Source organism: Microtus oregoni, unplaced genomic scaffold (genome assembly GCF_018167655.1).
Source record: "Microtus oregoni isolate MIOR12 unplaced genomic scaffold, Mior012 000003F_ref0000135, whole genome shotgun sequence".
NCBI lineage: Eukaryota > Metazoa > Chordata > Mammalia > Rodentia > Cricetidae > Microtus > Microtus oregoni.
This window is the reverse complement of record NW_024543062.1, coordinates 63,095,947-63,238,287: the sequence shown is the minus strand read 5'-3', so window position 1 is coordinate 63,238,287 and position 142,341 is coordinate 63,095,947. Positions and strand designations below refer to the sequence as shown.

Genomic DNA, 142,341 nt, shown 5'->3' with positions numbered 1-142,341 from the left:
AGCCTCCGTGTTGCGATTCGGGAGCTGGTTGGTGGCCCAAAAGAAAAAGCCTGGTACATGACCCTTCTTCATGCACCCTTCTTCCTGTCCCAAATAGCACTCCAGTCCCAGAGTGCTTGATAGCAGCCAAATGCTTACCTAATTAAAATCACGGCCTCCAAAGAAGAGCTGAGACAGCGTCACACTTCCTGCAGTGTTTTGCACTTGGAAATCAGACATCTCTATTTAGTAAAATGTGTTGGAGATATTTTGGGGCTCAAGGGGTGGGAGGGGCTGGGGTAAAAGCACTTGTGCTTTAAGCATGAGGAAGGACAGGAGTTGGAAGCCCTAGTACCAATGTAAAAAACTAGGTATAGCTGTGCATGCCTGTAACCCCCATGTGGTGGAACTGGGATGTTTGAGAGTTCACTGGCCAGCCAGCCTAGACAAAACAGCAAGCTTCCAGTTCCTTCCTCAACAGACCCTACCTAAAGACAGCAAAGTACAGAGTGAGAGAGGAAGACACTTGATGTCCTGCTTTGGCCTTAGCATGCACACCCATGGGTGCGTGCATTTACCCATTCATGTTCATGCACAAACACAAAAAGGAGGCGGGGCCAGGCGTGTGGCACTTGGGAGGGAGAGGCAGGTCTCTGTGTGTTTTAGGTCGACTTGATCTATATAATGAGTTCCAGGACAGCCAGAGCTACATAGTGAGACTCTTGTCTCAAAAAACAAAACAAAGCAAAAAAAAAAAAATACCACAAAAAAAAAAACAGATATAGAATTCAGCTTTTGTAAGGGGAAGGCCATTTCTTAGAAAGCAAACATCTATGAATGAAAAAAAAAACTGCTTGGATCCTGGCGGTGGTGGTGCACGCCTTTAATCCCAGCTCTAGGGAGGCAGAGGCAGGCGGATCTCTATGAGTTTGAGGACACCTGGTCTACAGAGATAGTTCCAGGACAGGCTCCAAAGCTACAAAGAGAAACCCCATCTGTAAAAACGAAGAAAAAAGAAAAGCAGGAAGAGAAAAAAGAAAAAGGAACTACTAGCTCTGTGCCTCACATCTACAGTCTCAACATTCAGGAAGCTGAGGCAGGAGGATCATGAGTTCCAGGCCTACCCGAGTTATGCTACAGAGTGAGGTCCGGTCTCAAAAAAACCAAAAGGGGAAAAAAATAACAAAGTCAGCTTCCAGGTATGTCCCTGCTTGTTGTAGACACTTGCACATTTATTATGACTTGCTAGTACGCTGGCACAGAGAAATTACAGTTCCAACACCCAGCACAGCACTTGTTATGGGAGGTGTTCGGCACCTGAGAGAACACGTTAGCATAAATAGCACATGGGTTTGGAGGAGGGAGAGAAGCAGCAGCAGTAGCCTCTCCAAGCTCAGTGTACAATGTCAAAGGAGCAGTGTGTGAGGCTGGGAAACAGGGAATGGCTTTCTAGGCCAAAGGGTACTATCATCTAGAGGTATTAGACTCGTGCGAACATCCCCTACACGGGAGCCTAAGTGAAAGGCCAGGCTGGATTACAAAGGCAGCGATGTAGATGTTGGATTTATCTAGTGGCAGCCTTTGAAGAACCCAGAGCAAAGATGTGACATGAACGGCTCTGGACTTGAAAAGTCCCCAAAACTAGGCAGAAGGACCGTGAAGAAGCTGCTGGCTCTGGTCTGGGTAACTGCAGCATCCTACAGTTATGGATAGGAAACACACAATAAGCAGGCCTCAAGAGGTGAGCGGAGACAGGAAACTGATGATAGCAAAGATGCAGCGGGGGAATCCAGCCATCGAGGGCGACTGCGGCTTAAGTTGCATGGGGAAAGGGGTTACAAGTGGGGCTTTGGAGTCCTCGGGACATGAGCAGGGATAGAAGGCATAGCAGAAGGCATGTCAGTTAAGACAGTGTTAGTCAGAGAGCACAGAGGGAGGGCCTGGGAATTATACCCTGGGGACCACAAATTTATTAGGGCTGCTTAAGACCACCTGATCACACACCCATCAGACATATTCTGGTTATTATTTGACTGCCTGCATGTCTTCCTTCAGGAATAAAATGCACCGATCAACATAAATTAGTATTGATATTCCCTTGAAGCAAGCCTTATAGGAATTAACATTCTGGCATCTTTTGTTTGTTTTGAGACAGAGTCTTACTATGTAGCCCTGGCTGGCTTGGACTCACAGAGGTCTACCTGCCTCTGCCTCCTGAGTTCTGGGATTAGAAGTATGTATCACATTCTGGTATTTTTATTGTAACCTGCTCCTCTTCACTCACCCCAAACTTCATGAATCCAAAGACGACAGTCATGAAGCTGAGGACCGGTCACGGATGACAGCAGACCACCAGGGCTCTACCATCCCTGGCAGCTCACCTTCTTCCCTCTAGCGGGGCCAGTTAGGCCGCTTGGCTCCAGTGTGAGTCTTATCACTAGCCTCAATCTTGGCTTCAAGTTACAGTCTTGCATACCAGCTCCATTGCTTGGAGCAAGGGTTGCACCTGACTCATGCCCACAAAAAAGGGGGGTTGGGTTAAGATGCTATCCAAAGCCTCTTCCTGCCATCTCGAATCCTAGGCAGCATCACTGAGTCCCTCTGAGAGTGCCAGGGAAACAGGCCAGGATCCACAATTGGGACAGATGGAGGCAAACTCTCATAAGCTGCTCCCCATACGACCCAAGACTGGGTCTTTTCTAAAAGATACTGTTAATTTGCAATAGTCATCTGACCCATCTGTCCACAGAGAGCACACCCTTCAGCAAAGCTGAGCCGGCCTATCTGTGCGCACACAGGTCTGGCGCTGGCAGAGCTCTGAGTCACAGACAGGCACACTGCCTCAGCAGCTCTGGGCTTTGGAATCCCCCAGTCCTACCTTTTCATATTCGTCCTCCCCGGGGTTGTGTTTCTGCAGCCAGTCGGCCAGAGGACGGTCCTTGAAGGAGCCGGTCACCCCATGTTCCACCTGGATCTTGCGCAGCGTCTCAGCATTGGGTATCATCTCCACCATCCCTGAGGGAGAAGCAATCAGACTCAGGCTCCAGAACAGAGTGAGGAAGTCTCTCTTAGCTGTGTAGATGCTTCCCACGAGCTAAGCCCCAGAGCCTTTGGACAAAGTCTGCCAGCAGGGAGAATACATGATGGACGATGGAAAGAAGACCACACCCACACCACATATTCTAGGCTGGTGCTAGGCATCCCAGGTCATCATGTGAAAGATAGACAGGGCTTTAAATCAATTCTCAGGTAGCCGCCACCCAGCTCTACCAATCGGTGCTTTACTAATTCCTTTTCCCCTTCTGTTACCCAATTAGCTTCCTACTTCCTGTTCTTCCAGCTGGAGGACTGCAAAGCCAGACAGGGTCTCGCTCTAGGCCTCGAACTTCTGATCCTCCTACCCCATCTGAGAGCTCGGATTATAGGTATGCTGTTACCGCTCTCTACTTTGGACATGCCATTTCATGCAATAAATACTTTTAAATATAACTAACAAGGACAGAATAACCACATACTTGTCACATCCAAAACACTAAGAGTGGCCCTGGAAGCTAGAGCCTCTTTTCAAATTTCCTTACAGCCATCTCAAAACCACAATGGGTTTGTTTGATCAAGATCCAAAGTCCACAGAGGTTGCTATGCCTCCAAGTCTGTTTTGTTTCGCAACAGTCTCTCCCTCGCTTTCTTTTTTCGAGTCACCCCACAACTTCTCATGGAATAATCCTGCCCTTCTATTCTCCATTGTTCACGTTGGGGAACGAGCAGAAAGGCGGGGAGTGAAGGGACGCCCTGCCCGACTCCCGGCTGACCTCTCCCTCGGCCAGTGGAGAAGCAGCGGAAAATGACCATGCGCATATCCAGCCCCTCCTGCACCCAGATCTTGCTCATGATGCGGATCATCTGCAGGGTGAGCATGTCCTGGCGAAGGTCATCCCCGCACTGGAGAGGGAAGAGGAGCAATTAAAACCCATTCCACTCCCTCCTGACACAGTGGCATTCCAAACTACAGGGAAACTGCCAGCTTTGCAGCACTCACCTGTTGATCTGGCCCACGGGGTCAGGGGTCAAGGAACCAGGACCAATCTCTGCAGTCTGCCCCTTGCCTGGCTCCCCACCCCTCCCGTTGCTGCGCATCCCTCTGAACTGAACTATGGTTCCTTTTCTGCAAGAAGCCCTCCTGACCACTAGGCCCGGTTGTTTGAGACAAGTTCTGCCTGTGCAGCCCGGGCTGGTTTTGACCAGCCATCTTTCAGCCTCAGCCCGTGAGTGCTGGATTACAGATACGCACCACCATGCCTGAGTCACTAGGCCTTTTAAAATCTTGAACTTTTATACCAGATCAGAAACTAACTATAGACTGTCTTTGTTTGTTTGAAACAGGGTTTCTCTGTGTAGCTTTGGAACCTGCCCTGGAACGCACTGTAGACCAGGCTGGCCTTGAACTCACAGAGATCTGCTGCGTCTGCCTTCTGTGTGCTGGGATTAAAAGCCTGGTGGTTTTGCTTTTTTGTTTGTTTGGTTTTGGTTTTTGGTTTGGTTTGGTTTGGTTTTTCAAGACAGGATTTGCTTTCTTTTGTTTTTTGAAACAGTGTCTCAATATCTAGCCCAGCCTGACCTGGAAGTCACTACATAGTATAGGCTTGCCTCGTGGCAATCCCTCTGCCTCAGCCTCTTTTTTTTTTTTTGTTTGTTTGTTTGTTTTGTAGCTTTGGAGCCTATCCTGGCACTAGCTCTTGTAGACCAGGCTGGCCTCGAACTCACAGAGATCCGCCTGCCTCTGCCTCCCGAGTGCTGGGATTAAAGGCGTGTGCCACCACCGCCCGGCTGCCTCAGCCTCTTAAGTGCTGAGATTTCAGGCATTCACCACCCATCACAACCTACCGAGGAAAGCATTCTCACCTTGAAAATGACACGGATGTTCTCACCCAGGGGATCCACATTTTGGAAGGCAAGCTTGAGGGGGACCGCGTTAGAATTGAAGTAGGAACAGTCCTGTACAGAATAGAGGGCAGTGGCTAATGTCAGTGGACCGCGCCAGGAAGGAAAATGCCCTCTTCACGTTGGATCAAGATGCTGTCTACCTTCTTGTTGGTCCACCCAGGACATGCTCATCACATCTTCCAGATTTCCCAGGAACCCAAAGTCCACATCCCTTTCCTTGCTTCTCTCTTCCAGGCTTAGGTTGCTATTACCATGGCTCTACATCTGATTACCTACCCTCTTCCCTTCGCTCCGCACACAACTTCCCAGCTGGTGACGTCTGATAAATCCCACGTCCTACACTTTCATAATAGTACCACGTGCCTAAGAGTTGTGAGGACACAACGAAACAACTGACCAAAAGCCCCGTGCTGGACAGTGAGTCGAGGCCGGAGGCTAAGAGTTGCCACCCTCGCCGCCTTAGCTAGCTGCATCCAGAGCACCATTAGGGAAACCCAGCCTCTGACCCAATTCCGCCCAGCACACAATTACGGTTGTCAAACCAAGTCCACACACAGTCAAGCTGGGAAGAGGCCACCTGTTTGCCCTCCTCCCTCCTCTCCTAAGGCAGGGTAAGGAGGCCTTCACCTCCCGCAAGTGTTCCCCCTTCTTTGAAGTTCCACACCTAGCAGAGACTCACCCTGGGCACAATGCCCTTCACCAGTAGACTGGGGCTTAGCGGCAGGCGGCACGAACCGTTGAGGGCAAAGAACTGCTTCACCTCCTCCAAGCCCGTGCGAAGGATGCCCTTCAGAGGGAGTGGGGAAAAGCAGGGGTGAAGGGAGAGGCCCAGAGGCTGCACTGAGAGCCGGGCATCTACCTCCCAAGGAAGGAGCCTAGTCAGGTGCCTAAATAACAGGAACAACTTCTGAGAAAGCCTTGGGGAGGACAGTCACCCACTTAGGTCTCAGACTTGCTCAGTGAACAAGAAGCACCCTGAGTTTCTAAGAGGAAAGGCAGCCAGGAGAAGGGAGAGGGGGGTTTAGATGAGAGGGCAAGGGGGTAAAGGTCCTTCAAGGCTTGGATAAGAGAAGAGAAGACCCAGATACAGATAAAGATCTCCCAAGGTTTAAGACACCAGAAGCACAGCTGGTGTGGCCTAGCACCTAAAACAAAGGTGGCCCTTTCTGTCACCTGTCTCAGCCCTGAGTCATGGTTCCCCACAGTGAAAAGTGACCAGACCTTAGCCCTCAGCAGCTGAGTGTGCTTGTGCACACTCAGGTAAGCCTAGCCTTTAAGGCAAGCAGCTAAGTCAAAATTCTAATATTTTGCAAGCCAAACAAAACACATTCGTGAGCTGTAGCCAGCTTGGGGACTGTTTGTGGCTTGCAGGTTACAGCCACCTCCTTCTAGTCACTTTCCATCCTGCTGCTCAGGATGTCTGAGAGGTAAACTCCTAGTGACACAAGCCTCAGCTAGAAACAGGGTCAGGGAGAGCAGGCCTTGCCTATTTACCTGGCGCGCAGATGGGGTGGCCTCTCGGACCTGCTGGGCCAGTTTGGCCAGGGTATTGACAAGCCAGCACTGGCGGTTAAACTCCTCCCTCAGTCCCTTGCCACAGCAGCACAGCAAGGCTGCCAGCAGGTACTGGTAGCGGATGCTGAACTGAGAGTCCTTGAGGCTATCCTTCAGTAACCTGTGAGGCAGGGCAAGTGGGGAGTCAGGCCACTCAGGAGCCACAGCATTGAGCAAGGGAGAAAAGGGTCATCTCCTGCTTCAACTCAGAAAGCCCACGCCCCCACACACACCTCAGAGGGAAATCTGCTTTGAATGACTTCCCTGTCTTGGAGCGGAAGCCCCTCTATAGCTCATCTTGACTTTATGCTTCTTCTGCCATGGGTGGGTAGAGGAGGGGGATCAAGATGGTCTCCCCTGAGTTACACGGAGGTGAATGGAGACCCCGTTGAGGAAAGATACTAGACCAAGGCCACAGGGTAGATGAGCAACATGCTGGAGTCCGGTCTCTTAACTCCTCCCTCCTACTTGCCACAGAGGGACTATTACTGCACTACAGCCCCTATCTACCTCCCTTTCTGCACGCTGAGTTTACCAGAAGAAGTAGTGGGTCACTCTCAGGTCAGAGATGGCTCGCTTCAGGAGAAAGCGCACCAAGGGGCTGTCCAGGTAGCACTCATACTTCAGGGCCTGTTCGGAAGACAGCAAACACGAGGCTTTAGTAAGCACCTGAAATCTGCACTGACTACCGTCCCCGGATGGTGGCTTCTGAGGGCAGATGGAGAAAGACTAGGGAGCGGGGGCATGAGGACAGCGAGTCCTCGCACCTGTACCAGCTGGGGCAGGTAGTCCAGCAGCTCCGCATCTGAGAGGGAGCCGATCCACTGCACCGCCATCCGCCTCACCTCCTGGTCGGGAAAGCTGCGGAAGAGTTCAGAGACTTGACAATCCCCACTGCGGGCTGTGACTCAGAGATGTGAGTCAAACTTTATGCCTGGGGTCAGAGGCATGGAGAAGGAAAAGCCCGATCCCTCTCCTGCCAAGATCTGCTTCTCTTCTGGAAGGCAGTCCTTAGAGATGGTCTTCTCATCCCCCTGCCCCATGGACAGTCTCCCTTAGGCAGGGGAGAGCAGGAAAATGGCCTTTCTTATTCCCTGAGCACTTTACCCAAAGCTCTTCCTAAACCCCCACTCTTAGAAGCCCCTGCCGTCAAGGAGCCCTTGAGTGGGTGAGGCCTGTTTTCCTGGTAACATCCCTACGATACAGAGCCTGCCAGGCAAGCAATACAGAACTGTGGGGGTTTATATAAGCCAACAGACAGCCTGGGAAATGAGTTTTGCAGGGATTAGCAAAGATGTAGCCTTGGAAAGTCTCAAAGGCAGGTACATTTTGATTTCTGAGATGGCAAAAAAATAAGCCAGGAATCCTGGGTACAGTCTAGAAAAGGCAGCTCAGACGGGCAGCCCCATGACCTCAAGAACTCTTTCGGAGAAAGAGAAGAAAGGAGTGTTAAAATGGGAAGTCAGCCATCAAGGTTTGGGCTACACAGGGAAAGCATTTGCTGAAACAATGGATGAATATGTGAAGTTCAGGCTTATGTGTAAATTTTGCTTCGAACAAAAAAAAAAAAAGGAATCCTGAGCTGTGTTAATAATGTGTGTGCCATGGAGCATGGGGGCCTATGCCTTTAATCCCAGCTCTCAGGAGGCAGCAGAGACAGGCATCTCTGAATCTTTGTGAGTTCAAGACCAGCATGGTCTACAAAGCCAATTCCAGGCCAGTTAGGGCTACATCATGAGACCCTGTCCCAAACACCAAAATTTTTGGTTTAACAAAAAGATCATGATCAAATATTTACAATTTAATGATGTGTGACAGCTGCCCAGAAGAGCACCCAGACACCTAATAAAGCATTGCGGGGAATGCCAGGGGTGGCATCTAGGCGACTTGCATATGGGGTATTCCCAGGAGCACTGGGGGAAAAACAAGACAAAGAAAAGAGAAAACCAGAAAAGCCCAGAATGCTCATGTCTGTGTCCCCATTTTCCCCAGCTGGCCTGTCAGTGATGGCGGTGCTGGGACAAGTAGGAGCTACAACTCACGTGGCATGCAGGAGCCCCAGGGCATCCTGGTGGTTCATGTGTGGCCACTGCTTCAGGAGAGCATAGATGTCGGGCAGGCAAGCCCACTCCCAGCTGGGTGCACTGGCGAGCACCAGGGGCAGTGAGCTTACCTCAGAGTGGCAGTAATAGCGCTTTTCCCACAGGTGCTTTCTGTCAGCATCCGTGAGCCTGTGAGGAGACAGGTGGAGTGAGCCAGAGGGCTGAGAACTTACATCCCAAGGGAGTGGCTGCACACACTACCATTCAGAGGCTTCCCAGCGTCCCTGTACATGATCATCAATCACCTGAGGGGGGTTGGTGACTTTCTGGCGCCTAGGACCCGCCCCAATGCCAACTGAGTCAGGATGTCTCCAGAAACTAATCATCGGGTGTATCAGAATGATCACAGGTGATTGCAATGTGAAGCTAAGCTTGGAAAGCCGGGTCCCATCTCAGGGACACATGTCAGACTGAGGCTAAGAACGTGGACCAGTAACACCAGACCACGGGATGCCCTTGGGGGCCCTACTCCCGTGTAGAGCCACTAGAGGGCAGTGTGAAACACTTGTCAGGGTTTGGGCCCCTGAGGCCTCTTGGGACTTCTCTTAGCTTTATAGGGTCTGTAGCTAATTAGGACTTGCCTGAGATCAGGTGTCTAATGGGGGAGACAGGAGCTGAGGGGCTAATGAAATGAGGGGTCAGGAGTGGGGTGGGGGCAGGGAGGTCTGCATCTCTCGTTCCTCAACCCAGCATATGCACAAGGCCATTCAGAGCCCAGAGAGGTGACTGGGATGAGAGAGGGCTCTGACTCTCCTCCTTCTCACCCCTCCCTCTCCAGTCCTGGGTGAACACAGCAGCCCCAAGGATGAGATCAGCCTGGACTCCAGAGAGTTGCCAGCTTGCCAAGACACCTGATCCTTTTTGGAATGTGACAAGGCCAGAAAAATGCAAAGGCTGTTGGTGTGGATGGGCGGGAGGCTGTGGGGGCAGGGAGGTGAGGACAGAGACCAGCTGCCCCACCAAAAGTAGAGGATGGCATATCTGGGGAAGCGGCACAGCTCTGATCCTCCTGGTAGGTGGGTCTGGGGCAGGTCACTAGCGTGGGGCTGGGTAGCCTGGGATTTCATTTCCTGACCTGCCCTATCCACTTTCCCTAGTGTCAGCTAGGGAAAGGTCTGGGAGTTGCCACCCTTCTGCCTAGGTGGTAGCAATAACTATCTCACTGACCTCCTCCCCTCCTCAAGCACAAGGGCAGGAACTAGATGCCAGAAGGTAAAAAGTCAGGCAGACGTTGACAGTGAGAAGGAAGCCTGTGTCAATATGGGCCTCCTCACCAGTATAGGGACTCCTTCTGCGTGATGTCTTTAAGCTTGCGTTGGTCCTCCTCCCGGAGGCTGCCAAACTCATAGCGGGGGCTGAATTTGTCTCCAGGGGGGCTGGTGAACTTGATATCAAAGGCCGAGGTGGGGAAGTCAATCTTGGGATAGGATCAGAGAAGCAGAAGAAGAAAGGAGAGAGACAGTGTCAGTCAGTGGAGGCGGTCAGTCCCATCCCTGGGTCCCCAGCTATCCTCTCACACCCGGCCGAGGACTCCTGCCCCAATCCTTTATCTTTGTAAAATAACCCCAGATGCCCATGGGGATCCCCCAAAGTCCCAGCTGTAACTTTTAGTAAAAATTAAAAGGAAACCATCAGAAGCCTAGCGTGATGGGTTATGCTGGGAATCCTAGCGCTCAGAAAGGCCGAGGCAGGAGTACTCCTGAAAATTTAAGAACAGCCTGATCTACACGGTGAGTTCCAGGCCAGTCAGGAATCATAGAGAGGACCCTTTTCATCCAAGCCTTCCCTTCAAAAAGAGAAACATAGGGAAAATGGACAAAGGGAGGGAAAGGCTGGTTTGAGATGCTTAAGGAAGACAGGCCCCACCTCGAAACCCTGAACAGATATTACTAGGACAAGTCACTCAGAGTGCCCAAGCTGAAGCAGGCGACCCCCTAGTGTGATCCTCTGGGGACCTCATAGTGTGGTCCTGGAGGCATTGTAGCATGCGGGGATCTGGGACCACACCTTGGGTGAAGGCTCGAACTCTATGGTCTGTGGTCATTTACGCTGTACCACCAAAAATGGGCATCAGAGCTAAAAGATACAGTTCTCCAAGGAGTTCCGCTTACTCATTTAGCAAGTGTACACACACTGTACCCTGACTTGCACTGGGTGTTTTTCTAGCCCCTGTGCACAGAGTCAAGACAAAAACACCTGCCTCTGGAAGCACACATTCTGAATATTTCTATTACATTTTCTGTCAGTTTTGCTATTCCCTACCCCATACCACAGCATCTCACAGGCTTGAGAAAGGGGAATCAGAACTAGGGTTAAGGCAGCTTCTCTCCCTTCCTCCCAGGAGAACAGGTCCCCTTGGCCTCAAGAGAAGCACCTGGTTGGATCAGGCTTAGAAGGATGAGCCCAAAACAGGGTGAGCCCTGGGTGGAGAAGGTCTCAGACATCACCTTCAGAGGATGCTGTGAAATGAGGGATGGGAACTTTCCACTCATGCCCTCACATTCAGTGGGGTGCTTGGTCACATCTCATCCCATGCCCGAAGTTCCTACCCAGAGTTCACTGGGGGCCTTGGAGCTGACTCTGGTGCTCTGGGATAGGCGGATGGGAGAGAGAGGCTGGGTCTCACCTGCAGGATGACACTGTCTGGCTGGTGGAAATTAGGTGCACTCCAACGGGCACTGGAGTTTTCCTGTGTTGCTGGCCACAAGCCCAGAAGCTTCCGGCCACAGGTCAAGACTCTGAGGTAGAAGGAGAGTGAGATGAGCCAACAACCACTGTGTAATTGGTAGGGTTCTCTCCTGCTCTCTTGTCCCCAGACCTTTCCTAGTGGAAGTCTCTTCCCCACTCCTGTCTCTCTGATTCTCCCCCACAGAACACAGCTTTTACTACTAATCTCTATGAAAGCTCCCATTGCAGAAAGCCTCTCCAAGCTCACCACTCCCTGACCAGGATGACCTGTGGGCTGGGATATCTCCCTGAGGTAGAGAGGCCTGGATAGAGGACCTCTAAAGTCCTAATGACAGGACCGGATGACTTGTAACGGAAACGTTGCTCTCCCAAGCCCCCTCGCCCACCTGCCGGGTTCCATCCTTAGTCCTGGTCCCCAGGCCTGTACATTGGTTTCTCTGCTAGGACTGAGGCTCTCTGGACTTCACAGTGAGCACCACATGGCCAACCCTTCCCAAGGAGCATTGAGAAAAAGCAGCCCCTTTTATCTTCATCCCCCTTGTTCCCTTCCAAGGCCAAAAGCTGGTCCCCTGGGGCTCACATACTGCCTGAAGTTGAAGAGAGGGGTAGTGACCCAGCCCAGGGCTTCGGGCACCCGCCTCTGCTTATTGGCTTCCGAGGAACTCCCAGGAGGGGGGATGGGCAAGGCATAGAGTGTGGCACACAGCAGGGTCTCCCGAGGCAGCCTGTTCACCTGCACTGGAAAACAGATCCTAGGAAACAAGGGAACCAGAATCAGGGCCTTCCGGGGCTGGGGGGCGTGAGAAGTCTAAGCAGAGACTCTGCCTTCGTCTCAGCAGTCACACATGTCCCTAGCCTCTCACAGAACCGGACAGGTCCCAAAGCAAGTAGGACCTCTTCCGGGTGGCCCTACGATGCGATGCACTCCCGGAAACCCAGAAAGACGCCTCTGGGACTCCTGACTCAAACATATCCCCCAATTTTCAGGTAGGGCCCTGGAGGAACTCGCTTAGCCAAAGTCATCTCCGGGTCTGGGTGACCATCCATCCTGTCCTGTGCCAGACTCTTTCTCGCACACTGACATTTCTACAGAGGGTCAGTAAAACTTCCTTTCAGTCCTTGAGCCCCTCTTCCTCCCCAGTGACACCACACAGAGTCACCAGGGAGAAGTACCAAGATCTCTGCCCTCAGTGCACTGTTTGCCCTCCCCCACAGCCCTCTCATCGTCTGTGACCCCTCTCCTAGCCCCAGGGGCATACCCCAGAACAGGCTCAAAGTCCAAGAAGAAAGAGAAGGGGATTTTCAGAATTCCCTGAAAGAGACGGGCAGCTGGGAAAGCCAAGAGGACTCCACAAGCAGCAAGCACTCCTCAAGGCCAGATGTTCTCCACCCGTTGCCTGGACTACACCCAGCCACACCCTCTGAATTCAGGCTAAGGAGATTTGGGTGTGGGGAGGTGGAGAGAGCTGGGGGCTGGAGAAAAAGAAAGCCAGAACCCACCCGGTTACCTTTCCCGGAAGCTGTCCCTGGGCCAAAGTCCACACTGCCACACCTTCCTGGCTGGCCCAAGGCCCAACTGCTCCTACACCCAAAGGGCACAGAGGCTGGCAGCTACCTCCGAGGTCAGAGGTTTCAGATCAGGCCACCCTCTTCACTGCCCCTCACTCCTGGGGGAAGTCTCCACTCCGAGGAGGCACTCAACAGCCACCACAACTGGCACAGTCCTGCTCTACCCCAGCTGCTCTACCCTGGGGGCCCATCAGCTATAATTAGGGCCCCTTCATCAGCCAACGAACATGCCAGGCTTTTGGCTGAAGGTGACAGAGCAGGGCTGCTGGGCCTATTTTGAGAGTGAGCTGATGCCCTGTCCTGCTACAGTGGGAGGGAGAAGCAGCTGACCCCATAGCTGGTTCACACAACAGGGAAGAGCAGAACATGGCTAACACAAGGTAGGGCCACAATCCCTTAGAAGGCTGAGGTAGAGGACTGCTGAAATTTCAAGGCCAACCTATGAGTTTGCATGAGACCCTATCTTGGGAAGAAGGAGGTACATTTTGACTGAAACCATAATACAGAGAAGCAAGCAAGGCCCTCCCATTTCTCAGGTCTTTTAGTGTGCTTGGGATTCCAAAATGGCCTCCCTAACCCTTTGTCTGGGGTTGGTCGAGGGAACCACTACTTCGGCTGGAGAGCTGACTCTTCTATTTGCCTGAGAAATTCTCCTTCCTGTGTGCCCTTCTCCAACATTATAACATTGGGGTTGCCTCCTCCAGGGAACGCACTGGGCTCCGGTTTGGCCACATAACCTTTGGGTAACTGAACTGACAGTTCATCATGCTCACTAGGGGAAGCGGTCCTTTCTGCTGTGTGGCATTAGTTATTATACTTGAACTGGGTGCTGTGACACAGATAGTACAAATTTCACACAAATGTCTCTCGTGTGTTAGTCACCATCAGCCACCTGGAACAGAGAAACGGGAACTGAGAAGGCCAGAGCTGAGGCACTAAGAGGAAGACAGGGAAGGAGTGAACATTTATCAAGCACTAGGTACTGGGCCAAGTAAGTTCTTATTTTCTCTCTCCTGCCTCTCTCTCTCTCTCTCATCTTATTATTTAGCTTAGGATGGTCATGAACTCACAGCAATCCTCCTGCTGCAGGTATACAACCACCATGCTCAGCTGTCCAGGTGTTTTCCTATTTGTTTCACTTTTGTGGTACTGATGAATCTAGGTAAACACTCTACCACCGACCAAGTTGTCTTCTTCGTGTCCTAACAGCTCAAGGTCTTGTCAAGAGTCCTCTGTCCGCGGCCATTCTAGGCTATCTACAGTGTCATCTGCTGAATGAAGATGGCTGGCCCAAAGCTAGGCCCTGACCACAGTATGGTGCCTTCTCCCACATGCCTTGGCCTTCATTAAGAAGGGCTAAGAGGTCTGTCTCATTTCAGACATTAGGGAGGGTAGGGCTGAGGCCAATGCCCTACACTGGCTCTAGGCCTTAGGGACCTGGCCATGTGGATCAAGATAGAGATCTCACACTTAGCGTGGAAGATGACCAGTGTGGAAAACTGGGTCACATCCGTACCTCTGACTCCATCAGGGACTGGTAGATGGCGGTAGTTAGTGAGGTGGAGAATCTCAGTGGGATATTGAAACTCAAAGGCTCTTTACTTTGGCAGTGTTGCACTGAAGCCAGGGTCCCACTGAGACAGATCTCACTATACATAGGCTGGCCTCAAATTCACAGCAGCTCGGCCTCAGCTTCCTGAATGCTCATCTTACAGATCTGAGCACCATGGTCTGCTTCTCAGGGACTACTTAATGCAGCTACCTAGTCTCCAGGGAGTTTCTCCTACCCTGTCTGTCAGTGGTTACTGATCTAAAAATGACCTAAGTGTGATGAACAGGTCTGCCTGCCCTCTAGTCCGTCTCTTAAATATCCAGACCCTTCATCTACCTATTTAAACATCCTTGACCTCCCCAGGGACACTCTTCTGTCTCTGTAATCTGCAACACTTTTAAGCTGCATTTGCTGCTTTGCAAATGGGGACACAGATACGGTGGGCCTGGGGAAGTGAAGCTGGGGTGGTGGTTGGGGGAGCAGCAAACATCACAGGCAAGGTACTGGGAGACAAATACCTGTGATGCCACCTTCAAGGTCCCCTCACCCCTTATTTCTTTCCTATTTTGTACAACTAAAGCTTTCTTTCATGAAATCAAATCATTGTTAACAAATGGTAATGGATACCATCTTATATCAGTGGTTATCATACTTATAACCTGCCTATCTCCCTCCAGTACCACACCTGCCTCCAGGTTAGAAAGGTGTTCTCATTTCTCAATTTGAGAAGCTGAGGCAGACAGGCTAGAAAGAACACAGGATTAGAGAGAGTTGGAAACAGAGCCTTACTCCTCGGTTCTATACCCATTCTTCCTCCCTCTAGGCAATTGCCCTGTTCTGCCCAATTCTTTTTGAGTGTGAATAGAGATGGGATCTCCTGGTTGGCCTAGAACTTAGCTATGTGGCCCAGGTTGGCCTCAAGGTTACGGCAATGCTCTTGCCTCTTGCCAAGTGCTAAGATTCTGGGTGTGGTTTTGTTTGTCAGTGTTATGCTGTCTAGGGCCGAAACCCAGGGCCTGACATATGCTAGTCAAACACTCTAGTTTGAGCTATACCTTAGCCTTTCTGCCTATTCCAGAGAATATTGGAGGAAGGGAGAGAATAGAAATCCTACAGACCAGTTAAATTTTTTAAGAGAGGCAAGAGCAAAACAATAGTGTTTTTAAAATCAGCAGCAATATTTATATGATCCTTTGCAGATTATAAGGAGTCTTTAAGAGCCTTTATGGGTGCTTCCCATTGGATGTTCCTAACAACTTGAGAGGTAGAAATTACATGCTTGTCCCATTTAAGAGTCAGGGAACTGGAGACTCAAGAAACATCATGACCTGTCTGGATAAGGGCAGTTATGGAACCAGATTTAACCCAGGCTGTGCTCTGTTCTAGGTCTGACTCCTGCCCCAGAATCTTCCTGAAGTGAGCAGGTTGGTCTGGAGCTTAGGGAGAGCTTACTGCTGGTCCCAGATGATGAGATGGAACAGGTACTTGGAGAAGTGAGCCCGTCGGGTCTGCAGGGGGCTGCACAGTTCCTTGCCTCCATGGCTGAGGGAACAGGAGAGGTAGAACTCTTCATAGCTACAAAAGAACAGGAGCAGGTCGGTACACCTTGCCCTTAAAACCAATCTCATGCACCCAAATATTAGCCAAGCTCCGTTTCCTCTGGTAGATTTCTATTGGTCTCTGGAGAATGCAACATGGGGTCAGGGTCGGGACAACCAAGCCGGGCTTAAGGAAGTGTGCTTAGGAGCAGCAACTTTATCTGGATCCCTAGACCCCCCAGAGTCTTAGACCCATGCTGAGCACAGGAGTTTTTCTTCATTTCATGGGACCGGCCATCTAGCTGCCTCCTTAGTCAGTTCCAGTCCATCACGGGAAGCACACGGGCACCCATGGGTATATGTGGGTGTGTGTGAGTGTGTACATATATATGTATATATATAATATATATATATTTATATACACACATATATATACACATATATACACACACATACGTATACATATATACATACATACATGCAGGCAAAGGGTGGGGGAGGAAAACGGCATATGCTACCATGAATGCCGACACATGGGGGTCCCTGTGGCTCATGACAGGTGCCTGACAGAAGAGGTCAGAGAAGGCCCCTGTTTCCCAGGCTGCTTCCTTTGTTCTATGCCAATCGCCCAGAGGAATACATTAAGTGAGAAACAAAGAAAGAAGGGGAAGGGAGGGGAGGGGGTGGGGTTGGTAAGGGTGGGTTGGGGCCAAATGCCTATTCCCCCAGGCCTCGGGACTCTGGGGATCCAGCAGAAGAGCTGAGGACTACCAAAAGAACGTCCTCCTCCACCCACCCCTGCAAGGGAACCCCAGACAAAGGGTCACCCCCTCCCTACCACCCTCATTGTGCATCTGCAGGCGAGTGCAGCCATTGGCTTGGGCCACACTCTATCTGGGAACCGGCCATCTGTCGCCTGTCTCCCTCAGCTGGCTTGGGATCTGAAGAGGGAAGAGATGTTGAGGCGGCCAGCACTGGGGGACTGGCAGGTGCTTATCTATCTCCAAGGGAACTTTCTCTCTCTCTGGGATGGATACAGGCTGGGCTCCTCTCAGGCCCTAGGCTCACCCTCTTAGCCCTGTTGCACCAGAATGCCACACCTCCTAGGATGGAGGACAGTAAGGTCATGGGCAGAAGGGGAGCCGCTCATCTGTCTCCCTGGAGCTCTGACTCACCTGGTGGCCCAGATGATGGGAATGCGATGAGTAGCATAGACAGTGAAGGCCAGGGCCCCAGGGAAATGACAGGCCTCTTGAACCAAATCATGCTTCCGACTCCCGGGCACGGCGGTCTGGAAGTCTGCATTGAATGTATTGCAGTACAGCTCCACCAAGTCCAAGATGGCTGCTGTCAAGGCTTCTACCACCTTCTCTGTGAAGGGGAGGGGCCAGAGAGGAAACTCAATTAGGACTCGCCAAGGGCCATTTTGTTGCCATGATACCAGGAGTATAGGACAGCTTGGGACAGTGATCCCCAAATGCCAGCCAATTTCTAATAGCTGTGACAAAGCTTACCCATCTGCGGAGAAAAAGGAAAGATGCAGGAGCATGCCTGAGCATGTACCTCATCAAGAGATTCCCAGCTTTAAATGTGGTCCTATCTTAGATAGATACTTAATGTGGTGCTAAAATGTTATTTTTAAAAAGCCGCTTTCTGGCACTAGAGAGATGGTGCAATGGTTAAGAGAACTGACTGTCCTTCTAGAGGACTTGGGTTTGATTCCCAGCACCCACACTGGCAGCACTCCAGTTCCAGGGGGTCCAACACCCTCTTCTGTCTTCTGTGAGTATTAGGCATACGCAGGCAAAATACCCGTATATATAAAATAAAAATACATCTTTTTTAAAAAAGTCTTTTCTTGAAAAAAACAAAAAAAAACAATGTTTAACCCCTACTTAGTACCATGTATGTGCAGATGTACACACACACAGACACACACACAGATACACACACAGACACAAACACACAGACACACAGAGACACACAGACATAGACACATACACAGACACACACGCACACACAGACACACACGCACACATAGAAACACACACATACGCACACACAGGCTCACACACATATGCACACACAGACACACATGTACACACAGACACACACGCACACACACAAACACACACATACGCACACACAGGCACACAGACACACACACACAAAGCTAGAAATGCTATGTTAGCTCCTAGAAGACTTTAGGGGACAATCTATTCATCTGTGAATACCAAAGATGGATTCACTTTTAAGAAAGCTAGTGATGGGGCTGGAGACATGGCTCAGTGGTAAGAGCACTAATAAGACAAAGGACCCAGGCTCAATTCCCAGCAACCACACGACAGCTCACAACTGTCGGTAACTCCAATTCCAGGACCAGACATCCTCACACAGGCAGACATGCAAGCAAAACACCAATGTACATTAAATATAAAATTAAAAATTAAAAGGAAAAATAAAGTAAGATTTGCCAAAAAGTAAGGAAGGAAAAAGCAAGGAAGGAATAAAGAATGAGAGAAAGCCAGCAACACTGGTTTTCAGGACGAGGATCTGCTTAAAGAGTGTAGCAAGGAAAGAAGCCTGCAGAAAAATCCTTCCTCCCAAGTCCCATTCTAAATTGGAAGTGTAAAGGGTTATGGCTGCCAGGAGAAGAATCACAACCCAGCAAGGCGAGCTTTTCCATCCTTTTCCATCTGGATGGAAGGATAAATTCATCCTTGCTGATGCCCCTATCCACCTCATCACCCTCTCCCAGTAACACCATAAGGACTGATTAGCAAAAATAATGGGAAAAAAATCTGTGGAAAGAAAGAAATATGGGCTCCAGCTGTGTCCACACCTCACAGGGACACACACACACACACACACACACACACACACACACACCACACCAAGGGGCCAAGCAGGAAGAATGTGAGCTGAACCACTAGCTGGCAGTTCCAGCCTCTGTGGGACAAAGAGGGAGAGCACTGCCCTTACCTCGGTTTTCCCTCACAGCCAGCACGCTGGGATCCTGTTGGGGAAAGCGAGAGGGGGAGAGTCAGGCAGAGCCCATGCCCGCCCATTTTTATCACAGTTGGAAGGGCTCTTCACAGCTGTGCTCATCTGGGCCAGGCAGGGTTGAAATGTGAGGAGCAGAGAGTCCCGGGGGAGCGGGAGGGAGGGACGGTCCACAGGGTGGACAGAGGGAGCAGATAAAAAATAATAATAATCATGCTTACCTCAAGGAAAGAGCCCCAAGGCTGGGCTACAGGGTCTGTAGTGCCAGCAAGCCTTTACAGCACAGCAGCCCCCTATGGAACCACTGAACTCCTGGCTCTTGGGATTTCTGCCCCCTGACTTGGTTTTGCACCCTCATAAGCAAACTGTCAGGCAAATCCTCGGTGACTAAATAAAGCCTTTCTTGGCTCATGTGGTTATTCCCATGTGACTGAAGCTAGACCACCCCCTATGCTTAAGGAGGGGGGACGTGCGTCGCATCCATTTCCCAGGGGCTCTTGTGTCTGAACTGCTAACACATAAATGGTAGTGAAGAACCTCATTTGTTTGTTTGTTTTGAGACAGGGCCTCACTATGTAACCCAAACTGTCCTGGAACTCACTGTGTAGACCAGACTGGCCTCAAACTCACAGAGCTCCACCTGTCTATACTTCTCAAATGCTAAGATCAAAGGCGAAGGCCACCATGACCTGCTAGAAGAGCATTTTAGTAAATGAATACCAAGTTCTTTTTTTTTGTTGTTGTTGTTTAAACAGAAAAAGGGGAAACGATGTGGGAGTGTCATATATCAATCTGTTGTTTTCATTGGTTAATTAATAAAGAAACTGCTTGGCCTGATAGGTTAGAACATAGGTGGGTGGAGTAAACAGAACAGAATGCTGGGAAGAAAGGAAGTTAGGCAGACACCATACCTCTCCTCTCCAGGGCAGACACGATGAAGCTCTAGCCCAAGATGGACATACGCTAGAATCTTCCTGGAGGGTCACCACCTCGTTGTGCTACACACATTAATGGAGGTGGGTTGATAAGGATGTGAGAGTTGGCCAGTAGGAGGCTAGAGCTAATGGGCCAAGCAGTGTTTATATGGATACAGTTTGTGTATTGTTATTTTGGGGCATAAGCTAGCCAGGCAGCCGGGAGCTGGTGGCAGGAACGCTGCCCACAGCTCCTTCTACAGAATGGCACCCAACGTGGTAATCAGAAACTCAGTTACCTGTGGACATCCCCGTCCCTGGCTCACGCAACCCCCTGGGTCCCTTTACCTTCTGGATCTTTGGCTGCATGCGTGAGGGGCAGGGAGGCAGCTGGTTGAGAGCGCTGGTGATCTCAGGAGTCTCCACGGCGGCCAGGGCATTGCAGATGGCCTTGACAGACTGGACTACCCTGTCCGCCTTCAGTGGGAAATCCCCCTGCGGGAGGCCGAACAATAAGAGCCATGATTCAGTTCTATGCCTCCCCACAACCCAGTCTTAAAGGGTGTGCAGGGGCTAATGACTCCAAGGAGGAATTCCATGAACCATACTTTATTTTCAGGTATTCAGTCTCTTGCTTTGAATGGGCCACATCCACACTCCCTAACCTGTCAGCCATGCCACTAAAACTTTTCTTTCCAGTCTGCAGTGATGGTCTATTTCTGCTATACAAACACACACAGGTCTCCACCAGAGCCCTACAGGGTTAAATCAATTGGCAGGGAATAGCAAGGAGGTGGGCGAAACATTCTGAGGCCCCACTTACTCTCTCAGACTTCTTAACTCGCCACAGGATGGCTGATGTCATAGACACACCATAGACACACCACACTCTTCCCTCCCCTCCACACTGGGTATTTTCTCAGCTGAAATCTCTGCCTCTGTCTGGCTTTGACTGCTTATGTCAACTTAAATTAGGGACCAGGACACCAATTCCTTCGCAAAGCTTTCCGCTCCCAACATCCACAGTCATCCTCTATCGAGTAGCGCGTTGGATGAACCTTCCTTCCATTTCCCTAACCACGCCAGCTCCCTGAGGCCAAAACAAGTCTTACATTCTGCACAGTGGCTCTACCCACCGCCTGAACTAACACAGAACACTGCAAAGTGGTCTAAGATCTCAATGCCTGTGTTATTGTAGAGGCTGCTACAAAGTGGATCGTAACAGTGGGTGGAGGGTGAACTAGACATACTGCCCCAGAGAGAAGAATCCAAGACAAAACCGAACTGAGGACGCGGGGTTGTTATTTTGTTTTGTTTTTTGAGACCGGGTCTCACTATATAGCTCTGGCTGGCCTGGAACTCAGAGAGATCTGCTTGCTTCTGCCTGCCAAGTGCTGGAATTAAAGCCCTGTGCTGCCATGCCTAGTAGGGGATTTGATTTTTGAAGATGACTTCCAAAACTTTGCTTTAGCTTCATGATATTTGTGTAAGCGGCTCCGAGGCCTGCAGTCTGTGCAGGTCCAGGAGGGAAAGGATCAAGCCTTGGGACTTGCTGCTTCCCTGAGGGTGTGAAGTCTGGGCTGCAGGCTCAACAGAGCCTCTTCAGACGGTATCCCTAGGCATTCTTCACAGAAAAACAACAAAAATCCTGGGACCACACCCTTAGTTCAGGGGTGCTCTACTCCAGAGACAGCCATCAGAGTCCACCTCTTGACTTTCACAGAGGGGCAAAACTTTTGACACACTTGCCAGCTGCCCCTCAGCCAGGAAGTGTTTCACTTGCCCAGAACTAAGGGGTGAAAGAAGGTATCACTGACAGACTGTCATTGGGTTGCAGGAAACTAGGGAAGAAGGGAAATTCCAGTAGCTCCTCTCTCCAGCCCCAGGGTGTGGACTCACATCAGCCAGCAGGAAGGCGTCCACCTCGTTGTGGTACGTGTCAAACAGAAGACTCAAGGCCTGCCTGGGGGAGTGGGGTGAGAAAAATCACAGGCAAGATCACAAAAGAGTAGCTGCCCCTGGAGGCCCATACTTTCCCTCCCATCTCCTGACTCTGATGTGGTGAAGGAGTTCCCACTCTTCCTGTGTCCCAAGAGGACGGAAAAGGGGTCTTTTCCACTTTGCTACCTCTCACCTAGAGAGGGACATGAAAAGCGTTAGCATGGTGGTTCCCAACCTGCGGGGTCACATATCAGAAATTTACATGACAATTCCTAACAGCAGCAGAAGTACAGTTATGAAATGGCAGGAGTGTAATGTATTTACAATGTGCTGGGGTCAGCACACCATGAGGAACTGTATTAAAGGGCCGCAGCATCAGGAAGGCCGAGAACCACCACTCAGAGAGAGGAGAGAAAGAGTGGGCTAAGGACATTCCTAACAAGTTTCTTGGGCCAACGTCCCGAACGTTTACAGGAACCTATGATGCCAGCAGGAAGCCAGGCAAGCGCGTCTGTACCATTCCCTCGCGGTTCCTGCTGAAACTATACCTGGTGGTCCCCACGCTCACCTGCTGATGGTCTGCTTGACTGGCCTCTCTTGGAGATGGATGAGGTAGTTCAAGGTGGAAGGGCTCTGATCGTCGTTCACCTGAGGAGCGAGCAGTGTCCTCATCAGGCAGGAGCAAGGCCCTTTCCCCAACCTAGCCTACCTGCCCCGCTCCCACCTGATGTCCTATATCCTGTGTCCACTCTACCACCCCAGGTATGCACAGTCGTCGGCCATTCCCAGTAAGCACATACCGTCCGGGCCAGGTCACTCCGCATGGCCTTCTGCTCCATCAGCTGCAGTCGGATGTTGATGTCAAACTTGCGGCAATATTGGATATATTCATGGCTGCCCAAGGCATGCTTACTGGTGGGGTAGGGAGACAAGATGATTAGTGCCTGGGGGACTCAGTGGGAGGAGAGACACATACTTTAGCCTGGGGAGAGACAACTAGGAAGGAAGGGCGGGAGAACGAAAGATAGGAAGGGGAAAGGGGCTATGTCATAGGGCTTCGCCTTTACTCCTGCAAATGCCATGGTAAAGCAGAGGAAAGGCATGGGGTTTATCTGAATAAAAGCCGTCCACCACACTTAACCGTGAGCTACCCAAATAATGACCCACGGTTCATTCTCAGGACAGGAACCACTACAGAGTTGGGTTATAGAGGGGGCTTGTTAGGGGGCAGCTCTTTAAACCCTATTTTCTTGACTTTGACAACCGAGGGGAAATGGGCTGGGACACAGACTCTGACGTCCAGTCTCCTTTGTGTGTTACCTATCAAGGTGCTGAGGACAAATGAGGCAATCCCACCAGAATTCTAGAACGGTTATCCTGAAGCGGGTTCCACTTCTCCCCTCCCTCCACGCCCTGCCAGATTATGAGTCCCCTGTAAGTCTTCACAGTTGCTAAAAGATACGTGCACTTCTAGCTGCTCAGCACCCACACAGTAGAGCCGTGGTTCAGAAGAGGCAGCTTGCCGAGTTCCTCCCCTACCCAACCTCTTCCTCTCCCCAAAATCACACCTTAATCAGAAAGGAAACCCACAAGAAAGGGCTGAACAAGCCCCACTCGAGGCCACTGCTCCAGGCTGGGCCAAGCAACAGCATCTGGGGAACAGAAGGCGGAAACGGCCTTCCTTCCTCCGCAGAGATGGGAATCTGGGCTAGAATGGAGAGGAACGGAGGGGAGCAAAATGGAAGAGGGGTGCAAAAACCTCTGGAAGTACAGGGCCACAGGCCAAACAAAACCAGCCTAGACTTTGAGGTTTTCCACATCCTGGGGGGATCAGACCTGCAAAATGTGTTCTGATTGGCTAAGATTAAAGTAAAACTGAACCGTGGCCATGGGGAGGCTGGACCGCCAGGCAGGCCCGCAGGAGGGTCTGTGAGGAAGGAAGACTGAGTGCAGTGGTGGAGAGAGGGGGAGGGCCGCCGCAGGAAACCGAACCTCCCCTAGGACTGTCTCAAGGTTCTTATCACAGAGCTGCCTGCATCCTGGAGCAACACTCCCCTCCTATCGGCCCTTCCAGGGAGGCGAGGGAAACAATCCTCAGGGCTTCCTTGGGAACTAGCCATTTTCTGGTCCTTTCCACCCAGGAACCAGCACTAGGCTTTTATGCAGGGTGGATGAGTAGAACCAAGGTGTCATGTCCCCAGTGACTTCCTTCAACTTGTCGGTGAAAGGGCTTCAGCTGTGCACACACGTTGGAGGAGGGGTGGAGGACACGACCATGACCTGGTCTCAGGTCACTGGGAGCATTTCACTTGACATCTCCCAGTACCGCTGCACTTGGGGCTCCAGTATTAGAAGTCTGTGTTTTCAGAGCCTCAAGGATCCTCTTCTGGGGCTGGTCCCTGGCCGCTGGTATCCACTGACTGTTCATCAGGTCCTCACACTAACCCTCATCCTGTGTGTGTGTGTGTGTGTGTGTGTGTGTGTGTGTGTGTGTGTGCAGGTGTGTGTGTATGCTGCACAAATGGAACCCAGGTGTTTATGTGTGTGTGTGTGTGTGTGTGTGTGTGTGTGTGTGTAGGTCTGTGTTTGTGGGGGGGGGCAGGTGTGCGTGTATGCTGCACAGATGGAACCCAGGTGTTTGTGTGTGTGTGTGTGTAGGTCTGTGTTTGTGGGGGGGGGCAGGTGTGTGTGTGTATGCTGCACAGATGGAACCCAGGTGTTTGTGTGTGTGTGTGTGTAGGTCTGTGTTTGTGGGGGGGGCAGGTGTGTGTGTGTGCTGCACAGATGGGACCCAGGTGTGTGTGTGTGTGTGTGTGTGTGTGTGTGTGTGTAGGTCTGTGTTTGTGGGGGGCAGTGTGCGTGTATTCTGCACAGATGGAACCCAAGGCTTCACCTCTACCACCAGTGAACTACACCCCCAACCTAAAACTTGGCCACTCTTTACAGAAGACAGTGAGAAGCAGGCTTCACAACTGGTCAGCGGAAAACCAGAATTTAGTATAAACAGTGTTTCCTGGGGTCTGATTTACCCACACTATAGCCCTGTTCCCTCTGAACAATGAAAAGCTGCTCATGGCTAGAGTTTCCAGGATACCCTGTATCTAGGACCCCTCCCTGCCTGTGTTGGAAGGCAAAGACACAATGAACACAACGTGGAACATGGCTGAGGGTTCCTTGGAATTATATCAGGGTGGGCCTGCTTCTTACACCGTTGAGGGTACCCTGGAACTATATCAGGGTAGGCCTGCTTCTTTTCCCTCAGCTTCTAGATGAGGATGCAGAGGCCAGAGAGTACCTACTATCCCCAGTGCTGAAGAAATCACATTTAAGAAATGAATATTTTTTAAAAAATGAATCTTTAGTCCTATCAATCTTGTTCTCTAACCATAGAAAACTATGCTTCCATCTAGAGTTGCTGGAGGGAAAATACGCAGCTCCACAGAGTCCCACAGTTCACAGAAACTGCTAACGCAAGGGATACAGGCCTGGTCTTTCTCTCTCCCCAAGTTCTGCTTCCCCCTCTAAGGGGGCCACAGATGGTGCAGTCACCACACAAGAGCTTGGATGGAGGAAAGTAGATCTCCTGATGCTTGCTGCCACATGCTACCCCTGGGAGTGGGAGCCCTGACTACCCCACCCCAGTTTTCCACAGTCCAGGGTAGTGCAGAGGGCTTCTCTCAGCTGGTCCCACATCACACTTTCCAGAGAAGCTGCCTTCTGTAGTGGGCACTGGCTGGAGGGAGCTGGAAGCCAGCCTAGGAAGAGGTTAACCAGCTGTGCAGGCCAGTGGAAACAAAGGCATGCTGGCAAGGGAAAGCCAGCAAGGGCCACTGTAATTTCTCCCTTTGGTTCTCTAAGGGCATTTCTGCCCAGCAGTTGCGTGTCCTCTAGAGCAGAGGAAGCAACCTGCCACTGCCCGTCCACAAACAACACACATCTCTCAGCAACCAGAAGCCTGCACACAGATACGACCTCATCTTTGCTTAATCCCAGCTCCAAACTCTTTCCACAGCAGATTTGGCTCGGGATCCACCCAACCCAGCTGGAAGATGGAGCTCCTAGGGAAAATGCGACGTGGCTGAGATTGTGCCCAGAAAGCAGGAGTCCTGGCTGCAGGGTTAGGGAAGAGCAGCAGCAAATGCTGAACCTAGTGCAGGTCGCTAAGGACCTCCCTCATTCTCCTAGCCAGAAGGCAGGTGTCACCTCTGTCGCATGTCCCTTAATCCACTCACTCACTTTTGCAGGAACTCCTCCAGCCCGCAGGGCTTGAGCACAAAGTCCCCCACGTCCACTTCCCTCAGTTCATCATGGGTGTAGCAGAGGGTCTGGTAGATGAGCAAGTCCACAGTGGAGGAACCTGTAAGCAGCAAGGCAGAAGAGCGAGGGCAGTGACATTGGGCAGGTCGGGCAGAGCCTCCCAACTTTGATCCTTTATCACCGGCTATGCCATCTGTAGTATCTCCACCAATAGCCAGATAAGACAGGCAAACAAACAGCCTGGGGGTGGGGAAAGTTACTGCCCGCCCCCCAGGAGAAGCATCCCCTCTGCCTCTCATTTACACTATAGAGTGAGGTGAGAATCAAAGCTAAAGGACTCCCCAGGTCAAAACCCAGTTGCTGTGGGACAAAGGTCTGTACCCTGTCGATTGTATTTTAATAAAATGCTGATTGGCCAGTAGCCAGGCAGGGAGTATTGGCGGGGCAACCAGGCAGGAAGTAGAGGCAGAGAAAAGAGAACAGGAGAATTCTGGGAACAGGAAAGACAGTCTGCAGTCGTCACCCAGACACAGAGGATGCAAGATGTGACTGCCTCACCAAAAATGGTACCAAGCCACATGGCTAACACAGGCAAGAATAATGGGTTAATGTAAGATGTAAGAATTAATTAATAAGAAGCCTGAGTCTCTAGGCCAACCAGTTTATGATTAATATAGATCTCTGTGTGTTTATTTGGGACCTGGTGGGACAGAAATCTCTTTCAACAAATGGTGCCCAACGTGTGGACAACTGCATCCACAGAAAACCTGAGAGAGCTTGAGAAGTAATTCTAGACACAAAATAACAGCGTTAAACATGGCTTCTTGATAGCAGCAATTTCTTGGGTTTGCTCTCTTTGCTAAAGGCAAGTACATCTCATTTAAGAGAGGCTTCCTGACTCAACTTTAGCTGCGAAACTTTGCAGCTCTTTTAAGAGGCCCTGCCACCAAACACTTAAATGGTGTTTATGAATAGCTGACAGCATGCTTCTTGGTGGTGTCAGGAACCTTGAAACTCCATAGAGTTGTGTTAATAAACATGGCTCTGGCCAGTACCTCTGCCATGAGACTAGACTCTCAGAAAAAGGCTAAGGAATGGGCTGGATCCAACCGTCAAAGCCACGGCTTTAATCCTAGTCATATAGTTTAGCAAATTAAAGACTCATGTAGTCAGAAAAAGATATACACAGTATAGATGGGGTAAGGAGAACAGAAGAATCCTGGGAACAGGAAAGAGGCAGTCTGCAGTAGTCACCAAGACACAGAGCAAGCAAGATGTGACTGTAGAGCCGAAAAAGGTACCAAGCCATGTGGCTAACACGGACAAGAATTATGAGTTAATAAGAAGCCTGAGATACTAGGCCAATCAGTTTATAATTAATGTAGATCTCTGTGTAATGATCTCTGAATCAACACCCAGCTCTCCCGCCTCACCTCCAGCGACACTCACATATCCCCAGCTAACTTACAGTTGCAGGTAAAAGTGAGCGGCTCCCGAAGACTCTCGCACAACACAGTCACCTTCAGGTTGACCTCATCCCCAAGATGCTCTGGACTCGGGGTGACAGTGCTCCAGACATATCCAGTTAGGGAATAGTCCTGGATATCAGAGCCTGTCCGAAGGCTGTATAGGAAGAAAAAGAGGACTCATGCTGTGTCTTCAAAGAATCCTGATGAGGGGCCCTGCGACCCTGAGGCCCAAGGGCTTTCCTGTCTCCTGAGCTTGCGCCCTCCTCCGTGGACCAGGCTGGGGCAAGGGGAGGCAGCCCTGAGAAGCTGTACTCTTACCATCTCGCTACAGTTGTGAAACAATCCCCACAGTCTTAGAAACTCCCAAAGGAGTTTCCCATATCAAGTTTAACAGAATTTAATCAATAAGTAGTTAGCAATCCATTTCCTCTCTCTTCAGTACAAGAGAAATCTTTTCTTCTCTGAGAGGTATGTTTACTCCTAAGGACAGCTGAGGGTCAGAACCTGAAGTTAGGCTGATCAAGGTTTGTGAATTTTACTAAAAATGTGCAAAATTCTAATTTTTTTTTTGTTTTGAGACAGAGTTTTACTACATGGCCTTAGCTGTCCAGGAACTTGTCAGGTAGTCCAGGCTAGGTCATAGAGATCTACCTGCCTCTGCTTCCCAAGTGCTGGATTGAGGGTGTGCACCACTATACCTAGCAAACTTTTGAGGTTTCATGAAAACCTGCAGAGACCTGCTGGAAAAGAGTTCCCACTCTGTGGAATTTTATTCATTATAGCTCTTCCTCCTTTCTAAAGGAACAGGCAGCCTCCTCCAGAGACTCAGAATCCTCTAATCACTCACTCACACACCATATGTACCCCTTCCCTCCCCTCATCTCATCCACGAACACACATCCACACTATACACACCTCCCTCTCCCCCCATCCCATCCTTCAACTCTTACATATCCAGCATGTGGCAAAACGCAGCAACTTCCTCATCTCTCTCCTCTGAGACCTCAAACAGTTCGTGGCCATTGGCGGTGGTGTGGGGCCGGGAGCCCACCTTTAAGGGAAGAGCAACTCACTCAGTGCTTTTTCTCTCAAGGCACCCCTTCTTTGCACGGCCTCCCAGATGTAAAGACAGTCCATGTATAAGGACTTTTGACTTAACATTGAAAGGAACTTGGAATACATTATCTGCCAACCTAGGACACCAAAGACTGAAAAAGGAGCTGAAGCCTGGGATGAGCATGGATGCTGGGCAGTGGACAAGAGTGGCCATATCTGCTCTGCGACGGGGACATGTCTGACCAGTCCAGTGCAGCCGACCAGGCAGTGTGTAACACAGTGCTGATGGTCACCAGTGGGCAAGGTCTTCCGGGGAAGGCTCCAGAGACATATGGGTGAGCTGAGGTAGGCCAGGCAGGTGATCAGCCAAATGGTCCCCAGTGAGGCCTGGACTTACACAAAAGCCTCAACATCCAAGGCCCTGGACACCAGACTCAAAGACTGAGCCCTTCAGGAGTGGGTATGATTCAGATGCATGTGCCTTCTCAGGAAGAAGACACATGTATCAAAGCACAATCTTCGGTGGAGAGGACCTGGCTGGACTCCTGTAGGCTTTGCTGGTTCTAAGCAGATAGGGATCCAGGCTGCCTGTTCGGACTGGCCCCATTTCCTCTCCCAGAACATACAAGTGGTGCTGAGATCCTTAAGCCAGGTCTCATACCATTTCCCATCCCAGGGGTGCTCTCAAACGCCCAGGAAACCCTCCAATGAGCTCCAGGGAGGAACAGCTAAGGAGAAAGCTGGTACTGACAGGCCTCACAGGCCTGCCCGGGGCAGCCACCCAGGAATGACACTTTGGCTCCATGGAGTTCCAGGCTGCATCCGGGAAAGACAGCAGGCTCTAACAGCTGCATTGGGGAGGAAAGGGGGTGTCTCTAAGGCTGTGGTTTGTGTGCGCCACCTCACCTCTCTTCACCCCCTCAGCTGTTCTCATGCTCTCCCTGTCCCTCAAGGCAGAAGGTAGCAACCCAGCTCCTCACTGAATACTCTGACTGCTTCCTCAAGTGTCCCTCCCTCTGGTCAGTCATGCTCCCCTGGGGGTGCGTAGAGTGGGGGCGGCAGCACATAAAGGGGAAGGCAGCAGTGGGGGCAGTTGGCATGTGAGGCCCTGGCTTTGCCAAGCGTATGCCTGTGTCCCAGTCCAAACAATAGTATCACTGTCAGCAATCAACCTATGCGAGAGAGTCAGAGAGAGAGAGAAGAGGAAGAGAGGGAGAGGGAGAAAACAGAATGGCCACTGAAGGCCATTCCATGCCCTTTCTGTACCACTCCCTGGCACTGTAAGAAAACAAAAGGCACTTACGTTTGCCCGGCTGGCAGGCCCTGGTGGCATCACTCGATGCTGGCCTGGGGAGTCTGCCAGGCAGAGGCTGGTAGCGGGGGTATCAGACTGGCATTTGGAGCCAGCCATTTGCAGAGATGGCTCAGTGGGCCTGGGATAAGAACGATCCTTCCGGCGAAGGCGGGGTGGGGGTATAGGCACAGAGCTCAAGGGGTTCCCCCTCCCAGCAGGTTGAGCCCCCGCCCCAATCTGAAGTGGGGAGGACCACTGCCGCGTTGCCTCCCCCACTCCAGAGCCGGCAAGAGCTTTTTGCTTCGCCCTTGCTTCTTCAAGGAGACTCCGAACCAGATCAGGCTCCATTTCGGTGCTCCGATGATGCATGATGGGGGAGGGAAGACAGGGGTGACCACCTACCCCAGGCTGCCTGCCTCTGTGAGCAGGCCGGGCTCTGTGTGAGGAACTGAGCTAAGGACATGACTCTCCCTGTCCCTATAAATAGCAGGAGCAGCCCCACCTCCAAGATGAGCCTTTAAAAAGCCTGAACTCCGGTGCTGCAGCTCACCCCGACTAGGCTCTGAGGGGTTTGCTCTGCAAATGCAGAGGAAGGAAGAAGCGTGCAGCTATGCAGAGTTGGAAGTGATCTCTAAGGCTGGACACGAGGTGGGAAAGCCCCAGCGCACTAAGACAATGAATGGTAAGGAAGGAGGAGGGCGGAATGAGGGGGCATAAGTAGCTTCAGAAGTCCGTAGCTATGAAGTAGCCTCCTGATTCATGGAGCAACGTGTCCAGAAGTCAGGGGTAAAAGCAAGGTGGCCTTCAGGTCCCACCTTTGGCGATACTCCTGACACTCCATGGACGGAAACCATATCAAGGCTGCTGTGGAAGCCAGCTGGGCTGAAGAGTAGACTTTGCACTTTATAATGTATACACATAAGCCAAAGCCTTACTATCATACTGCTGGGCCTTTTTCTAGGTATTTTCAGGGGGGAACGATGACCAAAAGTAAACACCCCCACAGTGCGACTGTACTTAACACCACTGAACTACACGCCTTTAAATGGTGGAAGGTGAGTGTTGTATCACAATCAAAAGCAGCGAGGAAGGGAAGGTGAGAGGGTGAAAGACTTTGGAACAAGCCCAGGGTCTAATACCAGCTCTGCCATTTCTTACATTGAACAGGGTTGATGTGGATCTGGATAGGGTATTCTGTGAGCATAGAACCAACAGCTAACACTACAGATGACCATCAGGGCCGCAGCTATGCAGTGGATGGCCGGGCAGGGCCTCAGGAGTAAGAAGCAGCTCAAGTCCCACTGCCACTATTCAGCCACAGAGTCAATGTTAAGTCAGGTGCCTCCTAAGTCAGTCCTTACATCATGAAGGAAGTACCTATTAACAGCCACGATACCAAAACACCTGCCCCCAGAAGGGCTGTTTCAACCAAGACACTGAAACTTAGCCTAGGAAAGGAGCCGGACCCTTCCTGATGTTCTTGGCCCAACCTCCAATAAGAAAGCCTAGCTTGGCTTCCTCAGAACCCCTACAAGCACCCAAGGATTTTAAAGGCAGAAGTAGAAGAGAGGACTAAAAATGGGCCTGTGAGTGCTTGGCAGATCTGAATTTGGAATGGCAAAGAGAACGTAGCCCACGTTCTGAACAAACACACAAGAAGGTAGGTCCTCACCGGAGCAGCAGAAATCCGGCGGTTCTTGCCAGGTGTCGCATTTTTTCGGTTGGCATATCGGGAAGTATAGGTTCGGGGCGGCACCTGAGGGGGCATTGTCTTGCTCCGAGCCACGGGTTTTCCAGAGGTGTCTTTGTTGAAGTCCAGGGGCCCCCGGCCCTCCTTCCAGCCCCTGGTAGCATCAGACAATATCTCTGAGTCATACGTTGACTTCAAGTTGAGCCTTGTGATTGCATCATTGATGCCATCATAGTCCACAGAGCCCAGCCTGTGTCGCTGTCCCCCACCATCAGGTAGCTCTTCCTCTTCTGCGTCCTGGGGTCCTAACAGTTTGTCAGGTGGCTGTTCCACCAAAGCAAAACTGTTGATGTCAGTGGACTGAGCAATCTTGGAGGGTGAGGGGGACCCCTTTCTGGGAGGCAAGGGAGGGGCATCCCAGAGAGAGACTCGAGGAGGCAGAGGAGGTGGGGATAGTTTCTTGCTTGAGCCACCTGTGTCGCCTGATTCTGAAGACAAAGAGAGACTCCCATCTGAGCCATCAAAAATATAGAGATAGTCTCCAGGTAGGGAGCCCTTGGGCCAGGGATCTGGGCCAGGCTGGGGATCTTGGGAGGTAGAGTTGGGAGGTTCTTCTTGTGGGGCAATGGAGTTGTAATTCAGGGTAGGGTCAGAGCCAGAAAGACCACGCAAGAGCTTGAGGTCTGTCCGCCTGCCTGCTGGCTTGCTGTAGAAGTCCAAAGCGGGCTCATCCCAGCTGATAAGAGAGGGCTCTGTGTTCTGCTTAGCCCTGCTCTCCTCCTTGTGATGGCGGAGCCGAGAAAGAGCATCGTACTCCATCTGCAGGGCTTCAGCCATAGCCAGTTCTTTGCGGCTGATGCCCACGGACTCCAGGGACTTCCAGTGTTCCCCATTGCCCTGAGTAGAAGACATGATGAGGGTGCGGGCACAAGAGACAACGAAGCCTTCTACTTCCTGCCAGTGTCAGGCCTGTATGGCTGGTACATGTTGTCTTGGGACCTGTGGGCAAGGGGTAAAAATGTAACTTAGTTACAAAGCAAGACTTATCAGTAATCTGATACTGTGACAATAGGTGACATAATCTAGGCCAGTACCCATTTCCTCAGTGCCGGCAACAGAAGCAAAGAACAGAAAGACAGAGAAAAGAAAGAGACACCAGGACAACTTTATTATCCCTATCCAGCCATCATTCTAAACATGTCTCCATCTCTGGTCCTAATTCCTATCCTTACTTCCACCACACATGCTTTGAGGAAAGAGTGAGGTACTGGGTTGATTTAACAAGTATTTGTTTGTTGTCAGAGAAGGGTGTGAATGCCATGGACACACAGGGAGATCAGAGGACAACTTTCAGGAATCATTCAAAAGATGAGAAGAATCATTTCATCAGCCAAGAGTAAAAGTAGAAAGCAGGGTCTCCTGAGGGAAAGAGGACAGCTGTCTAGGGGTGGAACTCAATGGCAGAGTGTCTGTCCAGCAGTCCTAGATTCCATTCCCAGCACTGCCTAAATGTTTTTCAAAAATGGATGGTAGCTGGGGGCAGTGAGAAGGTTTAGGAATAAAAGCACTTCCAGAACAATCCTGCTGAGCTGGGTTTGATCACCAGAACTCACTACGGAAAGAGAGAACCAAGTACTGAAAGTTGTCTTCTGACTTCCACACACCCGCTGGGGCCTGGCACACACACTCACACATATTCCAATTACATGTGCACACAATAATAATAAAGTTAAGTACCTTTTAATTAGAAGGGGAGGGCTTCTAGTGACAAGGCATAGGGGCAGAACATTTACCAAGTAGGTGTGAGGCCCTAGGTTTGATCCCCAGTACCACACAGAAAAAAATCAAACCAGGCATGGTGGCACATGCTATAATCCAAGCATTCAGGAAGGAAAGGCAGAAACCAGGAGTTTGTAGCCAGTCTGGGTGACATGGGAGATGTTTCAAAACAAAGGTTAACAAAAAAGGGGCTGGACAGATGACTCAGTGGTTGAGAGCACTGGCTGCTCTTGGGAAGGACCCAGGTTCAGTTCTCAGCACTCATATGGTGGTTCACAACCATTGGTAACTCCAGTTCCAGGTAATCCGACGTCCTCTTCTGTCCTCCAAGGACAGAAGACACATATGTGGTGACATATATACACCAGGCAAAACAGTCATACACATACAATAAAAAGACATAAATCTCAAAGTTAAAATTAGCAAAGAAAAGAGGCCAGCTCTCATTCACTCACACACAGCTAGTAGGAATGTAAAATGGCAGGGTCACCTTGCAAACTAGGCAGGCTCTGACAGAGGGAAACACATGTCTACCTACGACTCACCTATTTATATACACAGAGGCACAGCCTTGTACGCAGTGGTTAAATACAGAGCTGAGGCTGTAGCTATCAGTAGGATGGTTGCCTTGCACGCACAGGTTCTGAGTTTGGTACCCAACACTACAATCAATTAACTGTTCAGCACTGCAAGTAAATAATAGTAAGCCTCACGTAGTAAACATACAAGTTTTGCTTATAATATCTCCAAACTAGAAATGACCCAAATGTCTATCAGCAGATGAATGATTCTCTTGAAAATGTGCAACATCTGGGTAGGGACTGAGGTTCAGATAGTAAAGGGCTTATCTAGCATATACAAAGCCCTGGCTTTGACCCCAGAAACACAGAAAACCAGGTGTGGTGACACACGCCTGTGATCCCAACACTCAGGAGGTAGAAGAAAGATCGGAAACTCAGGGTCCATCTAAGCTACATCGAGACTGTCAGGCAATGGTGACGGATGACTTTAATCCCAGCACTCCAGAGGCAGAGGCAGGCGGATCTTTGAAGGGCAACCTGGTCTACAGAGCGAGGTCCAGGACAGCCAGGGCTACACAGAAAAACCCTGCCTCGAAAGACACAAAACAAAACAGTTCAAGGCCAGCCTGAGCTGCATAAGACCCTGTCTCAAAGCAAAAAGTGATCCATCTACATATGTATGGTTGAATGCTACTTAGCAATGAAAATGAATGAATTAGTGATAAGTGTAAAATCATGGATGAGCCTCGGATTAACTCTGTGGAATAAAATCTGCCAGACAAAGTGTATGTGTATGCATCATCGCATTCATGGGACATTTCTGAAGATGCAAACTGAGCGACTGTGAGGAAAAACAGATGGATGCTGATCTGGGGAAGGAAGGGGAAGGGGAAGGCTTACCATGAGCCATACGGGAGCTTTGGGGAGCAATGAATATGCTCATTATCTTTTTTTTACTTTTCTCCCCACCACTCCCTTTCTGCAGAGATCACAGCTATGGCCCGTGCATGCTGGGCAAGCACTCTACCCCTGAGCTACGGCTCCAGCCCGTTCATTATCTTGCCAGTAGTGGTGATTTTGCCAGTGCGTTCATATGCCAAACGTATGTTGTACACTTTAACTAGATGCTGCTTACGACATGTCAATTAACCCCCAGCAAAATAGACGTGTACAACACAGCTCTACTTAGCAGACTTTATAATTACTCAGAGTTCAACAACAGGTGAAACTCAGTGCCTGGGTATGGATCCGCCAAAATATTGATCCTCAGCCCTTAGGAAGCCAGATAGGAAGTTCAGGTCAGATGCCTTTAGTGCAGAGAGCCTGCCACTGACTTCGAGGTTGGTACCTTCTGTATGAAGCCATACATGAAAAGAGTTGGGAGGCACTGATGTAATACACGTAATGACAAGGTTCGTCTGTCCTGTGGTCCTCAAGCTGTAGCTGAGAAGCACAGTGCGACTGTTCACAGCTACCAAAGCCCACGCACTCGTGATTGGTTCTGATTTCATTGGTCCGCAGTGGGACAATGGTTATTTAATAAAAAACAAATAAAACAACATACCAGGAGATCCTCTGTGTGCCTGTGGTTGGGAGTGTGAGAGCAGTCAGTTCTTCAGCAACATTGGGAAGTTCACGGTCTCACAAAAATACCAGCTATCATTCATTCTGTAGGACAGCTTCGTGCAGGGGGTAACAAACCCATGCAGCATGCAGCATGTCATTTATTCCTCTTGATCCCAGAGTTGAAAACAACAGTAGAAAGGTGTTTTTGTTCCTCTCTTTTTTTTTGACCCCACCCCCATCTGTCTCTAACTCAGGCAGGCTAAAGACATAGCTGAAAATAACTTTGAACTCTTGATTTTCCTGCCTCTACCTCCCTAGCACCGGAATTACAGGTGTGTGCCACCACGCCTAGGTTAGTCTAGTCACAAGTGTGTATGTGTGTATGTGAGAGAGAGAGAGCGAGAGAGAGAGAGAGCAGGGATGGAAAGTAGGTCTTCATGCATGCTATGAATATGCTCTACCACTAAACCACATCCCGAGTCCTTGAGTGGCAAGTCCCACTCAACTCGAAATAGGAGACAGGTTCACCTTCATTCAGCTCAGGTGCCCTTCTAGGACCCTCTCGAATTTGGCAGACACAGGTCAGGACCCTGGCCAGAGTCGTGGTTGGCTGTGAGAGGTTGTGATTTCTATTGCACTTGGCAGGTCCCCAAAGACGGACTAGCCCAAAGCGCCTGTCTGCCCTTCACCTGCTGACCTCCCCACCCTTCCACAACTCTTTAAAAGTTACTTTTGACCCACAGGGCAGGGTTGGGGGTGGGGATACTGACGTGACTTCAGGAACAGGGCAAGATAGACAGGCTTCCTTGTCCAGAGATGGGATAACAGTACCCTAGTGTTTTTACAGATACAAGACACTAGAAAAAAGCTCAATGTATATTACACTGTATTACAGAACTATACCGCAGTCCAGGTTAAGATTCTTAATCCAGAAGGTGATTGTATTTTCAGCCCTGAGCTGGGACAAGCAGAGTGTTGAAATTTGCCTTAGCCGGGCACCACTGTGAAGTTAGAAAACTAAGGCCATGGACAACAGCTCCCCAGCTTCCGCCTCTTCCCCCACTATCCCATCCACACTTGCATTCAGCCCCCCTCTACCCCATCTGGTCTCCTACTGGGCACAACTGACTTCTCATGCCCCACCCACTTGGTCTTCTGCAGGATAACGTCCTTGGGTCTCAAAGGTCCCCTCTCCCCTAGTTTCAACCTCTTCCCCACTGGGTTTCACAAGGGTGCATAAGCAGTGCCTCTTCCAACTTTAAAAAAAAAAACAAAACAAAACAAAACTACGGCCCAGACTCCCTTGGCTTTAGCTTCTCTCGGCTCTTTCTTCCATTCTCAGCCAAGCTTCAAGGAAGAGTGGACAACACCTAATGCTCCCTTCCCTGTCCTCTCACTGTCATGTGGGTCTGCTCCCACTAAAGCCACTCCTGAAATACCGTGGCTGCCCAACTCAGAGGGATTCCCATGTGTCCAGATATCACTTGTCCTGGTCCACTCGGCTCTCTAGAACATCCCCTTCTTCCCCTGTCCTCTGCCTGGGACACTATTTCTATTTATTTATTTACTTATCTATTATTGTGTGTGTACGTGTGTGCACGCACATGAGCACGCATGCACATGCGCACATGCCGCAGTGCGTGTGTGAGGGCCTGAGGGCAACTTTCAGGAGCTGGTTCTCCCCTCACCTTTGTGTAGGTTCTAGGCCTCAAACCTAGGCCACCAGGTTTGCACAGCAGGGACTTTAACAGCTGAGCCAGCTCATGGGACTCACAACTCACAATTTCCATGTTCTCCACCTCCATCTTTGTCTTCCTCTCCCTTTACATAGCCTTCAACCATTGGCGTTGACTCAAACCTCCAGGCTCAGCCTGCTGCTCACTTCTCTTTCCTCTGTGCACAGTCTCATCTACTCCCATCTCCTGTCTATCCCGCCTCACGCTGTGGATCCCTCCTTCATTTTAGGTGATCACCTGCACCTCAAAACCCAAACGATCAAACCCAAACCACCATCTCCTCTCTTCCCTATGCCCTGCTCCCATTCCTAGCCCCCACTGAACGGCACTACCCACTCCTCCCAGGCTAGAAGTCCTCCAGCCGTCCTGAAAGCCCTCCTCTCCATCTAAAGTCCATCACCACGGCCTTTAGGACTCTCCTCTTCAGGTTCCAGAGCTAATCCTCCCCTCTATCTTAATCGTCTCTGTCCCAGTTTAGGCTGGTTCTCCCTTCTCCTGGCTAGTACAACAGACTCCTAACAGCCTGGTCCTGCCTTCTAAGATCAACCCCCCTTGGAGGTTTCCTCCAGAAGCCTGGGGGAAAGACTCACACCTTAGAAAGTGTGATCTGGTGTCTCCCTCCTTGCTGAGAACCCCTCAATACTTTCTATTGGCCTCAGTTGCAAGGCCTCTATTGTCCATCTCACTGTCTCTAACCATGCATCCCTGTATATTTACCATCTCTTGACTTGCTGTGGGCACCTGTTTCTGGGCATGGCTTTCCCAGTCCAGCTCCCTTGAGTGATTCTAATTCACCCTCTGTGACTTTGCTCTGAGATTCCATTCTGCAAAAGTTCTCTTTAGGCTGGGCGGTGGTGGCGCATGCCTTTAATCCCAGCCCTCGAGAGGCAGAGACAGGTGGAGCTCTGTGAGTTCAAGGCCAGCTTGGTCTACAGAATGAGTTCCAGGACAGCCAGGGCTACACACAGAGAAACTCTTTCTCAAAAAACAAACAAAAACAAAAACAAACAAACAAACAAACAAATTGTGCCAGCCGGGCGGTGGTGGCGCTCGCCTTTAATCCCAGCACTCGGGAGGCAGAGGCAGGCGGATCTCTGTGAGTTCGAGGCCAGCCTGGTCTAGAAGAGCTAGTTCCAGGACAGGAACCAAAAAAAGCTACGGAGAAACCCTGTCTCAAAAAAAAAAAAAATCAAAAAAAAATTGTGCCGGGCACTAGTACATATCTGTGATCCTAGGACTCAAGAAGTGGAGGCAGGAAGATCAGGCATTCAAAACCAGCCTCAGTTACATTTGAAGCCAGCCTGAACTACATGAGACCCTGCTTCAAAACAAACTAAATAATCAAGAAAAGATTTTTAAAAATCACACGTTACTCTACCATACTTCCACAGAGAATGGCTGTGAACTAGAGTGTAAGGACGGAACTTTCTAGCAGCAAGGATTCTGTAGACGTAGAGATGGGTAATCAGAACACAGATGCTGTCCACTCCCAGGGTCTTTCCAATACAGATGGTGCAAGACTGGGGGGGAGGCAACGGTAAGGCAGGGAGGTGCACAGATGGACAACAAAGCTATACAAAGCACCTTCTACTTCTGAGATTCTTAGAGTCAGATGTGACTCCTGGTTCCCTAGAGTGAGATTTTCTAAAATTTCCAAGGTCATAGGAAAAGCCAAGAAGTAGCCCAAGCTGGTCCCACTCCTCAGGCCCTTCCCATTCTGAATTCAGACAGAAGATGTGTTGCCTGTCTCTAACCTCCCCTGGCTGTAGGGAAGGGTGCCACGAGGCTGTCAACATGGAAGAAACGAGGCAGGACAGACAGCATTTCTGCCTCCTCCAAGGTGAAGTGAGGCTCAGAGAGCACGGGAAAGGTCACAGAAAGCAGCAAGCAGTCAGGAGACCGTGTGAACTAAGAACACAGTATTACATTTTCCAGGCGTGAGGACGAACTATTCAAGAAACAAGGGTCTCATATTCCCTGTTCTTTCCTTCCCCAGCGGAATTTCTTCTCTACTAACTTTGTTGGACAGAAGCATTGGAAATTGCTCTGGTCCATTGGTTCTAAAGAGTACTAGGAATTCTTTAAAAAAGCAAACAGGAGGCTGGAGAGGGGGCTCAGTGGTTAAAGAGCACTGGCTGCTCTTCCAGAGAACCTGGGTTCAATTCCCAGCACCCACATGGCAGCTCACAACTGTCTGTAAGCCCTGGTCCAGGAGATAGGAGGCCCTCACACTCAGAACTGCAGGCAAAACATCAGTGTACATAAAATAAAAATAAATAGACTGGGGTGTGTAGCCGAATGGTAGAGAACTTGCACAGCCCCTAAGAGGCCTTGTGTTTGGTCCCCAGCACTGGAACGGAAGAGGGAAAGAGCAAATTGCCATTAGGTCTCAAGAAAGAGGGGGACTATTGACAGCCAGTTTCCTCTCCCCACCTGCACCAACCAATTTGTGTTCTTTTTTTCAGCTTAAGCATCTATCACTACCTCAGCTCGGATCTCCTAAGTACCAGGGCAATTTATGTAAACAGAATGCTCTTAGCACACCCACATAATGTCACACTCACAGGACAACATAGCCTCTTCCGTAGTCCAATAGTCCACGTCTGAATGCTTGTAATTGCCATCTGGAAAGTGTTCCCGAACACATAAACCCCTGGCCCCTCCCCTGAAGGTCCTGATTCAGTAGGGTGAGTCCCTGGGCTTCCTGTATTTCACTAGTCTCTCAAGTGACCTGAGGTATATAGCTGGGTTCACACCACAGTTGAGGGGTTCTCTAGGAGGTAAGAACTGGGTAAAAAGACATCTTTCCCCAAGCATAAGGCAGTCATTTGGAGGGTGAAGAAAGAGAACAAGCTCATGGTCAGGGAGATTGGTGCCAGGGTCCAAGCAGAACCAGGCAACACACTCATACAGGGGGCAGGCAGGGAGGCAATGCAGACAGGGCAGAACCGTACAACAGTTCCAAGGCAGAGAGCAGGGAGAAAACAGGCCCTCCCAACTGCAAGCCTGCGACAGAGAGGGATCCAGCTCTCCCCCACAGGAAGCTCAGAAAGGTCCAATCTCTGCTTCTGTATTTAAGCCCTGTGCTGGCTTAGTGTTCAATGCATGTTTTAGTCATCTGAGAAAAGGGACACTCAATGGAGAAACTTGATAAAATCAGGCTGTAGGCAAGCCTGTAGGGCATTTTCTTAATTAGTGATTAATATAAGAGAGTCCAGGGCATTGTGGAGGGTGCTATCCCAGGGCTGGCAGCCCTGGGTTCCATAGGAAAGCAAGCTGAGCAAACCCTGGAGAGCAAGTCAGTAAGCAACTCTCCTCCACGGCCTCTGCATCAGCTCCTGCCTCCAGGTTCCTGCCTGGTTTTAGTTCCTGTCCTGACTTATCTCAGTGATGAACTGTTACCTGGAAGTATAAGCAGAATGAACTCTTTCCTCCCAGATTTGCTTTTGGTGGTAATGTTCTATCATAGCAATAGTGACCCAAACAAAGATAAGTGTGCACTTCATTACACATGGCAAGGTCATCCTCTTAGCTGGCCTGTATTCTCCTTGCTAGTGTCCTTTTAAACAAATTAAAGCAACCTCATTTGGTTTCTTGTTTCTATGGTTCCTGCTTTCTGCTCCCTCTCTTCCTTCACCAAGGTCCCCAGACCAGCTAGTATCCTTCAGTCCAGCTCAGATTCTCTCTGAACTTGCAAGATTCTTCCCATTCCTCTGCCTTCAGAGAAGGGTTGTGGGACAGGGGGAAGGAGGAGGGAAGTTCCCAGGAGGACTACCTCTTACCAAACATGGCCTCCCGCAGAGGGAACTCTTGGGCCCCATTCCAAGCAACTCCTACACTGCGCAATCCCTGATCCCCCAAACCATCACCACAGTTCCACACACAGACACTGAGGAGGAGCCCTGGTCTCACTGACAGCGCTCCAGGGTCTACGCTCTGGAGGTAGCCAGAGAAAGATGGGTACTGAAGACATGGGGCACAGGAGATCTCTATGTTTCGCCTCACTATCCGCCATCTTCCTCCTCGGCTTAGCTTCAACACACTGTCTGCTTCCTGCAAACTGAGGCCTCCCACCAAAAACCTAGACAGCCACCCATGTCACTCCCAGCCTAAGTTCAGTTTTCCCAGTTCATACGCAAGGGAATCCCGTTCTCTGGGATTCTTTAATGGGTGGGAAAACTTCCCAGAAAAAGCCAGCACACGAAACAGAGACCACCAACAGGTTACAGCTGCTCCTCTCCAGTCAGGGCAGAGGGCAGAAGAGACACCCTGCTTGGGCTGGAGGTTTCCCCAGAGGGAAGAACAAGAGACAGGGTACTAGCCATCTTACCATGCTAATGGTAGCTTCTAAGCCCCCCATGCCGGCTACGCTAACCCATTAGAGACTGCCCAGAGCAAGGAGACAGTGTTGAAGGGTAGGTCAAATCAGGTCCATCTCCCAGGTAAGAGGAGGGGAATGTATTTGGGGGCACTTGCAGAGACATGGGACTAGCCAGAGGACAGAGAACAATGCCTGGAGGACCTTCTTGAAAGGGGGACATCTTTGCTGGGTCTAACACTAGGGAAAACGTCTCATGCATGGAGTTGTAACAATTCTTTGACTGTTTTCTGGTAACAACTTCCTTAGGCAGTCTCCCTTCTTGGTAGAGGCAGAAGGATCTTTGTGAATTCAATGCCTGCTGGTCTACAAAGTGAGTTCCAGGACAGCCAGGGCTGTGAGGCCCTCAGGCCCAGTCCTGTGCTCTTATTCAGCAAGCCCAGGGCTCTAGGACCAGAAGCCCTGCAGGGGGAGCCCCAGAATGACCAGGCCTTATACAGTAGAGAAAGCCAGTAGGCATGCCCCTGTGGTAGTCCTATCTGCCTATAAGTCTGAGTGTGGGAACCAGGGGGCAGTGACAGGCTGTGTGGGTGGTGGGCTGTCAGCAGCTGTCTGTCAGTTGCTTGGCCCTGAAAAGAACTTAAGCAGAAAAGGGCTGCAGGCCAAAACATCATTCCCGATGATCAGAAGAGGAGCTGACTAGCCCGGATACCATGCCAGAAGCTAGCTCCTTTCACTCGGCTGGGTAGCTCTATCCCGTGTCTCCGGGCCCTGCTCACTGTCTTCCCTCTCCAAGCATACCATTCCCAAACTGGCGGTGCAGACAGGTGGTCACACATCTTCAGTCCCTGCTCACGTTCCTCCCATCATGACGATCCCTGACAGTCATTCCCAGGCAACCAAAGCTGTAGGGATCACATAAACAGGGCATGTTCCCCAAACCGCCTTTATCCCAGCCCCCCATACCTTTCCCATCCCACATACATCTTTGTGTCTCCTCCTACTCCACACACCCCACATTCTCCCCTCTTCACGTTCCTATCCTCACTGCCTCACAATCCCTACATCCCCACGCCTCTCAATCACTGGAGCTCCCCACACCCCCACTTCCTGGACCTACACACCCTCCACCAACCCCACCCGCCAATCAGTTTCCTGGAGAGAGAGAGATGGCCTAGACTCTGAGGTCATAGTCCTAGTGCCACTGGCAAGACATCGTCAGAGAAAAGTAGGTTATCCCTGAAGAAAAAGACAAATAGCCTCCCTAGATTTAGAGGCAGCCCTGGCCCTTCCCAAGAAGTGTCTAAGTTTCTCTGCACCCCAGGAAAGCGCAGGCCCCAGAGAGCCTGTCCGCAGAGGTCTCCAGGGCCTCTTTCAAGTGCCAGGAATGTCTAGTTATTTCCTGATTCAGGAAGGCACGAGGAAACCATAGCATCAACACAGACAAGGAGAAGAACACAGACAGGAGAAAAGAAAGGGAACCAGCTTGCATCTTTCACTCAGGAAAAAAAGTCTCCATTAAAATAGAATGCCACAGGGCATTAGATACTAATTTGCACGGGGCTGTTAGCGGCCAAGGTGTCAGTCCCTCCAGGACAATCTGCATTTAAAAAGCAGAGTGAGGAGAGTACCAGGCCCTTGGTGGGAGGGATGATCCTCCTTCAGAGACAGGTGGTTAACTTTTGGTCTCCCTCCACTCCCCACTCCGGAGCTCACAATCCCTTGCTTCTCTCTAGAATGATCTCCCAGTACTCATCCTGCAGCCTGTCTCTTGAAGTCACTGATCCCTCCAACTCTAGTCTTCATTATTCTTAGTCCAGCCTGATCCCGGTGGCCACCACACCTTCCCCAGTGGCCGCAGCTTCCCAGCTGAAGGCCTCCCCTCTCCTTGGTGCCAGCACAGTGGCTAGCCTACTCTTGCTCTAAGTCGTCAAGGCCCCAAGTTAGCGTGTTGACCAAGAACACAACTGTATCCATTCTGATAAAGAAAAAAAGCCTCCATTTGGGGTGTAGAGCCCTAAGAGATTATGTATATCTTCAGTATCCCAGAACTCTGAGCCACAGGAAGGGAATGCTAACAGGAGGTACTAGGATTGGGGAGCAGGCAAGATTGTGACAGTACCAGACCTCAAGACGGTCCTGCCAGGCTTCCCCAGGACATGGCTAACCTTGGACATGTGGCGGTGATAGGTCTGTTTGTAGCAAACCTTTCATCTGTAGTTACAGAGGAGTAGGGCCTGCCGAAGCCCTGTTTCCCATCCACACCTACATCAGGCCCCAGAGCCTACCTACTACTGTCCCCCTACATGCGCGTGCGTGTGTGCAAACACACACACACATGCATATACACACACATACACACACATGCATATACACACATACACACATGCACACAAGCATATACACACTCATATACATGCACACACACACGCTTTCTCCTTCTCTTTCCCTTCCCACCTACCATTCAAAATTCTTTAACACTCCCCCGATCCCAATCTTCTTGTTCTCCGCCTCTTTACACTCTGTATGTATGTGCGCCTTGACGACTACTGAACAGGACCCACACCTCTGCCTGGCGTTCAAGAGACCGCTCCAAGCCTCTGCAGTAAGGTCATAAAGAGTTTCAAAGAACGTGATGGGCAGCGTGGGAGGGAGGTGTCAGGCAGTTTGGTTCTATTTCACGTGTACACGGCTTAACACCTTCCTGTTGGCTACTGTCCCCCAATTTGCATAAGAAAGTTCCAAGGGAGAAAGAGCCTAAATGTACTCTCAGTAAAGGGGTCACTGAGCAGAAAGGGGTCCACCTGGCTCGGTATGCTCTGGCACATTCACCAGCTCCTTCTTCATGGACCCTCATCAGGGTCTCCCAAGAGAAGCAGCAGGCACAGGGCTTTCTCAGCGGGGACCGGCTGACATGGCTTGCAGTTTGGATGAGTGTACCCAGGGTATGACCGAAGGCCACACCGGAGCAAGGAAATCCACAGGAGTCAGGGAAATACCTCCCAACACATAAATGCCAGTGTGCTTTGTCAGCAGTCGAGGGAGGAGCACAGAGGCACTGGAAGGAAGGAGGAAACTGGCCTTTTATCCCTCTGATATTCGGTGCTGGGTATTGTCTTAATTGATCCGTACAACAGTCCTTAAACGTGGATATATTATACTCATTTTACGGGTGAGGAAATTATAAAACAGCAAAGGGATTAAACACTCTGCCCAAGGTCACACGACAGGGAAATGATAGGATCAAGAGTTAAGTGAAACTCGTGTGAACCCAAAATTCACCATCCTCCCTGCTTCTCCAACCAGCTGGGGAAACACAGGCTCACATGGAAACACAGGCTCATTACATCGGCCCAATTGTTCACGCTAATGTTGGCAGTCATTCTGGAACATGCCCCCACGCACTCTCTTCCATCACCAGTAGACCTTCATCTGGCCAGGCCATTCAGAAAAGGACTGGCCCAGGGATGCTGACACACCTGCAAATCTCAGCACCGGAGGGGGAGGGGCAGGAGGAGCAGGAGTATGAGGCCAGCCTGTACCTCTCTCTCAAAACCCAAAACAAGGGCTGGAGAGATGGCTCCTAGGTTAAGAGCACTGGCTGCTCTCCAGAGGACCAGGGTTCAATTCCCAGCACATGATGGTTCGCGATCATCTATAATACAGCTCTAGCTCCAGGAGATCTGCCACCACAGGCATGTCACACATGTACCTCCATGCATCCATACACACAAACAAACAAGCGAATGAATAAATAAAACATGGGCCAGCACAGCTGACTTGGGCATGTTTCCTAACATTACTAACTAATCTTGCTAGATCTCGTCTTTTTCTGTAAAAAGAAAGTTTCAGTACTAACCACCTCACCCATTTCCTCTGAGGCTGCGGATGCTGAGAGAGGATGCTGAGACAATGCTGAGAAGAGGGAGCAGATACTGAGATGATGCCAAGAACACCACGGATGGGGATGGAGAGACTTCGGTGTCATCATTTATCATGTGCTTACACTTTTCTGTGGATCTGAACTTTCGCCCAAGGGCATTCTTTTTTTCCCTTCTTTAAGTACAACTGAGAAAAATCCCTGGATCAGTGTGATGACACAGGCCTTTAATCCCAGCACTAGGGAGGCAGAGGCCAGGCTAGTTTACACAGGGAGTGTGAGGTTAGCCTGGGCTATAGAGTGAACCCTGTCTCAAATAAATAAAAACAAGCAAAAAAGTAGTCTGTGGGGGCAGCAGTGCTGGGTGTCTGGAATGCGTTGGGAAGGCCCAGGAAAGGGAGAAAAGCCATGTTTAGAAGGTCTGGTGAGGAGAGGCAGTGCCGCAGGTACAGTGAGGGGCTGTGTTTCCAAAGAGGCTCCTGATCTTTGACTTCTCTCTGAAAGGAGATACTAGGAGCCTTCCTCTAGGGAGTTTTCAGGAAGAAGGAATAGCAGCTAGAGTTCCTAGTCTGCTTAACCAGGGTGAGGAAATTCTATTCCCTCTGTTCTGAGGGGAATTTCCCATCAAGGCAGCCAGTGACAGGGTTGGCTAGCTGAAAGAGCAGAAGAGCAGGTTCTGTCCTGAGCCCTGGAGCCAGCATCAAGTTCCAGCGCAGCCAGCAAAGCTGTGACCTTGAAGTCACCTCTCAAGGAGGTTATCTTCGAGGTCCTTCTCAGTTCTAACACTTTCTATGATCAGAAAAAATAAGCATCATCCGTCACTTACAAAACCAGACACCAGGGGCTGGGGAGACAGCTTAATGGGGGGGGGGGGGGAGTGGGGTGAGCGCTTGCTGGGCTGGCCTGGGAGCTGAGCTGAGACCTCTGGTGAAAACTGCCGCACTAGAGCTGGGCAATGGGAAGCAGAAAGAGGAGGAGCCCCAGGAGGAGCCAGCTAGCTCGTGGCTTACTCATGGGCAAAGAGATCCAGGCTTCAACAAGGTAAAAGGCGGGACTGATATCTGAAGGTTGTCCTCTGACCTCCACATGCACGCTATGGTATGTGTACAACCACACAGACGCATACAGACAGAACGGACACACACACACGGGGACATGACACACACAGAGAAATACCAAGCAAATCCAATTCAAATACACTAAAACAAGAAAGCGGTCCTAATTTTCCCAGAGCCTCCTAAGCCCAGATGAACTACCAGAGATGCCCAGAAGAAGACTAAATAACTCGATCTGGTTATCCTGACAGGAGAAGCGAGTGAGGTGGGAGCCTAAGGAATTCTCACGGTCATGCTTCTGCTTCCTAACAACAGGGAACCGAAGATTCAGCAGAGCTGGGGCTGGGTGTGGGGAGCATCTTCCTGGGCCCCTGTCCTTAAGAAGCTTTTCAATCTAAGGTAGCTCCAGTCTGGTGCCATCTTTTGGGCAATCCAGGGAATCTATAACAAATATATTCTGCCTCTCTGCTACCGGCCTGTTCTGTCTCTGGTGGTGACACTGAGACATGAGCATGGGATATGCAAAGTAGCTTTCCTGTTTCAAGTCCCACCTCTGTCATGTCCTGGCTGGCTGACACCAGTGTTAACTATTATGGCTTTTTTGTTTTTGTTTTTTTTTGCCAGGTCAGCACTGGCCTGTCTGCAGACAGTAATCAGCCCTTGGGAAGTCTTTCTCCCAATTCCCTACAAATACTAAGCAGCCTTTCCCTCCCAGTTTCCATCTGTCAGCTCTATTTAAAGAGGAACACACAAGGAGTAGTATTTATATTATCGCGCCATGCTTCCCTTTCTCAAAAGAGAAAGGTTCTGGAATGTTCCCTACTCCATATTCCCCTCAGTTTACTCCATCAACACCCCTGGCTGTTCTTCCTTGTGTAGAACAAATGCTACAGCCACCATGAGGGTGGGGGAGCTGTCCTTTGCAGTTTGCAGACTGCTCTTGCACATGTCACTTCATTTGGGGAAGCACCCCATTTATAACAATCCTGTGAGCCACAGATACTTTCCCTCCCGTTTTACAAATATGGAAATAAAATCAACTTCACGACTTGTCCATGTTCACGTCTAGAAAGTAAGTCTCACCAGGCCTCACTCAAAGTCGGGCCTCGTGACACTTTCTCTACCATCCCTCATGGTGTGGACCAAGTGTACATTCTGGAGGTATGAGGAACTTGAATCTGTGATCGGTCACAACATACAAATAAACAGACACGCCTCCCTTTTTCTCTCCAATAGCCCCAGCAGTCACACAGCACCTGTAAAATGCAGGGGCAAGGCACCACAAGGGACCTAAAGGCCCACAGGGTGTGGAGTTTTTGTAGGAACACAGTGAGGTCTCGGGGGCAAAAAAAGCAGACATTCTAGACCACCAGGCAAATCCAAAGGAGCACCCCAGAAAAATACCCAGGGCCCCCAAAACTAAATGACCATCCCTTACCCAGTGTTCCTGTGGAAAGGAAAATGGATAAGCTGCCTTCTGGCCAGGTCTGGGATCTCCATCAGATTCAGACATACACACCCATACACTCAGTAAGCCCTGAACTGCAGAAGCCAAAACCTGGGCTCACCCAGAAGCCAAAGGAGAGAAGCAGCCCCAGCCTGGGTCCAGGGCTCTCTCTCAAAGCCACTGTCTGCTCAGATGCTGGCTGTCAGGCATAGCTATAAAATGTGCCTCAACTTAATTTTTTCATGAACGCAGCCCCACATGGAACTGCCAGGCTCCGGAGGAGCAGCAGTTCCTCATGCTCACAGTGTTCCAGGAGCTAGAGCTGGAGACGGGGGAATATTTGTGGGCCCCGGGCTGCCATTCCTGGACCATGTCTTTCCTGAATATCTTTCCAAGGCCTCAGGGAAGCAAACAGAGTAAGTTTTCATTCAGGACTGTTTCGGGGCTGGAATTCAGTGCAAATTGCTTACATCTGCTTGGTCATTCCCAGACAAGCAGGTAGTTTAGAGAAAGAAGGGGCCATATTAGCCGACTTCTGGTAGCCCAGGTAGCCTGCTAAAGAATCTCCGGCCTGCTAGAGCTCAGCAGTTCAGACTGCTGAACTCTCTGACCAAGTTGAATAAAAATACCAGGGCAGTCAGAGACAATAGGACTTCCACCCTAAGCATGACTGGTGAGCTGGGACAGGGAAACCACAAAGATCCCAAAAGGGAGGTGAGATGTAGAGCCAGGTTACCCAGAAGGAGCAAGAGCAATGGCAGACTCCACGCACACTTTAACCTCAGCCAACAAGGGTGTATGCACTAACCTCATACATTTGGTAACGTCTTTCCACATCCCAAAAGCCTGCCAAGCCCCTGGACTCCCCACCCCACCCCAGCTTGGCAGCCTTGCCGGGGATTCCAGCTTCTATCACACCAGAAACACCAAAGCTGCTGCTGTATGGAACTGAAAAAAACGAGGGACAAGTACAGCCCAGAAGAGGAGCTCCTTCCCAGAGGGGCCAGAGATTCGGGCCTGAGGGTCCCAGGCTCTCCAGCAAGCTCTCAGTCTTTGGCTGCTGCAGTATCCTTATAAGGCCAATCCTACCCTCCTCCTGGCCGAAAAATGTATACAGTCCCGAGGGTGGACGCTGACTTCTCACCCGCTGCACAGGAAGCACCACTCCCATCACCCCCACTCCAGGACAGGTTTTGCTCTTAAACAAACTAATAAACAATTCGACTCCAAAGCGGTCCCATGGCTCAGCTCGCCCTGCAGCTGCACCCGGGAAGTGTGTTCGGGAGGAGGCAGCGGGTGATCGCCCGCGAGGCCGCGAATCGCTAGCGCGCCGTGGGGTGGGGGGCGAGCAACCTGCCGGGCGCCTGGGACCCGACTGGGCTCTCGGCGCTGCCATTGTTGCCCCTGGCGCTAGTGCTTTGGGGCGGGAGCCCTGCCCTCGTCGCCCCGGCTAGCTGGGCGCTCTGCAGCCCCCGGGCGGTGCTCACCTCCGAGTACTCGTCCTACCTGCGCTGGCCGCGGGTTCCGCCGCGACACCCTGACTGTCGTGGTTGGGCGACTTGGGCTCCCACGCCCCGGCTCGCTCTGTGGCTCCAGGAGGCTCCGTTCCCCGCGTGAGGTGCAGTACCGCCCGCTCCCCTCGCCCGCCCCGCGCCGACTCTGGGATCCCCGCTGCAGGGGACGCACGGGCAATCGACGGGTGTGGGGGGTCGGTCCGGGGCCCGGTGCTGTCTGCGGGGAGCGTGCACGAGCTCGCAGTCAGTCAGGCGGCCCCGGGTGAGACAATAGCGCGAGCGGCGGGCGAGCGGGGAGAAGCCATCTCCCGGACAGCCGGCGCACTGCACGGCGAGCGAGGATCGCCCGCTCCTGCCAGCACCGCGGCCCAGGCCGCCGGCAGCAGCCGCAGCGCCGAATCGCCGAGACGCCGGAGCCGAGAGGGCGGGGCGGCGGGAACCTGGCCCCCACCCTCCCTCTCTTCCTCCCGCCTCCCGCCTCCGCACCGTGCTCGGCGTCCTGAGCGGACCCCGGGGCCAGCAGTCCCACTCCCCGATAGCAGATGGTCGTTGCTTTCCAGGCTGGAACCCTTTGCTCTGAGGTCAGGTGAAAGCAAGCCAGATCATCCTATTGGAAGGGACACGGGGTGGGCGTTCAGTTGCCGGTTTGAGGAATTTCTCTCATAATTATGCATGCTAGGGATGCCCGAAAGAACTACCACCTTGATGGAGGAGGTGCAGGTGCAGATGTTGGCACTTTTCTCTCCCGTTTACCCAAGGGCGGTCTTCAAACCTGAGCGGGGAGGAGAATCAGAGGAGCCTCCAAACCAATTAAGATAGGAAGAAAACTTTGAAACTGTTATTTTCTCTGAGCACCTCCCTTAAAGCACCTGTGTCAAGCATTTTCCAGAAGACTCCACCCAGTACTGGCCAACTCTACGTTTGCGTCTGGTTTGCTAAATAACTCAGATCTCCAAGTACCCTTTCCTCAACCACGGATCTTGTTCTCTGCTCTCTTCCTTTCTTGCCTTTTTCTCCCCTTTCCAGTCACATTGTGAAGCTCATGGTTCTCAACCCTCCTTCTCGGAACCCCTTCAAGCACTGGGGGAATCTCAGCTCTGATGCCCACTGCCCTCCAGCCAAAACTCGCATGGAAACAGCTGCTAAGCATACTTAAGATGCTACCATTCCTGTCTGTTAAAGTCAGAAATGTCTTTATAAAACTTATGGGACCTTTAATTGTCCCCCCTATTTATATGAAACTCTGCAATAAACCCAAGCAGTTTTCCAAGAGACAAGGGCTAATGGCCTTCCTAGACTGGTAGAAGTAGAAACTGGAAAGGGCTCAAAAAGAGGAGAAACATCAAGTAGAAAGGGAGTTTGAGGGGTTGGAGAGATGGCTCAGAAGCTAAGAGAACTGACGGCTCTTCCAGAGGACCAGGGTACAATTCCCAGCACCCACATAGCAGCTCATAACTGTCTGTAACTCCAGTTCCAGTGGGTCTGACTCCCTCAAACACCAATGCATATAAAGAGAAAAAAAAGGAAAGGGAGTTTGAACAACTAGAGGAAGTCTTATGCAGTCCTGTGGAAGAGAAAGCAATACAAAAAGAGAGTTCACAAGCCCGGCCTGGTGCTGCAAACCCTCTGTTCCAGCACTTGGGAGGCAGAAGCAGGCAGATCAGGTAGCTCCCCAGTGGTGTGTAACTCTAGGGGGATCTGTTGCTTTCTTCTGGCCTCTGCAGGGATCCACACGCATGTGCACATACCCACACAAACATAAACTAAATCTTAACCAAAACAAAAAAAAAATGAGTTCACAGTTCTAAACTATTTGGGGGAAAGTATTGTTTTGTTTTCATTGAAGATGAACTCTGGGCCAATGAAAAGGAACCTTGTGGGCATTACCAGGCAAGGTAGAGGAGCCTGTGGGAGTTCAATCAGGTTCCAGTGGTTTGAAGAGTAAAAGACAGGTTCTAGAAGCTTATCACCCAGAGGAGAACTATAATGCAGGAGACAGAGGAGCGTGAAGGATTACCAAAGGTGTTATTACTTGGCACAGGTTTCCACATGTAGCTCAGGCTGGCATTTGAACTTGCTATGTAGGCCAAGCTGACTTCAAAGTCCTGATTGTCTGTTTCCTGAGTGCTGAGCCACCACATTTGGCTTGGTTTTCTTCTAAGACGAGGAAGAAGCGTGTTCATAGGTTGAGAGGGAAGAGCAAGGTAAGAAAGGAAGAAAAATGAAAACTGTCCCAACTGAAGAAAGGACACGGGACAGAGCAAATGGTAAAGTTGTCTGAGATGTCTTCGAGTGGGGAGACTCAGGGGCAGATGACATCTATAGACTGCTACATCTAGAGGCTATGCCCTGAGGAAAAAGACCGTGCTCCTTGATAGTCTCTAAGCAATCTGTGAGAGAAAGGGAGTCAAACCAGATATGAAAGCTGGGCATGGTGATGCACCCTTCTAATCCCAGCACTCGGGAGGCGGAGGCAGGTGGACTTCTGAGTTCGAGGTCAGCCTGGTCTACAGAGAGAGTTCTAGGACAACAAGGGCTATACAGAGAAACCCTGTCTCAAAAACAAAACAAAGAAACAAAAGATAGAATTGAAGACTTAAGGAAAACGGTTAAAGTTAAAATAACCATAGGAATGATGGGGTATATAGCTCAGTTTACAAAAGGCCTCCTTAAACCCCAGCACCAAGAGAGGAGTAGGGATGGGGGCAGCAACTGCTCACAGGTAGCGTAGAAGCCACAGCTAGTACTGGGTATTTTAGTACTGTGCTGATGCTATCTGAATGTTTCCTTCTGTAGCACTTAGACACCCAGGTACAACATTGAGCCAGAGTTGCAGGTGTATGGGAGAGGTTCAGCAGAAGGGTAAAGAAGAGGGCTCTTGCCTGATGGTGGTGGTGCAGGCCTTTAACCACAGCAGGCAGAGACAGAGACAGAGGCAGAGGCAGGTGGGTCTCCAAAGCCAGCATGGTCTACACAGCAAGTTCCAGGACAACCAGGGCTACACAGAGAAACCCTATCTCAAAAAAAAAAGTGAAGAAGAAAAGAAGAAGAGGAAGAGGAGGAGGAAGAAGACAGCTCTTAGCAATATGAGATTGCCTAAAAGAAGGAAGTGAAGCTAAGAAAAGGCTTTAAAACTTTTTAAAAATTCTTTTATCTTTTTTTATTCGTTAACTGATGCTCTCCTCCCCATACTAGCTCTGTAGACCAGGCTGGCCTCGAACTCACAGAGATCCACCTGCCTGTCTCCTGAGTACTGGAATTAAAGGCATGTGCCACACTATTGCCCGGCTTAACTGAAGTTTTTGAGACAGAATCTTTCACTATATAACCTTGGCTGGTCTGGAACTTGTTACCAGATTCTTCTTGGATAGAGAGCCTGCCTACCTCTGCCCCAGAAGGGGATTGAAGGTATGTGCCACCACAAACAGCCCTTACTGTAGTTTTGAAACTTCTGTGTTCATGGAGAAGCCAACAGTGCCGGGCACATATGGCTTCCTATGATTTCAAATTTAAATTCCCGTAGAAAGTCTATGAGACCTTTTGTAGCTGGACCCTGCTTTTCACTCTAGCCTCAGAGGAAAGTCCTTGTCTCACTCATCGCTGAAGCCCAAATTGATACCTGCCACAGTGTGTTCAGTAGATGTATGTTCTACTTGGTGGGCAGAACTTCCGGCCGAAGGGATGGCCATCTCCTCACCCCCAAAATGAAAGGAGGTGCTCTATGGCAAGGCAGAAGGACTTTACAGGCGTGGTTAAGGCCTTGGAGATTAAGAAGTGAGATTATCGCTCCTTAAGGCCCAGTCTAATCACTCCCGCCCCTGACACGGGACAGTCTTCCCCCAGCAGAAGCCAGAGGGCCTGTGATGACGGAAGAACACTTGGAAAACGAATGTTGCTGGAGACGCTCTAGAGATGAGGTAGGGCAAGAAACAGAGGAAACACAGCTCTGCTGTCACCTGGACTTCAGTGACAGTGGGTGGACTTCTAACCTGCTGAGCTGTCAGGTCAGGGGACAGGGGGTTGTTTTTGAGAGGAGGTCTGATACGGCCCGACTAGCTTCAGACTTGCTCTAAGGGTGGTCTCGAACTCCAGATCCTCCTGCTCAGCACCTCCCAAGTGCTGAGATTATGGTCATTGCACAGACACTTGGCTCATATTGGTCTGTTTGGCAGCACTGGGGACTGAACACAGACACAATGCCATGCATGAGAGGCAACACTCTACCTCTGAGCTACTGCCCTAGGCCTAGCTCTCTGTGCTTTAAAATCCACTTTACTGGGTTGGGTGTGATTTGTTATGGTAGCAATAGTAAATATTATATTTAATAATATTTATTTTAATAATTTAATTAATTGTTGGGGGTTTATTTGTTTGTTTGGTTGGTTTTTGGGTTTTTGAGACAGGGTTTTTCAGCTTTGGAGCCTGTCTTAGAACTTGCTCTGTTGACCAGGCTGGTCTTGAACTCACAAAGATCTGCCTGTCTCTGCCTCCCTGAGTGTCAGTGCTGGGATCAAAGGGCATGTGCCACCACCGTCTGGCTATTCATTAAATTTTTTAATTTAAAAGAATGTTTATTGTCCTGGTTCCAGGGGAAGCTTCTCTACAGGACCTCCTTACACACTCTTAATTTTTTTTCCCCCTTTTTATTTGAGACAAAGTCCCTCAATGGTCCAGACTGAGACTAGCTGCCCAGTGAACTCTGAACCCTTGTCTCCTCCCATCTTGCCGTCTCTGGGATTACAAGAGAACTACAATGTCGGATACTTTCAGTGTAGATATTGGAGATCTGAACTCAGGTCTTCATGCTTTCAAGGTAAGCCCTCTACCAACTGAGCTCTGTCCTGAGTTCTCTTGTCTTCTACTGTCCTCTGCTTCTCTCTGTCTCTTTTAGAGGGAGGGTAACTTGTTTGTTTTTATTGAAAGACAGGATCTCACTATAGTCTGATTTGTTCTCAAACTCACAACAATCCTCCAGCCACTGCCTCTTTGTCTGTTTGTTTATCAAGACGGGGTTTCTCTGTGTAGCTTTGGGGCCTGTCCTGGAACTCATTCTATCTAGATCCAACTGCCTCTGTCTCCCCGAGTGCCCCAGCTGGGTTTGGCACCGCTTGCGTGTAATCTCAGTCCAGAAGGAAGGAAAGAAGGATGACGAGCTCAAGGCCAGACCCGGATATAGGAGACCTCATCTCAAAAATAACAAAGGTTAGAGAGATGGCTCAGCCCTTAGAGCACTCTCTGCCTTCAGAGGACTGGGATTCAATTCCCGGACCCACATCAGGCTGCACACAACTGTCTGTAACTTCAGTTCCAGAATTTCAAAACCTCCTCTGGCCTCCACAGGCATGGTCTCCACTTGGTGCAAAGTCAAACAGGTACACATACACGTAAATTTAAAAATAAAAGAAAGAAAACTGAAAATGAACGGGACGCTCCATGCACAGAATCTGTGAGTTTCGCCTGCCCTCTAGTGGAAACGTTAGATACAGCAGTCAATGTAAGGCGCGGCTTCAGGAAGCACCAGGGAAGGAAGGTTCCTGCTCGGTAAGGTCTGAGATGGCACCTGTAATGGTGTTTTCACACAACAGATGCGAAGCAGAGTCATTTCCTGCTACCACAGACGGGCCCCCCAGTCTAAATGAGCCAAACCTCTGATAAGATAAAATCGTTCTCCTTAGCCTGCTCCTGCCTGGCCAACTAACTCTCTCTCTCTCTCTCTCTCTCTCTCTCTCTCTCTCTCCCTCCCTCCCTCCCTCCCTCCCTTCCTTTACTTTGGCCGGTAGGTACAGCGGGTGCTCTTCAAGTTCCTTCCGTACTTGCCCTGTTCCTCCCTACCAACCTGCTCAGTTTTGGAAATAGGAGATAACCAATAAGCAGCTTACTGACTGGCCATTGCCATTTAGTCAGTTAAACTAGAAACTTCTGGCTTTATCCTCCAGCAGTAAGGAGGGCCTTTGGGTAGGGAAAATAAATCTCCTTATTCCTGTTCCTCTTAGACAGCCTGGACAGACACCATCTCCCTTCCTCTAAAATGTGGCCTACAAGGCGTAGTGTTCCACAGTTTTCATCCTGGTCCTCTGGGGCCAGAAACAGGCAGATTTCTGTGAGTCTGAGGCTGGTCTGGTCTACACAGCGAGTTCTAGGTCACCCAGGGCTTCCAAAATTCAGAGGTGTGGTTCATCCCCACACCTCATGCATAGAGACAGAGCAAAGCAAGGAATGTTTTTCTTGCTTGTTATATATCTAACTTGTTCAAGAAGTATATACAGACAATTAACGAACCAACATCTCTTTGGTTCTTTACAGTTTCTTTCACATGATTTCACAGGACATCAACTCCACTCTGATAGTGTGGTTTTCTTATATAATGGCCAAGGGTGGACTTTTCAATGGGATGTACTCCCTCATAATTGGTTTCTAGCCATAAATAAAGGACATTGAGCCTATAATTCGTGATCCTAGAGAAGCTAAATAAGAAGGTGAACCCAGAGAAAAACATATAGACATCCTCCTGGATATTAACCTTCATCAGACGAAGAAAGGAGACAGAGACAGAGTCCCACATTGGAGCACCGGACTACAACCCCAAGGTCTAAATCAGGAGCAGAAGGAGAGAGAGCACGAGCAAGGAACTCAGGACCGCGAGAGGTGTACCCACACACTGAGACAATGGGGATGTTCTATCGGGAACTCACCAAGGCTGACTGGCCTGGGTCTGAAAAAGCCTGGGATAAAACCAGACTCGCTGAACATAGCGGACAATGAGGACTACTGAGAACTCAAGAACAATGGCACTGGGTTTTGATCCTACTGCACATACTGGCTTTGTGGGAGCCTAGGCAGTTTGGATGCTCACCTTACTAGACCTGGATGGAGGTGGGTAGTCCTTGGACTTCCCACAGGACAGGGAACCCTGATTGCTCTTCGGGCTGATGAGGGAGGGGGACTTGATTGGGGGAGGGGGAGGGAAATGGGAGGCGGTGGCGGGGAGGAGGCAGAAATCTTTAATAAATAAATAATAATAATAATAAAAGACATATTCCATTGCTCCTCAGCTCCCGTGTTTACTGTGCATTTCTTTAAAGACTTACTTACATGTATGGGCTATGCGTGTTTGGAGGCACCAAGTGCATACAGGAGCCCCGAGAAGAGCCCCTGGAATTGGAGTTACAGGCCATTTTTAGCTGCCATGTAGGGTCCTATGCAGTAACTAAACTGAAAGTGATGTGCTCGTAACCACTGAGCCATCCCTCTTGGGTTTAGTTCTTTATGCTAAACATGTTTGCTTCTAGGTAGGCTCACCGTTCCTAGACTGCTGCTGGCTCCATGCCTGTTTATTTCCTAATCCATAGGTAGTTCGGTGCCTGAACACAACAGTTTACCAGTAAATCCTTCTGTGCATTAATTAATTAATTAATTAAATTATTATTATTATTTTTACTTTATGTATTTATTTTGATTTTTCGAGACAGGGTTTCTCTGTGTTGCTTTGGAGCCTTTCCTGGAACTCACTAAAGGCGATTTTTTTTTTTTTATTATGTAGTGTTCCGCCTGCATGTATGCCCGCACGCCAGAAGAGGGCATCAGATCTCATTGAGGATGGTTGTGAGCAACCATGTTGTTGCTGGAAATTGAACTCAGAGCAGCCAGTGTTCTTAAGTACTGAGCCATCTCTCGAGCCCTAATTTTGTTTTTATCGTAATCACATGTTTTTGTGTGTCTTTGTATGTGTGTAGGCATGCACACCAGAGTGTGGGAGTCTATTCTCCCTCATGTTATTAGGTTCAGCGACAAACACCTTTAACCCACTGCATGGTCTAACCAGCCATCCTCGTGCATTTTGAGCTTGTTCCTTCAGACTTAATTTGTGATGATAAATATAGCAGAAGAATGAAATTTCGCATTTAGAGGGTATGCTGGCTTGGTATATGTCAACTTGGCGCAACCTAGAATCATCAGGGAAAAGAATATTTCGACTGAGAAAATGCTTTCGCTAAACTGGGTAAGCCTGTGGCACATTTTCTTGATTGATGATTGATGTGGGAGGGGGGAGCTCACTGTGGGCAGTGCCACCCCTGGGCTAGTGGTCCTGGGCTAGTGGTCCTGGGCGCTATAAGAAAGCAGGCTGAGGCTGGTCAGTGGTGGCATATGTTTTTAATCTGAGCACTTGGAGGCAGAGGCAGATGGATCTCTGAGGCTAACCTGGTCTACAGAGTCAGTTTCAGGATGGCCAGGACTACACAAAAGAAACCCTGTCTTGGAAAAGAAATCAAGGAAGAAAGGAAAAAAGCTAGCGAGAAAGCAGACTAAGCAAGTCAGTAAGAAATAGTCTTCCGGGCTGGAGAGATGGCTCAGGGGTTAAGAGCATTGCCTGCTCTTCCAAAGGTCCAGAAAAATGGACAAACAAGGTGAACACGGACACGTCAGCATTTGAGTATGCTCTTTTTATTACACGTTTTCTCTTCTGTCACTCTTAATTTTGTTCCTCTGGACCACATTCCATTTCTTCCGTTAATGAAAAATAATACTGTCATTCTCCCGACGATGGAGCTGGGCAATTACACACTCCTTGCACGAGGGCCGGATGTGCTGACCAGAGAGGGTCTACTGATTCAGGAAAGCAGAAGTAAACAGAGATGGAAGGTGGGTCTGAATCTCGAGCGTATAAGAAGGGAGTTTAAACTTTTTACATTTTGTTTGAGTTTTTCTTTTTCTCTCCCTTCAGCCTCCCAAAACAAATCCTTCCAAAGCAAGATTTGTACACCCAAGGAAACCAAACTGTAGTACTGTGAGTAAAAGTCAATCGATCAACAGGAGATGGTGGTGCACACCTTAAACCCAGATTCCAGAGACAGAGGCAGAAGGATCTCCAAGTTGGAGGCGAGCCTGGTCTACGCAGTGAACAACATGTTCTTCCGCACTCCACAGGCACCCACATGGCATACATAACAAAGACATAACATATGTACGTAATTAAAGATAAAAAAAAACCTTACAACTGCAGTGAGTTTCCAGATCCGACACATGGGTTGTGGAGCACAGACTATGACTGTCAAACACCGATGGGGGATTTATTTCATCTTTGTTTCTGAGTACCTGAAGCTCCTAAACACAGACAACGGCAAACTAGCTCAGTCTCGGTAGGAGAAAATTTCCTTTCCTAGAACTGTGTGGTTCTTAAAGAACCATGACCAGTCAACTGTGGGATCGTAAATAGGCCTGGGTCTGTATACACTCGAGGGGGTTAGCAGGTTACCTGTCAGATCCCTTCTGCTACAGTTAGGGTTTTATTGCTGTGTTAAAAGCCGAGTCAACACACAACTTAGGAAGGAAAGATTTGTTTCAGTTTACAGTCCTATGTCACATCACATTCCATGGGGGTGGGGGGGTCAAGACAGGAAAGCATGCGGGGCAGGAGCTGATGCAGAGGCCATGGAAGACTATTTCTTTCTTTTTTTTTTTAAATATTTATTTACTTATTATGTATACAATATTCTGTCTGTGTGTATGCCTTCAGGCCAGAAGAGGGCACCAGACCCCATTACAGATGGTTGTGAGCCACCATGTGGTTGCTGGGAATTGAATTGTTTTAGAGAGTTTAGTAGATACTGGCAATTTATCAAATCAAACATCAAAGAAAACACATATGTTAGGTAAAAGGAACAAAAAAAAGTAATTAGCAATTTGAAGCTTTAAAAACATACTTAATAGTTAACTAAAACCTAAATCTAGCTCATCAGGCAAAAAGGTAGTGGGTTACCATTATATCAAGTAAATAGAAGAGAAAGTTTTCCCACAGGGCGCCCGGATAGCTCAGTCGGTAGAGCATCAGACTTTTAATCTGAGGGTCCAGGGTTCAAGTCCCTGTTCGGGCGGCTGGATATTTTGCATGAAAAGTCATACTTATAGTTGCCGAGCATCTCAAATGTATTAATCGATCTCTTAAGAAAAAGGTTACTTTACTCAAAATACAATTAGGTGCAATTTTCGTAGAGTTGAGAGATTTAAGCATATGTTACATACTCTTAGTACCGGCAAGATTTTGTTCTTCCACGCGTATGGAGGGTAGGGTTCCGAGTCGGTGGACTCACCAATCCTCACCAGAAAAGAATGATAATAAAAGGCATACGTTACTTAGCTTGGGCTACGCTTAAATTTGTATAAATTTCAGCTACCACTTCTCTTTCAACTGTATTTAACAATGTCCATAGAATAATGAACATTCTTTTAAGAAACGCGTTGTCTTTCCTAGACTTCTTTTTACAACTGAATTTAGCCAAAATGAAAAAAAAAGTCCTAAGCGCCCGAACAGGGACTTGAACCCTGGACCCTCAGATTAAAAGTCTGATGCTCTACCGACTGAGCTATCCGGGCTCCTGCAGAGCTGGCTTCCTACAGCGCTTTACATAAGAGTAGGAAACCTTGGGCAAGTGCGCCCTCCCTAAATCCCGTATTCTCGCGAGAGTAAAAGCAGTCGTGATTCCTGTTGTGTTGCTACGTCCTTAAAAATTGTGAGATTCACGTGTTCCCTCGTTAGGTCTGTAAACTACGTTTGAAACTCTGTAGTAACAGACTCGGGCCTATTTTCCCGTTTCACACTAGTGGCGACATCCGTGCTAAAACCCTTGCAGCAGGGTTGGAAAGGAGTTTCAAGAGCGACTTCGAACATGGTGTTCTTTAGCGAATGCGCTGAGCTGTGCACAGAGTATAAAATGGGGAAATGTGGAGTATAAAGGAGGGGTGCTGAGTTTACCCCACGAGTCGCCTGACCGTGTTCAGGTAATTTTACATGGCACACCACGGAAGTCACCAGCTGTGACACCTACGGCAGAAGCCCTTTTCAGCCAAAGAAGAGAATGCTCGCCACCGCCACGGAGAGAGGCTCTTTAGTTTCCTTAGTACGAATACTGCTCGTTGCTAAGTAACTGGCTTGAGAATGGGACTATAAAAAGCTTTTGTTGGCGGATTTTGCTTCCCTTAATTCCTTTCGTAATTGTCTTCAGAGTAATTGCTTTGGTCTAGCAACGCCACTTGAAGAGATTTACTTTCATATTGATGGGGTCTGGAGGCATAGGACTATATGGTAAGGCGTACATGCTCCCTTTCCAGGGAACACTAGATCACAGCTGCCTGAAGGTCCAACTCCTGGGGATCCGAGAGCACAACTACACACACACCTAAAAAGGAAAAACAATAGAATAGAGGTGTACAAAAGGTTTGACACGGCATTAGAAATGATATAAACAGCTAGGACCCCTCTTGAGGCTAGCGTGGGTTTAGTGGTTAAGTGTGCTTACCACTCTTCCAGTAGACAAGAGTTTATTTCCCTGCCCCCACATCCGGTGACTCACAGTTGCCTGTCACTCTAGCTTCAGGCAGATCTCATGCCTCAGGTCTCCCTAAGCACCTGCACTCAGGCACATATGTCCTGACATATACATAATTTTAAAAAAATCCAAAAAATCTTAATTATCTCTGGGCTGGACAGATGGCCCAGTAGTTAAGGGTACTGGTTGCTCTTCCAAGGACTAGGGTTCAATTCCCACCACCCACATGGCAGCTCACATCTATCTGTAGTAATTCCAGGATCCAACGATGCAAAGATGTGTTGAATTCTCTCATGCTACATTTGTTTACTCTTTGAAGCTCTCAAATCTTAGAGAGTTTTAGAAGAAAATATACCAGCACATGTTTCTTATCTAAAGACAGAGAACGGTCCCTTAAATAACATATAAATGACTGAAAACAAGAGAATAAAATTTAATATATGTCTATCAAAAAAAAAAACCTTTGAACTGGTCGATAGTGTGACACTCCTGGAATCCCATCACCTGGGAGGTAGAGGCAGGAGGGTCAGGAGGTAAAGATCTGTCTCTGCTACATAGTGAGTTTGCGGCCAGTTTAGGTGACTTGAGTTCATGTCACAAGAAGCAAAATGAAACAAAATAAAACAAAATCAAAGCCAGATCAACCAAACAAAAAACTTCTATTCGTTAAAAGACAAAATTTAAATAGCGGAAACAAGTTATGGAGGTGTAATCAGAATACACATAACCAAGGATTAGAATCCCCAGTATACAAGGGGGATTAATACGAAAAAGCCAAAACAATGGGCAAAGGCTATTACTAGGAAATTCATATCTGACAAACCTTAGATCAATAAATATGGAAGAACTCATGCCACTTGCTAGCTCAACTGTCAGAATCTGTCCTGGGACTTCACCTTGTCTTGACTTCAACCAGCTCTCTTGCAGGCTCCTGCTAGTGCAAAGGCTGCAGAGTGGCTGCACCTGCTGCCTGGGGGCTGCATGACATGGGCCCAGGGACTGCACCTGCGAAGAGGCTGCCATCCAGTGCAGCTGCCCTACACAGTGCAGGATAGCCTCATGACCGAGTGTAGACATACAATGTCTACAAACTTGGGTTTTCTTTTTTCACCCTGATCCATTCTCAACACCTCTTTTCCACCTGTAACCGATTAGTTGTGTTGATTTTATTTATTTTAAATTTATTTATTTATTATATATATGCTTTCTAGGATACAGTGCTGGGAATTGAACTCAGGACCTCTGGAAGAGCAACCAGTGCTCTTAACCTCTGAGCCATCTCTCCAGCCCGTTGTGTTGATTTTAAAAAAGAAAAAAACACAACCTTCAGCCTTGCTAAATCACTGTGAGTGACCGTCTCCCATGTGTCGGGGTTTGTTTAATCGGCAGATGGTAAAGGTAGGCAAAGACACGGAGCAACAGATCCCTTGTGTCCTTGTGTAACTGACTATAATGACTCTGTAGAGCATCCCAGTGTTAGCTACTGAACTACACAGTATTGCCAATATTGTCTAATAATTTCCCATAGAGTGTATAGGGAGACAAGCTTTAAAGGTCACGACAGCATTGTTTGTAACAAGCAATAGGAAATTCTTTTTTTTTTAAATATTTATTTATTTATTATGTATACAACATTCCTTCCATGCCTGCCTGCATACCAGAAGAGGGCACCAGATCTCATTATAGATGGTTGTTAGCCACCATGTGGTTGCTGGGAATTGAACTCAGGACCTTTGGAAGAGCAGTCAATGCTCTTAACCTCTGAGCCATCTCTCCAGCCCCCTAGGAAATTCTTTAGTTATTTATTGTGGTGCTGGGAATTCTACCGAGGATGCAATACACGCTACCCGAGCGCTCTACCACCAAAATATTTGTAAAGAGAGAAAAAACATATTTTTTTTCTTTATTTGACAGAGTTTCTCGGTGTATCAGCCCTGGCTGTCCTGGAAGTCACTCTGCAGACCAAGCTGGCCTCTGCCTCTCGAGTGCTGGGATTAAAGGTGTGTGCCACCACCAACCGGCTGAGGAAAAAAAAATTAAATGGGATGCAGCTGGACATGGGAGCCCTTGCCTCCAGTCTGAGCTAGTAGGGAGCTGAGGTAGGAATGCACAAATTCATGACCGGCATGGACAACACCGGGAAACAATCTAAAACTATTCGCTAAGTTAATGCTAGGTGCTGCATTGTGTCCCCGGCACATGATACATTTCTGTTGAAGTCCTCCCCTTCAGCACCTTACCATCTGACTGTACTTGGAGACAGTGCCTTTAACAGAGTGATTACCATGAAATAAGGATATAGAGGTAGACCCCGATCTATTATGGCTAAAGGAGGAAATAAAAGCAGGCAAGCGCCCGCGAGACAGCTCAACAGGTAAAGGTGCTTACTGCAGAAGCACTATTAGTTGAGTTTGATCCCCAGATCCCGTGGGAACCAACTGATATGGGTTGTCCTTTGACCTCCACAAGTTTGCTATAATTAAAAAAATAAAATAACCTGGGCACAGTAGCACACACCTTTAATCCCAGCACTTAGGAGGCAGAGGCAGGTGGATCTGTGCATTTAAGTCCAGCCTGGTCTACAAATCGAATTCCAGGACAGCCAGGCCTGTTATATAGAGAAACCCTGCCTCAAGAAAAAAAATAAAAAAGTACAGACAACACACAGGCTAAAGGATGACCCCATGTGCACTCAGCCAAAGGCAGCCAACTACAAGCCAAGAAGAGAAAACTCAAGAAACAAGTCTACTATTTCGTCATCTTTGACTTAAGGATCCAGAACTGAGAGGAAATTAATTTCCACTGTGTAAGCCCCCAGTAGTATTTTGTTATGGTAACCCTGGAAAACTAACACAGGGGCTAGCTACACAACAATTCATTCTACCTGTGTACAATTCAGCTTATGGCTGAACAATAACATCACTGTACACCAATGAAAAGGAATTTAATCATAATTAAATGATTTGCCATTGTTGGACTCTAGCATCCAAACACCGAGAAGGAGTCACCCCCATTGACTATCTCACACACCACAGCCGATGCAAAAGCATGAGGATCTTATTAATTCTGTCATGACAGGGTCCCCCAGCATTCGGGAAGCCGAGGGACCTCGAACAGCTGGTACAGTCTACTTTTAAAGGGGCCACAGAAGCAAGGGAGGTTATTCTTTGACTATTCTGATTGGCTTATTCAAAAGGGCTATTACCAATAATTGACTGGAGAGCTGTTGCCAGATCAGATGAGGTAAGAGGTCATTTTGACCCCGTTTCCCAGGGGACCGAACCAAAACATATGTATATGGGTAATTGTTCAGGAACTGAGTTCGTGTGAGTGTACCTGTTAGGTCCTTGGTTCCCAGGGGAGGAGGGGAAGCACTATGGCACAGAGGCTGAGAGGATTTAGAATTGTCAAAAATGGCTTCAGGATTGTCTTAAAGTCTTACACCATCATTGAACTTGACAATGAGGAATAAGAACATAAGTTGCGGGGCTGGAGAGATGGCTCAGAAATGAAGAGCGCTCGCTACGATTGCAGAAGACCCGCGTTCACTCGCTGCTATTGCAGAAGACCTGAGTTCAATTGCCAGCACCCACATCAGGCAGCTCACACTATAACTCCAGACACAAGGGATCTGACACCTTCTATAGCCTCTGTGAGCACCCAAACACAGGTGGAACACACATGCACACAAAAAATAACAAAAAGAAGAATATAAATTACAGTAAAACACTTTTAAGAGTTTGATACAACTATAAAAAAAAAATTCAGCCGGGCGATGGTGGTGCATGCCTTTAATCCCAGCACTGGGGAGGCAGAGGCAGGTGGATCTCTGTGAGTTCGAGACCAGCCTGGTCTACAGAGCTAGTTCCAGGACAGGCTCCAAAGCCACAGAGAAACCCTGTCTCGAAAAAGCAAAAAAAAAAAAAAAAAAATAATAAATAAATAAATAAATAAATAAAATTCAGCTGGGCAGTGGTGGCGCATGTCTTTAATTCCAGCACTCGGGAGGGCAGAGGCAGGTGGATCTCAGTGAGTTCAAGCCCACTCACTACAAAGTTAGCTCCAGTACAGCCAGGACTAGGACTCTACACCCTGTCACAAAATTAATTAATTAATTAAAAAAAAAGAAAGAGTCCGGCGATAGTCGCGCACACCTTTAATCCCAGCACTCTGGAGGCAAAGGCAGGTCGATCTCTGTGAGTTTGAAGCCAACCTGGTCTACAAGAGCTAGTTCCAGGACAGGCTCCAGAGAAACTCTGCCTCAAAAAACAAAAAAACAAAAAAAGAAAGAAAGAAATAAAAAAAGAAAAACAAACAAAAAAACCCCAAAACCCAACCAAACGAAAGAAAACCAAAAAAAGAAAAAGAACCCAAAAGTGTAATAGGGCCAGGCATAGTGGTGTAGGCCTTTAATTCTAGCACTTCAGAGCAAGGGCAGATGATTTTTGTGAGTTTGAGGCCAGCCTGATCTAATTGTGCAACTGGTCAACTAGGGCTACACAGAGGATTTGAATTTGTACCCCGAAATCCACATCATGGAAAGAGGAAATCAACTTTGACCTCCACACAATAAATAAAAGTTTTAAAAATCCTAAACAGAAGCAGGCGTATCTCTGTGAGTTTGAGACCAGCCTGGACTACAGAGTGAGTTCCAAGACAGGCTCCAAAGCTACAGAGAAACCCTGTCTCAAAAAACAAAGCAAAGGAAAGGAAAACAAAAATCCTAAAGAAATGCATGGAGCAGATAAATACCAGAGTCAGGAAAATGATACTCTTTGAGTTTGAAGCTGGGAGATGTCAGGGAGGAAATTTCTTTGTGTAGTTAAGTAGTATTCTGTAGGAAGAAGAAAACATTATATTCCTCTTCACATCCTTGTCTATGGATGAGGGAGTTAGCGCTCTAGCTTTGTTCCAGAAAGTTATAATTCAGGAATTGTCTTTTAATTCTTTTAACATTAAAAAGGGCCATAGACAAGCCAATTCATCCATTTTATTTTATAGCCTGAGACACTAAAGATATATAACTGGGTAATGCTCTGGTTTCAAGAAACAGACCAGAAATCAGACTTCCTGTTTGTTTATGTGAACAGACTTCTTTGAGAAGGAAGTGGCAGATAACAAGATGAGTTATGAACTTTTAACCAGCTTGTTTTTTGCTAAGTTTATTTGATTGGTAGATATGGGCCCTCAACGTGTACAGCATATCAGTGTCAATGTGATGGGTAAGGCTCCATTTGTTTATTTATTTATTAAGGCAGGGCCCTCCACGTGCTGGTAAAGGCTCTATTTTCTAAGCCTTGTTCTGTTTGACATATTTATTAAGGCATTGTTTTAACAAGTTAATTATGGCTTGGCACAGTGGCACATACCTTTAATCCACTCATAAGGCAGAGGCAGGTGGACCTCTGTGAGTTTGAGTTCCAGGACAGTCAGAGCTACAAAGTAGGAGCCTGTCTTCAGAAACCTGTGGATTGAGCCCTCTGGCGGGGGAAGGTTGGACCCAAAGACAAATTCACAAGGGTCACATCTCAGATATCCTGCATATCAGATATTTACTTTACAAGTCATAACAGTAGCATAAATTACAGCCCAGCCTGAACCACAGGATGTGGTCCTGTCTCCAAAACAGAAGAGAGCCAAACCAAATCAACCAAACAAAAAGTATTTGCACAAAGGGAGAAGGGGAAATACTTGACTGGGTTTTACCTAAAAGTGCCCTTCCCTCTCTTTTGAGGAAATCCATTGTTGACTTCAAGCTCGTCAGCGACTGCACAAAGAGAATCACCTCAGCGTCTTCAGAAAGCTCTGACTCTCCCACTGGGAAAGGCTCTAAGTAGGAGCGGGACACAGCAGTGCAGGCTTTTATTCCCAGCGCTCTTGAGGCAGAAGCCAGTAGATCTTGGAGTTCAAGGTCAGCCTGGTCTACCTAGTGATTTAGGACAGCCAGAGCTACTTGTGAGATCCTGCCTCAAGGAAAACAAAAAGAATGCGGTAGTGTTTATATTGGAAATAATAAATTCTTACTGTCTCCCAAAATGCCCAATTAATAAATTCGTAGTAGGGACCGTGTAATGTGTAAATCAAGGGAGGGTACGGTCTTGTTTTCTTTGCATGAGTATGCATCTATATCTGGGCGCCACATCTTAACACAAACAAGTTCTTGTTCAGGGTAACTCGGTGGCTCATTGACACGTCAAAAAGAAATAATCAAAGGATCAGTAGGCTTAGCTTGTAGAGAATTGAGAGGACTGGGAATGGGATGTGGAAGCTGTCTCCAAGAACCCGGTAGTAGCGTGGCCCGCCTTTAACCCAGCACTCTGGATTGCGGCAGAGGCTGGAGGATCTTTGTGAATTCGATGCCAACCTTGTCTACACAGAATGCCAGAACAGCCAGGGATACATAGAGATCCTGTCTCAAAACAAAATAAAACAAAAGAAACAAAAACAAAAAACGGGGTAGCATTTACATTGGAAGTAATGAATTCGTACTGTCCTCCAAAAACACCCAGCTATTAAGAAGAAAGTACAAGACAAAATATTTCAGCTCAGAAAATCCTCTCACTCAGAATTATACCGAAATAAATGAGGTTATCTGGGGTAGGTGATGCTGTTTGGCACCGGCAGTTTGCTTGAGGGAGTTTCTCAACCCCAGGGGGTGGTGGGGAAGCGTGACCCGATTCTGTGATCCGAGTTAAGATCCGGCCGGGAAGATCCGTCTCACTATTCTTTGTCCTTTTCTTTTAGCATTTATCACTTATTTTGTAGTCATTCGTGAATAAACCAATTGTATGTTCCCCATTGAGAAACAACTGGGATGCAGTTTCCCTCGGCGGCCACCCCTGGGGAGTAAGAATGATTAAATTATATTAAGGGTTTTTTGAGGATCTAAAGGCCACCTCTGAGTATGCTCTTAGCTTTCTTCTGTTTTAATCGCCGGGGACATCGCTGTACACATCGCAAGATCCCGACAGGTCTCCCTATTCTTTCAAAACCTCTTTATGCAGGGCATGGTGTTGCACGCCTTAAATCCCAGCACTCGGGAGACAGACGAAGTGAACCTCTGTGAGTTCGAGGCTAGCTTGGTTTACATAGTGAGCTCCAGAACAGCCAGGGATACACACAGACTTCCTGTCTCAAAAGTAAAATAAATACATAACTATCTCTAGCGGTCATCGTCCACGACTGGAGACTCTCTTCCTGGATTAGCATGTACTCAATGGTAGGTTCTTCAGCCTTTCTAGCCCTCTAGTCCTCCACGGGCTACTCTATGGTTTCGACTGCCTCCCCGGAAGCTCTCGCAAACGCGACTTTGAGAGGCCGGAAGTCGCGCCGCCGTTGCTCGCAGTTTCAAAAATGCTGCGGAGGCCTTAGGAGCTACTCCTGCCGCCCCTCCCCCAGCTCGGAGGGGAAGCGACTCGTGGCGCGACCGTAAGGTGTGGCGGAGGGGTCTGGCCGGCGGGGTGTGCGGGGGAGCGGACGGGAGGCCTGGAGGACACGTAGTTGGCGAGCACGCTGGAGGAACCGGGGCGGAGGGCGGCGTGGGCCGCGGGGCCGCGGGAGAGGCTGTGGGGGAAGGGTGGCGCTACGGCCCCGCGGAGGAGAAAAGTGGAGTGCAGTGAAACGGGTTTTTGCAGTTACGGACTGACAGTGAAGTGATGGCGCTGATGTTTTTAACTGCACCTCAGATTTGAAGAGTGTTGAGAACTTAAAGGGGTCGGAGGAAGGGAGACCGGGAGAGTGACATTGACGTGATTTAAAAGTTGAATAATTTTAAGGGCCGCAGACTGTCGGCTCTAGTGTTTGAAAGGTGTTTGTTTGCGGTCCACATACGGACCGCGGGTATTTATTATTATTCTCCACGAATATTAATTTTATTTATTTATTTTATTTATTTTATTTTTTTTGAGACAGGCTCTCAATGTGTAACCAGCCCTGACTAGCCTGGAACTTGCTGTGTAGACCAGGCTTGCCTCGAACTCAAGAAGAGCCACCCGGCCCTGCCTCCCAACCTGCTCCTCCACCTCTCCTGTCCCGCGAATATTGTTATGCCCAAATCCGCGGGGTCCCCACAAAAGCCAACAAAAGAAACCGAGTCCCATATGTAAAAGCAAAGGGCCTATATTTTAATCAAGTTTGCAAACTAGGTCTCTCCGCATGACCAACGTGTTGGAATATCCGCTCTCCGAGCTCAATTAGAATTTGGTTTTTATAGTAGTAAAGGTGGGGATGAGGGGTCTCTGAGATTCAGGACCCCTGCTTGGCTGACATTAGTCTAGGGGCATCCTGGTGAGGTGCCCTGGCGGGTGATCCTATCTACAGCCTTGGAATGTCAGGCTTTTCCTTTGAATGGTCTGCCCTTGGGTGGGGATCCGGTTATCTCAGCTTATGGTTCTTTTCTGCCACCGGGTGTGGCTTCAGGGGAACCCACTGAGACCCTGGTCTCCTGTTTAAATTCTTCGATGACCAGAGTCCCAGGCGATAATGGTTGGAAGTAAAGAACTTCCTTTAGGTGACCAATTATCATGGCTGGCCCTCACAATCTGAACTTTAATTAGCATGCCCCCCCCCCCCCAGTGATTTTTGTACCTCCCCACCTGTTGAGACCACTATTAAGCAACACCTGAACAAAACAACACCTATCTTAATCCTGTTCAAGAAAGGCCTGTGTGGGTTAGGAAGCCCCACTAGGCATGGCATGTGTCTGTCAAAAGATACTTAACCTTTAATAATAGCAGGTGTAAGTGTGAGGACCTGACTTTGCATACTCCATTTTCAAGAAGGGGTTTCATCTTAAGCCAAATAATGAATGGGGGGGGGCAGATCTCAGCTCCAGAAATGTGTAGCGATAGCAAAATTTCAACAGATAACCTAAAATAGACAATTAAGGAGCTAAGGAGCAGGGCTATAAAATTTAATGAGGTCCAGATGTTCCTGGGAGGCCTCCTGTCCTTGAAGATTCTTTGTCAGTTATTAATGGCTCTTTGTTAGGTTTTTGTGCCCCCAAACTGACCAATGACTTCAGAAACTATCTTACCCTATGCCCTCCTTACCCAATCCCAAGACATCAGGACAAGAACTCCCCTGATTACAGAGTTTCCCCTTTAAAAGTTTTACCCTCCCAGTGCTCCCTGCCTGCACTTTCTGCACCCACCATGCTGGGGTGCTGGAAAGGGGTTGGTCCAAACTTGAGTTTGAATATTAAAAACCTTCATGTAATTTGCATCAGAAATTTGGCTCCTTGAATTCTTTTGGGGATCAGAAACTTGAGCATAACATAAGTTGCTGAATATCAATTCAGGTTTAGTTTTCCCCTTCATTCCTGCTAGAAAAAAAACTATTTTGCTTTAAAGGATTGTTTACAATACTCTCACTGTATTGGTCAAGACCAATGACAAACTCCTGTTTGAAAAAAAATGTGGCTGGGCGGTGGTGGCACACGCCTTTAATCCCAGCACTCGGGAGGCAGAGGCAGGCGGATCTCTGTGAGTTCGAGACCAGCCTAGTCTACAAGAGCTAGTTCCAGGACAGGCTCCAAAACCACAGAGAAACCCTGTCTCGAAAAACCAAAAAAAAAAAAATAAAAAAAATGTGAATGTGTAAAGTTGACAGGCCAGCACCCATAACCCCTCAAGCTTCCTAATGTTCTCATCACTGGGTCCTACAGATTTCCTGACTTGCTCTACACATTAGTTTTAAACCACAGAAGGATCATTTTGCAAGTATGCACCTCAAATTTTTTAAATAACATCTGTTTTCTATAAGGTAGACTAATTTCTTTTAAAGTGTTTTGTGTTATCATCCTTTAAAAAGGTAACGTAAGCTGTTTCTTTAGCTAAATCCTCCTTGCTTTTAGGTTATTTCCTGGCTTGACAAATAGTTGTAGTGCATTTTTTTGCTGCACCCTCAAGTGTTTAGCAAAGGTGGAATGAAGTACTCTTAATATCTGATTTATTTATGTATTTTTTGAGGCAGGGTCTCACTGGGTAGACCAGGCTAGCCTCTGCCTTCCAAGTGCTGGGATTAAAGGAGTGTGCCACTGTATTTGGCCATCTTTTCTTTTTAAAATGAGTATTCATTCTCGTTTGATCCATTCAGTTGAACAAGGGGCAGGAGAGATGGCTGGCTCAGTGGTTAAGAGCCTTTGGTGCTCTCGAAGAGGACCCAGGCATCTAACAATTGTCTGCAACTACAGCTCCAGGGAGATATGATGCTCTGGCCTTTGTGGACATCTGCACTCATGTACATGCCCCCCCTTCACCCCCCAAGGATATGTTATTAAAAGAGAGCTGAAAGTAATGGGGGTTGGAGAGATGGCTCAGAGGTTTGTTTTTTTTTTTTTTTTTTTTTTTTTTTTTTTTTTTTGGCTCAGAGGTTAAGAGCACTGACTGGCTGGTTTTTCAGAGGTCCTGAGTTCAATTCCCAGCAACCACATGGGGGCTCACAGCCATCTATAATGAGATCTGGTGCCCTCTTCTGGCTTGGAGGCAGAATGTTGTATACATAATAAATAAACCTTTAAAAAAAAGGAGCTGAACAAATACGTGTTACATCAATAACTTTTATTGTTTAAAAAAATTGGTAATTACCAGTCTTTAATGTATTTTTATTTTTTTTAGAAGTTTTAAATTTTAGTGTTAAAATTACGGTTGTCTTTGCTGGCTGTGTGTTGCTTACTTTTAATTCTGGCAGAGGTAGACAGATCTCTTAACAGATCTCTTAAAACAAGGCTAGCTTGATCAGCAAAGTGACTTCCAGCCAAGCCAAGACTACATAGTGAGATTGTCTTTAAAAAAAAAAAAATTACCATTGTTTTCAAAGGCAGGCATTTCAGGATGAGATATAGGAGTTCCTTAGACTAAATGTAGGTTAGAAACCACTTAACATTGAGAAAACCAGGCTTTCTACTCTGGTTTCAAGCTAGTAGGGGCATATTTTTTTTCATGGGGTTGTCGGGAGTCAGCATTGGTGAGGACTAAACTAAGGGCCTGTGAGTGTTACGTACACGTTCTCACAACTTCTTAATTCTGGTATCATCACTCTCCCCATCTTGGAGTCAGCAAAATCTTCTCCAAGGTAGCAACTTTTGACCTAATTGAGTTTGATTCCTTTAGAAACTCCCCTAAGTGATACCTAAAATGTATTTTTAAAACCTTTTTGTTTTTGAGAGGTTTTACTGTGTACCTCAGGCTGGCCTTGAACTCCCAATGCTGAGATTACCAATGTGCCCTACCAAGATTACACCAGGCTCATTTTCCTGTGCAGTTTCTTGTCCAGGCATGTTGGAGCACCGGTCTTGGTGATTTTCCAGATGTGTCTCTAGCTCTTATCTTAAGCACTGTGCTTAAGAGTTACTGGTACCACCTGACAGCCAGTGGGGGAAGCAGTCATTGGAAATTTGACTTTGAGCTAGAACAACTCACTCATTAGCATCAGCATTGAAAGTAGAACACGTCCAAACCTGTCTCTGTTTCAGGATTCACCTGAGTGAAGCTTGGATGATTTTGTCTCCAGCGTTTGTGCTGGATTTGAACTAGAGATTGAGAATCTCAGTGTGAGTATTTTGCATTTGTGCAGAGATATATGTGTATTTGTCAGATTTTTTTTTTGTTTTGTTTTTAAACCATTGTTGGCAGTTTTATCTTCTTTTTCATTCTGTTTGGAGAAAGGATTTCTATATATATAAGCCCTGGCTTTCCTTAGATTTGCTGTATAGACCAGGCTGATCTTGAACTCACAAAGATAACCTCCTGAGTGCTGGTATTAAAGGTGTGTGCCACCATGCCCAAATTGTTTCTTCTACTTTACATTTATATATAATTTTTTTCCTTTTAGTTTGCTGACTGCAGAGTCTTCACTGCCAAAATGACATCACATTCCACATCTGCCCAGTGCTCAACATCTGACAGTGCTTGCAGAATATCTTCAGAAAGAATCAGTCAGGTAATGAGTATTGGGTATCTTATTTTTTTGTAAAATTTTAAGAAATTGAATTGTGGCATATAGCTGAATTCACTAATTATAATTTGATGAAAGTAAAAGTAAAATCTTTTGTTGTTATTGTTTTTGAAGACAGGGTTTCTCTGTGTAACAGCCCTGCTGTTCTGGAACTCACTGTAGGTAGACTAGGCTGACCTGAACTCACAGAGATCTGCTTGCCTTTGCCTTACACTGCCCAGCAATGTTGTAAAATCTTATATTACCTTTTTGAAAGTTACAGACAGCTTGAAATGGCTACGGTTTTCATTTCTTTTTAAAGAAGACTTTATTTATTATGTATACAATATTCTGTCTGTGTGTGTGTCTGCAGGCCAGAAGAGGGCACCAAACCTCATTACAGATGGTTGTGAGCCACCATGTGGTTGCTGGGAATTGAACTCATGACCTTTGGAAGAGCAGGCAATGCTCTTAACCACTGAGCCATCTCTCCAGCCCAGGTTTTCATTTCTTATGTCCCCTGCTTGTTTAATTCTTACATTTTGTTAAACTAGGCATGTATTTTAGGTTAGAAGTGGGTAATAGGGAATTTGGGACCAGGTTATCTAAGTTCTTTTTTGTCTCAACTGGTTGTAATTAGTTGATTTTCTTTTTATTTGTGCAGTTTACTTTTGAAGTCTGAGAAAGAAAGACACAGGTTGTATTCCTGTACTGGTCAGCCCTAGCTGACCTGGAATGTCCTTTGTAAACCAGGCTGCTTTGAACTTGATTGATCTTCCTGGCTTTTTCCCAGGTGCTGGGATTCCAGACATGTGCCACCAGGTCAGGCTAGTTGGTTTCATTTAAAAGTCTGCCTTAAACTATGAATATAGCAAATGTATTCTTATAAAATCTATGGTTTATCTTTAGGCATTTGTGGATACAGACTCTTGACCATCTCCTCAGATTTGGTGTATCCTATTGCAGACAGATTTTTTTTAAAGATTTATTTTTATTGTATGTGTATGAGTGTTCGCCTGCATATGTGTCTGTGAACCACATGCATGTGGTCCCTTTGAAGCCAGAAGAGGGCTTCTCTGGGACTGGAGTTACAGATGATTGTGAGCCATTGTGTAGGTGGTGCTGCGAACCAGATCCAGGTCCTTTAGAAGAGCAACAAGTGCTCTTTCTTTTGAATGATACTTATTTTTATTTTATGTGCATTGATATTTTGCTTGTATGAATGCCTGTTTGAGGGCTTCACATCCCCTGGAGGTAGAGCTACAGACAGTTGTAAACTGCCATATGGGTGCTGGGAATTGAACCTGGGTCCTATGGAAGAACAGACAATGATCTAAACTGCTGAGCTATCTCTCCAGCCCCAGACCTTTTACTTCAATACTTAGTTAAAAAATGAGTTTAGTTAGCCGGACGGTGGTGGCGCACGCCTTTAATCCCAGCACTTGGGAGGCAGAGACAGGTGGATCTCTGTGAGTTTGGGGCCAGCCTGGTCTACAAGAACGAGTTCCAGGACAGCCAGGACTGTTACACAGAGAAATCCTGTCTTGAAAAACTCTAGCTCATCTGTCTTGTTGGTAGAGAGAGAGAGAGGGCAAGGGAGACAAACTCCTGGGCCTGCACCTGTCAGCTTCCTGCATAACAATGAGGAAGTGTTGAAGCCAACTCAAAAGTAGGCTTTCCATTTCTATAATAGAATAGTGTGTTATAAACTTACTGATGCTGCCAAGATCTCAAGACTGTTCCCCTAGAAGATGACGGTTAATTTTTCTGGTACTTATTTTATCCAAACGAATTTGGATAAAATTTGTTTGATTTAGAGAAAACCCTATCCCTGAGACTCAAATCAGCCTGTTTTGTCTTTCATCTCAGAGATAGGGTTAATTTTTTTGTTTTTCTACACAGGATTTCTCTGTGTAGCCCTGGCTGTCCTGGAACTTTCTCTGTAGACCAGGCTGGCCTCAGACTCAGAGATCCACCTGCCTGTGCCTCCTGAGTACTGGAATTAAAGGGGATTAAAGGCATGCACCGCCACCTGATATAGGGTTAATTTAAACTGATCCCATTCCTTTTTTTTTTTTTTTTAGTTTTTCGAGACAGGGTTTCTCTGTAGCTTTGGAGCCTGTCCTGGCACTAGCTCTTGTAGACCAGGCTGGCCTAGAACTCACAGAGATCCGCCTGCCTCTGCCTCCCGAGTGCTGGGAGGCGTGCGCCACCACTGCCCGGCGCTGATCCCATTCCTTAAATTTTATTTTATTTTTTGTCTTTTTGCCTGTCCTTCCTATTCTACGGATTGAGTTTAGTCCTCATGCATGCTAGCCAAGTGCTCTACCACTGAGCTATGTATCCCCAGCTGCCTTGGGTTTTTTGTTTTTGTTTTTTAAAGAATAAAACTTTTGGGCCGGGCGGTGGTGGCGCACGCCTTTAATCCCAGCACTCGGGAGGCAGAGGCAGGCGGATCTCTGTGAGTTCGAGACCAGCCTGGTCTACAAGAGCTAGTTCCAGGACAGGCTCCAAAACCACAGAGAAACCCTGTCTCGAAAAACCAAAAAAAAAAAAAAAAAAAAAAAAAGAATAAAACTTTTTCTATATAGAAGAATCTTTATTACTCAGAAATATAGGTAGTTGGCTGTAGAACTTTCTTACTTGGATGATGTGGGAGTGATTTCTTATTAATAAAGAAACTGTCTAGACCCATTTGATAGGCCAACCCTTAGGTAGGTGGAGTAAACAGAACGGAATGCTGGGAGAAAGAAGCTGAGTCAGGGAGTTGCCATGATTCTCCCACTCCAGGCAGACGCAGGTTAAGATCATTCCTGGTAAGCCAGCTCGTGGGCTACACAGATTAATAGAAATGGGTTAGATCCATATGTAAGAGCTAGCCAATAAGAAACTGAAGCTAATGGGTCAGGCAATGTTTAAAAGAATACAGTTTCTGTGTAATTATTTCGGGTAAAGCTAGCCGGGTGGCGGGACACAGCCCGCCGCTCCGTATTTCAACACTTGGAGGCAGCTTAATTACTCTTGCCTTGAGGCTTATGCCCAGGGTGTGTTTGGAGTAGTAGAATTCATGTATTTCCATCCCACAGTCCCTAGCTGCCTGCCTCAGTTCTTTTCTGTCACCTGCTGCTAGCTAGCTCATGTTGAAACTGCAGCCTTTCCTTATTCAGTCCTCTGTCTTCTGTCCAATACAGCTAGATTGGAATGGAATTTCATGAATTCTTTTCCACCTGAAGAGTACTGGGTCTTTTTCATTCTACCATTATCTTTATAGCTAAAGCATTAAGGAAGATGGGAAGTAGTATTAGCCTTAAAATGTTTTTATTGATGGTTCTGATAGTATAGTCCTATAATCCCAACTACCTGGATGGCTAAAGCTGGAGGATCAGAAGTTCAAAGCTTGCTTGGCCTGCAGAGTGAATTTAAGGCAGGTTGGACAACTGAGATTCTTGTGTGTATGAAATATTCATATATGGTTATATATACTATATATATATGGATTAACTACTCTAAGTTATTTAGCACCCCTCCCGTGTATATGTGTTCATGTGTATGTGGAGATCAAAAGGTAAAAATAACTTGTCTTCCTCAGTTCTACTCTACTCTACTTTATTATTATTATTATTATTATTATTTTAAATATTTATTTATTTATTATGTATACAATATTCTGTCTGTGTGTATGTCTGCAGGCCAGAAGAGGGCACCAGACCTCATTACAGATGGTTGTGAGCCACCATGTGGTTGCTGGGAATTGAACTCATGACCTTTGGAAGAGCAGGCAATGCTCTTAACTACTGAGCCATCTCTCCAGCCCCTCTACTTTATTATTTAAAACAGGGTCTGTTATTTAATCTATAGCTCTCTGATTTAGCTGGACTGGCCAGTGAGTTCTAGAAGGATCTGTTTGTCACAGCCTACCACATATGACTTTCTTGGGTGCTGGAAATCTGAATGAACTCAGGTCTTTATGCCTGTGTAGTGAGCACTTTACTGACTGATCCATTTCCCATCTTCCAGCTGTTCCACTTTCTTTAATACTCTACGTAGGTTTGTCCAAAGTATGGGAAATTATATGCACAATGATTTTTCAAGTAGCATTTTTTTTTTTTTTGAAGCAGGGTATTGGGGCCTAGGATGACTTTACTGGTTCTGTAGCCAAGGATGAACTTGAACTTGGCTCTCTCTCTCTCTCTCTCTCTCTTTTTTTTTGAGGCAGGGTTTCTCTATAGCTTTGGAGCCTGTCCTGAAACTAGCTCTTGTAGACCAGCCTGGCCTTGAACTTACAAAGATCCGCCTGCCTCTGCCTCCCAAGTGCTGGGACCACCACCGCATGGCGAACTTGGCTCTCTTAAGAGCTGATGACAGTGGTGAACCACCACCCAACTTCCAAGTAGCATTACTTTTAATAGCAGAAATTATGAACCACTTGAAATTTAGGATAGGAGTCAACAAACTTTCTTATAGGGCCAGAAAACAAATATGTTAGATTTTGCAGGCTGTAAAGTTTGTGTCTTAACCCTTCAGTACTGTAGCCTTAAACAAAATGTAAACTCATAGGCATGGTAATATTCTAGTATAACCATTTACAGCAGGGGTAAGGGTTAGCTGAGCTCCAGAGCGTGCTCTTGCCTTGGATGTGCAGGACTCAGGATTAGATCCCCAGAGCAGCCAAAATAAAGAAAGGGGAGATAGGGGAAAAAGCAACCTTTTTGTAAATTCAGAACAGCGTTTGCCATTCCTTGGTTTAAATAAGTAATTAATAAACTGATACATAAGAATGGTACATTATGTGTTCCATTAAATTAGTAAGGGGACAGAAGATAGTTTAGCTGTAGAGTACTTGTCTAGTTTGTGTGGGGTTCTAAGATCAATTTCAAACAGCATATAAAAATGAGTAATGAATACTGTCAAAACAGGATAGTTTAATAATTTATTTTATTTTATGGGTATTGGTGTTCTGCCTGCATATATGTGTGTGTGAGGGTGTCAGATCCCCTTGGAACTGGAGTTACAGACAGTTGTAGACTGCCATCTTTTTTTTAATGATTTTTTTTATTTTATGGGAAAACAGGACATTTTAAATAAAAGATACAGGATACAAAAATGTATGAATAGAGGCAAATAATACAGAGAATGTATAAGATAAGTTAATTCAGATAGTGTGACTGTAATAGAATGGCAGAGCAGAAATGGATATGTTGTCTTTTTTCAGTGTTTCAGTTTTTGTTTTAATTTGTAATATCTGAAAAAACAAAGACACTTAATTGGCTAAAGACCTGACGACAAACTCCATTAGTGAAATGGTGGTTGTCCACAACATATACTGTTTATCAACTTACTGATTTTCTTTTCTTTTCTTTTTTAATAGCTGTAGCTTTGAAGCTTGTCCTGGAACTAGCTCTTGTAGACCAGGCTGGCCTTGAACTCATGGAGACCTGCCTGTCTCTGCCTCCGAAGTGCTGGGATTACAGGCGTGCTCCACCACTGCCCAGCAATATACTGATTTTCGTTGTCATCATCTTGACTATTTGAGAAAATACTTGTCTGGGTCCAGTTTTCAGGGTCAGTTGGTCGGTCGGTAGGTCTGTCTTTTTTTTTTCTCTTTTGTTTTGTTTTGTTTTGTATTCTTTCTAAGAGATGGGAGTCTCTATATGTGGTCCTGGCTATATTGGAACTTGTAGATCAGACTGGCCTCAAACTAGAGATCCTCTTGCCTATGTCCCCCAAGTGTGGGATTGAAAGTGTACAACCAGCGCCTTCCCCTCAACCTTTCAGGTTGTTTTATAGATACCTAGGAGTGGAATTGGTGTGCTATTTGATAAATCTGTTTATTCATTTATTTTTTATTCTTTTGTCTTTTTTTATTTTTTCATTTATTTTTTAATTAAAAATTTTATTTTTGAGTGTTTGTTGTTGGTTGTTTTTGTTTTTTTCTTTTCCCCGGATACAGGATTTTTCTGTAGCTTTGGAGCCTTTCCTGAAACTTGCTTTGTAAACCAGCAGGCTTTGAACTCACAGAGATCCACCTGCCTTTGCCTCAATGCGTGCTGGGGTTAAAAGTATGCGCCACCACTGCCCGACAGTGTTTGGGTGTTTTGCCTGTTTGTATGCCTGTGCCTCACAGGTGTGTGTGGTGCCAACCAAGGCCAGAAAAGAATGTCAGATATCTTGGAACTGGAGCTACAGTTGTGAGGCCTGAGTGCAGGGCTTTGCTATAAGAACAGTCAGTGCTCTTAACTGATGAGCTATCTTTCCAAGGATTGCCAACTTTTTTTTTTCTCCGTAGCAGTTACACCATTTTATTTCCATCAGATTCTAGTTTTCCTGTTTCATTACCAACAGCGACTTTCCTTTAAAAAGGTATCGTTAGGGGCTGGAGAGATGGCTCAGTGGTTAAGAGCATTGCCTGCTCTTCCAAAGGTCCTGAGTTCAATTCCCGGCAACCACATGGTGGCTCACAACCATCTGTAATGACGTCTGATGTCTTCTTCTGGCCTGCAGACATACACACAGACAGAATATTGTAAACATAATAATAAATAAATATTTAAAAAAAAAAAAAGGTATCGTTATTGTCATCCTTGTAGGGAAGAATAGATTTCCCATTGTAAGTGATTTACCAGAAAGGCAGCAAGTGTCTCCTAGAGTTGGTTTTTTTTTTTCTCCAGAAACTGATGTAATTGAAATATAAATAGCAGCTTTGTGCTGGCTTTGTGCAGGAGGATCTAGAGTTCAAGATCATCTTCTATTACATAGGTTCCAGATCTGTCAGGTACATCAAAATTTTGTCTTAATGTTTTATGTTTACAGCAGGTACGACCAAAACTACCACTTCTGAAGATTTTGCAGGCTGCAGGTGCTCAAGGGGAAGTATTCACTATGAAAGAGGTAAGCTATCAAAGACAATTCCAATTTTAAGAACAGTTGAGTAGAGGCCATCATATGTACAGTTCTGAAATCTGGGCTAAGGAAGGAAGTTGTGTTACTGAAGGAGAGCATTTGCCTTATTAATTTCCTGTTTCTCTTAGAGTTAGTTCCTTTTGATGTATATATGTATGTGGTCAACTGCAAATTCATTGACCTGGGAGTTATAATATAAAATGTGTGGGTGAAAAAAAGTCACAGATTTGTTGCCAGGCAGGAATTTGATGCAGTAACTTTGTCATTGTACATTTGTCGGATACTTTCTGAGCATTGAGTCATTTTGAATGTTTAGAAATCTAAATAACTTACTTAGTATCTTGAAGTTCTTTTTTTAAACTACCAAAGTACATTGAATTCTTTAAGTGGAAAATAGTATAAAATGTTAATGTACCCGAACAATTGCAGTTATTATGGTAGACCCTTTACCTTTTCTTAGCAGAAAACAAAATTATGGAGCTCTTTTAGTTTTTCCTTAGAAGTGCTATATCTATTATTAGTACTATTGCCAAGACTGCAGATGTTTTTTACTTGCTTGTGATATTTAACAAGAACTGAATTATTGAGTAAAAAGTTTGGGTTTTTTTTTTTTTTTTTTTTAACCTACCTTTAAAAACTTTTCAGGGTCAGGTGGGAGGGTAGATGGGAAATAAACAATGGAAGCACTAAAAAATATTTCAGTAGATATCTCTCTCCCCCATCTCTTCCCTTTCCCCTTTCATTCCCTCCCTTTCTGTTTGTCATAAAATTTATCCAGGTTTATTGGCAAACAGTGTATCAACCTAGATTATATAATTAAAGTTCTATGTTATGCTTCATCTACATGTAAAAGGGCACTTTTCAAGTTTAGAATCTTTTGAGCTTTTGAAATTTGTAAAGAAAAAGCTAGATAGACTACATTTTTATTTAACAAATAAGACCTAAATTTTGTTTTGTTTTTTTTTCAAGACAGGATCTCTTTGCGTAGTCCTGGCTCTCCTGGAACTCACTTTGTAGGCCAGGGTGGTCTCAAAGTCTCAGAGAACCACCTGCCTCTGCCTTCCCAGTGCTGGGATTAAAGGCGTGTGCCACCACCACCCAGCTCTGATTTTTATATTGGGACTGATGGTTCATTAAACATTGGACCTTTGTCAATAGAACACTACCTTGCCACATTTTTTTTTTCACTGTCAGATCAGTAGTTTTTGGTGTAAAAATCTGGCTCTGTTGATGGATGAGTATATGAACCTAGTAGTAGGAAACATCTATCCTGACTGGGGATTGCTTATATGCCATCGGCTTTCAAACACGGGCAGTCTTGTATTGTCTTTCTCTTTCAGCAAAATATCTAAGTCACTCATGGGTAATTATGGTTTTGGTAGTAGCCAGGTGGATCATTTCATGGTGTTTTATTCTCATGTAGGTAATGCACTTTCTAGGCCAGTATATAATGGTGAAACAACTCTATGATCAACAGCAGCAACATATGGTATATTGTGGTGGAGATCTTTTAGGAGATCTGCTTGGACGTCAGAGCTTTTCTGTGAAAGATCCAAGGTAAAAAGGGCAAGGGTTTCTTACATATCTTTGAGTGCTTATACCTGCTCACTCTCTAGCTGTATACCTGTTTGTTTTAGTATTTTAGGGGATGAATGTGTTAAATAGCCAGTGAGATACATTACAAAGATGAGTAGTGAGAAGTGTGGGCAGTCTGATTTGATGGTACATACAGTACAGTCTTGATACATGGTAAAATAACATGGCAGTAAGAGCTATGGAAGAGAAGTACATGAAACAGGAAATGGAGTGTCAGAGGTGCCTTTAAGAAGCAAAGTTTGTGCTGAGCTGGAGCAGTTTCTAGAGGGACTGATTGGAAGGAGAGCTTCTGACTGAATATCTTGTATATAGGTTGAATAGGAGGGAACCATCACTAGGTTAGAAGTCTGTGAGGTGTTAGAGAGAAAGGAAGAAGCTGATAGAAAAATACAGAACTACAGGGAAGTTTGAGGTTCATGGTGAGTTCAGTAAGAATCAAGTAGAGTAAATTTGACCTATATGGTGTTCTTTGCTTACTTGGTGGTGTATAGGGTCAATTGGCTTAACTGAGAAGCTAGTGTTCTTAAAACATTTTTTTTTTAATTTAAAGTTTTAGTTCATGTGTATGAGTGTTTTGCCTGCATGTGTATGTCTGTGTCCCATGTTTATGTTTGCGGAAGAGGGTGTCAGATCCCCTGGAATTGACGCTACAGATGGATGTGAGCCACCATGTGAGTGCTAACAATTGAACTGTTTCTCTGTACGAGCAATCAGTGTTCTTCAGCTGAGTTGTCTGTCTGTCCCACTCTCACCCTCTTTAATAGTGAGTGCTTCTTCTGAAGCTTCCTTTCACACTCCCGTTTTCAATCACTGATGTAAAACTTGACATCTAGGAGGAGAGAATGATTTTCAAAGGTAGTCTCCCAACTGGGTTACTAATAGTTAATAAAATTTGATCAAATTTTACTGGGGACAAAATAGCAGGGACTGGACGTTCATTTCTTTTTGTTTTTTTTAAACAGGGTCTCACATTATCCTAAGGGAGGCTCAAAATCAGTATGCTGCTAAGAATTAACTACTGTTGTCTGGGGCCCAGCATCCAGCAGCACAGGGCTTTGAAAGGAATCCATGGAGTCGGCATAGGCTAAGGCTTTCCTGTCTGAGGGGTTTAGGGAAAAAGACTCATACACTCTTGATGGCTTCCTTCTTTATTTTATTCTCTCTCTGTTCTATCTACTGTATACTTTTTTCTACAGTTTATATATCCCAACAAAGTTTTTTCGGGCAGTATAGGAATTACAGTGTGGTTATTCTGGTTTTCAAGTAAATGATTACAGTGACTACAAAAACAGTAAAAAAAAAAAAACCAAAAAACCAGCATGTTTCCCGTATTCCTTACATGGTTAAACATTTTGCGTATTATAGGTTAAAAACAAATTATCCCAGTAACTCACATACATTCATACCCAAGCAACTTGTTATAGATTAACTGTGTAAGCAAGCAAGGTATTCTCAGTCAGGTATTTTACTGGCAGGCTGCATTTTGCAGTTATGAAGAAAGGACCAATTACTTTATTACTGATCTAGAAAGGTAATCTTACAAGGAATCTTAAAGGAATCACAATACTAAACTTTTAATATATGAAAAAGCATCAGCTCTACTTTAAATCTTTAGGGTGCATACCCATTCATCAATAGTATTTTATATCAGGAGATTGAGGGCAGAAATGGGTATAAGGAACTATTCATCACCTTTGATCATCAGCCAAACCAAGCAAGGAAAAAGTACATCAGCTATTAATAGTTATGCTGCTTTGTTCTTGTTCCTGACCTTGAAGAGTTCTGCATTCAACTCTATGCCTTTCTAAAACTTTAGATTGTCTTCTTGGGTTTTTCACCTCAAAGTTATTTAACAAAAAGATCTTAGTTAACTTAGTTATTTTTCAAAGTTTTGTTTCAGTTGTGATACACTCCGAGACCTGTGAACGCATCTCACAACTTTAAAGAATTTAAACTAGCTGGGCTAATGGGACTCAATTGCTTTGTTTTTTTTCTTTTCATTTGTTTGCTTTTGTTTTCCGAGGCAGGGTTTCTCTGTAGCTTTGGAGCCTGTTCTGGAACTAGCTCTTGTAGACGAGGCTGGTCTCGAACTCACAGAGATCCACCTGCCTCTGCCTCCCAAGTGCTGGGATTAAAGGCATGCCCAACCACTGCCTGGTGGGACTCAATTGTTAATCATTAATTTGAGCTACAATCTATGCAGCTACTTAGGTGAAACTCACAGGCCCTGATTATGTAGCATTTCCTTGAATTTATTTTTGTTTGTCAAAACTCTGTATAAGCTAGAATTATTATTGTCAATTAGATAGTACATCTTGGAAGAATTATCTTGACAATTCACAGATAAAAATGCCCAGTAGAGGGGGCTGGAGAGATGGCTCAGTGGTTAAGAGCACTGATTGTTCTTCCAGAAGTCCTGAGTTCAATTCTCAGCAACCACCTGGTGGCTCACAACCATCTATAATGAAATCTGGTGCCCTCTTCTGGCCTGCAGGCATAACATGCAGACAGAACACTGTTAACAAAATAAATAAATTAATTAAAAAAAACTTAAAAAAAATGCCCAGTAGAATGAGATGTTTTCAAAAGATTAAACACACACTGTATTACCTGGTTTCTAAGCAAATAACCTTGAACTTGATCTTTTGGCCTGAAGAACCTCCCAAATACCAGAGTTTGATGCAAGCACAACTATGTGAGGCTCCTCTTTTTTTTTTTGTTGTTGTTGTTGTTGCTTTTTTGAGATAAAGTTTCTCTGTGTATCCTTGGCTGCCCTGGAACTCACTCTGTAGACCAGGCTAGCCTTGAATTCACAGAGGCCCACCTGTCTCTGCCTCCAGAGTGCTGGAATTAAAGGCTTGAGCCACCACTGCCCGGCGCCTGGTTCCTTCTTAATATATAAATTATTATTAAAAAATTGTGGGAAAAGGATTGTGCCTGTTTACCTAAGAGAAAGTAGGAAGGTAACATATCACAGGTATATTTAATGTATACTTAAAAAAACCACAAATATTTATATGTTTCTTTTACAGCCCGCTCTATGATATGTTGAGAAAGAATCTTGTCACATCAGCCTCCGTTAACACAGGTATGTTGTATGTTTCTTCAGTCTGTATTGAAGCTTTGAGTTTAAGAAAGCAAATGGCGGGAACAAGGGTTAAGATGAAAATGGAGTGCTGTCTGTCATGACTGGGAGGGATGTATGTATAACTCATGTAGAATGGTTTTACTTTTGAGTAAGTTCTCACTGATACCTTCCATCATACTGAAGCTAGGAGAGATGCCTACATTGTAGATGTAGTTTTTTCCTCTATGCGTCACAGAGAATTGAGCCTAGGGCCTGTGTTTATATGCTCTAACCCTGACCTACATGTCTAGCTTCCTGTTTACTGTTTTGAGACAGTTTCTCCTTAAGTTGCCCAGGAAGGCCTTGAATTTGTGGATTCCCCTGCCTCTGTCTTCCAGTAGCTGTATTTCCTGATCTGTGGGAGCAGGCCTAGCTTAAATTTAGTAATTATAAACAAGTGTCATCTTTATATACTTGAAAAAAAATCTCTCAGATAGGGGTTTTTTTCCTTTCAAACGTAATCATGTCATTACTGTACTCAGTGTACAGTACTAATAAAATTAATAAATATTTCCTCATCCTATTAAATAAGCTAGTTTATAGTGTTTCCTCAGTCATCTTAAAAATACCTTTTATTTTTGGTTTGTTCAGGTGTGGAATCAGAGTCCATATATTGGACTGAGAATAACTGCAAAAAACAAAAAGCTAACTTGCCTTTTTTGTGTATGTGGGTGTGTTTGAGAGAGATTTGGTTTGACTAAATTGATAACCTTTTTGAATTTACATAATTGTACATATTTGTGGGTTCCATGTATTTTGTTACATACAGAATGTTCAGTGATCAGTTTGGGAGAAGTAACATGCCTACCATCTCAAGTTTAGCTTTTTGTGTGTGTTGGAGGCATTAAAAATCTCCACCTCTAGCTATTAAAATATTTAGTAAATTACTGTGTCCACTGTATTGTGGTGTGGAATACTCCTTTTGGTTTTCATCATATTTGTTGACAGTTCGGGTAATTTGTCTGTAGGATTGCCTGTGTTCTAGAATTGGTGGATTGTATCTTTGTGGTTGTGTTTCTTTACCCTTGCTGTTTTAGAATAATGTTTGTATAGATTCAGGTTTAAATTTCTTTGCTGTCAGATCTTCATTGACGGTGCTTTGGACCTCTTTTTTTCCCCTTTATACATCTCACATTAGTTACATAAGCCTGTCCGTATTTCACATATGATTCTGTGGACTCTTGTTAGTATAATAAAGGTTCTCCTAAGAAATTTCCACCTTCATAATTTTAGTAATTTGTTTATGTAACATACATTTCTTTACTTATTTATGAGGCAGAAGTCATACATTGTAGTTCAGGTTGGCCTGGAACTTACTGTGTACCCCAGGCTAGCCTTAAACTTGGGAATAAGTGCCTATCCTAACCTCATAAATGTTGTGATCCCAGGCTTGAGCCACTACATTTGGCTCAATAAATTGTTCTCTCCAAGCCAATTTGACTCTTTCCAGACCTTTTAAATACTGCCTTTGAATGTATTAATATGAGGAGAAAACTGGCTTTTTGGAGTCTGGTTTCCAAAGTGGTCAGGTAGAGATGGTACTGATGTGTGTAACACTCTTTGTCACTCTGGATAGTGAAACTGTCTCCTCCTCAGTTTGTCACTCTGGATAGTGAAACTGTCTCCTCCTCAGTTTGTCACTCTGGATAGTGAAACTGTCTCCTCAGTTTGTCACTCTGGATAGTGAAACTGTCTCCTCCTCAGTTTGTCACTCTGGATAGTGAAACTGTCTCCTCTTCAGTTTGCCTCAGTTAGATTTTTTTTTTTAGATTTATTTATTTATTATGCTTACAGTGTTCTGCCTGCATATATGCCTGCAGGCCAGAAGAGGGCACCAGATCTCATTACAGATGGTTATAAGCCACCATGTGGTTGCTCGGAATAGGACCTCTTAACATTTGAGCCATTTTTCCAGTTGGCCTCAGTTAGATTTGAGGAACACCGTCCATCTTATACTATCTCGCTAGAGTTTACTGATGTTCATGGAAGAATCTTCCTAAATCTCTTTTCATGTCAGTGAAAGACATTGAGAGGGGGAGCTTCAAACGAGAGGCAGCTTTCTTGAAATGTAGTCATTTGTGAACTAAAACTTGCTTTGAAGTCACTGATGGTTTGAAATACATGAAGGGTTTTATAACTTTGTATATTCAGTTAAATCTGATTTTTGATCCTTCCTCTGAATATTTAGAGTGAGCGTATTCTTACTTTACTCCCCCACCCCTTATTTTCTTTCTTGTACCGTTTCTGCATATATCTTTCTCTATAGTGTGCTATAAAGATAAAGAACATTTAACAATTCAGTTCATCTTTACAGCCACCCTGTGAAGAGGTCCTAGAGGTAAAGACATAGAAGGTTTATTGTTGTTTTCAATCCAGTCAGTGATTTGCCTATATCAGACTCATGGTCACTGGCCAGTCCCTGCACTCTCCATTGTGCCACATACCAGTGCGTCCCTACCCTTCTTAACTCTAACGGAATTTGCTGCACTCTCCCAGGTTTTTGGATCCACATTTTTCCTCTTAATATTAAGTTGTTGGAATTTTTGTATTTAACTCGTCATTCTGAAGAAATTTTGTACTTTTTTTTGAAGTCATAGAATCCTGATAGTGTGAACACCTGTAACGTAACTCCATTGCTTGGGAGGCAGAGATGGAGAATCTAAAGTTCCAGCCTAGTAGTGTTGGCTACATAGCTACCCAGTCTCAGGGAAAAGGAAAAAGTATTAAAGTATTTAGCATGCTCTTTACCCAGATTTCCTCACTGGTAATATGTAACATAGTCATAACTTACTGATGCCCTAGAAAATTACTATAAGGAACTATTTCAAGCATTAAAAAAATGTATTGTTACACATTTTTTATGTATGTATGTAGGATTTCATAGAGAATTTTGCAAGAAGTTTGGATTGTCTGCTCTGACTTGCTTTTATAATTAGTACTTATGGTTGGATGTCTCTGTTGATGCGAAAAGACAAATGGAAAAAGTGCTTTCCTTATAACTTCTGCAACATTGCAAGTGGTTTAGACCTTGTTTGTTTGTTTGTTTGTTTATTTATTTATTTTTGCTTCCCCCCCCCCCACCTGAGATAGGGTTTCCCTAACAGCCGTGACTGTCCTGAACTCACTCTGTAGACAAGGCTGGCCTCCCTGAGTGCTGGATTGACCTTTATCTGTTTTGACTGTTGAAGAAAATGGTCATTATTTAAAATGAAGATAATTCTCTCTAAATAATTTCTCCAACTTTCTCCAGGTACACTAATAAAATGAAATAGATATAACAAGCTTAGTTTGAATTTTCTTTCTACATTGTTTTAGATAATTTCTTTTTGCTTTTAAGTAGTTTGGCCTAAAGTAAGGCTTTTTAGTAATACAAGTGACCACAGGTGGCTTTTTTTTTCTTTTAGAGAGCAACTTCACCTGCGTTGCATTAGTTTGATCTTGCTTTGAAGATGACTTTGGCCAGAAACAGTTCAATTGTCACCACTCACATGTTGTCTCTGAACTTGTCCTCACTTAGCTATAGAAATGTTACAATTTTGAAAAATGTTTGTTTTGTAAAAATCGACTGAGTTGTCAGAGTAGTTAGAGTCTGGATCTGAGTTCTCAGCAGTCAGGCGGATGTTGCTGCTGCTTTCCATGAACTCATCTTTCTGGCTCTGCTAGTGGCTGCTGAATCCCGTCCTCAGCAGTCACATTTGAATGTGTCTCAGTTACACGGAGCTTATAGTAATTGTGTCAGCATCTCAGTAGCTGTTCTTTTCTGTAGTCATGTCTTGTAGTCCTGGCAGGTTTTGTTTCACTTGAGAATTTGTAAGTCCTTGGGGTGTATTTCCCTCTTCAGCTAATGTGAGATGGCTCAGTGGTTAAAGGACTTGTGCAAGCCTGATGACACGAACTCCCAAAGTTGTCTTCTGACCCTCACAGTGCAAGTGTGACACGTGTGCCCATTCTACAATGACAGTAGATGAGAAAACTCTAGAGACAAAGGGTTTCTCTCAACTGTGTTCTCCCCTACTTCTCTCTACTTCTGGTGATTGTTCAGAGAGAAACATTCACTTCCAGTCTGTACTCAGGGATTGGAAGTCAGATCATGAAATCACCATTGGCATTTAAGAATGCAGGTTCCAGGTTAGCTTGAAGATGGAACTGTTTTCTGAAACAAGTCTGGCAAATTTCTGGTTTTCAGATCTTGTAGTACAGCCTTTAAAAATACAAACTCAAACAGTAACCTTTGTTGATAAGGTAGGCACTTTGTTGCTACAGGAAGAGATGAACACTGCATTGTTTTCTTCTTTTTTTTTAAATTAATTTATTTATTTAAGGATTTCTGCCTCCTCCCCGCCACTGCCTCTCATTTCTCTCCCCCTCCCCCAATCAAGTCATTGTTTTCTTCTTGAGGTCACTTTTTGCATAAGAATCTGAACACATGCCATGGAAGAGCATCTTTGGCTACTTTTGCTTCCCCCAGATTGTTCTGGTGTTATCTTTTACCATGGCCTGTCTTGTTTTTTGTCATTTTTAGCAGTTTTGGTTTTTTTCCCCATCTTGGGACTGAGAGTCTTTTCCAGGCAGAAGTCCATCTATAGAGAAGAAGCCTCCTCAGGGCTGTCTGCTGAGGTTTTGTGGAAAGAATGGTTATTACCAGGGAAGGTTTTCTTTTGTTTTACTTGCTATCCAGATGCTGCTCAGACTCTCGCTCTCGCACAGGATCACAGTATGGATATTCCAAGTCAAGACCGACTGAAGGTAAAATCACCATGTGGTGACTTCTTTTCTTGTACAGAGTGGCCCCTTCTCTGTACCTGTGGATCTTGGGCTCCCAAGGCCTTTTCGTGAATGTGGTAAGAATTTAGTAAGAAAAGTCCTTGGGAGTTCACAGACCAGGGACAGAGTGAACCTTCTCTGTTCTGCCCTTAACAGAGTTCCAGTCTCTGAATGTGTCTTGGGATGTAGCACTTCTGATTTTCACTTCTTCCAGTTGCTCTTTTTCTTTCCGTCTTTCTCTATCTCTCTGTTTCTTTCTCTCTCTCGTGTGTGTGTGTGTGTGTTTGTGCGCATGTGTATGTGCGTGCATGCCTGTGTTTAAGATGGTACATATTGGGTTTTTGAGATATTGCTGTATTAGACTGTAGCAGGCTTGTTGCAGTTCAGTTCATGTCATACCATTTCCTAGTTTCCTCAGACCTGGGGAAACTTTAAGATCATCGTGGAATATGGTGAGGATGTCTCGTGCTTTCTGAATTATGCCTAAAATGAAGTAGGCTGTGCAGACAACCTGTTTTTTAAGAGTGTATTTTGTCCTTTGTACAGAGGTTATTCCTTCCCCAAGATCCTGCTAGCTCTTCTTGTGATGTTGAGAGGTGTTGTGTTGCTTTACTTGACAACTCTTGTCAGCTGCAGAGCTCTCTTTCTTGTGCATAACCCATTGTGTTGCACACTAATTGGTGAGCCAGAATGGAACTGCTACATCCCCTGGTCTTAGTCATTTCTGCTGTACTGATAGACACCCTTCCCTTTCAGCACAGTGCATCAGGATGCTCCAATTCCAGAAAAAGAACTGCAGAAGATGATACTCATACACTGCCTACCTCACAATGTAAAAGCAGAGATTCTAAAGGAGGTAAATATTGTTTTAGGACTCTCCTTCTCTCCTTCATTGGAACTTCTAGAAATGGCATCTGCTGCTTTCGTGCGCAGCCTACGTTCAGGTCCTGAGACGGAGAAGGTGCGTCTCTGTGAAGAACTAGCAGATGAGTTTCACGCAAGTGAATAACTACAGCCCTGCCTTTTATACATAAAAAAAAAAACAAGAATCAAGGGCTGGGGAGATTGCTCAGTGGTTAAGAGCACTGTCTGCTCTTCAAGAGGACCCGAATTTAATTCCCAGCACCCACATGGCAGCTTACAACTGTCTGTAATTCCTGTTCCAGGGGATCCAACACCTCACACAGACACTCATGCAGACAAAAACACCAATGTACATAAAATACAAATAAATAAATTAAAAAAAGATTCCTTAAAAAAAAAACAAGAATCAAGCATGTTTTTCCATACTAACAAACAAGTTTTTCCCATCCTCCAACATTAACCTCTGGCAAAAAGAAATGTCAAATGTTTTCTCCCAACTTCTACATCAAAAACATCTTTATTTTGTTTTCTTTTTTTAAAAAAATTATTTATTTTATTATGTGTACAATGTTCTGTTTGCATGTATGCCTGCCTGCCAGAAGAGGGCACTAGGTCTCTTAGAAATTGAACTCAGGACCTCTGGAAGAGCAGCCAGTGCTCTTAACCTCTGAGCCATCTCTCCAGCCCTATTTTGTTTTCTTGAGACAGGGTTTCTCTGTAGCTTTGGAGCATGTTCTGGAACTAGCGCTTGAGACCAGGTTGACCTCGAACTCACAGAGATCTGTCTTTCTTTGCCTTCAAAACATCTTTAAACCAGGCAGGTACATATTTTCAAGAACAACAATCCCATTCAAAGCATATTTACAGAAATAGGGATGATCTGCCTCTGATCTTGTCAGCACAGAATCAGCTCCAGGGGTCTGAAGTGACCATGGGCATCTCCAGACAAGAAACCCGAGAAGCATCAGCTCCCAAAAAATTTTAGGGAAGATATTTGAGAAAAAAATGGGGTTTCCTGAAATGATTACATCTGTCCCATGAATGACTGAAAAATGACACTAGGACAGCCAATAGAGCCAGGCAGTGGTGACACACGCCTTTAATCTCAGCACTCAGGAGGCAGAGGCAGAGGCAGGCAGATCTCTGTGAGTTTGAGGTGAGCCTAGTTTACAGATTGAGTTCCAGGACAGGCTCCAAAGCCACAGAGAAACCCTGTCTCGAAAAAAAAAAAAAAAAAGACAGCCAAGAGAATCATCAGCTATGAGAGAAGAACACATGTAAGCTGTGCAGTCTCAGCAGTATTCTGCTCTGTCCTGGTCCTTGCCAAGTGAGACTCTACCCGTGGGCTTTTGCCTCTTCTGGAGACCTGTTGGACAAGCACACAAAACTAGGCTGCACAGCTTCCAGCAGGCATCTATCTAGATACTAGGTATTTTTTATTTTAAAAATTTATTTATTGGGCTGGAGAGATGGCTCAGTGGTTAAGAGCACTGCCTACTCCTTCAGAGGTCCTGAGTTCAATTCCCAGCAACCACATGATGGCTCACAACCATCTGTAATGAGATCTGGTGCCCTCCTCTATCTGATGCTCTCTTCTGTCATGGTGGCATACATGCAGATAGAGCACTCATATGTATAAATAAATAAATATTTAAAAAAAAATTTATTTATTATGTACACACTGTTCAGCCTCCATGTATGCCTGCAGGCCAGAAGAGGGCACCAGATCTTATTACAGATGGTTGTGAGCCACCATGTGGTTGCTAGGTATTGAACTCAGGACCTTTGGAAGAGCAGCCAGTGCTCTTAACCTCTGAGTCCTCTCTCCAGCCCCAATAGTAGGTATTCTTTGGCAGCTTCTGGACAGTGGGAAGTACAGGATCCTTGCTTGAGGTAGTGAGCTTGAGAGGACGCTGATCGTGTGTAGACTCAGTGTGTACACGGCTTTTTGACTTTCGGTTGCCCTCTCTAGACTTTTTATTCTGGCTTGGCTTTTATCTTTTCAGATGGAAACTAATTTTTAAAGATTTAAAGCTTGCAAAAATGGCAAAATATATGTAGCAGCACAATATATTCAACAGTGCAGAGGCAAACACTAGTCTGCATGTTGAGTAGTTGTGTGTCACACTGGTAGAGCCTTTATCCTGTCAGGCACATGGTCAGGGTGAGTGAGTTTAACTCATAATTTGGAAGTTTCTCCTAAAATGTTTTCTGAAATTTCTGAAATTTTTCTTTTTCTTTCCTTCTCTTTCCTTTCCCATTCCTCCCCTTCCTTCTCTCCTTCCCTCCTTCCCTCTCTCCCTCCCTCCCTCCCTCTCTCTCTCTCTGTCTCTCTTTTTACAAAACCTTAAATTTCCCTAAAGGTATTTAGCTATGTCATAATGCTTTCTAGTATCTAGTTCCTGGTTCATAATTGGGTTAAAGGCAGATTAGATTTTTAATAATATCTCAAAAAGTTATTAAGTTCTAAAGTTGTTTTATATGTTTAAATTAAATTTGAAATAGTTTATCATGCTAGCTTGTTTTCTCACTATATTTGAATATAAATTGCTTTTTAATCTATGTGTTTACATTGAAGTTATTTTAGTCTTAAATGTTTGCTTTTATTTAATTGTAAATCTTATTTTCTGCCGGGCGGTGATGGCTCACGCCTTTAATCCCTGTACTTGGGAGGCAGAGACAGGTGGATCTCTGTGAGTTTGAGGCCAGACTGGTCTACAAGAGCTAGTTCTAGGACAGGAACCAAAAGGCTACAGAGAAACCCTGCCTCAGGTACGGGGAGGGGGGAGATCTTATTTTCTAATCACAAAAAGCTTTTTAAAATATAGCTCAAGACATTATTTGTGATAGAAATTGAGGAATGAATTGTTCCAGGATTTCCAGGAAGATCTATAGGTAGAAAGGACAGCATTTTTACCTGTGGGAAGAATTATACATATTCTTTTTATAATAATTCTAGAACTTGAATATAACCAAGGATAACTTTAATGATTCTTTCTTGGGAATTAGTTTCTGATCATTACAGTAATGAAAGGATGAAAATGTAGTTGAAGCTTCTCTGGCCACAAATATACCTAAGATAGTAGCAGGATGTAATTAATTAGTTGTGTTCTAACAGGGACCAGTTTATTGCAGAAATCTCTGAATCGTATGTGCCTGGGCACATTTGTGCTTCTGTGATTGCCATGGCCAGGTCCAGTGCATTGGTAAGAGGTAGAAGTCGGTGAGAAAATAGGGAAAGAGTGAATTGTTAAAAGGACTAGAAAAGATTACGTATGGCAACAAGAGTGAACTTAGTAACTGTCAAAGTCCTTACTTAAAATATGTGGATGCCCTGTGGTTGCTGGAGGCTGTTGTATAGGTACAGCTTTCTAGTGTATACAATGGGCCAGAGAAATCCTGTGATTTTTGCATGGGAGCTGTTTCTTCTCAGCGGCTGCCATAGCCCGGTCACTGGTACATTATTTAAAACAAAAAAAGATCAAAACCTATATACGTCAGCATATATTTATGTCTATATTATATGTGTTAATTTATAATAAAGATTTGTATATAAAAATGTTACAATTTAAAAAAATACGTGGAGCCTTGTCATCTGCGGTACTTTTAGGTACTGATCTTTCAAGGAGCCCTTGATCCAGAAAAGACATACATGTATTTGTTTGGACAGTTTGGAGTTCTCTTTCGATAGTTGTTACCTAACAAAACATAAGAGTTACTGATAAATATCCTAAATATTTGACACCAGTAAGACTTAACTTTGTTACTCCCTGTAGGGATCTGTACCACCCTGCTTTGATCTCGGGTTGGGCTGCTGCGTTATTACCATTTGCTATCCATTGGCTAAGCCATTATCAAAACGTGTATTAGAGTAAGTCATTATTGTTATTATTGTGTGCTTTTGAGACCAGGTCTCACTATGTAGCCCTGACTAACTTGGACGTTGCTATGTGCTGGTATTAAAGGAAGACGTGTACCACCATGCTTGGCTGTAGTCATTACCTTTGTTAGGAATTACATTACAGTGTTAGAAATGTTTGAAATTTTAGAAAATGGTCATTTTTTTGAAATCCTTTTAGAACAGTGTGTTGAGATGCTTTTAGAGTTTCGTGTCCTGAAGTGATTAGCTCATAGTGTTACTGCTTGCTAATGAAACCTAAGTGGGATATTTGAGCCGTGCTACTGAGGTGTTTATTTCTGTTTCTTTCTTACTGAGAACATTTTCTGTTTATTTTTTTTTACAAAGATTGTTAAGTATTCTGAGAAAATCTTAGTCGTTTCTGATTACCTATAGTTATTTTTATTTGATTTCTGTAGATGAAGATTTAATAGAACATTTAACTCAAGATGAGACATCTAGGCTGGACCTTGACTTTGAGGAGTGGGATATTGCTGGCCTGCCATGGTGGTTTTTAGGGAACTTGAGAAACAACTATGTACCTAGAAGTAATGGCTCGACGGATTTACAGACAAATCAGGTAAAAGTCAAATCTGAGGGGAGCTGTTTTGTTTCGTACTGTTTTATTCTTGCTTACTCTGACTGTATTTCATCCTTAGCTAAGCATTCTTACTGTCTTGTTTTATCTGTATGAATATGATGCCCAGATCTAGTACTGACTCTTCCAAGTTCCACTGTGAATCCCCTACATAAGTGGTGGTCAGTCTTACTGACCATGAACATGAAAATAGTGTTTGTTTTAACCAAGCAGTCCTTCCCTATCTTTTCTTTCTACTAATAATTTTAGCCAAACTATAGGAAATACTGACTTCTTTCTCTGTCAAAATGCATTGAGGTTGTCAGGATTTTATCAAGAACACATCGGAAGCTGGTTTTTTTTTTTTTTTTTTTTTTTAAAAACTGCTTTAACTGTCATAACCCAATTTAAGCCATTACTGTTTTTCCTGTAGGTAGCTGGGCAGTTTTACACCACAGCTACATTTCTTGGTTCTAATATTTTTGATTTTTAAAAAAGTACTTATTGTGTGTGTGCTGTGTGTGCCGTGTGTGCCAGTACCCTCAGAGTCTAGAGGCGTGGGTGCAGATCTGGAACTAGAGTCTCAACAGTTTGAACTATTATGTGGCTATTGGGAACTTGAACCTGGTACTCTTAACCACTGAACCATTTCTCCAGTCTTGGGTTCCAGAACTAGGCATGAATTCCCTTCTGTGGAGTGGTTCTCATATGTAATCAGGAAGTGGTTTGTGTACTGGCTGGTTTTGTGTCAACTTGACACAAGCTAGAGTCATTAGAGAGAAAGGAGCCTCAGTTGAGGATCTCCATGAGATCCAGCTGTAAGGCATTTTCTTTAGTGACCAATGTGTGTGGTGCTGGGGTCCTAGGTTCTGTAAGAAAGCAGGCTGAATAAGTCGTGTGAAGCAAGCTGGTAAGCAGCACCCCTCCATGCATCAGCTCCTGCCTTCTTGCTCTGTTTGAGTTGCTTCAGCAATGAAACAACAATGTGGAAGTGTAAGACAAATAAATCCTTTTTTCCTCAATTTGCCTTTTGGTCATTTTTTTTAAATAATTTTATTTAACTTTATTTTCTGTGCATTGGTGTGAAGGTATCAGATACCTTGGAAATGGAGTTACAGACAGTTGTGAGCTGCCATGTGGGTGCTGGGAATTGAACTTGGGTCCTCTGGAAGAACAGCCAGTTCTCTTAACTGCTGAGCCATCTCTCCAGCCCGGTCATGGTGTTTCATTGCAGCAATAGGACCTTAACTAAGACGGTTGGTTACCCCCATAGTAGACAATTATTGCACCAGTGGTCACCTGATAAGTTGATATTATAGGGTTCTTCTCATTTAGGTAATACCATTGATGATACTTTTTGTTGCTGCTTTTGTTTTTTGTGAGACAGGATCTGTATATAGCCCTGACTTATTGTCCTGGAACTTAACAGTATAGACCAATCTGTTCTCAAACTCACAGAGCTCTGTCAGCATGCTGAGCCTGGGGAGATGGGTCAGAGGTTAAGCGCATTGCCTGCTCTTCCAAAGGTCCTGAGTTCAATATTTTATTTTATTTTTAAATAAATATTTATTTATTTATTATGTATACAATATTTTGTCTGTGTGTATGCCTGCAGGCCAGAAGAGGGCACCAGACTCCATTACAGATGGTTGTGAGCCACCATGTGGTTGCTGGGAATTGAACTCAGAACCTTTGGAAGAGCAGGCAGTGCTCTTAACCTCTGAGCCATCTCTCCAGCCCTCAATATTTTATTCTTAATGTTCCTCCATCCCCACTCCCTCCCTGTGTCCTCCACCCGGTAGTCTCCTTCTCTCCTTTCAGTAGTTTCCCTTTCTGTTTTCATATCACATGTACATGTATTCCATGACTGTCTTCTAACCCCCTTAATATTTTGCCTTGATAGTTTCATGAACACCCCCCTCCCCCCCTGCGCGCGCGCGTGCACACACACACCCACACACACACAATTAAAATCTAGAAATGCATATGACAGACAACATTCAGTGTATATCTTCTTGAGCCCGGCTTATTTCACTTAACATAATGCTCTCTGGGTCATTGATATTCCTGGAAAAAGTTCCTTGTCAGGTATCCGTATGTCTACGTATCTTGTGACACTAGAAGATGACCTGCTGAATGAAGACATACCGTTGAGGAAAGGCACGGTGTTCTCTGGATGGCATGTGAAGACATTAAGTTGGTTCTACATCTCTCATAAGTCACTGATTACAAAGCTCACTTTTGTTTTTCTCCGTTAGGATATAGGTACTGCCATTGTTTCAGACACTACGGATGATTTGTGGTTTTTAAATGAGTCGGTGTCAGAGCAATTAGGTGTTGGAATAAAAGTTGAAGCTGCTAATTCTGAGCAGACGAGTGAAGTGGGGAAAGCACGTGACACAAAGGTGTGTTTGAGCATCTTCACTCTGACATGTAACTGTTGACAGAGGTATCTGTGTAGTGTTGAGTATTTCTCTCCAAGTTTAGGACTTAGATTAATTTAAACAAGGCTGCCTTAGAAATGAGCCAAGATTCATGGATTGCTGCTTTAGGGACATGCTGCTCCTTCCCTCTTATGGTCCGTTGTAGAGTATTTTTTCTAGAAAATTTTGCTTATAAGGCATAGCTCTAAATGGCCTTTAGTGGTTTCTGTTATAGGAGAAAAATCCTTATGTTTTTAAGAACCTTGATAGCTTTGTAACCACTTTATAACTAAACTGGAAAAGGCTAATTTTAAGACATATTTAAAGTTAGTATGATTTTCTCCTATATTGAGAAGGAAGTTGGGGGGCTGGAGAGATGGCTCACAGGTTAAGAGTATACTGATTGTTCTTCCAGAGGTCCTGAGTTCAATTCCCAGCAACCACATGGTGGTTCACAACCATCTATCTGTAATGAGATCTGGTTCACTCTTCTGGCCTTCAGGCGTACATGGAGACAGAACACTGTATACATAGTAAATAAATCTTAAAAAAAGAAGAAGGGAGTTGGGGGTAGGGGTTGGAGAGATGGCTCAGTGCTTCAGAGCTCTTCCTGCTGCTCTTCCAGAGAACTTGAGTTCACTTTCTAGCACCTATTCTGGTGGGTCAGTGCTTCTTACTTTAGCTCCAGGGAATCTAATGTTCCCTTCTGGCCTCCTTGGGCACTCTGTTGACATGCACAAACCCACATGCATACACATAATTAAAAATATAGTCATAAAATAAAAGGAGTTAGAGCTGAGTGTGGTGGTGTATGCCTTTAATCCCAGCACTGGGAGGCAGAGGCAGGTGGATCTGAGTTTGATGACAACCTGGTCTACAAGAGCTAGTTCCAGGACAGCCAAGGCTACACAGAGAAACCCTTTCTTGAAAAAACTTTAAAACAAAATAAAACCAAACAAAACAACAAAAAACAAAACTCAAGGAACTCTCAGTACACACACAGTTACAGCAGCTCAGTTGGAAGAATTGGGCAGCAGAGCTAGCACTTAGCACATATAAACATCTTATTAATACCCACTGATTATATCTGTAAAATATATGAGATCCATTATTTTGAATACTTACTGAGAAAAAAAAGATCTTTAAAAAAGATGAAAAAAATAGAATAAATGTAGCAATAGGTAAAGGTAACAACAAAAACAAATGATCTGTTAAATTGGGCTATTTTATTCATATTATTTTTCATAGGAATTTGGTTTTTTTTAATATAAATATGTGTTAGATTCTCTAAACCAATTATAGACTACATTGGAAGGAATGTTGGTGACTGAAATGAAGATGACAGTTTGGAAATTTTTATATAAAAGAACAGGTTTTAAAATATTTGAACTTTCGAGAGAAAAATCATTAGTTTGCCATGTAGATCTGGCTATTTCAGAACTCTCAGAGATCCACTTACTTCGCCTCCCCAGTGCTGGAATTAAAGTTATGTGTCACTACCGCCCAGCCAGTAATTGCTGCTTTTATATTCCTGGCATTTGTTTTCTTTGAAGTTGTGAATTTGGATACCTCTTTCTGAATATGGAAGATACTTGGAAACCCTGTGGGTGGGTGCTTTATCACCATTAGTGTTACTAAATTGTCAGCCTTATGTCTATAGGATCAAGGTTTTGGTACATTTATGTTAATATGTTTTTAAGTGGTAATGTTGGGATAGAGTGAGTTTTATTTGCATTAAAGTTGTTCATCACTTTTGCTTTAATAGTCTCTCATAAAAAAGGTTAGCATTTCTAATGAGGTCTGTTTACCTTCACAGGTGATTGATGTGGGAAAAGATGATGATCTTGAGGACCCTAAGTCCTTGAGTGATGATACCGATGTGGAACTTACCTCCGAGGTGAAAGCTGTTTTGCTGTTGCCAATTTTTAGCTGAATCCTAGTTCCCATGCATTACAGCATTGCAAAAGCTGTCGTTTCCTACTTGCTAAGATGCTACTTGCATTTCTTTTTGTTGTTGTTGTTTTTGTTTTTTGAGACAGGGATTCTCTATAGCAGCCTATCTTGGAACTAGTTCTTATAGACCACGCTGGCCTCGAACTCATAGAGATACACCTGCCTCTGCCTCCAGAGTGCTGGGATTAAAGGCGTGAGCCACCACCACCTGGCTACATTTCATCTTCTTAAGTTTTTAATTGGAATTTGAAAACAAAAAAATATTTTGTTGTTGTTGTTTTTCGAGACAGGGTTTCTCTGTGTGACGGCCCTGGATGTCCTGGAACTTGCATTGTCGATCAGGCTGGCCTTGAACTCATAGAGATCAGTTTGCCTCTTCCTCCCCAGTGCTGGAATTAAAGTATGTGCCGCTGCTGCCTGGTTATAAATGAATAATTTGATCCAGTATTTTCCCTGACTTGGGAAAAAATGACCAGAGTACCTCTGTTCCCGCTATCAAAACTATAGACAAACCTGATGGTGGTGGCACACATCTTAATTCCAGCACTTGGGGCAGATGCTGGATCTCTGAGTTTGAGGCCAGCCCGGTCTACTCAGTGAGTTCCAGGATGGCCAGAGCTACACAGAGAAACCCTGTCTCAAAAAACAAAATGAAAAAACCAGGACAAGGCATACTGAGATGTTTCAGTAGGTAAATCACTTGCTGTGGAAGCATTAGGACCTTCTTTTGAATCCCCAGAAGCCATGAAAGGCAGGGTTAGTAGTGCATTTGTTTTTGTGCCAACAAGGAAGAGATGCAGGAGAATTCCTGGAAGCTTACAGGCCAACTAGCCTGGCATATGCGGTAGCAAATGACAGGAACCTTGTCTCAGACAAGGTGGATGATGAACAATACCCGAAGTTACTCTCTGACCTCCACAAACATCCTATGGCACATTTTTGCTGTAGTCCCAAACCCACACTAAGCCCCCCCCCCCCAATCCATTACTTTCCCTCATTTAAACACCTTTCTCATCCTAAGGATAGATTTATAAGTTACATAAAATTATTTGAGTTAGAAAAATAATTTTACCAGCATCTGTTAAAAAATGCAAATGAATCTGCTGGTGGTAGTGCACTCAGTAGGCAGAGGCAGGCCACTCTGTCAGTTTGAGGTTAGCCTGGTGTACAGAGTGAGTTTCAGGACAGCTAGGGCTACACAGAGAAATCCTGTCTTCAAAAACAAACAAAAAGATGCAAATGAAAAACAACTTAATTTCCACATAGTTAATATAAATGGGGATTGCTAAAGAAGAGTCAGTATTAAGCTTTTAGGTAATATGCCTTTAGTTTGTTGCCATGTGATAAGTTAAATCAACCTAAATGTATACTTTGAATTTCTCCCTCCCTCCCTCCCTCCCTCCCTCCCTCCCCCCCTCCCTCCCTCCCCCCCTCCCTCCCTCCCTCCCCCCCTCCCTCCCTCCCTCCCTCCCCTCCTTCCTCCTTCCCCCTCCCCCTCTCCCCCTTTCTCTCCCCTGGAGCTTACTCACTGTGGAAACAGATGCTAGGATTTAAATAAAAAGGGTATTTCACTGCTTTGGGATAGAACTTTAGGTTTCTGGTGTTAACTGCCACCCTCTAGCCCTGCTGCTGTTGATTGTTATGGTAATTTTTTGCAAATCATCTCTTTGCAAAGATAAATGATAAAGTGGAACATAATTGGTCTAGTAAGTGTTCTTGACCATAATACAAATAGCTGAGATAAATGTTCTCATCCTAATCAGACTTCTGTGACACTTGGGCACAGAAAAACTATTAAGCAAATAGATGATATTTCGTCAAATCAAAGATGCCATTGGATGTAATAAGTCCTGCTATTTTATGTACTATAAAAAAGCAATGGCAAACTGTAGCATGCTATTAATTATGAATTTCAAATTATTATGAATTTCAAAGCATTTATATAGCATTTTAGACAAGATTGAAGGGTCCTAAACTGGTGAGTGTTGTAGCTTAATCATTAGTCTATGCTTCTTGCCTCATTCTAGGCAGTTGAGTTATGACCTCTACATTTTCAGTGCTTGGCATTTGTCCTGTGTATCATTTACTGTTCTGTTGCTCTTATAAAACACCATTGACCAGGACAACTTACAAAGAAAGCATTTAATTATTCTTAAAGTTCTAGAGGGTTAGAGCCTATGATAGAATGAAGAGAAGGTGGTACAGTTGATTGCTCACATCATAAACTGCAAGCAGGAAATAGAGAGCTCACTGGGAAGACATGAAGGCTTCTGAAACCTCAGGCTGGCTCCCAGTTACACCTCCCAATAAGGCCATGTCTTAGTCAGTGTTCTGTTGCTGTAAAGAGACACCATGACCATGGCAACTGATAAAAGAAAGCATTTAACTGGGGCTTGTTTGCCGTTTAGTCCATTCTTACCACAGCAGGGACCATGACAGCATGCAGATTTATATGGTGCTGGAGAAGTAATTGAGAGTTTTACATTTGTATATGTAGGCAGCAGCAAGAGAGAAAGCCACTGGGCATGACTTGGGCTTTTGGAACCTCAGAGTTCAGCGACACACTTCCTCTAACAAGACCACACCTCCTAATTGTTTCAAATAGTGCCCTCTCTGGTGACCAAGCATTCAAATCTTTGAGCCTATGAGGGCCGCTCTTTTTATTTTTTTTCTTTTTTGGTTTTTCGAGACAGGGTCTCTCTGTGTAGCTATACCTATTCTGGAACTAACTTGTAAACCAGGCTGACCTTGATCTCTCAGAGATCCGCCTGCCTCTGCCTTTGATAAGTTTCATTTTTTAGCCGCTGACAAGACAAAGAATAAGTTGTGAATGGAAAAATGACCTGGAAGAAAGCAAGTAAAAGAAATATAAATGTTGTCCAAATTGGATAGAAGGCAAAAACAATCAACTTCCTTTAAAGACAGTTATGCCAAATTTTGATTTGAAAAGAACAGTTGGGGCACTATCAATGTAAAACTTTCGAAGATTTTCTTCCCTGGGAGAATTGAATTTGTTCAGGTCTCAGGTTGAACCACTGGTATGGGTTATCTAGACAGATACTTAGTGAAATGAGAATTTGGCCTATCTTCCACTTTTGCTTTGTTGTTGTTATTGTGTGTGTGTGAACATATTTTTCTTAGCATCTCTTTTACCACATTTTTAATCGACTTCACTTAACTTTTTGTAGGATGAGTGGCAGTGTACAGAGTGCAAGAAATTTAATTCTCCAAGCAAGAGGTATTGTTTTCGTTGCTGGGCCTTAAGAAAGGATTGGTATTCGGATTGTTCTAAATTAACTCATTCTCTCTCCACATCTAATATCACTGCCATACATGAAAAGAAAGAGAATGAAGGAATTGATGTCCCCGATTGCCGGAGAACCGTTTCAGCTCCAGTTGTCAGACCTAAAGATGTGTATTTAAAGGAAGAGAATACCAAGTTTAACCCTTGTAACTCAGTGGAGTTTTTGGATTTGGCTCATAGTTCTGAAAGCCAAGAGACCATCTCAAGTGTGAGAGAACAAGCAGATATCCTTTCTGAACAGAAAACAGATACAGAAAGTATGGAAGATTTTAAAAATATCTTGAAGCCATGCAGTTTATGTGAAAAAAGGCCTCGGGATGGGAACATTATTCATGGGAGAACGAGCCATTTGACGACGTGTTTCCAGTGTGCCAGAAGACTAAAGAAGGCTGGAGCTTCATGTCCTTCTTGTAAGAAAGAGATTCAGTTGGTTATTAAAGTTTTTATAGCATAGCTGAGTCAGTTGCAGAGAAATATTAGGATCAGGTAATTTCTCAAAAAACCAGTATTCTTGGAGGCAGGAGCAGAAGATCACCTATTTTGATGCCAGTCTGGGCCATATAGTGAGACTTTGTTTTTAAAAGAGTCAGTATTGAGCATCTTTCATGAGTGTGACCCCCATTGTATATGTTTATTTATGGAATTTTAGAAGATCAGTTTGAGGGTTTCATTGATGTTAGATACTTAAATCACTTTGTTCTCCTTCCAAATCTTAAATCTTGAGTGGGAATGATACCAACACAAACATAACAATGCATTCTTTTATTCCCTGCCGAGAGTAATGCATTAGTTGGTTCATACTCTACCCTGCTGTGATATAATGTTCTCGGGACATCAAAATCTAAGGTAGTTATTAGAAAAATACTAGGACCAACACTGAAGAAACAAATCTGATTAGTCACTGTAGCCAAGGATGACCTTCTATTCCTGACCGTCTGTGTCTCTCCCACCTGTGTGCTGTGCTTACAGGCTGTCCCATCATGCCTAGCAGAATCTCTCAGGTTTACATAAAATAACAGGAGTGAACATCTCCGCACAGCCTCCTCAAAGAGAAGGTATAGGCTTTGTAGCCAACACTTGGCAGTTGTCTCCTGGAAGCTGGTTAGGTGTTTTTGTACTTTGCCTCTAGAATTGTTCACACTCCGAGGCAATGGCCAGTGATAGGGTTGAACAAGTGGAGAGAAGAGGGAGTGTTAGATTTGTGAAAATGGAGGGAAACAAATTGATCTTCAATTTTGCTTAGTCATTTTAGACCACATCAATTTAGTATACAAACCGAAGATCTTCACATTGAAGCCCCCTTATACTTACCTGTGTCTGCTGAACCCATGGGATAGATCTTGGTGTTTCCCCAGGAATATGAATACCTCATTTTAAAGACCAAGTCTGTATAACTATTGAACTTGGGGGACATCTAGCTGTTCCAGCCTTTCCAATGGCTCCTGCTCTTAGAAATGGGGAGATATATGGTAACTAATCCCATGATGTGCCTATTGGACCAAGAGCATTGGGGCTTCTATAATTACTACTAAGGGGAGGTATGTTAGCATGTGTTTTTGCGTTGACTCTGTGTTCCCTGTCTGCCCCACTGCCCTCCCACTAGACCCGACTGCACCAAATGCCTATTGGGTTAATTGTCATAGTTACTCCTTTTTTCCCCCAATTTTTTCCGTAGTTACTCTTCAATTGTGACAAAACACCAAGGCATAAAAGCATTTAATTGGGCTTGCCTTTCAAGAAGGTTAGAATCCATGATGGCAGATAACTGATCGCTCACATCTTGATCTGCAAGTAGGAGGCAGAGAAAAAAACCTTGTGAAATCCTTGACCCCCACTGCCTCCAAGGCAGCACCTTTTAATCCTTCCCAAACAGTTCCAACAACTGGGGGCCAAGTATTCAAACATGAACCTGTGGTGGCCATTCTCATGTAAACCTCCACATTCCACTCCCTAGCTCCCATAGGCTTTTGACTATATGGTAGTGCAAAATGCATTTGTCCAACCTCAGAAATTCTGTGTTTTAGTTTTGACATAATTTAAAAGTCAAGTCAGTCTTCTGAAACCAGAATCAAAAGAGCAAATTTTATTCTAATACACAATGGCACAGAATATGCACCATCATTCTAAAAAGTATATTCAAAGAATAGTAGAGCAATTCCAAATCCTGTCATCATGTCTGGTGCTTAGATAATGCTTCCTTTCTTGCTTTGCTGACTGCAACACGCTTTCTCTGTTTCCATTCTTGTATGCAGCTCTCCTTGGCAGGTAACACATGACTCTGACACCTCTGCATTTACAATCTCCTCATTATGTGGCCTCAGTGGCTCTCTTTAACCATGGAGGAAGTTTCTACAACCCCTTGCTCATGTATCCTCTAATACTCTATAGCCAGATTACACTGCCAAGTTCTACCTGCTTAGGAGAGCCTGCGCCCCCCCCCCCCCCAGTCACACTTGGGCTTTTTACTTTCACAAGAGGGATATTTAGCTGGGTGGGATTTTATCCTGAGGGCATTTCTCCCTCCATTTCATATCAGGCCTCTCCTTAATCTCAGCCTCTGAGTGCAAGCCTTGGCTCCCAGCATTAACCTCCCTGGTGCTCTTTCCTGCATACTCTGTATAGGATAGTCTTTCTGCCTCACATGCTCTTTTCTGTTACTAACAGCTATGCTGCAGAGTCAGCATTCAGCTCTTTGGAAGGCTCCTCTGTCAAATTAGTCTGTTACTTTTCACTTAGGCTTAGGCAGCTTCTTAGGACAAGGGCAGAAGAAGGCAGCCGCATACTTTGCCAAAACATCCCAAGAATAGTCTTTTTCTCAGTTGCTAATTAAGTGTTATCCTCTGAAGCTTCATGATCTAGACTTCCACAGACCACATGGCTCTTGGCACTACTCTCTTCCAAGCTTCAACCACTTTCTTAGTCCAAAGTCCCAGTCTTCCACATTTCTCCAACAAGCCATGTGGCCAGGTCTTTCATAGCAGTGGCCCATTTCTGCTTCCGACTGGTGTCTGGCTATTCTTTAGTGCTGTGGCAAAACACTCCAGCCAAGGCAGCAGAGAGAAGAAAGCCTTTATTGGGGCTATGGTTTCAGAGGATTAGTTCATGATGACACCAACATTGGAGAGCAGGAGGTAGAGAGAGAACCCTGGGAGTGGCATGGGCTTTTGAAACCTCAAAGCCTTCACTTGTGACACACCCCTACCAACAAGGCCACATCTCCTAATCCAAATAGTTCTTCCAACTGTGGATCAAATAATCATACATGAACCTATGGGGGCCATTCTCATTCAAACCACCAGTTTTCAAAGGAGTTCTTTCTTAGCTATATCTTGTCATTGCCTCCAGTTGATAATTTCACTAGTTGTAGCAAATAAAGTAGAATTTGTCTATAAAGTAGAATTTGTCTTTCCTCAGTGGCCAAGCCTTTGCTATTACCTTCTGCAAGTATTAAAAGCCCTGTAGCTCCTATTTGGCGTGATGTGCAGCTTCTTTGAGAGACTGATTACAGACATCTTTATTCACATCTCCATGGTAGTGAGAATAACAAAGTAGTGTAGAGATGATCACAGATGTCACCAATCATAATTCCTGCTTCAGAACAGGCTGTGATGTATCCATCCTCCTGAGTGGAACTGAGTTTTCTTTTTTTACTTTATTAAAATACTGAGTTTATTTCATATGTATATTTTTGTCTCCCTACCGTTTCCACATCTAAGACTATTACTATGTCCTATCATAATATTCCATACATACTTGAAACCAAGTAAAGGGTGGAGTTCCATCCTTGAAAACTAAACAGGCATTTTAGAAAATGCATTCTTGGCAAGGAACCTGGACAACATTTATCAAACACAGTAGGGAAAGTTCTCACTTTGCATTATAAAAAAGACAGCCAGAGCCGGGTGATGGTGGCGCAGGCCTTTAATCCCAGCACTCGGGAGGCAGAGGCAGGCGGATCTCTGTGAGTTCGAGACCAGCCTGGTCTACAGAGCTAGTTCCAGGACAGGCTCCAAAGCCACAGAGAAACCCTGTCTCAAAAAAAAAAAAAAAAAAAAAAAGCCAGATATATCAACTATTACAGAAAATAAGACGGAATATTTCAAAGTGTTAAAACCATTTTCTTAAAAGAGACTTCCTCCACTGCTGGAGATCTTGACTAGCCTCCTGGTCAGTCATCCGGAAGCAGTTTTTCACATAATTAATGAACTTGGCTTCCACTTTGGGAAGAGAGCCACCGTTTTCTATATTTGCTTTCATTTTTGCCTTTATGTCTTATACAAAACTAGGTCCTTTTGGTGTTTTAGGTTTTTTTTTTTTTCCTGTTTTTTTGAAGGACTCTTGACCCTTTGATCTTGGTGTTGATGGTTTTAAGTCTTTTCCATTTTGGTTTGATTTTTGTGCACTTTTGGCTGGGGTGTCTTATACAGATTTCTTCACTGGAACTTATTCAGCTTCCTCATCTTCATCATCATCCTCATCAAATTTTCCTTTTTTTCTGTGAAACCTTGTTGCCACCTCCAGGAGCAGATTGCTTTCCAGACATACTCAACAGCTTTACATCCTCCTCATCTTCATCTCTGACTGCATCTTCCTCCAAGCTACTAGGTGCTGCCCACTAATGTTTACAGGCCCTGAACCACACTTCAACCTTAAGACCACAGGTGGTGTTAGGAACTGAATCCTTTTCAGTTCCAAGAATTATATTCAAAATAGAATGTATTTTAAGTCATCCCAGTGCTCCTCATCTTTTGGGGCAGGATCTTGCTGTTTAGCTATGACTGGCCTAGGCCTCACCCTGTATCTCAGGCTGGCCTCAACCCTGCAGTGATCTTCCTGCTTTTGCCTCTCGAGTGCTGAGTTTATAGGCATGTCCTGGTTAAGTTTCTTACTTTGGTTGTCATTTAAGTTAGTATTGTGATCATACTATCTTTGACAGAAAATCAGAGCAGAGCTGACAGGTGATTGGAAAAGGCTCTTCCCTGTTACCTTACATACGGTGTTAGTATGCTTATGTATTTACCACTGTGTCAGACTAGAAGTTCAGGCCAAGCCTTTACACTGGTGTCACTGCCTCCCTGGCCCATCTATGTCAGATTTCCCAGTGAGGGCTGGAACTGGTGGATCAGAGCAGCCAAGCCAGCCTTCTAACTGCCACAGAATTGTGTAATAGCACGTTTTACTGCCAAGCATTTGTGATTGTGTGATAATATGTTTATTATTTGTGCATATTTAGATGTATGTGATACTTTACATGGTTTGAAAGAATTTATTCTGAAAGCCAGGATCACGTGTGTCAGTTCAATGTAATGGTTCCCTTGAAAAGTCTTGATTGAGGAATTGGTGAATGTTTCCAGTTCCTTAATGTTACCTGGTTGGTTCTTTTTAGAAAGGAAGAACCTTCCAGACAGCTTAGCTATTTGTCAGTGTTTTTGTTTTGTTCTGTTCCCATGATGTTCTGTGAACTCCGAAAGTACATGGCTTTAGATACTGTGACTGTTATTTTTCCTTTTAGCCTAAATTGTTGCTTCAGCCTAAAGAAGACTATTGCCTCCAACCAACCTTTCATGTATGTTCACACTATCTAGATTGATGCTACCTTTGCTCAGAAATTTTAGATAAAGAATTAGCTGTTTAGTCTCTTCACTTCAATGATAAACCCAGAAGCTGTCCTCTGTGCCAAAAGTAAAGTGTGCAATGTTTACAGATGGGTGGAATTTTGCACTGCCATAGGGAATGGTGAGGTTATATCACCAGATTCCCTAGATTTATGGGTAGATAGTTGCCGTTTATGCTTATGAGAGGAGCTGTTGAGCCTTCTGAGTCTAACCTGGAAATGAGTATCTGAGACAAGTGGTTGAAGTGACTCACTCCCTAGACCTAGCTTGGGAGCAGTTTCCAGTTTGTTTGGAGGTGTTTTTTCTATTGACAGCTCTTTGTTGTCTGCAGTTACTATGTGCTTCCTTTAGAGGAGCTGCTAGCCCTTCCCTCCTCGGGGAGAATGTTGTGTAGGCATTTTGAGATTTTTTGATGTAATAAATGTGCAATCCCAAGTAATGTCATTATTGGTGAATGTGGCATTAGTAAAGAAACTCTTACTATAAATTATTCTTCCCTCAATAGCCCCACTCCTTTTTTTTTTTAATTAAAGAGACAGGCTCTCCATGTATAGTCCTTGGTTGACCTAGAACCTTTGTAGACTAGGGTGTCCTCAAACTCACAGAGATCTGTCTGTTTCTGCCTTCTGAGTGCTAGGCCTAAAGGCATCTGTCACCATACCCATCCTTAGTAGCCTTTTGAATGGCTAATGTTACAAAAACTGATCTCATATCCACGGTGCTGCTTTCCCTGTTTATTTGCGTTTGCATAGGAGCCTCTAGTCCCTTCTAGCAGCACAGCACAGCCAGCAGCACTCCCCATTTCTGAAGGTGGAGGAATCAGAGATAAGCTATAAGGGCAATAGTGCTACCAGGACAGTTCCTTCAGTGCTGTTAGAGTTTGGCAAATGCTTTACTAAAGATCAGCATTGTGTTGAGACACCTGAGAGCCAATCAGAGCATTTTATTTGTTATCCAATGGTGTTTTGTATTTTAAACAGCAAGTACTTGGATGTTTGTAGGCATTTCCCCTTCCTCCTTCCCTCTCTCCTTTATGGTTGCTTTTATGCTATCCTGGTTCGAAGTTAACTGGGTTTGGACCTTGCTTCTATGCCAAAGGCCATCTTTCTCTCTGGGTAGTTAGAGCTGCTTTGTACGTATGTACGGTCCTTCTTCGGCCAGTCTTAAGCAATATTGTGTCTGTGTTTGCAGAGGACCATGAGCTTAGGGAGGAGGGAAACTGAGATCAGCTGGATGGCTTCTTTTGTGTGTGTGATGGGTTGGTAATTAGTTCACAGCTGATTTGTCTGAGCACTGAGGAATTTGAGGTCAGTTTTCCAACCCTCTGCATGCCCATTTGTTTCCCCGTCGTTCACTCCCTGTCAGTAAGGACGCCACACCACCCCTCTAACACAGTAATAGGAAATGCAATGTACTTGGAATAGTAGAAGTTTCAGTGTCTGAACAAGACTGTCTGTAGCTTGCTATGAATTGTTTCCTCCTGATTAAAGAAAGATTACCCCAGCAGCTTGTAGCCTAGTCTGAAAGTTGTAAGCTGCAGTTTTTCTCACTTGTAACACCAACATACACACCACCCCTTTCTACCTCAGGTTGTTGTGGAGACTATTGGGGAGCAACTCTTAAAAACTTACTGCCTTGAAGAAGGTGTAAGAAGCTAATAGTCTTAGTCGACTGTACTGTGAGGCTTGTATTAAGAAGCCCTTGAGTTCTGGAAGCAGTTCTCCTTGCTGCCTGTTTGCCAGAGCCTGTGTTGCTTACTGTAAGTCCTCTGCTCACATGCTATCTTTTATCCTTCAGACGCCTTGAGAAGTGCATGTAAATATGGACAGTACATCCTTTTCTCATGGAACGTTCTTGCTGAGGCCTTGCTGTGTAGGAATTCTTTTTATGTGCACTTGAGTAGGTGGCATAAGATGCTCTGCTGGTGTGCAGAAACAGGCAGTTCCTGGCATCCTGGGCGGGGAGTCGCCAGTACAGTAGTAGCAAATGAGGGGTAATAGACTGAGAAGAATGGCAGCTTACTAGTGAGGCCGGAGGAAAGTGTTTCCATGTGTCTTTGTGTAATTTCCTACAGTGCCACTGAGTTAATAGCCCTGTACCTGGGTGTTTGCACTATGTAATGCTTCTACGGCCTTTTTATTGTGTTTTTGTGTGATTAAACAGTTTTCATTTCACTGTGTGTTGTCTTTATTGGAAATAAAGTAATTTTGTTTATGTACAGCTAGCCCATTTTCTGTTCTCTTTGGCATGATTTGGAGAAGTGATTAGACTTAAAGTCAGTAGCAACTTCCCCCCAAGTTGCCTGTTAGAGTAATTGTATTCATTTCTTCTTCCCACTTATGAAGCTCAATGTTTGCAGATACAATATTAAAAATGGAGCTTAATGTGTCTAATCATTATGTCCCTAGCATCTGCTAAAGTGTCCAGCAGCAGTTCTTGAACGACCCGTCCAGCAGGTCCAGTTATTCAGGGTCTTGAAGAGGCAGGCACTACCTGAAAGAATCATGGGCAGGGGAGAAGAAGGAGACCAAGCAAAGTTCTGTTGTCAAGGTCTCACTTTATTAGGGTAATGGTTGTGGCTTATATAGCCCTTGAATGAGGAATTTGGCTTGGGATGGGGGGCAGGGGCAAGAAGGAACCTTGCCAGGGCAGCAAAGGTCACCAGTCAACACACCTAGTGTTCTCTGTGTAAGCGGAACTGTTCCTTTTGTGATTCCAACAACAATTCTCTAGATAGTTGGAGTGGGGGGCGGGTTCTGTTAACAAATAATTCTCTAAATAGTTGGGGTGTGGGGCTCTCTGCAAACATCCTTAGGACAATGGTCCCTGCTATCATCTTTAGGACAATTGTCCCTGACATATCCCCCTTCCTTTTATTATGACCGACAGCTTATCAAGTGGAGGGCACCAAGTCAGAGTCTAACCACATTGTCAGACCTAGAGGAGAAGGGACTGGGACAAGGAGGGACCCTCCTCTCGAGTGGTGGAGCATTTTTTCCTCTCCTGGGAACAGAGGGGTGCCTTATGCGTAGCATTAGTTATTTTTTATTTATATTTTTGATTTTGGCCCTTAATGATGGCCTGCAATATTTTTTATTTATATTTTTGATTTTGGCCCTTAATGATGGCCTGCGATGAGGCCATCTTAGGTCGAGTGGGGACCAGGTCTTCCCCCCCTTATCCATCCTAGGGTTCCCAGGGCCCTGTCTTAGGTTGGGGGGAGGTCCTGCCACAAGTTGCCTGTCCTTAGAGCTCCTCAAATAAAAGGTATCTCGTATAGGTTGAGTAAAGATATAATTTGGACACCAATGACTCAATCTCCCGACATAAGAAGAAAGGGCACCTTCCAAACCCAGTATTCACCTTTTAGTCTGGCCCATGGTATATACTCCTTCCTAAGTGCCTACTCCAACATAAGATTACAAGTGCTGCCTGCCAAAAATTAGGGCACTGTAAAGGGATCAAAATCTAAAATTTTTTTTTTTTTTTTTTTTGGTTTTTCGAGACAGGGTTTCTCTGTGGTTTTGGAGCCTGTCCTGGAACTAGCTCTTGTAGACCAGGCTGGTCTCGAACTCAGCGATCCGCCTGCCTCTGCCTCCCAAGTGCTGGGATTAAAGGCGTGCGCCACCACCGCCCAGCTTTAAAATTCTCAATATATGCATTAAACCCAAACACTTTACAGCATGTGTCAAAACTTTTCCCAACATCTATAAGCAGTTACAAATATTAGGTCAATTCCAGTAAGAGTCCAATGACAGACATTGTTGTTATCAAACACCAATTCCAGTCTCTTAGCAACAGTCAAACCCCAGTCTGCCCCCTTCCTAAGTGAATAGGGGTTAATATTTTAATCAAAATGAGTTCTGTTTCCCAAAGATTAAAACACTTGGATGTTTCGTTTGCATCTTAGCTCCAAAGCAAACACAATTCAAACTGCAGAAAATTGTAGTCGCCAAGGTTAGGTCATCTCAGCAGGGCAACTGTGTCTGCGCCCCAGGTTTGGAAGCAGCTCAGCATTTGTGCTTCAGGGCAGGTGCATTAGATTCAGCTACCTGAAGCACATCTTGGCAATTATCTCAGCTGTATCTCTTTGGGACTCTCTGGAGGCAGAATGACACTCTGGAGAGTGGTGTAGCAGGTCCTGCTATCAGGCACTCCTCTCAATGGGGGCAGGGAAGACTGGATCAATGATTCCTCTCCAATTGTTTTTGGAACTCCTTTATCGGGTGTTTGTAGCTACAACATCATCAGGTCCAGCTTTTATTTTCTTTCTGTGAAAAAAAGCACAAACATATCCTCGACCCCAAATATGTATAGGTCGGGTTTTTTCATAATGCATTGTAAGGGCTTTTTTTTTTTTTTTTTTACCTTGCCTTAGTAAAGGTCAGTTTGGTGTCATCATGTCAGATCTGTTTGCATCAGGATCCGTTTGCAACTTGTATAAGTTGCTTTCAAGGAGCCTTGGTACGCTCCCCAATTTCTGTTTATTATTAACCATATGTGCAGTTCTTCCATTGGAAGAGCCATTTGTAAAATTTAGTATAAAATCCTTTAAGGGATTTTTAGCTATAACATTAGTAAAATACAGTTGTGTGAATTGTAGCAATGATCATCTGGGAAAAGATTATTGTTCTTGTGTAGCGAGCTGTGTGGAATCATAACTGATGGAGATGTATAATCAACTCCTATGGCTAAAGTCTGACCTATGCTATGATCATGCAATGATCATCAGCTGCTTGCATATGTGTGGGCCTATGGACAGTGCCCACCTGGCAGTTTGGGGTTGGCAGCCCATGCCTACTTAAGGGCTGGTAGAGGTTTGCCTGGAGAGAGAGAGGAAAAGTGAGAAAGTGAATAAAGTTCTGGAATAAACTGCAGTGAGAAGAGCTCCGGTGGTTGTGTCATCCTTGCGGGACGAGGGTGGCCGTGACATTCTGGCCTTTGAATTGAGCAAACACAATTGTCCAGGAATCAATCTTAAAATTATCAATGAATCTATTGTTTAGTATAAGAAACATTGACCATAGTCAATATTTTATTAAAACATCTCCCAGATTTTATCCTGCCCTTTTGTACCAGACAGGCTACTGCTCTAAATTAAGAGTTTAATATCTTAAGTGGCAAAACTGGGAAGGTTTAGCCATAAACAGCATTTTGCTTTTTCATAAAACTGTTGTAGAATAAGTTTTACACTTAATACACACACTTTCCATAGCTGAATCATAATTAATATACTGTACTTGTTGATTATTGTATACTTTACCTGTTGATCTATACTTTACCTGCTTGAGTACCTGTCTGGCAGCTCTTATAAGCTCTCTATTGGAAACTGACTCATTGCTTTTTGTAAGAATTTTACCTATTGGCTGTAGGGTGAAGCCAGCCCCTTTAGGGGGCAGGTTTGCCTCGGGCGAATGCGTCTGGATAAATCGGGCGCACGGGAGGTGCTCGCCCCTTTTTCCTGCCTCCTGTGAAACAGCTGCGCGGGAACCTCGGTTCTGTAAGTTTATTTAAACATTAAAGCTGTATATATTCTTTAATATCTGCCTTGCATTTATTCACGCCGATACAATTGGTTCAAGGTCTCCCATAAGAATATTATAACTAGGGCTTTAACCATTGAATATCTAATTAAAAGTTTATAAGCTATCCTCTTTTTTTTTTTTTTTTTTTTGAGACAGGGTTTCTCTGTGGCTTTGGAGCCTGTCCTGGAACTAGCTCTGTAGACCAGGCTGGTCTCGAACTCACAGAGATCCACCTGCCTCTGCCTCCCGAGTGCTGGGATTAAAGGCGTGCGCCACCACCGCCCGGCCCTAAGCTATCCTCTTTTTAAGTTGCAAGTCTGCCTTGCAGATAGGAAAATGGAAAAAGGAAGCATTTTAACTAATGATCTGGGCCTCATTAGACATCAACATGTAGAAGAATAAAAAGAGATCCACATCCATCTCCATGTACAAAACTCAAGTTTAAATGAGTCAAAGGCCTCAGCATATAAAAATCACATTGAACCTCACAGAGAAAAAATTAGAAGTATACTTTGCCACATCTTAAATATAGTCTTGGTGGCACAAACATTGGGAGAAACAATTAATTAGATCTCCTGAATTGAGAAACTTCTGTATAACAAGACTATAGAGCAGGAAAAGATCTTTACTTATCATAAACCCACTCCAAAAATATTTGAAGAACTCAGGAAATTAGTTATCAAAAAATTAATCCAATAAAAATATTTGTTGCAGACATAAACTGAAAATTCTCAACAGATGAACTTAAAAATGACTGAGAGACACTTAAAAAAATGCTCAAACATAACATCCTTTAGCCATCAGAGAAATGCAAATCAAAACTCTTTTGAGATTTCATCTTATTCTTGTAAAAATGGCCAAGATTAAAAATTACTAACAATTTATGCTTAAGAAAATCTGGGTAAAGAAAAAAAAATCCATTGCTGGAAGTGCAAACTGGCACAGCCACTTTTGGATCATAGTATGGCTATTTTTTAAAATTAGGCAAATATCTACCTTAAAACTCAGCAATATCCCTTTTGGGCCTAAATACAAAAGTTGTTCAACCATATTATAAGGACATGTGCTCAGCTCTGCTTACAGCAGAATTACTTTATCATAGCCAGAATCTGAAAACAACCCAAAATATACCCCTATACACCTAGGATAAATGAGACATCATCCTTTTAAATAGCCATAAATATCATAAAATATCTTGGAGTAACTCTAAGCAAGCAGGACAGAAATTTGAGTTCTGTTATCTCTGCTTGTGAAGGGGGAAATGTTTTTTATTTTATTTTTAACCATTACTATCTGTCAGAATAGAACGCTAGCCCTTGATAAATTTAATAAGAGGTTCTAGTCTTAGCAGTCCACCTGAAGCAACACCTGGCAGCAGGAAAGGACCGTAAGCTGAGACAACTCGACTCCCACCCAAGAGCGGGCCACATAAATGGAAAAACTTGCATGATAAGAACTTTAACTCTTTTAAGAAAAAAAATTTTAATACATTAGAAAATAAAAAGATCTCCTGTTTTCTTGGGAAAGTAGAAGAAACACAGCAAAAATGACAATCTCACTGAAAGCAATCTACAGATTCAGTGTAAATGTCCATTAAAATTATAGCAACATTCCTCACAGAACTCACCTACAGACTTAATGTGAATGTTTATTAAAGTTATAGCAAAACTTCTCACAGAACTCGAAAGAACAATCCTCAGCTTTATAAGAAAGAAATAAAAACTTAGGATAGCCTAAACAATTTTAAAATCCTCTGACTGTATTACAATCTTTGATTTTAAAATTTTCCTACAGAACCACAGTATTGAAATTAACCTACCTTGGATATAAATTTATATGCCTACAAACTAAAGATTTTTGACCAAGAAGCAAAATTATAAAATGGAAAAGAAGCATATTAACCTCCTTTTACTGTCCTGAAGCTGTAGTTTTCTGAGGCTAGTTCCCTTTATAGCAAACCTGCCTAGCAGCTTCTGCTCCCTATGGCAGGGGGTTAAGACATAGGCTCTCTAGCCCTGGCAGCCAGCCTGCTTGGCAGGCATAGCTGTGTGGATTGTACCCTTACTTCTCACGTCTTGAGGGACTCCCTTTTGAGTCCGCAAGCAAACACATCCTGTTTACCGAATGCCTGCCCCATGTCTGGGGGTGAATTTCTGGCCCTGTCAACACCAACCAGGGGCATTTTTCATCAATAAAACAGAAGAATTCAGCTAAATCTCTCTTTTTGACTCTTACTCCTCTCTCCCTGAGTGACTGTTTAAATTCTTGTATGAATTTCTCTTCCTTTGAAAGTGACTGTTCCCATGTCTATTGGACGACAATGAACCTGCGCCTTACCTCGTCCTGCAGATCTGTCCGAGTCTTAACAGCCAGCAGAACCTTTTCTTCCTTATCCCGGGACTGCGCCTTCGTCATCCGGTAGTTGGGGTAGTTGGCCGTGCTTCAGGTCCCTGTTCAGGCACCACTCGACCCGTCCAGCAGGTCCAGTTATTCAGAGTCTTGAAGAGGCAGGCACTACCTGAAAGAATCATGGGTGAGAGAGAGAGAAAGGAGACCAAGCAAAGTTCTGTTGTCAAGGTCTCACTTTATTAGGGTAATGGTTGTGGCTTATATAGCCCTTGAATGAGGAATTTGGCTTGGGATGGGGGGCAGGGGCAAGAAGGAACCTTGCGGGGCAGCAAAGGTCACCAGTCAGCACACCTAGTGTTCTCTGTGCAAGCGGAACTGTTCCTTTTGTGATTCCAACAACAAACAATTCTCTAGATAGTTGGAATGTGGGGCGGGTTCCGTTAACAAATAATTCTTTAAATAGTTGGGATGTGGGGCTCTCTGCAAACATCCTTAGGACACTGGTCCCTGCTATCATCTTTAGGACAATGGTCCCTGACTCTTGAACTTCTGGAGATTAGAGTCCTTGGAAAACTAATGAAATTTATGGAAGCTCTTTATAAACAGTGTTTTTGTTTTGTTTTTTGAGACAGTGTTTCATTACGTAGCCCTGGCTGGTCTGGAACTTACTATGTATCTGGCCTCGAGCTCAGAGATCTGCCTGCCTCTGCTTCTCAAGTGCTGGGGTGAAAGGTATGTGCCACCCTGTCTGGTGTAAATATTTTATATTGAATCGCAGGGCTGCCTTACCCATTGGTCCTCAGCTTCTTCTGTTCTGTGGTGGGATAGCTTGATATTGCATATGCTGTTTACCTCTAAAATGGCTTCTCAGCCTTTGGTGAGGTTGGACTGCCTTGTAATTGGTACAGATTGTGTATGGCACAACTCTGGGCACTGTTCACAGAGCCAGATAAATAATACTGTCTCAGTGTGTGCAGCCTCCACTTGTGTGAGACCCTGGGGATGGGGCAGTGTGCACCTAGAAATAGCAGGGATGGAGGACTAGAAAATGCCAGAGGAGCAACGGAGACAATTCCATCTTACAACCTCTCACATGTTGTGACTTCTTTAAGGTTTGGTGTTTTGTTACTGTTTTGGGGTGGAAAAATCTGCTTATGTAACCCAGGCTAGCCTTGAACTGGTGATCCTGCTGCCTCGGCTTCAAGTCCTGGGATTGTAGGTAGGCACTGCCATTTCTGTTACTTTGTAATATATCCAAATTTTTAAGCCCTGCTCTATTTGAGCTGATGGTGCTGAAGATTGAAGATTCATGTTCTTGATGCTGGAGGGAAGGTAAGCTAAGCCTAGTGCTGGGCTTACAAAACTTGGTAGATTCTAAATTAGTGTTTTCTCCCCATCCGTTCTCCTAGATGTACAAAACACAACCTTTAAACATATAAAAAGAGGGGGTACTACATACAGTTTGAGAATATGGGGATAGTCTTACTGTGCATGTTCTCAACCTCGAATTCATGGTTGATTATTCCTCTTCAAAGTAAATTTATCCAGTAAATGTTAAATGTACTGTGAACACAATAATGACTAAGGAAGCTGCCCTCAAGTTAGTTTAAGGGCGAATGAGTCTGTAAGGTAAATTCCACATGGACCAAGGAGGCAGCAGTGAAAGAACTGAAGGTGAGAATACTTGTTGGGGAACCTGCATGAGGTGGGGCAAAGGCTCTGGATTGCTGAGGGGGCAGAAGATCTTATGCTACACTAGAAAGTTTGAATCTTCTATATCCTAAAGAAACTGGTGTCTGCGAAAGGGTCTTAGACAGACAGTTTGCACTTACAAGTACATTTTATTGCTCGGTAGGCAAGTGATGTAGAGCAGAAGCAGGGACCATAGGCTGTATAAATCTGGAGCAGGAAATGGTGTCATTCCCAAGACATGGCAGTAGGCCTGGAATGAAGAGCATGCAACAGTGACTTCTCTGTTCTCCACGACGTGTTAAAGGTGTAAAGACGTTAGATATGTGTTTAAGACACCAAGAATTGCTGTCAGTGACTTAAAAAGTGGTTGGGTTTGGGAAAAGACATGGGAAACACAGCCAACTTAGGAATGGGTGTAGAGTGAGCAAAAGGAGAGTCAACTGCTGGGACGATTGGTGCCACTCACGAGAACAGTAAAGCCAGGTGTTGTGACACATGCCTTTAATTAAGCTTAGCTCTTGGGAAGCTGACGCAGGCAAATTTCTGAGTTTGAGGTTAGACTGGAACATAGTTCCAGGCCTGTTGAGGGTTAAATAGTGAAACTCTGTCCCAAGAATAAGTAAATAAAAAAAAAAATACATGAGGATGAATAAAGCCCTAGGTTCACCCCCGGTACACACCTTTAATACCAGCACTTGGGAAACAGCCTGGAGGATTGCAAGTTGAAGGCCATTGTGGGCTACACGGGTGTTGGGACTAATGAGTCCTGGCCTTCAGCTGCTCTTCCATCCTAGAACCTTCTAATTGAAGTTACTAGAAGCTGTGCCTAGCTTAGAGGATCAGAGGATGGGATTTTCACCTGTTGGCCATTGACTGCAGTATATTTAAGCCTACCTGGTGCTATTAAAGATGGGCTTTAGGTACCAGTGTTTGAAAGTCCGTGTCTCTGTCTTTGTGTGTATTCTCAACCTCCAGCCCCTTGCCCGAAGCTCGCAAACTGGGGTCTAGCGAATAGAGCGCAGACGGGGCCGCGGGACATTTGAAGGTCCACACAGAAACTAGGGAATGCTGAGAGGTCGCCCTCGGAAGTTGAGGGTGGATTGGGGTATGTGTTAATCCTGACGTTCTTAGCTCGGTTTTGGTTCCAGGCCATGCAGGCAGCAAGTGGAAGTCCAACCGAGAAAGAGGGGTAAGCGCAACCGAGAAAGAGGGGTAAGCGGACAGGGTTGTCCCCAGCCGGAGGGGACGGAGATGTATAGGGGAATTAAGATGGCACACCCTCTGAAACAGGAGGCAGGAGGGTGAATTGATGGCCTCCAACAGATAGAATGTAGACAGCTCAAAAAGATAAATGTGTACAGATGTGTGATGTTGATTGTGTTTTGTGTTCTGGACTGGAGAAAGACGTTTGATTCTAGGAACTGCTAAGAAAGGTATTTTGACTTTAAAGTGTGGGCTTAAGAATTTGATGTTTTGGAAAAAAAGGTTCTGCTTTTGTCTCCACAGACGATGAGAACCTGAGGATTTATTCGAGATTCACGTGGTTTGAATCACCGAGACCTCTTGAACTGTTGGCGTAAATACCCCTAAGAATGCAGCGTCCCCGCTCAGCAGGAAGTAGCCAGACAGGTTGACAACGCCCAAATTCCCTAAAAGATTGTTTAAGTTGGGTTCCTTCAGTGGTTCCAGAGCAGCAAGCATTCTTTCCTGAGTTCCGCTTCACTCCATGCACCAGTTTGGACCTAGAAGGAATGCAGCTGGGGCTAGAAGGCAGAGCTGGAGCAGAGCTTTGCTAGGTGGCTGTGGTGGAAGGCACATTGCCTCAGCCCAGTCGGTGCCTAGCCTGGCGGATGCCACAGCAGTGCCAGGAGTATCAGAAGGTCTGTGTCGGTCTGTCTCCTCGTGTGTATTCTCAGCCTCTAGCGCCTTTCCCTATGCTTGCAAACTGGAGTCCAGCACATAGAGCGCAGAGCAGGGCCACAGTGTGCGGCAATTGGAGGTCCACACCAAGAAAGGGAACGCTGAGAGATCGCCCTTGGAAGCCCCTCTGAGAGAGGTAAACGGACAGCGTTGTTCCTGGCTGACGAGGACGTATTGAGGAGTAAAGATGGGAGGTATCTTTTTTTTTGGCTCAGAAGAGTCGGACGATAGGGAGGAGTTTGATTTAGAGCTAGTGGAGGAGAGTGAGGAGATCTACCAGAAGAAGAAATTATACGTAAGGAATTAAGAAATTTCTTTAGAAAGCTGAGAAAACATAGAGTAAAAAAAGACTCACATCCAACTCCCTCGGCCCCACCGGCTTATAATAATGAAGGTTGGTGGTCTCAGTTGAGTAAGGGCTTTGGCACTGAACAAAACAAGGGAGTTTGTTTCCGTCCTGTACACATGGTTGCACCGGTGATGGAGGTGCCAGACACCAACAACCCAGGGCAAATAATTCACCAACATTTTGCAATAGAATTTAAAGTAAAGAAATGAAACAATTAAAGGAAGCTGTGGCTGCATATGGGGCTCAAGCACCCTTCACGTTGGCCATGGTAGAATCTTTCTCTGCTATGAATTTAACACCAAGTGATTGGCAGCAATTATGTTGTGCTGTCTCATCTGGGGGAGATTATCTCCTATGGCGAGGGGAATATCAGGAAAATTGTAAGCAAATGGCCCAGTTAAATACTCTAGTGGGTCAAGTTCAACGTAATTTAGATATGTTAACTAGGGCTGGGGCTTATGCTGATTTGCAGCAACAAATTCTGTGTGATCCAGGAGTATTCGCCCAAATAGCTGCAGCTGCCACTAAAGCATGGAAGGCCCTACCTAAAAAAGCAGCTGGGGATCAATTATCAAAAGTTCTACAAGGACCATCTTCCAACATTGATTACATTTATAGTTTCTCTCCAGTGTGTTCTTTTATGCGTTTGAAGATTACTATAATATGTAAATAATTTGCCACACTAATTACATTTTATGGTTTTGCTCCAGTATGTGTCCTTTCATGCCTTTGAAGACTACAATGTTGTGGAAAAGTTTTACCACACTGATTACATTTGTGTGGTTTCTCTCCGGTGTGTGTTTTTCATGCCTTTGAAGACTACAAGGACGTGCAAAAGCTTTATCACACGGTTTACATCCATAGGGTTTCTCCCCAGTATTCTTTCATGTATTCGTTGTCGTCTCTGACATGTGATGGCTTCACCATGTTAAATATTTTCATCGGGTTTCTCACTATTAGTTTCTTCACGCCTTTCATTTCTTGTCCCCAAGGTATATTAATGTTAACAAGAAATAATATATAGTATTATAATAAGAAATAACTCAGACACAGGAGCTTGAATCTATCTCACCCTTTCATTATCAAACTGAAGATGAGCAACAGCTGGGGATGCACTCCAGAGCTGCCTTGTTGGTTTGGGTATCAGCCGTCATACCACTGCCAATTAATACCATAGCCCAAATGGGAGACTGGGTCCATTGGTGATTGGGGACCCTCTTGCTGGCAATCTTAATGCCTGTTGCTGTGGGCATTCATTTCTGAATTCTGTGTAAGCTCAGACAACCCATGAGAATGCAGCATATGGTCACTTAGCAAGTCCTTCTGAGCCTGTTTGGCAGTAACTTGAACGTACTCCAGATTTGGTTGCAAATACTGCACCAACTATGAAGACTCCTCCGTATACGGGCAACTTCTGCGGAAGAGGACCTCCCAAAAAGGGGCAAGGGTTTACTCTTCTGAGATGACCTAAAACAGGAGGGTCTTCTGTTTTATAAAAAATTTAGGGGGAGATGTTGGGACTAATGAGTCCTGGCCTTCAGCTGCTCTTCCCTCCTAGAGCCTAAGAGGTTCTAGGTTATTTCTTATAATATTATATAATTTCTTAATATGATACCTTGGGGACAAGAAATGAAAGGTGTGAAGAAACTGACATTAGTGAGAAACCCGATGAAAATATTCAACATGGTGAAGCCATCACATGTCAGAGACGACAACGAATACATGAAAGAACACATACGGGAGAGAAACCCTACGAATGTAATCAGTGTGGTAAAGCTTTTGCACGTCCTTGTCTTCGAAGGCATGAAAGAACACACACGGGAGAGAAACCCTATGAATGTAATCAGTGTGGTAAAGCTTTTTCACAACATTGTAGTCTTCAAAGGCATGAAAGAACACATACGGGAGAGAAACCCTACGAATGTAAGGGTTTACTCTTCTGAGATAACCTAAGACAGGAGGGTCTTCTGTTTTATAAAAAATTTAGGGGGAGATGTTGGGACTAATGAGTCCTGGCCTTCAGCTGCTCTTCCCTCCTAGAACCTTCTAATTGAAGTTACTAGAAGCTGTGCCTAGTTTAGAGGATCAGAGGATGGGATTTTCACCTGTTGGCCATTGACTGCAGTGTATTTAAGTCTACATGGTGCAATTAAAGATGGGCTTTAGGTACCAGTGTTTGAAAGTCCGTGTCTCTGTCTTTGTGTGTATTCTCAACCTCCAGCCCCTTGCCCGAAGCTCACAAACTGGGGTCTAGCGCATAGAGTGCAGACCTGGGCCGTGGTGCGCCGCACATGGGGAGGCCAACAGGAACTATGTATAAAAGAGGTTTTTGTGGTATCAGGAGGAAAAAATGGGGGCTAACAGTACAAACTTTCCTTCAGAGGCCCTGTGTTTGAGTCTCAGCACTCAAGTAAGGTGACTCACAGCTCCCTGAAGCTCCAGTTCAGGGATCCGATGCTCTGGTCTCCATGAGCACCTGTACAGTTAGTCTTTTTTTTTTTTTTTGATTTTTCGAGACAGGGTTTCTCCGTAGCTTTTTGGTTCCTGTCCTGGAACTAGCTCTTGTAGACCAGGCTGGCCTCGAACTCACAGAGACCCGCCTGCCTCTGCCTCCCGAGTGCTGGGATTAAAGGTGTGCGCCACCGCCGCCCGGCAACAGTTAGTCTTTTAAACAACGGAAAGGAGAAGATGAGTGCCAAGTGCATTTGATTTTGCTCCTATGAAAACATCAGAATGGAATGGCGCTTAAGAGAGACCTGGACTGTGAAAGTCAAATGCCTGTGAGTGTCTTATGTGTGGTGGTATGCAGTGGGGGTGAGCATGCCCTACCCCTGGTTAGGGAAGCTGGCAGAAATTATGTGCTTACTTCTTGGAAAGGTCTTATTGAAGCTACTATATTAGTTTGTTGGTTGTTAGGGTCAATAGACTCTTAAGTCCTCTCCAGAAAGATTATGAGCTTTTATTTCAAGAAACTTTCCACAACCTATAACCATCTGAGTCCTGGGCGGGCGTCAGAATCACTTGGAGAGCCACACCTACCATTTGTTCTGCCCCATCCAGAGGCTCCAGGTGCTGGGGAGTCTTTAAACGCTGGCACGTACCCTGCTCAAAACTGGATGAAACTGCCACTGTAGTAGGAGACGTTGGAGAGATGTGTGTTTTCACATGTCTGTGCATGAACACACCTATGGTATGTGATATGTTACATTGGTAAATTGTCATATATTGGTTAAGCTTAGGTGGACTCTGGGAGTAAGGGGGCCCTCCCTTGACTGTCTAATAAAACTCCCGGTCCTGGCCGAGCTGGCTTCTAACTTGTAACAAGGAGGATGGAAAACAGCAAGCATTTAATAGTATTATGTCGGGCTGGAGGGATGGCTCAGCTGTTAGCGCTTACTGCTCTTCCAGAGGATCCAAGTTCTATTCCCAGAAATCATGTCCAGTAGCTCACAACTGCCTGTAACTTTGGCTCTAGGGGACTAACATCCATGGCTTCCTCTGGTATTGCAGTCACATGTACATATGTACCACCCTATACATACAGTTAACTTTTTTTTTGTTTTTTGTTTTTTGAGACAGGGTTTCTCTGTAGCTTTGGAGCCTGTCCTGGAACTAGTTCTTGTAGACAAGGCTGGCCTCGAACTCAGATCTGCCTGCCTCTGCCTCCTGAGTACTGGGATTAAATGCAAGCGTCACCACCACCTGGCTACATACAGTTAACTCTTAAAATGAACAGTACCTGTTGTTCAGGTGGAAGTTGACATGTTTGCTCTCCCTTGGCTTTCTTCAGTAAGGATGGATGTTGCTAGTGCTGGTTTTGAACATGTTTTGCTATCTGTGGCTTCTCTTTGCTATTGGCTACTTTGTAAGATAAATGTGTGTGTGTTTTTTTTTTTTGCCTCTGTATGTCTGCACCATATGTCCATATGTATGCATCGCCCATAGGGGCCAAAAGGAGCTCCTGGATTTATGGATAGTTTTGAACTGCGTTGTCAATGCTGAAGATGAACCCAGTACACTTAACCTCTGAGATCTCTCCAGCTCCAGTCTTTTTTTTTTTTTTTTTTTGAGGGGGTGGCCTGTATGTATTTCTGTGTGAGGAACTGATCCTCTGGAACTGGAGCTACAGATAGTTGTAAGCTGCCACGCAGGTGCTGGGAGCTGAATCTGGGTCCTTAGGAAGAACAGCTGATGTTCTTAACCCCTGAGCCATCTTTCCACCCCTTCTGTTTTTAGTTTTTGTGAGACAGGGTCTCTCTACATACCTCTGGCTGTTCTGGAATTAACTATGGAGACCATGCTGTCCTTAAACTCAGATCTGCTGCCTCTGCCTCCTGAGTGCCTGGGTTAAGGTGTGCGCCACCATGCCTGGCAGTGTTTGCTCTGTGTATACTTAATAAATTTACTCAGAATCCAAAACATGGGTATTGTTCATCATTCTCTGAATTGTACAAATAGTTTGAGATACTATTCCTATTCCTAAAAGCTTTAACACAAATTCTGACTTGCCAGTTAGCTAATTACCTGGTGATCTGAGGCAAACCCTTTCATGTCTCAGCCTCAGCTCTTGGCTTGATAAACAGGCATCTGGACAAACAGGTGAGGGAGGCTTGGCTCTGGTCTTCACCCAGTAGGCCTAGCCTTTATCTTCCACTAGAGGGCACTGGTAGCCTAAAAATTTGAGGATGTTCCTTCTTTCCTCAGTACAATTGCAGATAACCCTGTAAGTCTAAGTCTTTAAAGACCCATAGTCATGGTGTTTGAGGGATTGTTGGTAAGATTCTTCTAAAGTCCACCAATAAAGCCTTGGCTGAAAGAACATATCTAAGTGCACATCAGCCACCAAAGAAAGTTAATCCCCATTTCATTTAAATCTGTTTCCCCATGAGTGCGAGTGTGTGTGTGTGTGTGAGAGAGAGAGAGAGAGAGAGGGTGAGGGATCAGAGAGGACCCCCCCCCCCCCCGAGAGACCCTATCCCTTCAATACTGGAGTATCTTTGGACCCTCATGACAGCAGCACATTCTTTCTTAACAGCTTAAAAGGTCGACTAGTGGTGACCTTCCTCTGCTGAGGACCACTGATTTAGGTGTGGGTATAAAGGAGAATTTAGCTGTGGGTATAAAGGTGTGGGTATAAATGTAGAATCGCTTTTCTGGCTGGAGGGCTTTTATATTAATAAAGGCCACAGGAACAGGACAAGAGGATGAAGACTCCTGGACTCCTGGGGTGGAGCGTGGCTTCAGAAGGGATTGAACTCTAAGACTATCTCGGCCATGGTCATTGGTAAAACCTGGAACATGGATAGGACTGGCCTCACAGATGCCTACTTGTAGAGTTCAGTGGAAACTCAGACATGGAAATCAGGTAGAGGGGACAGCAGGGACTAGAGTAAGCCAGAGAGCCATATCCATATTAATAAAGAGTGCCCGTTAACAGACTTGAGTCAGGTATTTTCAGGTGGCAATGGAGGGCCATTGTTACCTGTCTTATGATTCAAGAGAATCTGCAATGACAGATTTTCTAGAAAACTTATATTTTATAAATAGTAGTAGTAGTAATAACATATAAGGTTTTAAAATAGTCGGCAGACCCAGACGAAAATGATTGTCAGTGAACCTGAATAGCTGTGACCTGTTGTGGTCAAGCCCATCTGAGTGTTGTACCGCTGTTCTGGCAGGTAGAAGTTTTTCGTGTCTTGCACACCTCACAATCCTGTAGGGCAGGTTACAGTGCATACCAGAAGGAACTGGCCACAGTCTAAGCTGGGCGCTGGACAGAGGTGTGAAGAGCATATTCCTGGGACAGTGACTCCACTGAGGCGGGGATTCCTGTCCTGTGTCCACCCCTTCCAGACCCGAGTCTCTGGATTTCCGGTGCGGTCATCCTGAAAGGCAGAACCAGGAAGACAGCAGCTCCAGAGCAGTGGTTCTCAACCTTCCTGGTGCTGCGGCACAGGTCCTGGGGTTGGCGACTCCCACCATGAAATCATTATCGTTGCTACTGCATAACTGTAATTTTGCTACTGTTCTAAATCGTCCTGTAATCATACTATAATCATGCTGTAAATATCTGATATGCGCACAGGTTGAGACTGCTCTAGGGTTTGTTTACGGTTGTAGTGCAAACAGCTCAAGCCCTTGCAACTGGTCCTTTGCCAGATTCTGTCATTCTACCTGGTGTGTAGGAACCAGAAAAAAGTCATCTAAGTTTGTGTTCCCCAGGGGCTTTTGCCTTTATTCATAACATTGGCAGCGTTTATTCTCTCTCAGCCAGTGAGTCCAGCACCAAACCACCAGAGCTACATAACTGTTTTTCCAACCCATCTATTCAGTCTACAGTTCCCTTCGCTGAAACCTTCTGGGAGCTGTCGGTCCTGCTAACGGGGAAAAGGCCAGCTGCACCTACACTGGTGCCCAGGTGCTCTGCACTGGGCTCAATCCACCTGAAATTCCAGTCTTTCCTAAAGGGGCTGCTGGGGGCTGACTTTCTGGTCCCAGCAACATTGTGCCTTTACCCTATTGCTTCTGACTCTTTGGCAGTGGGATATCTAAAGTGGGGGAGAGAGCAGGGCATCGTCAACCAAACTCCTGTCGCTTTTTTTTTTTTTTTTTTGGTGAAACAGGGTTTCTCTGTAGTTTTTTTTTTTTTTGGTTTTTCGAGACAGAGTTTCTCTGTGGTTTTGGAGCCTGTCCTGGAACTAGCTCTTTATAGACCAGGCTGGTCTCGAACTCACAGAGATCCGCCTGCCTCTGCCTCCCGAGTGCTGGGATTAAAGGCGTGCGCCACCACCACCCGGCTCTCTGTAGTTTTTGATCCTGTCCTGGAACTTGCTCTGTAGACCAGGCTGGCCTTGAACTCATGGAGATCCTCCTGTCTCTGCCTCCTGAGTGCTGGGATTAAAAGCATGTGCCACCATTGCCTGGCCTTCTGATGAATTGTAAATGTGGGGCGCAAATCCTCATCTCTAACATACCAAGAAATTGCTGCTCAGGTTTATCAGGTCCTAGCCAGTCTTTTCTGAGACCTGTAAGTACTCTCCTCCTACATCTATCCGCTTGTCCCAGGAAGGGGCCAGGCAGGAGATGATCCTGATTGTCTTGTCTGCATGCTAGCAGGCTAGGTTTGATGGTACTGCAGAAATTTCTGTTAACATGGAGCTGGAGAGATGGCTCAGTGGTTAAGAGCACTGGCTGTTGATGTGGGAGTGTTATATATCAATCTGTTGATTTCATTAGTTAAGTAATAATCAAACTGCTTGGGCTCATAGCTTAGAACATAGGTGGATGGAGTAAACAGAACAGAATGCTGGGAGGAAGAGGAAGTGAGGTAAGACGCCTCAGACGGAGACGCCATCCTCTTCTCTCCCGGGCAGACACACGCGATGAAGCTCCGACCCAGGATGGACGTAGGCTAGAATCTTCCCGGTAAGCGCACCTTGGGGTACTACACACAGATGATTAGAAATGGGCTAAATTAATATGCGAGAATTAGCCTAGAAGAGGCTAGATAGAAATGGGCCAAGCAGTGTTTAAATGAATACAGTTTGTGTGTTGTTATTTAGGGCATAAGCTAGCAGGCGGCCGGGGGGGCTGGGGATGCAGCCCCACCGCTCCTATTACTACAGGCTGTTCTTCCTGAAGGTTAGGGTTCAATTCCTAGCATCCACACAGTGGCTCACAGCTGTATGTATCAGATGTTTTCTTTTGGCCTTTGAGGGTACTTCACACAGTGGGAACAGACAAAGGGAGCAAAACACCCATTTGCATTTAAAAAATTCTGTAAAGGACTTTATCGTAAGACATGGTAGCTTATGTCTTTAATCCCAGCATTTGAGAGGCAGAGATAGGAGGATCTCTGTAAGTTCAAGGCCAGCATGGTCTACATAGTGAGCCTTAGGACTGCCAGGGCTACATCGAGAGGCACTGTCTCAAAAAAAATCTAAACCCCAAAACAAACAGATACCCTGAGAGGATCATATGGGTAAATAAATGCTGTTGACCATTGGGGCTAACCCCACAAGATTTCTTAAAACTGGTAAACATCGGGATGTATTGATGCTCTGCGGATGGAAGCGTGTGCTCCAGATGCTGGTAGGTTCTGTGTCTGGTGATTCTGTTCACCAAGGTAGAGCCCCATGACACCGTCGTCTCTTATGGGGCTCCAGACTATCATGTTGAGGATTATACTGAACATGGATCCGGGGGTGCATGAGAACTGAGACCATACACAAGCCATGGCCACAGTACCAGGAAGGGTACTCCTCTGGGGTCCCTTCATCCCCACTCGGGCATCCCAGGAGTTAGTCGACAGGTCATCAATTTTTGCCTCCTCTCTGTCTCTCTCTTTCTTTGAAACAGGGTCTCACTCTACAGTCCTGGCCAGTGCAGAACTCACTATGTAGATGGGCTGACCTTAAGCTCACAGAGCTCTTCTTGCCTCTGCCTCCCAAGTGCTGGGATCAAACGCCTGCACACGTCCCTCAGTCTGGTCTGCCTTTCTTGACTGTGGCCATCACCATATCTCCCAGAGCAGCATCAGAAGGAAATCTGTTCAGCTGTTCCTTGATCCCATTCACAGAGATGATATATGAAATTTGTCTCCTGTGTTGTCAGGAGCTTTTTGATGAATTGTTCATAGCTTTTACTGGAGGACTCTGGGAAATCCTGCATTTCACACCTGAGAATACACAGTGTCCTCACTTTGAACACCTGGAAAGAGTAAAAAAAAGATGGCTTAATTTTTCTTTTTAGATTTATTGACTTTGTTTTTTTGGGTATGTTTTGCCTTGTTATGTATGTATATCACATGCAGGCCTGTCACCGCAGAGCTCAGAAAGGGCAGCATATCCGCTGGAACTGGAGTTTGAGATGGATGTGAGCACGGTGGGTGCTGGGAACCTAATCTGGATCTCTGCAGGAGCAAGTGCTCTTAACCACTGATCAGTTCTGCAGCCCCTGTTGTTTTGTTAGTGTGGAACTTTAGGATCAAATTCAGGTCCCCATGCCTGTATGGCAAGCACTTTACTGTGAGTTATTTCTTCAGCATTCATGAAGGATATTTATATTTTAAAGCCTCATGAAGGATACAGTCTCCAATAAGGTAAAATTTTCTGGAGATCATTCATCTTATATGAAGCTATTACATTCTTATTTTTTAAAGATTTTTATTTTATGTGTATGTGTGAGAGCGTGTGTGTGTGTGTGTGTGTGTGTGTGTGTGTGTGTGTGTGTGTACTACATGAGTACTAGTGCCGTTGGAGGCTAGAAGAGGGCATTGGATCTGGATTTGGGGTTACAAGTGGTTGTAGGCTGCATGATGTTGGTACTGGGACTCGAAGCCTGACTCTGCAAGAGCAGTGTGTATTCTTAACTGCCGAGATAGCCTCTAGCCTCCACAGTGTTATTTTTCTCATTTTCTTTCTTTCCTCCTCCTCCTCTTTTTTTTTGGTGGGGGAGGGGAGATTTTCGAGACAGGGTTTCCCTTTGTAGCTGTCCTGGAACTGGGTCTGTAGACCAGGCTGGCCTCGAACTCAGAAAGATCCGCCTGCCTCTGCCTCACAAGTGCTGGGATTAAAGGCATGTGCCACCACTGCCCGGCTATTTTTCTCATTTTCACCCCAGATGTGACTCCCCCGGTCTCAGAAGGGAGTGGATCTGGGAGCCACTGGGCTAGAGGGATCCCTTCCCTGTGTGTGTCCTGTGTGCTTATAACTACAGTGTTAGGCAGACTTAGGAGAGATCTTGAAATGGCTGGTTTTTGTTTGTTTGTTTTAAGTTTTCCTTTGGGTTATCTTTGCCTTTCATTGTCTTTTGTTTTGTTTGTTTTTATTTTTTGAGTCTTGGTTTCTCTGTAGCTTTGGAGCCTGTCCTGGAACTGGGTCTGTAGAACAGGCTGGCCTCGAACTCACAGAGATTCGCCTGCCTCTGCCTTCCGAGTGTTGGGATTAAAGGTGTGTGCCACCACTACTTGCCGAATTTTAGATTTTTATGAGGGATTTGGAATTACTTTAAAAGAAAATTTCCCTTTAACAATATTGACTTTTGAAGGTTGTAGGGGTGAAATAAAGCTGTGACGAGAACGGCTGGACAGGACTTCTGGCTGCCCATAGTGGGGCAATCCATGTTTTCTCTTGTCTGCGCTTCAGGGGCCCCCTGTGTTTTTACAAGCAAAATAAACAATAAGAAATAATTTGAGATGTGGTCTCTCTCTATTTGGATCAGGTTGGCCTTGAATTTACGGAGATTCTCTTGTCTCTGCCTCCCAGTACTGGAATTAAAAATATTTACATCCTGGGAGCAGGAAGTTTTTGATAAACAGTCTGCACTCGGGTGTTAGAGCCTTTCATAGTCTGAGAGCACTTTGGTCAGGATAACGGAGGAGAAGCAGAGATACTGTGTACAGGTGTCTCAAGTGTTGGGACCTGGCTACCTCACTGGTATTTAGTTGCAGAAGGAAGTTTCCTGACCTTCTCTCTCATCCTCAGTGTTGGGAGTACAGCCTTATACACAAGGGAGGTTCTGAGTTTACATCGGCATCTTGAACACTTCCCACTGAATCCTTTCCTTGGCTGGATATGAGGGGACGTGGTGTGGAGACAGAGGAGAACCTCATGACTTCCCAATAGAAAAATGCTCTCTGAGTTTTAACAGTCCTAGGGTCTGAATCCTAAGCTCACGGTTTATCATGACTGGAGTCATGCAGTGGTTCTTCTAGTCAAGATGTCTTGGCTCCTTCTGCGTTCTCGCTTTTGTTGAGGCAGGAGGATCTCAAGTTTGAGTCCAGTATGGGCTACATATTGGGACCTTTATTTTGGGGGAATAAAGGTTGGGTTGGTGAGCTGGCTCAGAGGGTAAAGGTGCTTGCTGTCAACTCTGTGACTGGAGTTGATCCCCAGAACCTACATAGTGGCAGGAGAGGACTGAGACACGCACCACCACCCCCTTAAGTGATTCACTTAGAAATTATTGTCCCTAGAATCTTGGCATGTGGGGGCTGGAGAGATGGCTCAGCGGTTAAGAGCATTGCCTGCTCTTCCAAAGGTCCTGAGTTGAATTCCCGGCAACCACATGGAGGCTCACAACCATCTGTAATGGGGTCTGGTGCCCTCTTCTGGCCTGCAGACATAAACACAGACAGAATATTGTATGCATAATAAATAAATAAATAAATATTAAAAAAAAAAAGAATCTTGGCATGTGGTTTTCCTCTGATCTCCAGGTGGAGATCAGGTGGGTCCTGGGGAACTCACCCACCCACTCCCAAATAAATAAATAAATGTAAATAAAGATACTTTCCCATTGTTTTCATCATCATTGTCTAAGTCTACCTCCAAGAGTTACAAAGATGTTGGGCAAAGACATTGGTTTCCTGTTAATTTAATTTTTTTTGAGACAGCATCTCACTTTGCAGCCCTGACTGGCCTAGAGCTCACGTTGTGGACCAGGCTGGCCTCAGTTTTACAGAGATGCTCCTGTAAGATCCAGAGGCCTCCCAAGTGCTGGGACTAAAGGCACCCACTACCATGCCTCACTGTTGCTCCCTGTTAAAATGGCCACAATCTAAAAAGCCTGACACACTTGCCATGAAAATAATGTCAATGACCTTGACCTGAATCTGTTTTAGGCACAGTCCAGGGTGGCTCAAGAAGGTAAGAGGGGGGGCCTCTCCAGCACAGACGTCTGCTTAGTGGAGAGACTGCCGAGACGTTAGGGGAAGATCTTACGAGTCTGAGTGAAGGAGCAGCAGGGAGCATGTCCTCTCTTCTTGGATTGTAGAGGAGCAGAGTGGTTCTTAGGACCCTAGAACTGTGAGAAGCCACATCCAGTAAGTGGTTTCCTCCAGGTTAGCTGACCAGCCAAAGCTACAGCTTCATGCAAGGTCCGGGCTGACTGTAGCAGGACTGATGGATGCTGGGACAGGCCAGAGGGCAGGCTCAAGGCTGGGCAAGGCCAGGACAACATCTCTGTTAGGAAACCAGGAGTCCTGGGCACTTGAAAGCCAGATGAGTAGTGTCTTCATGACAGATAAGAGTCCCTTGGCAGGCAACTTTCCTGCCCGCCTTCCCCACCGGACAGACTCTCAGTGGCTCCAGGCTCCTGCGGTCCGCTGATTGCTTTATGATGAACACACATCCTGTCTCTGCTCAATGTCCAAGTTCCCAAGGCAGACCCTTAAGTAATTCACTTGGAAATTATAGTCCCTAGAATCTTGGCATGCAGTGACCAGTGAGAAGGACCCATGATTTCCCTGTAGAGTTTGAATCAAGGACAAGGAGGTGAATCTCAGCACAACAAGATCCTTAAGAACTGCTGTGAGTAAATCAAGAGTAAATCTGCCGAGCAAGAACTGAACTGCCCATCCTCCCACCCTGCACACTCCTGGGCTTGGCTGGGCAAGGCTGGACCACGAGTTTCATGTGGTGGCTATTCTCTGGCGCTGTGGCGGAGTCCCAGCCTAACTTCCCATATAAGGAGTGGCCTCCTCCTTGTTTATCTGAAACCAGAGCAACAGTTGGGAGTCAGGAAGCCTTTCCTCAAGTCCCCTGCACTAGACAGTACCCCTACCAAGGATAGAAAGCAAAAACTCTTAAATGAAGATTCTCATTTCTTTCCATTTCCGATTCCCCTCCCTCCCTCCCTCCCTCCCTCCCTCCTTCCATTTCTTCCCCTCCTTTTTGAGACAGGGTCTCACTATGTAGCCCTAACCTGGAACTCTCTGTGTACATTCACAGAAATCTCCCTGCCTCTGTCCCCTGAGTGCTGGGACTAAAGATGTACACCACCACCCCTGCACATCTTTATATCCGGTCCCTAAACAAAGGCTGTGTATAGACGAGATTGATGCTGGTTTAGCTACACAGACTTTATAATTTATCAAAGTGAGGGAAGCAGAATTGCATGCCATTAAGGCAGCATTCAACAAAGCTTCACTGGAAACAGCGAGAAGATAATGGGGGTTCTGCAGGGAAAGCATCACATGAATGCACCTCATTCCACTCACTTTTATGCTGTCAAACTTTCCCCAGCACCCACTTCATCCGCCCTTGCCTCCCTGTCTTCTGCATCTACTTGATTTAAGGAAGCTGTGCAAGGTGAAAAAAAAAAAACAAAAAACAACAACAACAACAACAAAAAACACCACGAAGGGGCAGGGGACTCTGCCTATACAGTAAGGCCAGGGATACTGAGGCAGGCCAGCACAACAACCAGGGACTCTGCCTGGCATGTGCTATCCCCACCCCACTCTTGTAATAATGTACTTGGCAACCTAGGATGGTCAGGTGCATCCAGCTGCATGTGTGCCTGCCTGAGGTGTGGCCTTGTTGGAGGAGGTGTGTCCCTGGAGTGGGCTTTGAGGTTTCAAAAGTCTACACCAGGTCCAGTCTCTCTCTCTCTCTCTCTCTCTCTCTCTCTCTCTCTGCCTGCTGCTTGTGGAACAGATGTAAGCACTCGGCTACTGTTCCAGTGCCAGGCCTACCTGCCTGCTGCCATGCTTCCCACTATGATAATCATGGACCAACCCTCTGGAGCTGTAAGCAAGTTTCCAATTAATCGCTTTCTTTTTTAAGTTGTCTCTTTGGTGTCTTCACAGTAATAAATAGTCACTAAGATAGCATGCATTCAGCCAGGCTGTGGTGGCACACACCTTTAATCCCAGCACTCGGGAGGCAGAGACAGGTGGATCTTTGTGAGTTTGAGGCCAGCCTGGTCTACAAGAGCTAGTGCCAGGACAGCCAGGGCTATTCAAAAATAGAGAGAGAAAGAGAGAGAGAGAGAGAGAGAGAGAAGATAGCGTGCATTCACAATAATGCAAACTATGTCCATGGAGTGAATTGTAAGGAAGGGAGAAGGGAAAGAAGAAAGGAAGAAGCGCACAAAACAAAGAAGCTTACTTATCACCTCTAATAATATTTTTGTATTATTTTATATACATGAATGTTTGGTCTGCATGTATGTGTACCTGGTGCCCAAGAAGGTCAGAAGAGGGTGTCAGTTGCCCTGGAACTGGAGTTACAGATGACTGTGAATCATCTTGTGGGTGCTGGGAACTGAACCTGGGTCCTCTGCAAGAGCAATGAGTGCTCTCAACTGTTGAGCCAACTCTCCAGTACTTTATTTACCATCTTATATCTATTCTAATTTTGTGTACATATGATCAAAATCAGATGCATCACGAGAAGGGAGATACACAGTCAGAAATGACTTACATATTTCAAGCTTGTGGAGAACCACCTAAAATACATACCTTAGCAACAAGCCCCTCCTTCTCCTAAGACCTCATAAGAAAAGCCCTAGGCAATAACCTGGGGCCCTGAGTTCTCTCCCTCTGGTACCCGGGTACCCGATGCTCTTTGGCAGTGTGCCTGGTCTGTGCCATCGTTTGCTTCTAATAAGGTTTCCTTGAAACTTTGCAATTGGTGTTCACGTTTCTTTCATTTCTTTGATACCGAGAGCCTGGAAACACCAGATCTAGATGCTGGCCGCTGGTAACATTATGAGTTCTTGAGACACAGTACAGGCTATGATAGAAAGAAATTAATTTTCTGCTGTCAAGGAGCATTTAACTTAAACCACTATTTGGAGGAAGCAGTTACTGTGAGAATGGGCAGCCATACCCAGGGGCCAGGTTCTCCCCGCAATGCTGCTCAGACCACAGCTCAGCATACCCTCCGGGAAGCCGGTAGACATCCTTTCTCCTGGGCTTTCAGGGAATAAGAATGTCCCCATGTGCAGGCTCCCAACCTTCTTAATTCTCTCTACTCTATCCCAGCATCCTAGAACTATTTAATCCCTGCCCCATTATGTGGTCCTTCCTATTCTCGAATGTGGCTTTGGGAGGGTGCTCTTAGGCAGTCCAGGGCATGACCCAGCAATGCTTGGGATGGGAGCTCGCTGGCTGGTCCAGTAACCGAGGTTGGGTCAGTGAGCCAGGCCTGTGTCATGTGCTCTTTAGTCGGAGCTTTATGGAAAGTAGTTCCCTAACCACAGGTCTGACTCGGATTGACAGCTGTGGTATGGAGACATCAAGCGACTTATCTGGTGTCCCACGACTAGAAAGCAGTAGCACAGGGATGATTCCAGGCAGCTTACCTCCAGGGTCCACGTACTTAGCCCTCCTGTGGAAGCCCTTTCTTAAATTAGACTCCCTTTTAGTTTTGAGAGACAGAACCCATCCCAAGAATACACCAGGCAAGGTGGCGGCAATGGCAAGGCATGGTGCCTGAAAGAAAAACAGCGTGATCAGGGAGGTTCTTCTATTCACAGGAGGGACCCTCAGTTGGCTCATGTGCAGAGAGAGGCAAGGGGCTTTTGCTGTAGTGGTTTGACACAGGGCACCATTATCTCTGAGGCTGGGGATGAGGGGAGACACTGGGGAGCAGAGTCTGGCCTTGCCTTGCGTCCCTTTGCTTGTTTTTCATGCCTTCCGACTCTTTCTGTGAGTCTCCAAACTGTTTTCTTCCCGCCAGCTTCCCTGGAGAGTGAGTACTGAGCCCAGACAACTTTGATTTCCTTGAGGATCCACGGCCAGTCTTAGGGACAGATTAGTGCACCAGTCCTCATGCAGGTCCCATTCTTTCAAAGATTCAATAGGAGGGGGGTTGGTTGTCAGGCACCGAGGCCAACAGGGGGCTGTAGGAGTGCTTTGGAAGGAAGCCTTCTTCCTTTGCAAGTTTGCTCTTTGATGTAGTGTGTGTGTGTGTGTAAGCGTGTGTGCACGCCCGTGTGACATGAAGCAGAAGAAGGTGTCCATTGCTGTCTTCCATCACTCTCATCTTATTCCTTTGAGTCAGTGTCTCTCCCTAAACCCGGGATTTGCATTTTCTTGGCTACGCCGAATCCCAGCAAACACCATCTGTCCTTTTGTCTCAGTCTCTTTTGGAATTGGGGTCACAGGTGTGCATGGAATGCCCAGCTTGCTACATGGATGCTGGGATCTGAGCTCTGGTCCTCTTGATCACACAGCAGGTGGTGTTAGCCACTGAGTCAGCTCTCCAGTCCAAGTTTTAGACACTCATGGGCATCTTCCAGAATTGCCTTCCCCAGACCTGACAAACACCTGAACTAGCTAGAAAGGCTTTTGGTATAACTCTGGATACTGAGTGATGACAGACTGGTAGATGGCAAGTGTGTCCTTGTGGCAGAGGACCGTATGGATTTGGTCTGGGCTGTCCCACCAGCTTGCTGATGGGCTTGGCCAGACCATTTCCCCTATCTGGATTTGGTTTCTTCAGCTGGGGTAACTATACTTGCCTCTGTGTCTTATTGGATTAAAAGCTAAAATATGACAACTTTTCCAATAAATTCATAAATTCATTTAATTCTTCACTCAGACACGTAGGAAATATTCTGAAGTGTATCTATAAAATATGGGCTACCCCGGCTTCATCAACCCATGGAGGGCTCTGAAGTGCAGAATTAGGGACAAGGAAATCCGAGTAAACAGACCCATGCAGTCCCCTGCAAAGTCAGCCCTGGCTGCACGGTCCCAGATTGGTGTGTATAGGTGTTTAGTTTGCATATACACCGGGGTAACATTTTTGTGCCTTGTGTATGTGGACCTCTGGAACTTCTATGAGACACTATGTGGGTGCTGGGAATTGAACTCAGGTCCTCTGGAAGAGCAACCAGTATCTTAACCCCTGAGCCGTCGCTCTAGCCCCCACAGAAATGAAATTTTAGGGACCCTAGAGGTAACAGTTATATTATTGAGGATTTAATCTGTTTTAGATCTATTTTTTATGTGTATGAGTATTTTGTATGCATGTATGTTTGTGTACCACAAGCATTCCTGGTGTCCTTGGGGGTCAGAAGAGGGGGGTTGAATGCCCTGAAACTGGAATTACAGGTGGCTGTAAACCACCACGCAGGTTCTGGGAATGAAACCCAGGTTCTCTGAAGAGCAGCAATTGCTCTTAATTGCTTAGTCATCTTTTGAGGGCTTTGGAGAGCATGCCCCGTTCTCCTTCCTGTAAGTGTTGCCATCTCATTGATCCTGTACTCTGGGAAGCTGAAGTTTGGTTAAAGTAAGTATGCAAGGTCACAGGCTGGCTGTAGAGCCAGGGCGTGATGAGCACAGGGTGGCTGTAGAGCCAGGGCGTGGTGGGCACAGGGTGGCTGTAGAGTCAGGACGTGGTGGGCACAGGGTGGCTGTAGAGCCAGGGCGTGGTGGGCACAGGGTGGCTGTAGAGCCAGGGCTATCCCAGGGCGTGGTAGACCCCAGACAGCATCTGGGGATCCTGGTCCCACAGTTTCAGCCACAGGTAATCTCCACAGATGGTGATGTTTAGGGAGCAGGTGTGTCTGGGACAGGGCAGAAAGTGAGTGAGAGGCAGACTGGACCAAAGTGGGTGGGGCTTGGAGAGCTGGATCCGGACGAGCCTCGTCCTTCCCATCAGGAGGACGCCTGGCCACACCACCACAGCTCACAGTCCATCTCTTCAGGCACCCTTGTGTTAATATGTTTGTGTTATTGTACTTTCTTTTGTTTTTCTGACAGGGTTTCTCTGTGTAGCCCCGGCTGTCCTGGAACTCACTTTGTAAACCAGGTTGGCTTTAAACTCAGAGATCCGCCTGCCTCTGCCTCCCAAGTGCTGGCATTAAAAGTGTGTGCCACTGCACCAGGCTTTGTAATTTCTCAGTAATAACACCGCAGCTTCTGTCCCTTTTCCCTAGTGAAGTCCTCAAGGGCAAGTCTCTATTATACATTGCCCAAGGCCCCATACAGCCTGGTAAGATGGGAGGGTTGTTAGTGAGGACCGCTGAAGTAAACTAACATGATCATTCCCACGACTGTATAAAAACAATTCATAGACATTCTGTTATTTACTCATTCATTAAAATCCTTGAGCTGGGTCGATGGTGGTACACACCTTTAATCCCAGCATTTGGGAGGCAGAAGCAGGCAAATCTCTGAGTTCGAGGCCAGTCTGGTCTACAGAGCGAGTGCCAGGACAGCCAGAAAGACATGGAGAAACCTTGTCTCAAGAAGAAACTGAAAGACTCTAAATGCATTTCTAAGCCCCCTCAACCCTAAGACATTTTTCTAAAACCTTACACTCACTCTATCTTGGAAAAGGGACAGTCGCCCCCCACCCCCACATGCTGGACTGCTCATCCTCCTGTGTCCTTGAGAATAATCTTCAAACATAACTTCATTCTGGGAATTAAGGCAAACACAACCCACAGGTGTTGACTCAGTTCCTGATGTATTGATTTAGTCACTAGAACAAGGTCAGGAAGACCACAGAGATGCTCTCCCTTATCACCTGACCACGCAGCTATTCTCCTGCCCTGGAATAGACCAATCACTGCTAGTAACCCTTTGAATAAGCCAATCCAATAAGTTGGAAAACAACCTACAGGTTCCCCCCTTGTGTCTGTGGCTTTTCACTTTAAAAGATGGGCTGTAACAGCTATGGAGGTCCTTCATATCCCGAACCTGAAGGGCCCTGTCATGACAGAATAAAAATCCTCTTGCTTTTGCAGCAATTGTGGTTGTGTGAGTGGTGTCTGGAGCAACTCCTCCCTGATGATTGGACTTCTAGTCCAACAAGACAATCAAACAAACAAACAAATTTCAAGCACATTTACTGAATCATCAGTAGCATGCCTGGCTGGGAGGTGTGTGACCCTGTGATTCAGTGGGAGCCTGGCTTGTGCAAGCCTTGGGTTCAGTTGCTAGCACCATATTAGAGAAAAAATGTCAAGACACCCTGTCTGCACCCAAGAAATTCCTGGTGCGTTAGGACAAGACAAAAGCAGCATATGCAAAGTGAGAGGAAGGTCATGGGAGGTTCCAGGAGGGTCAGGCCTTGTGGACTAGGTGAGGGCTGGTGACGGCCACCATGGACGTCTGGGGAACCAGGGTGAGATGGGATGTGTTTTGTCATTCGTTGCTACCAGGGAGAGAGTAATGAGAAAAAAGGCACTTTTGATTTGAACATAAAATGCTTTTTTTTTTTTTTTTTAATTTTACATTTATTTAGCACAGGAGCAAGCATTTCTAAAAACATACTACTTTTATGCAATACCCATAGAGGCCAGAAGAGGGCACTGGATCCTTTAGAACCGATCTGTTTGCATTGCCTTGCCAGGGCTGGGAATCCAACGCAAATCTTCTGAAAGAGCCAGGAGTGAGTGCTCTTCGCCTCTGAGTCATCTCTCAGCCCTGAGGTGGCGACTCCTAAGAGGTCTGTTTACCTGTGTTATCTTGACACAGCCCTTCTGGGCAGGGGAGGCCCAGAGAGAACTGCAGGAGAAGGAAGGCGTCCTCACTTACCAGACTGAACTGAAGACGTGGAGTTTGGGATGTAGGTGTGTGAAAGATGTCGCCTGACCTTGTGATGTGAAGTTGACTCAGTCTCTGCATTGTTTGGCAATCTATTCCTTTGGAAGTCTCCAACCCCAAATATGCCTGAACCGAGCAAAGAGACAGTGAAGCCAGCTTGGGCTGTTCTAGAACTTCCTCCACGTGAGCTTGTCCGTCACAGAAGGGACCTGAATATTCCCACCCACAGCAGGGACTTTTTAATTTTTATTTATTTATTTTTTAACTTTTTTTTATTTATTAACGGCAGGGACTTTTTTAAAAACTGTTTTTAATTGATCTATACATTTACCCCAACTCCCCTTCTCCCCTTCCTTCCTCCCCTCTCCCTTTCCACACTCCCCCCCCCCCCCCCCCCCCCCCCCCCGTCCCCCATGCTCCCAATTTACTCCGGAGATCTTCACTTTTTCTCCTTCCTAGGAGATCCATGTATGTCTCTCTTAGGGTCTTCTTTGTTGTCTAGGTTTTCTGGGGTTGTGGACTGTAGGCTAGTTTTTTCTTTGCTTTATATCTAAAAGCCACATATGAGTGAGTACATATTATATTTGTCTTTCTGGGTCTAGGTTACCTCACTCAGTGTGTTTTTTTTTCTTTGTCTGCAAATTTCAAGATGCCATTATTTTTTACCACTGAGTAGTACTCCATTGTGTAAGTGTACCACATTTTCCTTATCCATTTTCCAGTTGAGGAGCATCTAGGTTGTTTCCAGATTCTGGCTATTACAAATAATGCTGCTATGAACATAGTTGAGCACATGTCCTTGTAATGTGATTGAGCGTCCTTAGGGTATATACTGGATCTTGAGATAGATTGAGTCCTAATTTTCTGAGAAATCTCCATGCTGATTTTTCAAAGAGGCTGTACCAGTTTGCACTCCCACCAGCAATACAGGAGTGTTCCCTTTACCCCACAACCTCTCCAGCAAAAGTTGTCATCAGTATTTTTGATCTTGGCCATTCTTACAGGTTTAAGATGGAATCTCAGAGTTGTTTGGATTTGCATTTCTCTGATGGCTAAGGATGTTAAGCATTTCCTTAAGTGTCTTTCAGCCATTTTAGATTCCTCTGTTGAGAGTTTTTTGTTTAGGTCTGTATCCCATTTTTAGTGGATTATTTGTTCTTTTGATGACCAATTTCTTGAGTTCTTTGTATATTTTAGAGATCAGACCTCTGTCTGATGTGGGATCGATGAAGATCTTTTCCCATTCTGTAGGCTATCGTTTTGTCTTGTTGACTGTGTCCTTTGCTTTACAGAAGCTTTTTCAGTTTCAGAAGGTCCCATTTATTAATTTTTTCTCTCAGTGTCTGTGCTGCTGGGGTTCTATTTAGGAAGTGGTCTCCTGTGCCAATGCGATCAAGTGTACTTCCCACTTTCTCTTCTATAAGGTTCAGTGTGATTGTTTTTATGTTGAGGTCTTTGATCCATTTAGATTTGAATTTTGTGCATGGTGATAGATATGGATCTATTTTCATTCTTCTACATGTTGATATCCAGTTATGCCAGCACCATTTGTTGAATATGCTTTCTTTTTTCCATTTTATAATTTTAGCTTCTTTGTCAAAAATCAGGAGTTCATAGGTGTGTGAATTGATATCTGGGTCTTTGATTCTATTCTATTGGTCCTCCTGTCTGTTTTTATGACAATACCAACCTATTTTCATTATTATAGCTCTACAGTAGAGTTTGAAGTCAGGGATTGTGATGCCTCCAGAAGTTCTTTTACTGTACAGGATTGTTCTGGCTATGCTGGATTTTTTGCTTTTCCATATGAAGTTGAGTATTGTTCTTTCAAGATCTGTGAAGAAATTCCCTGGGATTTTGATGGGTATTGCTTTGAAGCTGTAGATTGCTTTTGGTAAGATTTTCATTTTTACTATGTTAATCCCACCTATCCAAAGGAATATGTAGGATTTCCGTTTTTTAATGTCTTCTTCAATTTCTTTCTTCAAAGATTTAAAGTTCTTACAGGTTTTTCACTTGTTTGGTTAGAGTTACCCCAAAATATTTTATGTTTTCTGTGGCAATAGCCACAATAGTAAAGGGTGATGTTTCTCTGATTTTTTTTCCAGCCCATTTATCATCTGTATGTAGGGAGGGCCACTGATTTTTCTTTAGTTACTCTTTTATCCTGTTACATTACTAAAGGTGTTTATCAGTTGTAGGCGTTCCCTAGTGGAATTTTTGGGTTCACATATGTAAACTATCTTATCATCAGCAATTAGTGAAAGTTTGACTTTTTTTTTCAGTTTGTATCCCTTTGATTTCATTTTTCTGTCTTATTGTTCTAGCTAGAACTTCAAGTACTATATTGAATAGATATGGAAAGGGTGGACAGCCTTGTCTTATTCCTGATTTCAGTGGGGTAGCTTTGAGTTTCTCTCCATTTAGTTAGATATTGGCTGTTGGCTTGCTGTATATTTCCTTTATTATTTTTAGGTATGTTCTTTCCAAGACATTTATCATGAAGTGGTGTTGAATTTTGTCAAAGGCCTTTTCAGCATCTAATGAGATGATTATGTGTTTTTTTTTTCCTTTCGGTTTATTTTTATGGTGGAGTACATTGACAGATTTTCATATGCTGAACCATCCCTGCATCTCTGTGATGATGCCCACTTAGTCATGGTGGATGATTTTTCTTATGTGTTCTCTTGTATTCAGTTTGCCAGTATTTTATTGAGTATTTTTGCATGTTAGTGAGGAAGATTGGTCTGTAATTCTTTTTCTTAGTTGTGTCTTTGTGTAGTTTGGGGATCAGGGTAATTGTAGCCTCATAAGAAGTTTGGTAATGTTCCTTCTGTTTCTATTGTGTGGAACACTTTGAGGAGTATTGGTATAAGTTCTTCTTTGAAAATCTGGTAGAGTTCTGTGATGAAACCATCTGGTTCTGGGCTTTTTTTTTTTTTTTTTTTTTGGTTGGGAGACTTTTGATGACTATTTCTAATTCCTTAGCAGTTATAGGTCTATTTAATTTGCTAACTGGTCTTGATTTAATTTTGGTATGTGATACTTATCCAGAAAATTGTTCATTTCTTTTAAAATTTCCAGTTTGGTGGAGTACAGGTTTTTGAAGTATGACCTGATGATTCTCTGGACTTCCTGGATGTCTGTTATTATGCCCCTTTTTCAATTCTGATTTTGTTAATTTGGATGTTCTCTCTCTGCCTTTTGGTTAGTTTGGATAAAGGTTTGTCTATTTTGTTGATTTTCTCTAAGAACCAACTCTTTGTCTCATTGATTTCTTGTGTTGTTTTCTTTGTTTCTATTTTGTTGATTTCAGCTCTCAGTTTGATTATTTCCTGTCATCTAGTCCTTTTGAGTGAGTTTGCTTCTTTTTTTTTCTAGGACTCTCAGGTGTTCTATTAATTCACTAATGTGAGATTTTTCTAGCTTCTTTATGTAGGCATTTAGTGCTATGAACTTTCCTCTTAGCACTGCTTTCATTGTGTCCCATGGGTTTGGTTATGTTGTACTTTCATTTTTGTTGAATTCTAGGAAGTCTTTAATTTCTTTCTTATTTCTTCCTTGATTCATTTGAGC

General features: G+C 45.5%; 2 protein-coding genes, 3 non-coding genes and 1 pseudogene across 11 annotated transcripts in view; 3 read left to right on the top strand and 3 right to left on the bottom strand.

The window, feature by feature from the left end:
* Positions 1 to 49,889, bottom strand: part of Pik3c2b (phosphatidylinositol-4-phosphate 3-kinase catalytic subunit type 2 beta) — a 61,968-nt gene extending 12,079 nt beyond the window's left edge. Inside the window, exons 1-24 of one of the 3 annotated variants that reach the window (XM_041648216.1) lie at positions 49,850 to 49,889; positions 42,269 to 42,372; positions 31,530 to 32,546; positions 28,458 to 28,558; positions 27,507 to 27,661; positions 26,018 to 26,138; positions 22,582 to 22,693; positions 22,350 to 22,429; positions 21,740 to 21,803; positions 20,189 to 20,335; positions 18,906 to 18,939; positions 17,099 to 17,294; positions 15,838 to 15,960; positions 11,849 to 12,016; positions 11,203 to 11,314; positions 9,851 to 9,993; positions 8,517 to 8,705; positions 7,242 to 7,335; positions 7,010 to 7,104; positions 6,415 to 6,595; positions 5,600 to 5,707; positions 4,879 to 4,971; positions 3,789 to 3,918; positions 2,858 to 2,994 (exon numbers count right to left, since the gene is read on the bottom strand). In XM_041648216.1, the coding sequence (XP_041504150.1) occupies positions 2,858 to 2,994; positions 3,789 to 3,918; positions 4,879 to 4,971; positions 5,600 to 5,707; positions 6,415 to 6,595; positions 7,010 to 7,104; positions 7,242 to 7,335; positions 8,517 to 8,705; positions 9,851 to 9,993; positions 11,203 to 11,314; positions 11,849 to 12,016; positions 15,838 to 15,960; positions 17,099 to 17,294; positions 18,906 to 18,939; positions 20,189 to 20,335; positions 21,740 to 21,803; positions 22,350 to 22,429; positions 22,582 to 22,693; positions 26,018 to 26,138; positions 27,507 to 27,661; positions 28,458 to 28,558; positions 31,530 to 32,459 (3,513 nt within the window). In that variant the 5' untranslated portion in view covers positions 32,460 to 32,546; positions 42,269 to 42,372; positions 49,850 to 49,889. Of the gene's footprint in view, positions 1 to 2,857; positions 2,995 to 3,788; positions 3,919 to 4,878; positions 4,972 to 5,599; positions 5,708 to 6,414; positions 6,596 to 7,009; positions 7,105 to 7,241; positions 7,336 to 8,516; positions 8,706 to 9,850; positions 9,994 to 11,202; positions 11,315 to 11,848; positions 12,017 to 15,837; positions 15,961 to 17,098; positions 17,295 to 18,905; positions 18,940 to 20,188; positions 20,336 to 21,739; positions 21,804 to 22,349; positions 22,430 to 22,581; positions 22,694 to 26,017; positions 26,139 to 27,506; positions 27,662 to 28,457; positions 28,559 to 31,529; positions 32,547 to 42,268; positions 42,373 to 49,355; positions 49,770 to 49,849 lie in introns of those variants that run through there. The other 2 variants (XM_041648215.1, XM_041648217.1) reach the window with 2 other exon arrangements.
* A 9,273-nt stretch (positions 49,890 to 59,162) lies between these two features.
* Trnak-uuu lies at positions 59,163 to 59,235 on the top strand. The gene has a single exon. It is a non-coding gene; the product is annotated as a tRNA-Lys (tRNA).
* A 426-nt stretch (positions 59,236 to 59,661) lies between these two features.
* Positions 59,662 to 59,734, bottom strand: Trnak-uuu. Its single transcript has one exon. It is a non-coding gene; the product is annotated as a tRNA-Lys (tRNA).
* An 8,284-nt stretch (positions 59,735 to 68,018) lies between these two features.
* Mdm4 (MDM4 regulator of p53) lies at positions 68,019 to 109,816 on the top strand. 5 transcript variants are annotated; one of them, XM_041647743.1, is made up of 12 exons: positions 68,071 to 68,120; positions 72,161 to 72,238; positions 72,520 to 72,627; positions 79,435 to 79,509; positions 80,945 to 81,078; positions 84,150 to 84,205; positions 88,923 to 88,990; positions 89,765 to 89,864; positions 94,190 to 94,350; positions 96,606 to 96,752; positions 98,587 to 98,667; positions 101,912 to 109,816. In XM_041647743.1, exons 3-12 carry the CDS (start codon positions 72,550 to 72,552, stop codon positions 102,479 to 102,481), a joined length of 1,470 nt encoding a protein of 489 aa, XP_041503677.1. In that variant the 5' UTR covers positions 68,071 to 68,120; positions 72,161 to 72,238; positions 72,520 to 72,549; the 3' UTR covers positions 102,482 to 109,816. The 5 variants fall into 5 exon arrangements, with proteins under 5 accessions (XP_041503662.1, XP_041503685.1, XP_041503677.1 ...); XM_041647737.1 differs by having other exon boundaries at positions 79,432 to 79,509; XM_041647728.1 differs by lacking the exon at positions 72,161 to 72,238 and having other exon boundaries at positions 68,019 to 68,120; positions 79,432 to 79,509.
* Positions 93,204 to 93,336, top strand: LOC121446637. Its single transcript, XR_005974077.1, has one exon. It is a non-coding gene; the product is annotated as a small nucleolar RNA SNORA84 (small nucleolar RNA).
* Positions 106,135 to 115,582, bottom strand: LOC121446205 (annotated as a pseudogene).
* Between the last annotated feature and the right edge of the window lie 26,759 nt (positions 115,583 to 142,341).

What these genes read in the sequence shown, in the direction of transcription:
- Mdm4 (XM_041647728.1), top strand. Translation starts at nt 72,550, where the DNA reads ATGACATCACATTCCACATCTGCCCAGTGCTCAACATCTGACAGTGCT. An exon ending in CTTCAGAAAGAATCAGTCAG is followed by an intron (nt 72,628 to 79,431) that starts GTAATGAGTATT and finishes TTATGTTTACAG; the next exon opens with CAGGTACGACCAAAACTACC. An exon ending in ATGTGGAACTTACCTCCGAG is followed by an intron (nt 98,668 to 101,911) that starts GTGAAAGCTGTT and finishes AACTTTTTGTAG; the next exon opens with GATGAGTGGCAGTGTACAGA.